The following is a 144,179-nucleotide window of genomic DNA, read 5'->3' as shown; positions in this document are numbered from 1 at the left end:
GCAGATTCAAATAACGCATAAATATAGTAAAAGTTATGAGTGAAAGAACAGAATAAAACCCTTGCACACATATGCGGATGATTTTCTTCCCAGCCATGCTGCAAGGCACGCTGCTTGCAGAATCTTAGTTCCCCTACCAGGGACTGAACCCACGTCCCCTGCAGTGGAAGCACGGAGTCCTAACCTCTGGACCACCAGAGAAATTCCCCAAAATAATTTTCAACAAGGGTGCCAAGGCCATTCAATGGGGGAAGAATCAGCCTTTTCAACAAATGGTACCAGGAAAACTGGAAATCCACATACAAAAAAATAGTTATGTAACACCATATACCAAAAGTCATATACAGAAATGGTATGAACCTAACAGAAGCAGAAGATATTAAGAAGAGGTGGCAAGAATACCCAGAAGAACTGTACAAAAAAGAGCTTCACGACCCAGATAATCACGATGGTGTGGTCATTCACCTAGAGCCAGACATCCTGAAATGTGAAGTCAAGTGGGCCTTAGAAAGCATCACTATGAACAAAGTTAGTGAAGGTGATGGAATTCCAGTGGAGCTATTTCAAATCCTGAAAGATGATGCTGTAAAAGTGTTGCACTCAATATGCCAGAAAATTTGGAAAACTCAGCAGTGGCCACAGGACTGGAAAAGGTCAGTTTTCATTCCAATCCCAAAGAAAGGCAATGCCAAAGAATGCTCAAACTATCTCACAATTGCACTCATCTCACACGCTAGTAAAGTAATGCTCAAAATTTAGAAAAGGCAGAGGAACCAGAGATCAAACTGCCAACATTTGCTAGATCATTGAAAAAGCAAGAGAGTTCCAGAAAAACATCCATTTATGCTTTATTGACTATGCCAAGGCCTTTGACTGTGTGGATCACAATTAACTGTGGAAAATTCTGAAAGACATAGGAATACCAGACCACCTGACCTGCCGCTTGAGAAACCTATATACAGGTCAGGAAGCAACTGGACATGGAACAACAGACTGGTTCCAAATAGGAAAAGGAGTATGTCAAGGCTATATATTGTCATCCTGCTTATTTAACTTATATGCAGAGTACATCATGAGAAACGCTGGACTGGATGAAGCACAAGCTGGAATCAAGATTGCTGGGAGAAATATCAATGACCTCAGATATGCAGATGACACCACCCTTATGGCAGAAAGTAAAGAGCAACTAAAAAGCCCTTGATGAAAGTGAAAGAGGAGAGTGAAAAAGTTGGCTTAAAGCTCAACATTCAGAAAACGAAGATCATGGCATCTGGTCCCATCACTTCATGGCAAATAGATGGGGAAACAGTGGAAACGGTGTCAGACTTCATTTTGGGGGCTCCAAAATCACTGCAGATGGTGATTGCAGCCATGAAATTAAAAGACACTAACTCCTTGGAAGGAAAGTTATGACCAACCTAGATAGCATATTGAAAAGCAGAGACATTACTTTGCCAGCAAAGGTCCGTCTAGTCAAGGCTATGGTTTTTCCAGTGGTCATGTATGGATATGAGAGTTGGACTGTGAAGAAAGCTGAACGCCAAAGAATTGATACTTTTGAACTGTGGTGTTGGAGAAGACTCTTGAGAGTCCCTTGGACTGCAAGGAGATCCAACCAGTCCATCCTAAAGGAGATCAGCCCTGGGATTTCTTTGGAAGGACTGATGCTGAAGCTGAAACTCCAATACTTTGGCCACCTCATGTGAAGAGTTGACTCATTGGAAAAGACCCTGATGCTGGGAGAGATTGGGGGCAGAAGGAGAAGGGGACGACAGAGGATGAGACGGCTGGATGGCATCACTGACTCAATGGACGTGAGTCTGAGTGAACTCCAGGAGTTGGTGATGGACAGGGAGGCCTGGCGTGCTACGATTCATGGGGTCGCAAAGAATCGGACATGACTGAGCAACTGAACTGAACTGAACTGATACAAAAATTCACTCAAAATGGTTCAAAGACCTAAACCTAAGAACTAAAACTATAAAACTCTTAGAAGAAAACTAGGGGAAAAACTTCATTACACTGAATTTTGCAATGATTTCTTGGATACGACACCAAAGTACAGAAAGAACAGAAAGAAGAAGCATACTGTTCCCCATAGTAGCTGCACCAATTTACATTCCCACCAGTAGTATACGAGGGTCCCCTTTTCTCTGCATCCTTGCCAATGTGTGTTGTTTCTTGTCTTTTTAGATAGTTGTCACTCTGACAGGTGTGATGTGCTATCTCATTGTGGGTCAAAGCTAAAAGTTACAAGTACTGTATGATCCAGCAATTCCACTTCTGGGCATTTTCTTCAAAGAAAAGAAAAAAAAAACTAATTTAAAAAGACATATGCACCCCAGTGTTCATCGCAGCATTATTTACAATCACCAACACACAGAGCAACGTAAGTGTCCATCTATAGGTGAATGGACAAAAAGATGTGGTCTATATATACAGTGGAATATTACTCAGCCATAAACATGAAATCTTGGCTTAAGTGAACACATGGATGGGTCTGGATAATATTATGCTAAGTGGAATAAGTCAGAGAAAAAGCAAATACTGTATGATTTCTCTTACATGTGAAATCTAAAAAACAAAACAAAACAGAAATAGACTCATAATACAGGGAATTAACTGGTGGTTGTCAGAGAGGAGGGGACTGGGGGAATGGACAAAATAGGTGAAGTTGATTAAGAGGTACAAACTCCCAGCTAAAAAATAAATGAGGATATAATGGGGATATAATGGACACCTAGGGAATACAGTCAATAATATTGCAACAGCTTTGTATGGTAATTGATGGTGAATGGTCTACTGCAGTGATCATTTCATAATATATAAAAATGTATTCAAAATGTATAAAAATATCAAAACACTATGTTATATACCTGAAACTAATATATATGATATTGTATATTAATTATAAGTCAATAAAATGCAAACAATTTGGATTTCATCAAAATCAAAAACGTCTGTGCATCAAAGATCACTATCAACAGAGCAAAAAGGCAAAATGCAGAATGGGAGAAAATATTTGCAAAGCACATATCTGATAAGGAATTAACATCTAAAATATGTAGTGAATACTAAAACTCAACAAAGAAACAGATTCAAAAGTGGCAAAGGGCTTGAATAGACATTTCTCCAAAGAAAATGTACAAATGATCAATCAGCACATGAAGGAGGAGCGGAATCACTAATCACTGTCGCTGGTTGTTTAGTTGCTAAGTCATGGCTGACTCTTTTGCGACCCCGTGGACTGTAGCCTACCAGGCTCCTCTGTCCTTGGGATTTCTCAGGCAAGTATCCTGGAGTGGGTTGCCATTTCCTTCTGCACCCTAATTATTAGAGAAATGCAAATCAAAACCACCATGAGATAGCAATTTCTACACCCCTGTTTGTAGCAGCATTATTCACAATAACCAAAAAGTTAAAGCAACCCAAATGCCCATTAAACTTACGGTTACCAAAGTAGAAAGGGGAGGGGAAGGGATAAATTAAGAGTTTGAGATTAATACATACCTATCACTATATATAAAATAAACAACAAAGACCTACTGTATAACACCAGGAATTATATTCACTATCTTGTAATAATTATAATGGAAAAGAGTCTGAAAAGAATCTAAAATGGAATCACTTTGCTATACACTAGGAACTAACACAGCATTGTAGACCAATTATCCTTCAATTAAAAAAAACAAGTCCCAGGCGTCACAGGCGGCTCAGTGGTAAAGCATCTGCCTGCCAAGGCAGAAGGCAAATGAGAGGCAGGTTCGAGCCCTGGATCAGGAAGATCCCTTGAAGTAGGAAATGGTAACCCACTCCGGTATTCTTGCCTGGAGAATCCCATGGACAGAGAATCCTGGTGGGCTACAGTCCATGGGGTCGCAAAGAGTCGGACACAATCAGCAACTAAACAACAAAAAAATGTTCCAGTAGTGGTGATGATGGTTGAGCAGTGATAAGAATTTTACTTAATGCCACAAAACTGTACACTAAAAATGGATTAAAACGTTAAATACTATGTTATGTAGATATGGCAAAATGGTAAATCTTGTGTGTGTGTGTGTATATATATATATATAAAACCACAATTAAAAAATTAAATTAAAAGGGGGTGGAAATCCTCCCATACACCCCCAAAGGTACTGATGACGTGCATGCTTAGTTACATTCAGTCGTGTCTCACTCTTTGCAACCCCATGGACTGTAGCCCGCCAGGGTCCTCTGTCCGTGGGATTCTCCAGGCAAGACTACTGGCGTGGGTTGCCATGCCCTCCTCCAGGGGATCTTCCCAACCCAGGGATCGAACCCAGGTCTCCTCCATTGCAGGAGGAATCTTAACAGCTGAGCTACCAGGGGTGATCAACTGATGACAGTAATGGCCAAGTAAGTTGTTATATTCTTTTTTTTTTTTTTTTCAGAGCTCTTTAGTCCACGGACAGAGGGTTGTTAGTCTTTGAAAGAGTAATTGGGGCAAATCATTTCTAACCCCTCTCAGCTCCTCTACAAAGCATAGCTGGTCTGCAGTGACCGCTCAGCATATTGCTCCCACCATGTCTTGAAGGGGGAGGTGAAGGAGAGCATGTGATTCAGAAAGGGGCCCCTGAAATTCGATCCTCATCTTACTGCTGCTGTAAATCTGTCCCTCCATGCCCAGCACCTGGCGAGGCACTCGGAATGTGATACATTGCTGGACTGACTTCCAGGCTTCTCTGTAGTTTCTATAAAGGCAGGGTAGCCTCCAATTAAAATTAAAAAAAAATAATAAATTTAAATAAATAAATAAATAAAGGCAGGGTGGCAGTGGGGACTTGAAAGATAATACAAGTTTCAAACGAAAGAGATGTTCCAGATCTCTTATTAAAAAAAAAAAAAATGTCAGGAGAAAGGTCAGGGAAGAAAGGTTACATGGTAATGAAGGGGGAGGGCACAAATCCCAAGGTGGCCTTGACTTTTTAATTTAAATCCAGGGCCCATCACTAGCTGTGGCTCCTCATGAATGATAAGCAGAGACTGTCCAGATGTGGCTGCCACCCGGGGCGATCAAACCACACGAAGTTGCTTTAGAATAATACATTACTCTGGATGAAACGTTTCAACAGGTGCTGATTTCCTAGGCGGAATGGTCTCTTTCCCCGAGGCAAGAAAATACTTCTTTTGCATACCCTGCCCTTAGAAACAGTAAAAGCCCCTTGGCCTCTGTGTGATGCTGATTTCCCTGGTAGGTGTCACCTCCTTTGTTTTGGGGTCCCTTGAATTATAATTTTTGAACTAGTCTGGCCTTTGGCCAGAAACAAGCTCTCTTTGAGCACTTTCTCTCTCTGGAGGGGAATTTTACTTTTAAATACCAATAGGTATATACATGAAGGCTTCCATGCTAGCTTGGGCATTGTTTGAAAGAGAAACATTATTTCATGACATTTTGGAAAATATTTCAAGTGAATGGATTCCTTTGATGTTCAAACAAATTAAAGGTTAAATCACTTCATGGAGTTGTGAGGGACAGGAAACAAGATTATTTGCTGTGTGCATGGCTTTTTTGTTTGCCTTAAATACTTATTTTGTACCCGTCCCTTCAGAGTTCCTTGAAAAATTAGTGTTTAAACATACGCTATGTGGGTTCTTCCAAGCAAGACCTCTGGGTCATCCATTGGTCTCATCAAATGTGTTTAAAAACCTGGCATATTTGTCCATGGGTCTTGCTGGGGGCTTTTTGTTTTCCTGCGCTGGCTATTTAAATTAATTTAAATTCATTCTTTTCATGTGTCATTGAGAAACACATGATCATTCCTGCTGACTGCCCAATGTATTCTCTGGAGCTCAACCCTGCCCATGCTTCTATAAAGTGTGTGTGTTCAGGATGGGAAAGAGGTGGCGAAAGTCCCTGGGAAGTTGTGTCAGTAGATTAAAAAAAAAATCTGGGCAAAGCAGGGGTAATGAAATTAAATACTAACATGTAAAGTACACAGCTGGCTCTAAGATTTTCAGATTTGGTTTTCAGCACGGGTGCTTTTCCACAACACAGAGATGCTGACGCTTTCTCTGGGAAACAGAGAAGCATTGTGGGGAGTGATCGGGCAAGGGGTGGTGATGCTTCTAGCTTCTGAGGAGGTTTTACAGCCCTGGTGCGTTTGTTCTGTCTCACAATAGACTTACGAATAAGATTTCATGGTTAGAAGTAGCCTCAGACACCCAGGGAAGGAAGGCAGGGCCTTGGGAGAACATCCTTACATCAACCAAAACCGAGGGCAGAGGTTGTCTAAACAAGCTTTGAGAAATAACAATTCTGCACAAAGCAGAGCCCAGTTCTGTGCTGTAGTGAAAGTTCAAAGCTATCCAGATTCAGCAGAGGCGATGGCTGTGTGCAAAGGGAAATGTGCCCAGCATCAAAAGCCACTGCGGTGACCTAGAGGGGTGGGGTAGGGGCAGTGGGAAGGAGATTCAAGAGGGAGGGGATATATATATATGCTATGCTATGCTAAGTCACTTCAGTCGTGTCTGACTCTGTGCGACCCCATAGACGGCAGCCCACCAGGCTCCCCCGTCCCTGGGATTCTCCAGGCAAGAACACTGGAGTGGGTTGCCATTTCCTTCTCCAATGCATGAAAGTGAAAAGAGAAAGTGAAGTCGTTCAGTCGTGTCCGACTCTTAGCGACCCCATGGACTGCAGCCTACCAGGCTCCTCCATCCATGGGATTTTCCAGGCGAGAGTACAGTAGAAGCTAACACAACATACAAAAGCAATTAATACTTCAATTTTTTTTTTTTTTTTTAAAGTGGAAAACTAAGGTGCTGTAGGTGTTGCAGGAAGGCAGACCCCTTCCAGGGCCCAAAACTGGGCTCTTGTCTAACACTCGAAATGAATTGTCCAAGGAGACACATGTGCTGACAAAGCAAGAGATTTTATTGGGAAAGGGCACCAGGGTGGAGAGCAGTAGGGTAAGGGAATGCAGGAGAACTGCTCTGCCGCGTGGCTCGCAGTCTCTGGTTTTATGGTGATGGGATTAGTTTCTGGGTGGTCTTTGGCCAATCATTCTAATTCAGAGTCTTTCCTGGTGATGCACGCATCGCTCAGCCAAGATGGATGCTAGCGAGAGGGATTCTGGGAAGTGGACGGACACAAGGCGTCTCCTTTAGATCTTTCCCGAACTCTTCCAGTTGGTGGTGGCTTATTAGTTCTGTATTCCTTATCAGGAGTTCCTGTCATGAAACAACTCATGCAAATGGTTACTATGGTGCCTGGCCAGGGTGGGCGGTTTCAATCAGTGTGCTTCCCCTAACAACTTCCCCCTGAGAGACTTCATACTCAAGATACTTCTTGGGAATTGGGGCGGAGGTCTCTTTCTTCTGTAACTTCTTCCTGCTGTGCATGGGCGTAGGCCTGCGTAGCAGAGCAGAAGTCTCTCTCTACCTGATCTAAGTTGGGGTGTTTCACATCTGAAACCAGCTTCCACCCTTGTAGTAGCAGCAATTTAGCTTGAAACTGTTGGCCCCTCTCAGAGATGAAATAGACAAGGGCCAAACAGGAGACCTAACAGGATGGTCATCTCTGGTCCCCGGAAACAGAAGGCAACATTTGGGGTGAGGGCTGCAGGGTTTGTGACCCTTTTTGATTGGTTGGTGGTGAGGCAACAGAGCTGTGCTCCAGGAATCTTGTGTTCAGTCTGAAGTTACCAACCTCCACCTGGGTGGGGGCGCAAAGACATTGTTATGCATATTTCTTTGAGTAGGAACCAGGACTCTGTCTGGAGGCTGTACCAACCTTTGATTGTTGCTCCTGTTCTGTATCCCCTCCCTTCCCTGATTAGCAAGGGTTTGAATCCACCCTTTGGAACTCAGGGAAGGTCAAGGAGGCTGAATGAAGCATATATCCTACAGACAAGAAATGAAGAACACAGAACAGATCTCTACTCCAGAGCCCCACAGAGTTATACTCAGTTTTAGTTTAGGGAACTAGGCAACTATGACTGTGATAACTTCCTGTCAAAATGGAGCATTGGGCTGCCTCAGCTTGGAGTATAGACACTGAATTGGAAGTATTTCTGAGTTCCAAGTTCTAGATCTGAGTCTTGTATGATTACAAAATCTCAATCCCTTGGTCTGCCATTTTGGTGTAACAGACCCCAATTAGAAGTAGTTGGAGGAGTGATAACTGGAATTTAGTAGACAAAATAAATCTCATTTCTTTTTAGAAGAATAGACCTGAAACCCAGTCCAGAGCTGGCACTTCAGGGAGACTTGTAGCCGGGTAGCCAGTTGCCTAGTTTTATAAAAAATAAGGTTACTAGTTTCCAGCAGATATTATTTTGAGAATGGTGGCATCCATGCCTGACACAATTCAGAAAACTCAAGTGTTTAGCAATACAAGGTCTAATCTGAAAGTACACCCATAGCATCACCTAATTATTTCCCAGGATATCTGAACCATAGCTACTCTATTTTGACTTTTAATTGTAAACTTTTCCTTAATGACATCAGTGTTTCTCTAGGTATGAGAAGATGCAAGAATTGGGACCATAAAATCTTCTCCTGAAAAGATTTAACTATCTGAAGGCCTGTTCTGCCAGTTTTTCCCAGAGCACAGAGTGCCTCATTCCTGATTTTCACCCTGAACTCCTTTCAGGGGCGTTGAAAGTCAGCAGTTGCAGCGGCCATGATTTAATCTTTGTAGATGTAGCCGGCAAGTGTCAGTCTTCAGTTGGCAGAGCCCCTTTTTGCTCATAAACTTGACCATGATTTTCAGGGGGGCATTTCATGACCATTTTATCCCATGGTGCTGGGAATGTCCATTCTCAGGTTTGGCAAAGATTTTGTTGACAGGCCACTCAATGTGCTGTTACTGGACTAGGCCATAAAAAAGTATCCAAAATTCTCTGGACCACCTGTCTTACTAGCCTCTTGGTCCAGGAAAATATTCCGTCTTGTTGCTTCTTCCCACATCTAGAGTTACACTGTTACCATCATCGATCTCATATGGGACTATATATTATTCTATTAGAGGCCTCACACACACATTTGATGGTGTAAGAAACAGTAATTTTGTAAAACAGGTGAAATACAAATAACATAGCCAGCAGTATTAGTAAAGTCACAAGTAAGACTTAAGAGCTTCCATTAGATGTAGCCCAGTATATCTCAGGTCATCTGATTTAGTCTGCTCTGTAGAATCTTTATCTTCCAGGGAAATTATATATTGGCACTGTCTATAAGGCACATAGCCCCATTTTCTAGTGGTACTAGACTGATTGTCCTTAGTATGATTTAATTGTTTCCAACACAGAGGAGACTTTAAACCTAAATTATCATAGCCTGGTGTTATCTATATAAATCCATCCCATAATTGTGGGAGATTTTTTCCTTCTGTGCTGAAACTTTTCTCGTTGCTCTGATTGAGCTTGAGTAATAGAAAAAAGCTCAAATTTATGGCCAGAGTCAGAGCAGGCATTATTAATTGGCCCGGTGAGGGGATCCCATCTAGTACTATCACTGTAACCTGAGTATGACTATAATTTTTTTTTTAAGTAAATTTTCTCAGGGCCAACCAGTTAGAGTCTTGTAGTAGAGAAATTTACCAAGGTAACCCAGAACTAGACACAGGTAATTGGCCACAAACCCAACAATTGAATTGATTTCTGAAACTAGCATAGAATCAGGCCTATGATAGAAAAGCATTTGATTTATATGCAAAGGTCTAAGAAGTCAAGAAAACATAAATGATCATACGAATCAGGTCCAGCATCTTGGGGAAGCTGTCTACGTCTGATGTCATCGTCTTCTCATCCTGGTGTAGTGTAGTTTCTCCTGATAAAAAGTCCTTCCATCCAGGTTGGAGACAGTGCCTTAAATTATGTCTTTTTCTAGTCCTGGTTGCAGGTCATGAGGCATCTGATCTTCATCCAAAGATAGATTACTGAGATAAGCTTCAGAAACAAACTTAAGGTGTTCTTTAAGCATTCAATTAAATTTTACATTAATATCACATAACAGCAAAGAACTATCTAAGAGATAAGTCTTACTAGACGCAGACCTCCATTAACAAACTGGGATTTAACATTTTTTGAAATATCTTTTTCTCCCTAAAGTTACCCTCATTTTTATCAAATATAACCAAATTAAGCCTAGTTTGTTTGCAAAATAGGTCTGTTCTCACTAATTTTGGTCTGATGATTTATATAACCATAATTGATTATAGACTTTTAATATGCTGAAACATTTATAGAGTCTCAGACTGAACTTTTAAAATAAAACAAGGCTGGGAAACTCACACCAAAGGCTTATCACAGATTTTGCCTAACAAATCTAGGTGAATTCTTCCTTTTTTAAGGTCTCAAAAATTTCTTGAGATTTTTGTACCCCTGAGATAACCTTCCTAACTCATTTGATAAACTTACTGGAAACCTAAGAATTTCCAATTTTTGGAGGAGTCAGAGAGAAAATATAATTGTTTTGTTTATAACGTTTAATTTTACCAAAGTATTGTCATAATTTGTTTGAGAGGAAGGTTTTCCCTACTCCCTGAAAACCCATAATTTTTCAGATACAAACCATAAAAGTTATAAGCATATTCACTGGTCCATTCAGTCCTTCTGTTAACTTTTGTGAAGTCATCAGGTTTTCCATTAGAGTACCAGGACATATCAGAATGGTAAGAACTCCATATAATTTCTAGGATATCTGTATTCGTAATTTTACCATACATTATAACATGAACGGATTTATTACTCATTTGATAATCTTTTTCATGTAATTTAACCAACCAAATAAACACAGTTTAATATCTCTCTTTGGGATGTTTCAGGGGCCCTCTGAAGCACCCCAAAATTAGCTAGAGGTCAAAAGAACTTCAGAAGAATTCTATTTAGGAAGTTTTATCAAAAAGATCAATTAAAAGGGTTTAGAACATTTGGTCAGATTTAGTCAATGTTGATGGGTGTATCATTTAGCTTGTTGATATGTTACAATAGGCCTAAAAACCAAGGCTCAAGGTCTAGTGAAGGTCAGCTCCGCCATCTTGGACCTACTTGACTAACCAGTTTTCTTATGGCTGTGTCATTTCTAACAAAATCCATTTATCTAACTAATTGTAATCCAATTTTAGAAAATCCTGATCATGCATAACTCTTTAGTATTTTTCACACCTTTTTCTTTCTTTTTTTTTTAATACTGAAAACACACTTCCTACTTTCATTTAGCAAACCAAGAACTAACTTTTATATTAGCATTTTATAGATTGGTGAGCATAAATACCAGTGATAATTTCTAAAACTCTTGCTTTCTTAGAACATTTTAGAATGGCACCAAACATTATTCATTTATAGTCCCAAATCTCTTTAGTTTCTCTGTAAAAGGAAATTAGTGTTTAGTAGTAAATGTTTCAAAATCTTACTTTATTTGGAAATGACCTAACTATTCAATAGACTTCCAACCCTTAGCACACTTAGCACAACCCTTAGAAATTTAAGTTACGCCAATCTGGAGAGACTATTTTAGACAGATATGTCTAAAGAATAATTATTCTTAATAGAGTTTATATAAAAGCTCATATCTCATTTACATTTTTTAGAAGTTTCTACACTTGAGGTAATTTCCTTGTTGACAAACTTGTAACAGATATAATATTTAACTTGTATTAAACCTAGGTACAATGAAAATATTCTACTTAATGTTAATTACTCTAAGACATGTCTATATTAGATAGGTCAACAAACAAACATTAATATCAGGTATTTAATACTGAATATTTCCCAGTTCACATGAACCTGGAATTTATCATTTAATTTAGAATTATTTGACTTGTAAGCACTTACCTTTTTTAAGCCAGTTAAATAGAGCTCATTTACAAATTAACCTCAAAAATATTACCCAGAGACAAAGACATACCAAGACATATTTAGACAGACACAGTGCAAGATCTAGCTTCATTTTCTAAGTTTAGTCATGAATTAGATACTACAATATAAAATTTACTAGTTTATTAAAAAAACAGTTGAAATAAATAAAAATTTTAAAGTCTTTTTCCCCTTTTCCCTCAGTCTCAGGAGTTAGAGATGGTCTAGATAAGTGTTCCTGAGAGCCCTGGTCTCAAGGAACAGGGAAAGAAAATCGAGTTCTAACAAAATGGTGGCAGGTCTAAACCAAATGTTGGCCAGACAAAGCAAAATGGCCATCAAAAATCACAACACAGAACACAGAGTTGAAACACACACATATAAACCTGGCAGTCCTCATCAGACACTCCCTTAAATACAATACAGTCTCTCAGAAAACCTCCTATAGAGACACAGAACTTCAGATCCAAGTACTAACATCAAAGATTTCAAAGGGAGGAAAGGAAGCCAGGTTGAAAGAAGAAGGGGGAGGAGCTGGGAGAGGGGGTGAAAGGGGTGGCCTTACAGACATCTCCTGCCACCCACAGATACCCAGGCTTTATGGGACTTTTCCCTGAGCCTCCAGAGAAGGGAGGACTGGAGCTTGGCCCTACCAGAAATCAGACCAGACCAGAACCAGAATTCGAGTTCTCTGCCAAGAGGAAGTGATCAATCTCCAATCCTCAGCTCAGGCTGAGGGCCCTTCGACCAGATTCCTTCGTCCAGGACCAGGGGACTAGAAAAACAGTGAAGGATAGGAAGGGTTAAGGAGAGGGAAGGGGAAAGAGGTCAGTAAAGTCTCTTGTTCTTTACTGGTCGGGGCACTCTGGCCAGTTGTCCACGTCAGGAGGAGACCAGGGACAAAAGGGTCCCAGTTGAGGCCGCTGGGTCTGGTCCATTGGCAGGCAAGCTGGCCCCTGAGTTCCCCGAGTGGTCAGGATGTCAGTCTTAGCAAAGAAGAGTCCCCTCCAGAGTCGCCATTTTTTGCAGGAAGGCGGACCCCTTCCAGAGCCCGAAACTGGGCTCTTGTCTAACACTTGGAAATGAATTGTCCGAGGAGACACATGTGCTGACAAAGCAAGAGATTTTATTGGGAAAGGACTCCCGGGTGGAGAGCAGTAGGGTAAGGGAATGCAGGAGAACTGCTCTGCCGCGTGGCTCGCAGTCTCTGGTTTTATGGTGATGGGATTAGTTTCCGGGTGGTCTTTGGCCAATCATTCAGTCTTTCCTGGTGGTGCACACATCACTCAGCCAAGATGGATGCTAGCGAGAGGGATTCTGGGAAGTGGACCGACACACGGCATCTCCTTTAGATCTTTCCTGAACTCTTCTGGTTGGTGGTGGCTTATTAGTTCTATATTCCTTATCAGGCGCTCCTGTCATGAAACAACTCATGTAAATGGTTACTATAGTGCCTGGCCAGGGTGGGTGGTTTTAATCAGTGTGCTTCCCCTAATACAGGGAGAGCCTACAAGGTTGCATCCCTGTGAGCTAAAGCTGATGGAAGCCTCACCTGCCAAGGCCAGTTCTGGGACTTCTCCTACCTGCAAACCAGAGAAAAGGGAAGGCTGCATTCTGTGACAGGACCCAGTTAATTTCAGGATGTGTTATAAACCTTCTGCTGCAGAACTTTGGCAGAAAGCAAATCCGTCATCTCGAGAGGAGTTCGATGTTCTAAATAAGTACAATTAGGATGATAAGCACACATCTCCCTCCTCGAAACCCCTTCATTATTAAGAGAGAGAAGGATACAGACAGAGTGGGACAGGAAGAGTCTGGTAAGAAAGTAAATGACTCCAAAACAGACCAGAGGGTGGAGGGCGACTGGCAGCTTCCGATGAATGAAACCAATTTTTCTCCCAAAGCTTCTGGAGTATAAATGGCTTGGATCAGCTTCTGCATTGGCAACTGAAGATGGCAAACTGTTGCTGAAATGCAAAGTGGCTCAGATGGTAAAGAATCCACCTGCAATGCGGGAGACCTGGGTTTGATCCTTGGGTTGCAAAGATCCGCTGGAGGAGGGCATGGCAACCCACTCCAGTATTTTTGCCTAGAGACTCCCCATGGACAGAGGAGCCTGGCGGGCTACAGTCCATGGGGTCACAAAGACTTGGACACACCTCTGTGACTGAGGGCAACAGCACAGTGTCCACCGCATTGTGAGGCCAAACAAGACCAAAACATCCAAGACTGGAACAGAGAAAGCTTTACTGCAGGGTCCTGCAAGGAGACGGTGGCTCATTCCTTACAAATACCAAACTCTGACTTCCCTGGTGGCTCAGTGGTAGAGAATTTGCCTGCCAACAGAGGAGACATGGGTTTGATCCCTGGTCCAGGAAGATCCCACATGCACTGGGGCAGCTAAGCCTGTGCCCCATAACTACTGAACCTGTGCCCTAGAGCCCTTGCTCCGTGATGAGAGAAGCCACCGCAGTGAGAAGCCCACTTGCCACAACTAGAGAAAACCTGCACAGCAATGAAGACCCAGCAGAACCAAAATAAATAAATTAATTTAATTAATTACCAGCCTTTTAATTAATTTATTAAATAAAATAACCAGCCTTCTGGTCCTGGAAGGCTTTCAGCAAAACCCTTTTCTAGGAAAGGTGAAGGAGGCACAAGGTTGCAAACATCTTGGCATCACAGCCTTTGTTCTTGAGGTCAGGTCATGGTCAGGTAATTAGGTTCTGGGAAATCTATACCAAATGAATGTTATTCTCTGTTCTGACAAGAAGGTCCAGGTCCCCAGATCCTGTCCAGCTGCCATCGCTGAGGGAGCCAGGCGCCTGGGACTCAACTGGCCTTCAGGCTCCTCAGGCTGCCCGTAAGGAGGGGGCCAGTAGGCTGCACCCTATGCAGACAGCCGCTGCCATGAGATGGCTGAGGCAGGGATTGGGGAGAGGGTCACCACAACCACCTCAAGGCCTGGGCCCAGCAGTGGGCAGCCTTGGCAAGGGCTCTGGAACCTGCAGGACACAGCCTGCAGCCTGTTCCCCAGGCTCCTGGCTCACCCACTGGGCCGAGGCCAGGAGAACTGGAGGGCCCCAGGGAGAAGGCTGGGCTCCACCTCTTATCCTACTCTCAGTCTGAGGACCACCATTCCACAGACCATTGGCTGAATGCCCAGACTAAGGGTCACTCACTGACAGCTGGTTGCTTGTGGGAGGGGCCACTGCAGCGCTGACCAATAGCTGAACGGGGACCACTAACTGCTCTGCAGTAATCATCACCTGGAAACAGGGTGGTGGGAGAGGAGGGGTAATGGCCCATAGCAACGGTCTGGTGCTAGGGCTGTACTGGGCCACGCTCTATTACAAAACCTCTTCTAAACCAAAAGGGACACAAGAAATAAGATCTTGACACAAGAAATAAGATCAATTCACCTTATCTCATTTTATTTTATTTTTTGGTGTTCTCATCCAATACTTTTTTTAATAAGAGATGCTCAATAAATTCTTCAAAATGAAGTACTGAAAGTGTGTTTATATCTGTGGTTCTCACCTGGGAGTGGTGTGTCTGGCTCCCAGGGGACACTGGGTAGTGTCTGAAGACACTTCTGATTGTCACCATGCAGTGGTGGCCTCCCCCACCCCAACCTGATGTGTAATCAGCCCTTCCTTCCGTGACATTGGCCTGAGTGCACTGGCCCAAGTGCTCCATTGAGGCAAGGACCTTTCGGTCCACAGCCCCTCCTAGCCCATCAGGCCAGCCTACTCCTGCCACCCACCCACTGCACTGCTCTAGCAAGCAGACAGGAGCTCCACCCTGGGGGCACCAGCTCTGGGCCTATCTCTGGGGTCAGGAGCTGACTGTTGGGGTCAGGAGCTGACTGTTGGGGCCAGGGTGGGCTGAACCCACAGTACCTGACAACCCTCCACATGGCCACCGTGCTCTCTGTCATCAGCACCTCATTCCACCGAGGGCTAAAGGACAATGTTGCAGGATCAGCTGGGTCCTTCAGACCTGGGGTGCAGTGGCAATGAGGCAGGTACCAGTTACAGTGGCCCAACTCAGCCATTGATTGGCACCACAGTTGACCCCCCACCTTTATATGTGAAAGGAGTTTGAATTCAGACCAAAGGAAGATGGTTTTTTGAGATGCTAGATGCTAGTCTGCCATCTTCTTAGTCTGCTAGCCTTCCCATTAAAATCATTAGTCCTTGTTTCAACTACCCAGGGCGGGGCGTGGGGTGTGGGCAGGCACATCACCCCTAGGTGAGAGTCACTGATGTAAACTCCCCTGCAATATTTCATTTTGAAGAATTTATTGAACATCACCTATAAAAAGTACCACATGGACTGGATGAGAACACCAAAAAATAAAATAAAATGAGATAAGGTGAATTGAAATGATCTTATTTCTTGTGTCAAGATCTTATTTCTCACAGGCAATGGTGATGAAATTCTGCTCAATATTATGTGGCATCTTGGATGGGAGGGGAGTTTGGGGGAGAATGGATACATGTATTAATATATGTGTGGCTGAGTCCCTTGGCTGTTCATATAAAACTATCACAACATTGTTACTTGGCTATGAGAATGAAAGTGTTAGCTGCTCAGTCTTGTCCAACTCTTTGTGGCCCCATAGACTTAGCCCTCCATGCTCCTCTGATGGGACTCTTCAGGCAAGAATACTGAAGTGGGTTGTTATTTCCTCCTTCAGGAGATCTTCCCAACCCAGGGATTGAACCCAGGTCTCCTGCATTGCAGGCAGATTCTTTACCATCTGAGCTACCAGGGAAGCCCAAAATAAATAAAAAATTTAGAGAACTCATCTCCCAATTTATTGGCCTGTCGTGTGGCAAGCAGAATGAGCTTGGGCTCGGTGACAGCCGCTTGGGGGAGGGAGGTTAGTTATTGGCATCTACTGGATGGAGGCCAGGGGTGCTGATAAACTCCTCCAGTGCACAAAGCAGCGCTACAAGGAAGCCTCTGGCCCCAAACGTCAATGTGCCAAGGCTGGGAATCCTGGACAGGACCGTGTCCTCTAAAGCTGTCAGTCATTCAGACAGGGATGCCTACAGAGAAGCCCTTTGCAAGCCAGGCTTTGTGTTTAGAAACCAGGGAGGTTTAGATGACAAGACACAAAATCCAATGCAAATCAGTTGAGGCACTACAGGGACCCCAGTGACTCTAGCAACTAAAATCGACATCCGTAACTTTTGAAAGTTGGACCATAAAGAAGGCTGAGCACTGAAGAATTGATGCTTTTAAACTTTGGTGTTGGAGAAGACTCTTGAGAGTCCCTTGGACTGCAAGGAGATGAAACCAGTCAATCCTAAAGGAAATCAACCCTGAATATTCATTGGAAGGACTGATGCTGAAGTTGAAGCTCCAATACTTTGGCCACCTGATGCAAATAATAGACTCATTGGAAAAGACCCTGATGCTGGAAAAGATTGAAGGCAGGAGGAGAAGGGGGTGACAGAGGATGAGATGGTTGGATGGCATCACTGACTCAATGGACATGAGTTTGTGCAAGCTCCAGGAGATGGTGAAGGACAGGGAAGCCTGGTGTGCTGCAGTCCTTGGGGTCGCAAAGAGTCAGACACGAATGAGTGACTGAACAATAAAAACTTTTGATGAGTACCCCTGGTATGCTTACTCTAACTCTGCTCACTTGGGCCAACATGTCTGCAAACAAAAATTCAGGTATGGGGAAAAAAAAAAAACAAACCTCAGGTATGCATTCATTTTATGGGCTTTGTCCTACTGAGATCCTCTGCCTGATCTGGGCAGAACTTCTGTTCTTCGTCAGTGGAGGCTGGGAGAAAAGAAAAAAAGCAATGCTGGAGCCCTTTGATTTTCTATTGTCTGCTAGCTCTAGGATTGATTACTTCACCTCTGAGGTTTGAACTTCTCCCTGGAAAATCATAGTGAAAATAAATGTAATTTATACAAACTCTTGAGCTTAAACATATACATTGTGCAAATTACTTTGGAAATGTTCCTTACAGCCTTGCCCATCAGAACTGTGCTGAAAGGGTGTCTGGTGAGCTTTGGAGCATTTATGAGTCCTAAGTCCATTTATAAGTCCACAAGTGCTAAGCTAACATCTTCCCCTTGCCCTCAGAAATAAAAAATAATTGGTTTCTCCTAGTATCCATTTTCACTCATGATCCTACATATGTCATGAGCTCTTTACTGATTAGGAAGTCATGATTAACATGTTCCCATAATTGCAAAGAGCAGAAGGAACATTCTACACATACCCATTGCTGTTGCTTCTTCTGCCAAAAATATAAACACTCATTTGAGTTTAGTTGGACATTCATTGCCACTAAAGAATCCCCCCATATCAGTGCTGGGAACTTGTTAGATGCTCCTCTGAAAACCATTGTTTGCTGAATTGAAACAAGTTCCCGAAGCATATCTTCCAAGGTTTTTAAAAAAGGATGAGACTACAGGTTTGGGTGTCAGGGAATCACACTAACCATTTTGTGTTTGATTAAAAGCTTATCATCTAAAAATTGCATATTTCTTGTAAGAAATGGAAATTTCCCTTCAGTCTGGCCACTCAGAGGCAGCAAAAACTCCAAAGCGTTTCTTTGGAAGGAATGATGCTAAAGCTGAAACTCCAGTACTTTGGCCACCTCATGTGAAGAGTTGACTCATTAGAAAAGACTCTGATGGTGGGAGGGATTGGGGGCAGGAGGAGAAGGGGACGACAGAGGATGAGATGGCTGGATGGCATCACTGACTCGATGGACGTGAGTCTCAGTGAACTCCGGGAGTTGGTGATGGACAGGGAGGCCTGGCGTGTTGCGATTCATGGGGTCGCAAAGAGTCGGACACGACTGAGCGACTGATCTGATCTGATCTGATCTGATATATAGAATGGTGTAACCAGGCTGGTGAGAAAAAGGGAGTGGAAAGACAGGTGAGACCACCTCAGCCTTTTATTTAGAAACCTTACATTTGTTTTGCACTGTTTTCCTTCAAAGCACTTTTTACATGTTTTGTACCTTTTGAGTCTCACCATATTCTAAAGTTGAGCTTTTTGAGGCAGGAAGACTGGGGCTTTTTGGTCTCTGTGTCTCCCTGTACCCAAAGTCTCATCAACCTAAGTTGGAGAGAACCTGGGGAGAAAGAACGCTCCCCTAGGACTGTCCCTGTTTTCGCATTCAAGGAAACAACAATGGCCATTTTGGAAGGCTGCTTCCAAGGTTAAGGTGGAAATCAATGCAAAACACCCTACGGGTATTCCTCTCAGCTTCTGGGTTCCACTGAGAGCTCTTTCAGAAGGATCCCCTCCCTTCTTGTACTCACTGTCTCCACTGCATGCTGAGCGGCGGCTCTGTAAGTTGCCATCCCTTTGTCTGTGGGGCTGTTCATCCCCAACCAGAAGTTGTTGTGTAGGTTCATGTTCTGGTTTCGCACACACTCCAGTTGCCAGCAGTTACAGCCCTAACTCAGAAATAGCTGAAGAAAGGCATCATAAACAAAGCATTATGGATTGGAGTTGGAGGTGGCTGTCTACATTCGTGACTGGAGTGTCCTGGAGGGTAGGAATGGGGGCTGATTTGTCTTTGAAACAGACACACAAACTGACAAGATGAAAATCCTCAATAACCACTTGGTCCATTGTTAGTTCATTTGTCAAATCATCACAGATTTTCTAGGGGCCAAGAACTCTTCCAAGCAACTTACAAGCATGATAACATTGAATCCTTACAGTGATGTTCCATGATCAAGCTAGAAGATGGCATTAACTCCTAATATGATGTGATGAGAAGGGCCCTTCACCTATGTGATTCCCTCCACGAAGCCCACCACTGCAGCTTAATCCCTAGGAAAACACCAGGGAAGCCCCCAAAAAGTATTAGTCATGTCTGACTCTTTGTGTGACCCCATGGACTGTAGCCCACCTTTCCATGGAATTCTCCAGGCAAGAATACTGGAGTAGGTAGCCAGCCGTTCCCTTCTCCAGGGATCTTCCTGATCCAGGGATCGAACTCCGGTCTCCTGCATTGCAGGCAGATTTTTTTTTAACCATCTGAGCCACCAGGGACGTCAATCATGAGGAAAACCTCAGACAAACCCAAATGGAGGGACAAGCCACAAAACAACTGGCCGATCCTCCTCCAAACTGTCAAGGTTATCACAGCCCAGAGGAGCCTAAGGAGACATGATGATGGCCAAATGCAAAGGGGTGATCAGGATGGGGTCTTGGACCTGCAAAGGGACCTTAGGTGAAAACTAATGACATCTGAATAAACTGTGGCGTTTCATTCATAGTCCCTTGTCGGAACTGTCATTGTCACCAATGTACTACAGAAACGAAAGATGTGAAAAATACCCCTATTTTTCATTGGGTAAAGGTTTATGGACACTGTCTGTACTATCTTCTCAACTTTTCTGTAAATCTGAAACTATATTAAAATAAAAAACACGTTTAAATTAGAAAGCTTGCTTAAAAAAAAAAAATAGAACCCTTTAAAGTAGGGATTTTTAACTGCCCCAATTTGATGGTGAGACTACTACCCAGGGGAGTCAAAACTTATTGTCTCCTAACCTGCTTATCATTCTAGCAGTTTGTCCCACCCTGCTCTGAGGCTCCTGTTAACACCACGGAAACCCTCCCAAGCCTCCTGAGAATTAAATGCGAGAGCAGATCTTGAAGGGGTCATTTCTCTGCTTGAAAAGTTGAGTCACCCAGGTTGCTCTGAAGGGCAGAGAGCAAGCTGACAAGGTCTGGGAGCTCAGGAAAACATCGCCAGATTGATTTAAAGGGATGTTCAGAGACCTCCTCAGAACTCCTGGGAAGTCTTGGATGTCTGAGGAGGTTGAAAAATTGTTCCAATTCTGTGAGGCCTGGGCAGCAGGAAATCATCCAGAGTAACCTCTCACACCATCGAGACACCAACTTTTCTGCCTCTCTGCGAAGTCCAAGACCCACAGCTGCTTCCAATCAGGATAAGCAAACCCTCCTTCCGGAGCATCTCACTCCACGGTCCCCATGGCTGGCTCTTCAAAGCACACTCCGTCGCCCCATGCAAGGAAGAAAACACACACCCTTTCACCGCCTGGGGCCCGTGGTCCCTTCCCTCTTTTCCCTCTTCACCATGTTATTTCTTTTCTGAGTCCTCAGCAGCTCCAGCCTTATCCACTGGGATTTCTTGGAAGGTCCCCTTGCTTCTGGTGTTTGCGTCATTCCAGTGAATTTCTCCCAATGACATTCAGATCTATAAACTTCCAGTGCTGCAAAAACTCGCCATGGACCGTGCTGGGCACTATGGGTTCTGTTTCCTCAGGATCCAGTCTCCCTTTTCTCCCATGACAGCTTGGGAGGTACTTCATCCCCACAGCTGGCTCCTTACCTGCAAGGTTCTTTGGGAGAGGCCTTCCCTCCCTTGTTCAGGCCTGGCTTAATCACAGTCCCAGTGAATATGGGTTTGTGGGAGGGGGATGTGAACCAAGAAGATTTGCCAGGGATTTTGTCACCAGCAAATGAGGGTCCTGAGTGCTCTTCAACGCCAAGGAAAGTCCCCTGTGATACCCCAGGGGCCTTCTGTTGGCTGCTGAAAGATATGACCATGCTCCTTATGACATCACCCTCCCCCAAAAAAAGTCAGCCTTTCAACTTACCAACTGTTGTGTGATACATTGTCCTGTGTATTCCACTGTTTTCCTCTAGGCTCTGTTCCAACACATTATTCCTTCTTGTTTGTTCTTATAAAAATGGGGACATCCGATAAACACTCTTATGCTAGACTCGGTGGCCCTTCCCTACCATATTTATCAATCGACTCATTCTTTTGGACCCTGAAACATATGTCTTGAATGGATGTACTCCGGTTTATTGAACTTTTTACTTGCTGGTGGGCATTTATGCTGCATTCTACTACAACTGCCTTGGTGCACCTGTCAATGTACTTTTTTAAGACAAAGTCTAGAAGTTGACATGTTAGTTGAAAGGGAAAATGTCAGTGACCACGCCACGGATGGACCTCAAGAGCTCTGCTGTCGCACACCTTGACCCTGCCTCTCTGTGGCCACCACCTGATGGTGCCCTGAGTCTTGTTCTGTGAAATTTGAGGAGAGGGCTCCTGGTGAGTGAGAACCTTCTGTGTGTCAGGCTCTGAGCATTTAGAATTTTATGTGCATTTAACCCTGTGAAGCAAAAACAATTACTATCCCCATTTACTTTGCAACTCTATGGACTGTAGCCTACCAGGCTCCTCTGTCCATGGGATTCTCCAGGCAAGAATACTGGAGTGGGTTGCCATGCCCTCCTCCAGGGAATCAACCCAGGGATGAACCCACATCTCTTGCATCTCCTGCCCTGGTCGATGGGTTCTTAACCATTAGCGCTGCCTGGGAAGCCCACATTTACAGATGAGAAAACTGAAGCTCAGGGAAAGTCAGTAAGTTGCCCCAAATCGTAGATCTGATATATGGGGGGAAAAAAGGAATTTGGCTCCAGTGTTGCCTGACTTTGTAGCCTGTGCTCAGCACCCCCACCTCCCCTTCCCAGAGGCTGTTGGTGGGTGCATGGATGATGGATGGGTGGGTGACGGATGGATTACCTCCGCAATAATTGATTAGAAATCAGAGCAATTGGTGTGGGGTAGATGTGAAGTTCTCTTCATCTGGTTTGAATTATTATGAAATCAGGATTATGTTGTTATTTTTCAGGCTACATTCTGAAAGACAGTGATTACTTTCTTTTATTCATTTATTTTCTTTTTCTATCAGCTTTAGCTACTAAATCCTCCTCAGTACAACCTTCTGGATCTTCCCAGAACTGCACAGGAAGAGGAGGCTTACTGTGTTCTGAGCCGTCGACTTCTAGGGTGGGTCAGACGTCCTCACAGGCAAACAGGCCCTTCTGAGGTCATTGCCTTTGGGGCTGTTTTGTCCACAAACTTCTGGCTTCTCAGGGAAAACACATTTCTATATGTGGAGAAAAAGGAACCCTCGTGTACTGTTGATGGGAATGTAAATTGGTGCGTCCACTGTAGAGAACGTTATGGAGGTTTCTCAAAAAATTAAAACTAGAACTATCATGTGACCCAGCAATCCCACTCCTGGGTAGATGTCTGAAAAAAAGAAAAACACTAATTTGAAAAGATCCATGCACCCCAATGTTCATAGCAGCATTATTTACAATAACCAAGACATAGAAGCAATCTAAGTGTTCATCAGCATATGAGTGGATAAAGATATATAAATACATTACTGTTAGTCTCTCAGTCGAGTCCAGCTTTTTGTGACCCCATGGACTGTAGACCACCAGGCTCCTCTGTCATCGGGATTCCCCAGGCAAGGATACTGAAGTGGCTTGCCATTTCCTCCTCCAGGGCCACCTAGGGATGGAACCTGGGTCTTCAGCATTGCACGAGAGGGCCATAATGGGCACAACGTGTGTGATATCAGAGATTTGGCAAATGCAGGATGACCAACCTTCCTATTTTGCCCAGAACCGAGGAGGACCCTGGAATGTTACACTTCCAGTCCTAAAATGGGGGAAGTCCCAGGCAAACCAAGACAAGCTGGTCACCATGCCAAACATCTCTATCCTGTTAGGGATAAAAGAATGGATGGAGCTCATGAAGGCTCAGACTGGACCACTCCCCAAAGCTGGGGCCATGTACCTTGAGTCTCAAAGGCACATTCTAGAAAAGTTTGGTGGAGTTTGGGAATGCAAAAAAAAAAAACCCTAAATATTAATGACTTTCCTCCCTGCCTAGGTGCTTCTGATTAAATCTAGGGTGTTTATGTCTGATAGGGGGCTTGACGGTAATGAAGTCAAATCACCCTGCTATCCTGCATGGGGCAAAACTCCATTCCAGGCAACCACCAGAGCTAAACCCACCAGCCACCAGAGTATATGGCAGGGCCTCAGAAATTGCAAAGCATTATGTAAATATAAGTAAGATATTATTTTCATCCTAGTCTATGAAGGTCCCTTGTGGTATTGGCAATTCTTATATGACAAAGATCTATGTTCCTTTTATGCTGAATTAATAATTCACTTATGCTAATAAAAGAAATCCAGTTGCCAGGGTCTCAGAACAACCCCATGTCCTCCCATGAATTCTAATATGCTGGTTTTTTTCCTTTTTTTTTTTCCTTTTGAACCAGCAAACGGGAACAGGTGAGTTGCAAACTCTTGGCATATTTTGAGCCAAAAGTGGTCCACAAATTTTTTTTTTTTTTAATGTGAGACACATGCCTCTGCTTTTGCTTGGCCTCAGAGCATACCACCAGCTGCAAGTCATTTGAATCGACTACCCATGTTTTTGGTTGAAGCGTGAGAGACCTGTGCTGATGTGACCTTTCACCCCTCTCCCTTACATGTGTAAGTTTTGTTTGTTCTCCACAAATGTGCATGCCGGGTGGGCCCCATCACAACATCAGCATTCCAACTCAGGTGGGTATAATTGAGCCTTCCCGTTAGCAGAAATAGGTCTAACTTGGTCTTGGAATCTGGGATGTCTAGAAATGGGCTGGACCCACAGTAGTTACTTGTAAGCAAATCAGACATGCCTGATGATTTTGAGGGGTCTCTTCTCCATAAAAGCCCAAAGACTTTCTTGTTCAAAGAATCAACCCTATCACAAAATCCTTGTCTTTTGAAAACCGGAAGAAAGCCCTGGAAGCGTAACAGAAAACTACCTATCAAACTTGGATGCTAAAGAATTCATATTAATTCAGAAAAACCTTCCCTCGCTGACCTTCATCTTATCTCGACATTTAGTGAACCCCTGAAAGGTCATTTAAATACAGACACAATCTGCCTTTTGTCTCTCTGACTTGCAGGGTAGAAAATGGCTGAATGCCCCCAGAGGTATTTCATATTCGAGGCAGATCTGCAGTCTATTCAGGCCAGGGCTACGGCAAAGGCTTTGCAAGAAGGACAACAGCACATGGCTCCAAGAGACAGCTGACCAGGTGGGCTTCTTACAGATGGGGGCTTTTCACCACCTCCCTAAGTCCACCCCTAATGCTTTATAATTGCACTATTTTATCTGGTGATGTGGTTCTGCCCAAGCGCATCCAGAGATGGGCTGTAACTGTCTATCCACACAAATTCTTCCCTCTGGTACACCAGGTGTCATCTGAAATTCATACGTATGTAATTGAAAATGACATTTCCTCCCACTAGGCAGGAAACCACCAAGCAGTGACCACAGGAGTGATTAATAACATAGCTCCTCCCACCTCACTCCCCAGCGCCTAGGTTTAGGGTAGAAATCAATTAGACTTCCACCTTGAAGCTCCCTGCTGCTCCAAAGCATATTATTTTATTCCATCTGTCAGTAATTTCCAACAATCTGGTTATAAAATCAAAGTACAACCCAGAGGGTTTTTTTCCCCTCCATTCATACTCTTAGAAGCTCTTTCTCCCTCAGATGAAATTGTGTTGAAATCTGTGTAGTGAGGCTCCGATCCTTGGTCCTATAGCGCCCTTTGCACATTCCCAGGTCTGCGGGAATGTCCAGGCAGAGAACCGTTATTTCTCCAGTTCTGTTAATGTTTTGTGGCAGACATGTCCCGCAGGAGGGGGACTACAGCTTTGCTTCCCGCACCGCTGGTGAAAATTGAGTTGTCACAGCACAGGGAGTCCACGATCATTTCTAATCACCCCAACCCCTGGTGGGAAGCATTTAGCTTTGGGTCAGTTGCACAGACCAAGGCAGGTATGAGGACAACCAGGGCAACAAGCCCATCTTCGCCACCCAGGTGCTTCATGTGGCCATGAAGTCACCGGAAGATAAAATGTTAAATGTTCTTCCTTCTCAACAGTTCTCTTAATTAAAGACCAATACGCGCCTTCTGTTCCCAGGCTCCCAGCCCTGAAGGGGTCTCTTCTGACACTTTGAAGGCAGCACATTTTGAAGTGCTTTTTCCCGATGCCTTCCTCATCGGATGCGGACCATTTTTATACGCATCAAACAAAAGATGACTCATCTACACTGATCCAGGAATTGGCTTTTTTTAATTGGCTGATCTCTATGGGGGAGTGGGGAGGACTCAGCTACTAATGGAAAAGGTTAAGCTTTTCAAACTTTATGTGAAATCAGAATGAAGATGGCCGAACAAAATAAAGCAGCCTCGGTGGGCGGGGTGTTTTGAGTGAGTCCTGGGTGAGACCACACGTGGGATAGAACCGCTCCTTCTCAAGCCAAAAACAGGCTTGTTTTTCAAATGCTTCCCCATCTCAATGAAGAGAGAATGAGAGAGAAAGAGGAAGACTCCAAATACAAACCTAAGCCTCTTGAATTTTATCAGATCCCAGGGTGTCTCACTTCTGTCCCTACGTAAGTCAGAAGAGACCGTCTCGCTCCATGCGTCTCACAAGATTCAACACCGGATGGCAGGCATTCGGATTTTTCTGTTATTACGGTGACTTTTTCCCTTTCATCCAGATGACTGTAAAAACTGCAAGGCGATTAAAGCCATCTACTCCTTTATCAGAGGGTTTATGGACAGCAGTTCTCAAGCCTTGGGGTCAACGGACCCTTTAAGTATTTTGTTTTAAGCCTTAGATTACTCACGTGTTAACAGTTGGGGCAAGCTGTTGAGAAAATTAAAGAAGGCAGGGGGGAAAGTCAGGTTAAACCAGATGCTGACAGAAAACCCTAAATGTGTCCATATAGAGTTTTGCGCAGCTCTACACAACTCCGCCTTGAGCTGGTTGGAAATGCTACTTTCATCTTAGGTACTTCCCATTCTCAGGAACAGTATACACCTTGTAGACACGAGTGTGCATTTACATTTTAGGTCAATTTTCAGCTTTTCAGTTCCAGAAGAACCTCCTTCCTAGATCCCCGAGCATGGTGTGGATTTCTTGGTCATAGCTTTAGGATAAAATATACTCTAACTCTGCCCATAAAATCCCCCAGGTCCAGCCCTGCCCCCTGCAGTCTCACTTCCTGCTCCCCAGTCCACACCTGTGCCCCTCTGTGCCTGGGGACCATCCCATTGTCTTTTCGGTTCCTTCCCCTCAAAGCGCCCTCCACCTGGAACATCCATTTTCCTCTCATTCTAATTCATCCTTCAGCGTTCATTCTCAAGGTACCATGATTCTGTGGGTTCCCCCCATTCTTTTCTCACTTGGTATGGCCCCTTTTAGCATTTGAAAAATTGTAAGTAAATAATGTGTAATATTTTGTTTCGCGACATCGTCTCTACCAGGTTGTGCCTGGCAGATGGCAGGAGTTCAATGAATAGTTTGTTGGATGCATGGAAGGGAGGAAGAAGGGGAGGAAGATGGAAAGAAGGGAGGAAGGGAGGCCGGGAGAGGGAGGGGAGGAGAGAGCGTACATGCACCTGCAGCGGAGCCTCACTGTGGTGGATACTGTGAGGCACCCCCAGATCTCCTCTAGTGAAGGGCTGCTGCCCCGGCCCCTGGAAGTGCTGTCGGCACTGTTGGTCACTATGGCGACTGCCTCAGCTGCAGACAGCTGCCTCCCCAAGGTCACACCCCTTCTCCAGAGCATTCCACAGGTTGGCCAAGGCTGTCATAGTCTGTGTTAGAGTTCAGCTTCTCCCTCTGCCCAACGTGTTTCCTCATTCTCCTTTGCACAGGGCTGGACCTTGAGAGCATTTCCAGGTAGACCTCAGGCACTAAACTCTGTTTCAGAGTCTGCTTATGGGAAAAGCTAACCTGAGACTCATAAGCCTCTCCTAGAAAACGGATGCCCCCTAAGCCTAGGATGGACCAAGCCCTAAAAGTCAGGCTTCTGGTGGCGGTGGATAGGGGGACACTCAGCGAGATTCCCAGCTGCATCTCTAAAGCTGACAGTTTAGGCAAAAACCTGAGAAGAAGGGCCTTTCTAGAACTGTTGGAATCAGCAATGAGGCACTTGAAGTTCTCTACTGAAAGTAATTTTAAAAGTAGAAAAAGTCACAGAAAGTCCTGGTGCCTGGCAACATACTAAGTACTCAGCAAATGTTTGTTGAAACAATGAAAGCTTCTCTTTTTTTCTCCTGTTCTCTCTTTCTCCCCTAAGAATTTAAAACCAGAGAAAGATAATAAGACTAAAACATTCAGCTCCATCAGTTGTTTTCTCTAAGTCACTTGTTTTTAGCATGAAAGTGATAACTATTTGTAATGTATTTTTCCATTATCTTCTTTGTGCAGGAGGTTTTTAAATTAATTTATTCTCTCCCTGCATCAGGTTGTCTTATAATTGAAGACGTGACGTGTTTGTCTTCCAAATGCTTTTGGTGATGTCTTTTTTGCTGTTAACATCTTCTTTGTCTACACTTGTGATCCCTGCCAAATTGCCCATAGAACAGCAACTCAAATACATAAATTATGGGACTACATAGGCACCAATCACATCTGTTTGAGTCCAAATGTCTTGAGAGAGTTTTCTTTTTGCAAAACCAACACAGTCACATCTAGATTAACTGGAACATTTGGAGGATGGGTTAGTCTGGATAATATATTTATTCTGGCTGATTTCCAGTTAACCAGAACTCCACTGATATTTCCCAACCCTGATGCAGAAAATCTTTATAAAATGTATTGATCCTCTTGATGCTCTTATCAAGGAGAGTGGAGATAATGGACAATTTCAGAGGCAGAATCTAGTCATGTCATGGCAAGCATGTTGGACTTTGAGGCTTTGATATCAGTCATATCCTTGCTTCTGACTCAAGCCAGGACCACATCCTCAGGTTCTCAATTTCCTCTACAAAGAAGAAGATGCAAAACAACCTTTCAGATTTGGTGCATCCCCATCAATCCTAAAGGAAATCAACCCTGAATATTCATTGAAAGGATTGATGCTGAAGCTCCAATACTTTGTCCACCTGACTCGAAGAGCTAACTCATTGGAAAAGACCTTGATGCTGCAAAAGATTGAAGGCAGGAGGAGAAGGGGCAGCAGAGGATGAGATGGTTGGATGGCATTACCAACTCATGGTGATGAATCTGAGAAAACTCCAGGAGATAGTGGAGGTCAGAAGAGCCTAGTGTGCTGTAGTCCATGAGATTGCAAAGAGTTGGACACGACTTAGTGACTAAATAAGAACAAAACCAGATCTGAAAACTCCTTGGTTCCCAGAAGCAGTATTCATACTCTTTCATTCCATTTGGTTATAGAGGTCAGTGAAGACTGTTTGGGGCTCTGGGTTGCATCTACCCTCACAGTAAAAACTGATCTTTAGATCTGTATTTGCTAGATGTCTAGTCAATATTCAAACATCTGTTCACATGGATTTAAATTCCCATGTCCTAGTTCTTTCTCCTCAAAGTGGAATGAAGAGTGAAAAAAATGAAGTTAATTGGACCATAACCCATAGATGGTCTACACTGCATGGATTCAAAATGCATGTCCTAATGCCTCTTGATGAAAGTGAAAGAAGAGAGTGAAAAAACTGGCTTAAAATTCAACATTCAAAAAACGAAGATCATGGCATCCGATCCCATCACTTCACGGCAAATAGATGGGGAAATAGTGACGGATTTTATTTTCTTGGGCTCCAAAATCACTGCAGATCGTGATTGCAGCCATGAAATTAAAAGACACTTGCTTTGAATTTAAAAGATGCTATGATCAACCCAGACAGCATATTAAAAAGCAGAGACATTACTTTGCCAATAAAGGTCCGTCTAGTCAAAGCTATGGTTTTTGCAGTAGTCACGTATGGATGTGAGAGCTGGAGCATAAAGAAAACTGAGCACCAAAGAATTGATGCTTTTGAACTATGGTATTAGAGAAGACTCTTGAGAGTCCCTTAGACTGCAAGGAGATCCAACCAGTCAATCCTAAAGGAAATCAGTCCTGAATGTTCATTGGAAGGACTGATGCTGAAGCTGAAGCTCCAATACTTTGGTCACCTGATGCAAAGAGCTGACTCATTGGGAAAGACCCTGATGCTGGGAAAGATTGAAGGCAGGAGGTGAAGGGGATGATAGAGGATGAGTTGGTTGGATGGCATCACTGACTCGATGGACATGCATTTGAGCAAGCTCCAGGAGTTGGTGATGGACAGGGAAACCTGGCATGCTGGAGTCCATGGGGTCACAAAGAGTCAGACAGGACTGAGTGACTGAACTGAACTGAACTGAACACAACTGGGGAAGTTCCAGAGGTGATGTAACAGAAAGCATCAGGACTGGGATATGGAGCCTAGACTCTGCTTCTTGTCCTGCCAAGGCAAGTTTTTCTCCCCATTCTAGTCTTGTCATCCAGTCCAAGTATAAGGCTGCTCTGGGGTCTCTAATAGACTGTGACCTCAGCTTCTTAGATCAGAATTTCTGAACCTCAGCAGTATTGGCATTGAGACTGGATACTTTTTGGTGGGGACCATTCTGTGCCTCATAGGATGTTGAGCAGCATCTCTAGATGACTTTGTTCGTCTCTGATAATGAGGCAATAATCAGAAAAGGGGTGGAGCCAAGTCACGCATCTTAGACTCTTTCTTTTTTCCCCTTGATGCCTAGTGAGCCATTTCTGTTCCTTCATTTAGTAGATGTACATTAATACTTGCTATGAACTAGGCATTGTCCCAGTTGCTAAGAACCTCAAGACACCATGCCCTGCCTCCAAGGGAGTCTCTTTGGGGCTGTTTATGTGGCTGTCTCATTATGTACTTCATGGACCTCCACCACCCAGCTCTTTATTTTAACAAGAAGGGGACTTTCTGAGTAGAGTACGGCTTACGTGTGCACACACAGGCATAGGGTGGGACTCCTTAGAGCAAACATGTCTTATGGGAACTCTAACATATAGAAAAAAAAAAAGCCTAGATACCTGACCTTTTATTTATGATGAAGTCTAGGGACTCTGTCTGAATTTCTGCTGACTTCTAATGAACTCTTCCCAGTTTCATGCAACATACACATAGAAGACAACTTGGCTGCCACTGAGGTCAGAGACAGGACTGAGTCCCATCCACAGATGCTGCATGTACAAAGCTGCCAATTTCCTATAGGAAACCATTCAAAACTGCATTTATCCAGAGAATAGTTCCTCTACTTATGGGTAGAAATCACATGGACTAATGCTTGATCCTCAGAGGTAAAGAGTGTTGAATTTGCCTCTGGCAGAAGCTGAGGGAGACCAAGAACAGACGTCATTCACAGCTGGGGACAAATGTCTTAGACGCCACCAAGCAGTTCCTTCTGCGTTTGCAGCCTGGAGATTAACAGGCTGTCCCCAAATACGCGACTGGAGACTTGTTCTCGGTGGCTGTTAGCACAGCCAAATCCATTTGCTTCAAATTCAAGAGGAAGGAAGCTGGTCTTTCACCAGAACTGAAGGGACTGCTGGTGGTTCAGCACGAATCCCTAATACACTTTCTTGTGTATGATTCTGCACTCATTAACCAACCAACCAATAAAACAACAAAACACTGAAAAAATATATTGACGCAACCAGCTATTATATGATTGTTCCTTCGAGACTAATGGATGTGAGCGTCCTTTGACTTGGAATGTTAATTGCTCTGCTGTAAAGTTTGACTGAAGACACTTATCTGATAAACCTACAGTGCAACTTGCCCTCACCAGTTCTGTTGGCTTGAGAGAGAGCTGAGCTTAATAAAAGCTGGAATAACTGAAGAAACTAACACAAGTATCTGTTAGATTAGTTCCATGTTTCCCCGCAGAGTGTGTGTGTGGGAGGGGTTATCCTGGGTAGTACAGAGATGATATTTAACTGGTATGCGATGATCAATCTTAATACTTTTAATTCACATTGGAAAATACACACAACTACCAAATTAAGGCTGAGATTTCACAGATACTATAATTTACAAAAAGAGTAGCTTCTTTAAACAGAGATGATTTAAATAAAAGTATTAAATAAAGAATGTACCCACGTGTGGACAAATACGGCAAAAAGCAGTAAGATGGTTCTCAAATGATGGAAGTTTGGAAAGAATAGATCAATTTATGACTATAAGCGTTTGATGAGTTAGCAAAAAAAAGACTATGAAAATCCATCAGTCAGTATATCTGCTCTTCCCGTGTTTCCATTCACACTTTTTCTCCCAATGCATTATGTCTCCGTTGACTTCAAATGGCTCCAGGAGGTATAGACAAAGAATACTGTGTTGGTATGTAAAAATAAGTCTACTATTCTTGCCAAGAGTACATGATTTATACTCATAAGGAGGCATTGTTTTTGAAGTAAGGATGTTTTCTCAGTTAATGAATAGTATTAAATATCCAAGTAACATCAATTCCACAGGGAAAAGTTTGGGATTATTGCACTGTGGATAGTGCCCTCATGTGGCCTTAAAGTCTAGCTACATTTAAAACCACATTTCTAAGTTACGAGCCTTGAAATATGGCAGACAATGACAGAAGGGACACATGGGGTAAAAGAGCAACACAAGAAAATGTGATAATTTGCCATTACCCAATTCTTTCATTGAGTGGAATGGGATACCAATATGGCGGATGAAATGTCTGGTCAACTTTTCAGGAATATTCAGATATCCAACTTATCTAGGATATATTTTTGGTGGTAGTTTGAGTTAAAATGTTAACAAATCAAACAAGACATTTTTATTTTCAGTTTTATTTTTATCAAAACAAAATAATTTAACCATATAAAGAAGGAAATACATTAAACAACCAACCAAGAAGCCAACAGCTTCTTGATTCTGAACAACGGATAGTGTAGTAAGTTCTAAAGAGTTGGCTGCATATATAAGTACTGAGTCATCCTCTAGGGCTCCAAATGACAGAAGCTGATTATTTTCCCTGGCTCTTTTTTCTTTCAGTGGTAAAGTAATACACTCAACATCCTATACTTCAGATTGAATTATGTGTATCCCCACAAACATACAAAGCATGGATGAAAAGGATTGTACAGGGTACAGATCTAGCGCATAGGATTTCTTGGGTCCTGACATCTAGGTTTAATGAGTATCTGGGAAAGAAGAGCAAAAGGCTGTGCTTACAGATTGAGAAATGTAGTGTTTCAAATGCCAAAGAGTCTCCCTCGCAAGCGTTCTGGAGTCACAATTGAAGTGAGAAGAAATAAGCAAGCCCTGTTTGCCATGGCTGTAGAAATATGACCTCCATAGAGCCAGGCAGCTCATTTTTTTTTCCTCACCAGATTAAATTATGTCTGGAGATTTGAGCAGCGGTACATTCCGATAATGATGACAGCTTCCATAACTACAAAATCTGCTGCACCAGGCAGATTTTTGTGCAAAATGCAAATTTCTATGCTGGGAGAAAAAATGAATAATGTGGTCATTCTAAGTAATGAATGTAAATGCAAGGAAATACAGTTTGGCATGAGACAGAAATCATTCATCTGTCATGGCAAGATCTGTGGTCACAATGCGATTGTACAAAGCCACACTCCTCATCTGAGCTCTAGAGGAGGGATTTCAGGAGAGGGAAGTTTAACTTGCCCTTAGTTACCCATCATGCTGTTGACAGGGTTTTGATTCGAACACAGAAGCACCAATCCCCTGTCTTTTTTTTTTTTTTTTTTTAAGCCTCTTGGAAGAGGAACCATAAGTTCTCCTGGGTTGTGAAATGAGGGGTATTAGCTTGGTCCCGAATCTCAAAGGCCATGAGTTGTCTCTATCATGAGGCATGAGTGGTCTCTATCAAGTCTTACAACAAGGAGGCATGAGTTGTCTCCATCATGCCTTACATCAAGGAAGATTCAGGTTGTCCATCAAAAAGCACATGGCATCAAGAGCCACTTAACAGTATAGTTTGCCAAGAGCGGGGGAGTGTGAAACCTCTTTTCTCTATGCATTGTCAACAAGTGAGATCTGGCTGGGTGTAGGTACAGCTGGAGGGGCACACTTGGTGGTGTCTTGAGTATCACAGTTCATGGCATTTGTATACCTCACTCCAAGAGAATAGGAAAGAATTCCAAGTGCACTTTATCTTTGTCTATGACAGCATCCTGGGAGTTATTCTCTGTGGGAGAAGCTGAGACACCCATTGGTTAAGACCCTTACCTCAAGCTACAATGAAATTAACAGCACTGGGAAGAAAGGGGAATCCCTGATTTTTAGACTCCATTTTGCCCTGTTCTAAAATAAATTTGCTTTCCCTTAACCATTCCACAGCACACACTTGTACAGTCATAGCAGCAATGACCAATCAATAATCCTGAAATTTTATTTTTGATAACCCTAACTGGGTTATAGTTCACCAATAATATCCTTAAAATGTACCCCTATAGTTGCAGTTCACTTTAAGAAAATCCTTAAGAACTTGAGAAAATTAAGACTTATAAAATCAGAGATTGTCTGTTGCTTTATAAAAGAATTTTTCATTAAAAAAATATTTACCTTGGGATGATTTTCAAGAGCCAAGTCCTCTAGGGTCATTCAAACTACATTTTTTAATTTTTTTTAATCCATTCAAATACAGCTTTTCACAAATTCATGTTGATATGAAGTAAGGTACACTTGTAAACATTGCCACCAACTAGCTTAAAGGACCATCGGAGAGAAGAAAATCGGTGACCTGCTCACCTTTGTATGAGAGGCACAGAGAGTTAGCGATGGAATCAGCATTCTGCCATGTTTGATGGAGCTTGGGATGTGGCAGCCAGCAATGATGGGTTGCAGAAGGATCGAGCTCCCACCTGATTCTCCTGAGGTCGTGCTACTGGGAGCTGTGATGTACTGACCTCAGTACAGTGATGCAGCCAGCAGCTCAGCAACCACCCGGGAAAGAAGGGTCTAGACCATAGTCTTCCCCCCTGACCAGTGCCTCCCAAGACAAAGTAACTAGCTCATCCTACAGATATGCTGGCTTCCTCCTACACAGTAGTGTTCTGTCTTTGCTTCTAATTTTTACATCATAAGCCACCATTTAGAAATGGGTTGACTGCACCCCCCTAAACCTGGAACTCTGGGGAAAAAATTAGAAGAGCTTCCCTGAGTCCACATTCTTGAAAAAAATAATAATTGGGTTTAGTTCCCCACATCCCCCTCCCAAACTTCTTGGGTGCAAGACTACTCCTCATGAGGCCCTCCTCCAAGCCACGCTCATGAGAATCGGGGCCCAGAGCAGCATTCAGTGCATCTAGTCATACTCTCTCCTTCCCAGAAGGAGAAAAAGGTGCCGAAAGGGCGTAAGTCTTCACCAAGATTCCCTAGCCAGCTCTGCACAAGGTCAGGCCTTCTCTCCCTCTTCCTTCAGGACTCAGAACACTTTGCTAGACTTCTCACTATAGTGGCAAGGATAAATCAAAGGGTAGATAATTATATCACTTTTGTTTGGTTTAGAAAGTACAGGAAGCAAACGCCTAGCCTCCTTCTTATGTTTTCCTTGACTGGACTTGAAATCACTAGGTTATGTCGAAGCACATCTGAAATGACCACAGACATAAGCTAAGTCACTGGGAGAAGCTGACCCTACCACAGAGTTTCTGTATAAACAACCCTTAAATTGGAAACTTCACTTGAAGACTCTTGAAATCTGACCGTCCTTCATCACAGACAAGGACGTATTAAAGCATCTTCATACCGTGCGAGATGTTTTGCGTTGCGTTTGAACTATGTCGTAGGAACATCCTTACATCAAAGTGAAGCCAAAAGAGCTGGGCTATAAATTCCAAATGGTACAAAATCATACCAAAAGCAAGTATAAAATTTTATTGAAATGCAGCAGTGTGGATCTCCTGAAGTTTCTCCTCTCCCATTTAAAGAGGAGAAGAGTGTGGTAACTTGGAGGCTTTGCTCACCACTGACGTATATCAGCTATTTTCTTCTGCACAGCGGTGCATGGGCTTGGAATCCTGGGGAATTTTCTCTGTGCTGTTCTGACTTGCACAATACAGAGGCTGATTTAATTTGACAGCAAAGTAACACCAAGCCCCCAAAATAAAATTACCAAGATGTAAAACAGCGTCAAAACTCCAATTAGTTTTGTAACCTTGAAGCTTCTGGAGGAAATCTGAAAGGCTCCCATCACGATGAGCAGGCATCAGTTTAAGCTGCAGAGATTACTAAAATGTAACCCTCTAATTGAAATTGCTCAGAGCACAATATGACAGAGAGAATTGGAGGAAAACAAGTGAATTTTCCCCCTCAAAAATGACTCATTACAGAGACTGTTCTATCAACTTTTAACACAATGTTCCTTTTGCAAGAGCTGGAAAAACCAAGGGTTCCAGAGGTCTCCACAGAAAAGGCACCAGGAATACAAGCGAAACATGCTGTGTCATTGAATCACACGTAAGCATTGACCATGTGTGCAACATTGAGAGACACTCAGTATTTCATCAGATCATAGGCATTTTGAAGTGTATTTACAGCTTCCACTAAGGAGGCAAATTACTAAGCCCAAACTTCAGTTTTGGGAGGAATCCAGAATGAACAGAAGTATCTCACTGCCCAGCTCCTTTGCAGGCTCCCCCAACTTTCCCAAGTACCATTACCCTCTCTGAAGCCAACCCCAAGCTCACTGATGGAGGAGACCTGTCACCTTGACCCTGGTTCAGAAGCAAGTCAATTGTGGCTGTCTGGGTCAATGCGTTTCCTGGGTAAGGCAGTGAGGAACCAAAGCAGAGGACGCAGCTAGGAGTCAAGCCACAGTCCTCATGCAGGTCAACCCTGCTTACACTTTGTTTCACTGCCACCTTTGCCCTGCTGGCACCTTGTGAGCAGGGCATCTGGGGAGGAGTGAGGCTGAGCTTGGGTTTCAGAGTGGGTTGGGGACATCTTAGAAAGAACCCCAGATGGCTTTCCTCTCTGCAGGGGCTTCATGAATAGAGTTCATTTCTGCCGCCCACTTGATGGCATCGACTGCAAAGTATCAACCATCTTTGACGACAGACACCATCTTTCTCTGGAAGCGTCAGATTTCTATCACTAACCGATCTTCATCATCGCTGCTGGTGTCGCTGGACTCCACACGAGTTTGCTTTCTCATTCCTTCCAAACTTCTCTTCCTGAGGGTTTTCAAAGAGGCTGCAGGGACCTCCGTGGGCAGCCCTGGGTTAGAAGGGACGGCATCATCCTTTAGAGCCATGAATCCAGTTCCTTGACATTTCACACTGTCAGGTCCTACCAGAGGGCAGGGGACCAGTCCTTCCCTACACCCACATTGCCCCCCAGAAGGAAAACATGACTTGTGTTTCCCTTCCTCTTGGTGTGAACTAGCTGAAGCTGGTCCTAAAGCTGGTATTTCAAGATGAATTTTTCCAGTGGACCCTGGTGTAACTGAACCTGAAATTCTCTGCCCAGATGAAGGCTTCCCTGGCAAAAGGTTTGGGGACACACCCTCTTCTATCGTTTTTCTGTCTGGAGAGCTTTGTGCGAGAGTCTCCTCTTCACCCTGGCTGTGGTCTTGCGGTTCCACACTGTGAATTCCCAGGGTTGTGTGGCCTGCTCTTGCCCCCAGGGAAGGACAGAAGGCAGCTGCAGAGGTAGCAAGGTCATGGCCGAGAGAGGTTCCTTTGGACACAAAGGAAGAAGGCTCTTGAGCATCTGAGAAAACGCATGGTGTAGGGTCTGTTGAGATGTGCTGCTGGGACGGCAGCAGGTGAGTCTCCAATGATCCCACGTCGAGACCTTTGCTGTGGGCTGGAAGGCTGTCATTAGCCCCCAAGGAGTCAGATGGCAGAGATAAACCTGACCCCACAGCCGTGATTAGAGGACAACCAGCCCCATGCTCGCCAGCAGATGAAATCTCCTGCAACAAAGTGCAAAGGAAAATAAATGGAGGGAAAAAAAGTTAATTGGTATCAAAAAACTTGTGGTCAGAGATGTGGTCCTCATTGAGAACAAGGTCTGGAGGTCCTGATTCTTTACCAAGTGTGAACCTCGATACAATGTTCTCCTCAGTTTCCATTAATAACTAATAGATGCATTAACTCTAGGAGAGTTCCCTGTTGACACACAATAAGCTACTGAGACTGCTCTGTATTTTTATCTGGATTTAAGAAAACTCAATCACTCAGTTATCCAACCAGCTCTGAGCATCCAGTTTTAGATCATTACTTAATGTGTGCTACTCGGTGTGTGTGTATGCTCAGTCCTGTCCGACTCTTTGCGACCCCCTGACTGTAGCCCACCGGACTCCTCTGTTTTGGGGGATTCTCCAGACAAGAAAACGAGTGGTTTGCCATTTCCTCCTCCAGGGGATCTTCCTGATCCAGGGATCAAACCTGCATCTCCTGCATTGGCAGGTGGGTTCTTTACCACCGCCACCAACTGGGAAGCATCTTTATTCAAGTATGAATTATAAAGGGACTTGGGATTTTTTTTTTAACCAACTCTGAGATCATCCCAATGGTTCACCGTCCACTCATTCAGCACCATGTTTGAGGCATCTGCCTCGAGGGGCTTTTTATGCCAGGAAACTTCTCTAGGTGTCCTGAGTGAGTTCCGCCACACTGGACACTAACAAGGAAAAGAGAGGCATAAATCCGGACCACAGATGGGTACAGACAACTCGAAATCACAATTCCCACCTTTGCGATCGGTCTGTCTGTGTCCCCGATGGTTCTTAAGCTTGTGTTAGGACAGAAACTCCTGGAGACGTGTCCGCTCTCCTCTTCCTCCTGCTCTCTGTTCTCAATGCAAACATATGATTCTGAGGTGACACAAGAGGGCTCCCCTGACGGATTCACACCTGAAGGGGGGCACACAGATACACACCTGAAATTATAAAATCAGCCAATAGCCACTTCCCAGGGGTTGACCTATGTCTTCGATACCAGCTCCGAGCTCATCAACTGCGTCCTACATGGGATGTCCACCAACTCGATTTACCTTGAATCAGTTCACATTGTAAATAAAATGTCTCCACTTCTGCTAAGGAGAGAGATGGAAAAACCAATTCCTAAGGTAGAAAAATCCTTTGATTACAGATTTTAATAAATATTTCATATGGATCTTTTTTTTTTTTCATTAGAGTCATCTTCCTTGCCACATTGGTTAATTTTGGATTGGCTTGAATTCTGTGGTCATTCAACTGAGGCCAGAGTAGAAATATTGAGAAAGGAAATTTCCCTGTTATGTTGGATGTCTTGATCTCCATCAGAGCACTGACAGCAGGAGGGCGATGGGTTTTTGTGTTGCTGTTGTTTTGTGGTGGTTTTTGTGATGAGTGTGGGAAGAGGGGCGACAAAGACATGGTCTTGACGGTCCCCACCAAATATCATCTCCCTTTCAAGGGAACCTTACTCTCTCTTCCATCTTATCATTTTGGCCTGGGATATAGGTCAGAAGGATCATGGAACTTCAGAGCATGTAGATCCCATCATGAGAGCAGAGCGGAAAAGCATTCTATAAGGACTGTGTTGCCAGAGAAAAAGGTTTAAACCACTTTTCAGTTTATGAACTTTAAAAAAACTTTGTGTGCTGCAGTCCATGGGGTCGCAAAGAGTCGGATGTGACTAGGTGACTGAACAACAACAGCATAGCTGGTTTACAATTTTGTGCCAATCTCTGCTGTACAGCAAAGTGACCCAGTTATACATGTATGCGTGCTAAGTCACTTCAGTCATGTTCGGCTCTCTGCAACCCTATGGCCCATAGCCGGCCAGGCTCCTCTGCCCATGGGATTCTCCAGGCAAGAATACTGGAGTGGGTTGCCATGCCCTCCTCCAGGGGATCTTCCTGACCCAAGCATCAAACTTGCGTCTCTTATGTCTCCTGCATTGGCAGGCGGGTTCTTTACCACAGAGCCACCTGGGAAGCCCTAGCCATATATAGACGTTCTTTTTTATATTCTTTTCCATTATAGTTTATCATAGGATATTGAGTGTAGTAGAGCTCCATGTGCTCTACAGTACGACCTTGTAGTTTATACCTGCTAATCCCAAACTTCTAGTCCTTCCTTCCCCCACCCACTCCCCCCTTGTCAATCTACTTTTAAATCTGCTTTTATTTTGATTAACATTACACATGCACAGGGTTTTGTTTTGTTTTTTTTTAAGTTGTCTTTCTACTTAAGAAAAACAGCCCACCCACTCATTTTTTCCCACTTGGGATTCCTTTCATGTTTATCTCCTTTTCTCCTAAGGACAAGCATGTAGCATTACTTTAGATTCCCCTTTTCCACTTTGGAGAACAGCTGATGATATCATGAGGGGAGAGGCGGGTTTAGAACCCTCATCCACAAGCCTCATTACCCCCACCCGTGGGCACACATCCCTCCCCTCTCTCCTCTCTTCAGTTATATGTTATATGACTATGCTGTCAAGATTTTGTTGGGGATATGCAATGTTTACATCATTATGTTCAGGAACATGCTTTTCACCACCAAGTCAGATGGTGTACTATGATTACATTGCCTTTCTTGCCAACACTGTTTTTCCTGAAATTAATCATTATTTTGTCTTCTTCTTCTGCCTAGTTTTTTGCACGAATTTATTACCAAAACCACCTCCCATTTCCTTCCCAATTGTCTTTTATTTCATTTTATTCATTCATTTCATTGCCTTGGAAACATCTCACTCAGAACGTTCTGACCTTTTCCCAGTGGACCACTGCTCACTGGGCCCAAAGTGGGGCTGAGCCAATGCATCTCCCTACACCTCCATCCTAACAGTTTTTTTCACCTCTGGTTCCTGGACACACACACCCCCCCACACACACAGACACACACATACTTCTTTTTCCTGGGTTTTCTCTCTTTGTGTTCTTTCCTAATGCAAAACTTCCGGCAATTTCATGAGAAAGGGTGAAATAAAATTCTTTAGACTTTTACTAGCGGCTTGTCTGATAGCTATCTGAATTAAAATTCATCTTCCTTCAGAACTGAAGATGTGGCTCCACAGAGCTCTAGCTGTTGAGAAGTCTGGAGCCAACATGATTTACTGTTCCCAATCCTTTGGAGGAAACGGTTTTGTTTTTCTCTCTGGAAACTCCTAAGCTCCTTTTTACGAGAGTATCACTATGGTCCTGCATCTATTTCCATTCGTTGTCTGTACACTTTCAATGGGTCCTTTCAATCTGAACCATGTCTTTATGTTTTACAAAAATATATTATTTCTTTGATATATTTTTTCCTTATGTTTTTTCTTTCTTAGCTAGAACTGCTCTTACTAGGTTATTAGACCTCTTGAGTTAACCCTCTATTTTTCTTTTCTTTCCTATTTTCTTTTTCTTTTTCTTTTCTTTTGGGGGAATTCCTTCAACTTTCTATTCCAACTTACAAGTGTCTATGTCTGTTGTTGTTGCTCAGCTGCTGAGTCGTGTCTGACTATTTGTAATCCCACAGACTGCAGCATGCCAGGCCTCCCTGTCCTTCACTATCTCCCAGAGTTTGCTCAAACTCATGTCCATCGAGTCAGTGACGCCATCCAACCATCTCATCCTCTGTCGCCACCCTCTCCTCTTGCCCTCAATCTTTCCTAGCACCAGAGTCTTTTCCAATGAGTTGGCTCTTCACATCAAGTGGCCAAAGTAGTGGAGCTTCAGCTTCAGCATCAGTCTTCCTTAAAGGTAGGATTGATATGTCTGTATCATGTTTTTAATTTCCAAGAGCCCACTCTTGGAATAATTATTTCAAGATTATTAATTATTCCAATGATTAATAATAATAGTTAATATTAATTATTATTATTGTCCCTTCTTTATAGCATCCTGTTACTACTTCATGGCTCCAGCATCTTCTCACCTGTCTCAGGCAAGATGTTGCCATTGCTGTCATTACTGAAACTTGCCTGTCCCTACACTGTCTATCTTCTAGGTTCCTTTGTTTCTGTTTGCTTTTATCTCTTTCATATTTAAAGGCTTCCCTGAGATATCCAGCAATCTATCTGCCCATGTTTTAGAAAGAGGTACTGAAGAGCTGGTTAGAAACTCTACAAATGTAAAGTGTCCATCGTGGACCTCCCTGCAGGGTTATCTTGTCGCCTTGTTGACGTGGAAAACCCTGAAGTCATCCACTTTGGGTCTCCACACAGGCTAGTCGACTTTTGCAGAAGGAGTTCTCTGATGTCCTGCCTGGAAATTGTAAGGCAGGTGTCAGCATTCTGTAGTCCGAATTGGGATTGGGCAGGGAGGGGCTCAGCATCCAGTGCCAACCTTTGGTTAAACCCTCTGTTTTCAACCTAGTCCTCTTGCTCCCCAGCATTTTGTAGGGTCTCCAGAGACTAAGCCCCAAGCATTATTTGGGAGTGAAAATGAAGGATGTGACCAGGATCTGAGAATCAGTGGTGGGGTGGAGGTTTCCGCGGGGTGGGGAGTGGTCAACCAACACTCCTGTTTTCAGTCCCACCTGGTACCATGAATTTCTTAATATTCTTGACTTGACCACTGTTAAATCAGGATGAAGTTCGCTTGGGTCTGCTACTCAGTGACCATTCAGCCTCTGCATTCTAATTCCCACAACCATGGCACTATTTCTTCTCTGGTTACCTAGTGCCCATAGGCCTGGACATTCTAAACACATTCCTCACTAATTTCTGGGTTTTTAGGGGAAAGTGGAAGAAAGTGAACATGCTCTCTCCTCCATCTTGAACCCAAAGGAACAGATCCACTTTTTATACCTCCGGGACAGGTCACAAGATGACCTGAACGCACTAATCTTGAGCAAATCAGCTTAAACATCTATCCAAGTTGCAATGATTTGGCAAAGGAAATTGTAATTTTCCCTTTAATACAATCTTTACTTGAGCACCACAATACCACAGTCATCTAAAGAAATAGCACCAGGATTTTGGTATTTCATTCATCCACTCAACAAACATGTTTTGGGCTCCTCCAAGGAACCAGGCACCATGTTCAACCCTAAGGAATCAGAGAACAAGACCAAGATGCCCTGGTTCTTATGAGACTTTGCTCCAACAAGGAAGAGAAACAGAGGCATGTAAGATAATTGAGGTTGTGATGGGGGTCAAGAAGGAAAGAAATGAGGGGTGACTACTCCAGGGAGGACCAATACAGAGGAGGCTATGACAGAGATGCAGTAAACAGGGAAGGGAGAACGATACTGAGAGTGATAATAAACAGAGTATTATAGAGAGTAGCAGTATCCAAGGGGCAGATTACAGAGAGTAACTGGGGTGGGACAGTTAACTGGCTTGCCTAGTAGAAGAAGGTATCTCTGATAAGGTGCCACCTGAAATGAGATCTTCAGGATCAGGAAGAACCAGCAGCCCTCAAAGGCCATTCCAGACGAAAGAGAAACAGAGGCAGGGGACCTGCAGTGGGATGGAGCTCAGAGGATGGACCCAGTGGAAGGAGGCTTTGCTGGAAGCACAGTGGAGAGCAGGGGGCTCAGGTCTTGTAGGATGCAAGAAGCCCTGGGAAAGGATTAGATTTTATTCACCATTCATTGTGAAGAAACCAGTGTTTCCATCAAGAAGTCTACATCCTCTAAAGATGCACATGGTTACTATACAGAGACTGAATTAGAGGAGAGGGCATTGCGGTGGGAAAACCAGTTACAAGGTTCCCAGGGTCATCTAGGGGACTGGGGGGATGGCATGTCTAGGGCAGTGGGGAGAGAAATGGAGAACATAGACTTGAGATCATTTTCATTCTCATCTATGAAAAACCACCCAAAGACAATAATGATGAAAGACGTTTCTAGAGTCCCAGGCCCACGCGCCTCACTCTAAGTGGATTAAGCCGTGCCCTTACAGTGACAAAACCATCAGGCAATTCATTCAATTCAATGAAGAGTGAAAACCAATTAGTATAGAGAAAATAATCAGATTGGTCAAGCATCTTCTCAGCAGGTTGTTTGGGTTTTTAAGCTTAACGAAAAGGCCATGTGTGCCTTTGACCAATAACTTCTGACTCATCAGAGAAAGCGAGAGGAGAAAATCCATTGATTTAATTTGCTTGTGACCTACAGTCTTACAGAGAAAAGAGAGTTATCTTTAATCATTGTGAAAAATGCCCAAATAATGTCACTAAAGTGTGTTAAATGAATTGAGATTCTTGGGAAAGGACAGCATCCTTGCTTTTAGATGGATGGCCCATTTCAAAAACTTTTCAGGTCCAATGTTAAAGCACAGAACAGGGTCCTGTTTATGTTCTGGCATCATTCTATGAATCACTTCATACACCTTCAGAAATTGTGGATTTCTATGTCCTATGGCAATCTTTGCAGATTCAACCGCTCTTATGCAATCATCAGCATCTTATTATTAGAGAACTCATGTCTCATCACTTCTGTTCCCCTCCCCATTAACGGCTGCATGTTTAATAATTTCCCTCAGAAATAACATGCTTCCCTGGTGGCTCAGACGGTAAAGCATCTGCCCGCAATGCGGAAGACCCAGGTTCGATTCCTGGGTCAGGAAGATCCCCTGGAGAAGGAAATGGCAATCTACTCCAGCACTCTTGCCTGGAAAATCCCATGGACGGAGGAGCCTAATAGGCTACAGTCCATGGGGTCGCAAAGAGTCGGACAAGACTGAGCGACTTCACTTTCACTTTCAGAAATAACTGCCGAACCACATGGAGAGAGGAAGAGACTGCTTAGTGTGACAACAAATTTAAATTTAGCCATCTCGAAACAGCAATAGGAAACTGTAAATAATTAGAAGGAAAATGGAATGAAGAAATGACACCATGAAACTTACAGCTTAACTGGTGAGACCCTTAATGCCAAGCCTCCTGCCAGCTATGTCATGGCGAGGCCATATTAAAATGCTAATAGACATATTACTCAAATATCATTATCTTGAAATGTAAGAAATTCAATGCTTTTTCATCAGTTGCCCCAAACCACCCCAAACCTCCATGAATTTAGAGTCCAAAGATGATGAATTATAAGAAAGGAGTAAAAAGGAGTCTTCCACGTGGGCCTCGTTAAGTAAACTGTAAGTGTCAACAAGATCCCAGGAGTAATCACCAGACTACTAATTTATATGATACGAAATTGTTTACAAGCATCCCTGCCACTGAAAGATGCACAATGGGCTAGCATTTAAAATTTGCGATTACTTCAGGAAAGCTGGGCAGAGCTCTAAATGGAGTCACTATGTGGGCAATTATTTGCTCATCCAAATACTAGTTGAGCACATTTTTTTGAGTCCATATTTTTGTTTTGTGTTGTTGTTGCTTTTTAAACTTGAAAAAATATTTATTTTTGGCTACACCGGGTCCTCACTGCTACACTTGGGCTTTCTCTAGTTGCAGTGAGCAAGGGCTACTCTTTGTTGAAGTGACTTCTCCTTTTGGGGTGGCTTCTCTTGTTGGGGGGGCTTCTCTTGTTGCAGAGCACAAACTGTAAGCACCAAGGCTCAGTACTTGTGGTTCACAGGCTTAGTTGCTCTGTGGAATGTGGAATCTTTCCAGACCAGGGATCAAACCCATGTCCCCTGCACTGGCAGGAGGATTCTTATCCACTGTACCACCAGGAAAGTCCTTGAGTCCCTATTTCTTGAGCTATTTATGAGTCCATATAATTGTGCCTAAATATTTATTACTGACCACAGTCAACACTCTGCCAGGAACTGTGCTGAACACAGGCAGTTTATTCAGTGACCAAGGCAGACACCTTTATGGAAATGACAGTCTAATGGCAGAGAAATTCAGCCAGCAAATCATTACACCAAAAAATGATCTACAAATAACAAATGCTAGAAAAGATGTGGAGAAAAGGGAACCCGTCTGCACTTGTCAGTTGAAATATGAATTGGTGCAGCCACTCAGAAGAACATTGTGGAGGTTCCTTAAAAAACTAAAAGTAGAGCTACCATATGATCCAGCAATCCCACTCCTGAGCATATATATCCAGAGAAAACCATAGTTCAAAAGGATACATACACCCCAAGCAGAGTTCATTGCAGAGCTGTTTATAATAGCTAAGACATGGAAGCAACCTAAATGTTCATCAAAAGATGAACGGATAAAGATGATGTGGTATATATGTACAATGGAATACTACTCAGCCATAAAAAAGAACAAAATAATGCCATATGCAGCAACATGGATGGACCTAGAGATTATCATACTAAATGAAGTCAGTCAGAAAGAGAAAGAAAAACACCATATGATATCACATATATGCAGAATCTAAAATATGACACAAATGAATTTGTCTACAAAACATAAACAGAGTCACAGACAGAGATCAGACTTGTGGTTGCCAAGCGGGGGCGGGGGGACTCGGAGGATGGATGGATTGGGAGTTTGCAATTAGCAGCTGCAAACTATTATATACAGGATAGATAAACAACAAGGGCCTACTGTGCAGCACAGAGAACTATATCCAATATCCTGTAACAAATCATAATGGAAAAGAATGTGAAGAAATATTTCAAAATATAAAATTTCAATTAAAAAAATCACCAAGTAGGTGTAGCAAATGCTAGAAGGAAAAAGCAGAGGGTGCGATAAGATGGTACAAGGGGGTCCTGACCCCACCTGTATCCATGAACAGGAGTAAAACCATGCATGCTGTAAAACTGTTAACCCACACTACCTGTTTAGGGCTGGTTTTCTCTCCACCTAGTCTGAATCATTCATTTAAGTAGTTATTCAACCAATAGTTTTAAGGCTCTCAGATTGAACTAAAATTTTTTGCAAGCAAATCCATTCGTTTCTGCCATTCTATTACAATTTCTGTTTGTAAGGAACTCCAGAGAAGAAAAAAGTACAGCTGAAAATGATGGAAGGAAGAAGATTTATTTGCAGGCAGAGGCTGGGGACATTCATTCCAATCAGAAAATGATCAGAAGTGGGTGGGCCGTGGGTGATAGGGAGCAAGTAGTGCTCGATTCTAGTTCCATAGATGGACAGGGACTGGAGAGAGAGAACCAGGAAAAGGTATTTATCCAGAGCAACCTTGGGCACTTTTGTGCTATCCCAATGCAATCTTTGGAAAGTTGGCCTCTAACTAATCACAAATGAATCTTTTATTCAGAAACACTTTCCTCGTGGCTCTCATCTCTTTTCTATTCCTCTGATGAAAGGCAATCAGGACAAGAAATCTTCCTGCACAGAAATTCTTTACCTAAACTATGTTTAGTGGAAATTGCTGTTTAAAATCGTGCTTGAAGTTAACAGTTGGATCCTGTCCAGACAACAAGAGAGTGACTTTATAATGGAGATTGAAAATAGAATGATGAAACCATGTCAGGAAAAGAGATGATCAAAGAAATGGCCACCTGAGACTTTAAATGCTGAGACTAAATGCAATCCATCCACTCTCCGTATCGTTATTTTAAAAGTTTCCTGTTGCTAAATGCAATTGTCTACAAAGGTCCCTTCCCCAGGACCTAACTGATACACTCACGATGGCTTCTCATCTTTCCTTGAGATTTACACCTTGGAAGGAAGGAGAAATTACTCTGTTTCAGCAATTCCAGAGCTTGGCGACTTAACTATTAATAATAGCTTTAGGGAAAGAATGAATACTTCTCTATTAATTCTAATGAGAAAAGATGTAGGAAAGTCATTAGCTCCTGTCAGAGGAGGACAGCGAAGGCTAAGTGGGAGAACAGCCCAGGAGAGACCCCTTCTCTGCCTTCCAAATTCTTTCGGATGCTCTGGAACATGCTGAGGACTCTTTTGAGAACAAAAGGGGAGAAGGTTGCTGGCCCGAGGCCCTGAATCACAAAAAGAAACTGCTACAGAAAACCAGGAAAAAAGGCACAGTCACCCTTTATTCTGGGGACGTATTCAAGCCTCTTCATCCAGTGTTTGGAAATTGGCCCTTTTATGTGAGTGTAATTAGGAAGAGTTTTTACTTGAGAAACCACCTGTAATCATGGCCATGTCTACACCTCTGTTCCTGAGATGAAAGCAAAGCATTTTGATCACATTCTCCATTCAGATATTTTCTTCCAACTCTGCGAACAGGGTTGGTTTGAAATCTTGCCGTAACATTAAAGCTTGGTCGTGTATAGAGTTCAACAATGTTCCTTCAGGAAGCAAGACAGATGCCTTCGGGATAAAGACAAGTAATGAAAGCAACTCAGGAACACTCTTGGAAAAGCTTTTCTGAACAGCTCCTGAAGAAAATGTGTCTAGTGGGTCAAAGACAGTGGTTTTCAGCCAGAGGTGATGTCTAGGGACTTTCTCCAATGCGTGGTACACAGGATAGACCCCCATCCCATTCTGGATGGCCCCAACCCCAAAGGTCAACAGGGTCACGACTGGGAAACCCTGGTTGAAACCAAAAACCATAAACTCAAAAGCTACAGGGCCAGATCAGTAACAGAAACGAGGGCTGTGGATGAAGAAGAAGGACTGGCCCAGCCTCAAGGGCCAGGCTGCCCCTCAACGCCCCACTCACAGAGACCAGCAAGGACCAAGAGGCAAATTTGCTGGAGCTATCAGTTTTTCATGAGAAACCAGAAATCTGAGCTCCATGGTTCCCTTTTAAACACTGATAAATTAATTTTCAAACCACATCACTGTGCTAACCAACCTATCTGTGGCCTGAATGCTGCCAAGAGAGGCCAACGAGTGACCCTTTGTTGGGGAAGAGGTTCGGGGGCACCAAGGATGAAGGCAAGGCTTTAGTCTCCACTCAGCCTCTGCTCTTTTGCAGAAGCAAAGTTTCTTTTAAAAAATACTGTCAAAAAGATATTTATGGGAGAGTAATCCTGTTTTTGAAAAGTAATTTAGTAGTGTCTTATAAAATGAAATTTATAATTATAAAACGTGCCTTGATCCAGCAACTGCTCTCTGGGAAATTGAGCAAGAATATTTACTGCAGCAATAGCTGTGGTAGGAAAAGCAATAGCAATCAACAGGAACATCCATCAATGAAGGAAGAGTTGAATAAATAAATTATGGTACAGCTATACTGTGGGATTTTTGTGCCATTATTAAAATGATCTATCCATCAATCTGTAATATATGCCTAGAGTTACATACAAGATGTATTAAGAAGAAAAGAGTTGTAGATGACTGAATATGGTGTGATCTCTTATTTTGTGTAAACAACAAAATAAAGTGTCTGTCCATATTTTTATGTATGTAGAGAAATGCGTGATGGTGCATCAACCCAACTCTGGCAGCCTCTAGGGTTCATGAGGCTGGGGATTGTCAAATTTTCCTTGCATATGTCAGTGTTGCTTTCTTTGTTGCAATAAGTATGGTATGGTTTTATTAGTCTGAAAGAAAAATTAGAGGCCAATAATGACGTTGGCTTTAAAACTCAGACTGAAAGTCATGAGGAAAAACTCTAGATTGTGCAGGGCAAATCATTTTTATCAGAACAAGGAAGACCATCATACTCTCATAACAATAGGTCATTTCTTAGGCAGAGGAAAGGTTGAGAGACACACAAAAGGAAAAGAAAAATATATTTTTCCATCTTTTAATCAAATCTGAAGTACTTCTGTTCTATCATTTTTTTGTATGAAATTTTGCTACTTCCAAGTAATCATTTTCCAATCTCTTTTTTTTTTCCCAGAAACCACTTTTCTCTATGGTTTAAATTTCTCTTCTCCTTCTCTGATGAAAAGCAATCAGTTTGAGAACACTTCACTTACCACTTTCTCCAAAAAAACATATTTAGTGGGAAAGTATGCTTAAAATCTTTTGGTAAGTTGAAACTTCAAATCATCCTCAGACAAAAAGAGAATGCCTTAAAATAAAGAGAGGACAAATTGTGGGGAAGAAGGAAAATGAAATGAAGAACAAAAAAACCCAGCTAATATTATTTGAATTATTTAGTGCCAAAATTGAATCAAGAGAACCTACTTTAGAGATCATTACTTTCAAACTTTCTTAACTCTAAATGAAAATTGTAGAAGAAAAAAAAGAAGTTCAGGCTTTTGGAATATAATTGATGTGTTTAGGCAATTGCCTCATCATTTCTTAAGATTTACACCCTTAGAAGGAGGTGTTATCCTTGTTTCAGTGATTCCGTAAGCAATATTACTTAACTAATGGCTTTAGGAAAAGAATATCTCCCCATTAAATCTGACAGGAAAAATAATGGTACGGAGCCATTAGCTCTAGTCAGAGGCGGAGAGGGAGTTGGTGGGTGAGGGAACCCTGGAGTTCAGGCTGCCATTTTGTTTCTCTCAGGGAAACATTTGGAGGTGATTTGTGACAAAGGGAGCAGGTCAGGAGAGACATGAAGTAAACCAACACCCACCTTCCATCTCCACCAGTCCCAGTTCACTCATGACTAACAGAAGTTGAAAGGGTGAAAAGATAAAAACAATTCAAGTATACTTAATTTCAGAGAACTACATCACCATCCTCATATAATATTGAGCTATTCCACCTTTTCAATAGGATTCAGTAAACCTTTTATTTCAGGAAGTACCTGTCAGAGAAGTTCTCTTTACCTTTCTTTTTTTTTTTTTTTTCAATGAAAGATAGCTGTTTTGATAATGTTTGCCTCAGAAGAATTTTTCCTAAACTATGTTAATGGGAAAAAAAATCAGTTAAAATATTTCAGTCACTTAAAAGCTTAGGTATGGACAGAAAATTCAAAAGAAAAGATTCCAGTGAGAAAGAAAGCATAGAAGTGCCTCCTTCACCCTGGAATTAAATAAGGGTTTATTGTCAATGATTTAAGCAGCTCAATTCCGCCTCACTGATGTAGTGTACACGTAGCTGAAGAGAGGAAAATTAAGACATAATTACATAAAGATTGGTATTGTGGTAAATGCCACAGAGGAGATGGGTTATGAATCATGGCATGAGGACACCTAATTAGGCTTGAGAGGAAGTGACCAGCCTGAGGAATCAAGATGTCACCTTGCAGAACCATCCAAGGGTTGAACTGCATCTGTGGATCGCCTTGGGTGGTGTAGTCATTTCGACAATATTGATTCTTCCGACCCAAGAACACAGTGTCTGCTTCCGTTTCTCTCATCGGTGTCTTATAGTTTTCAGAGTGCAGGTCTTCTGCCTCCTTTGGTAGGTTTATTCCCAAGTGTTTTATTCTTTCTGATGAGATGGTAAATGGGACTGTTTCCTTAATTTCTCTTTCTGATCTTTCATTCTTAGTTTATGGAATTGCAACAGGTTTCTGTGCATTGATTTTGTATCTTGAAACTTGACCAAACCCTGCTCGCATCCTCAGGATTCTCTATGTATGGTGTCATGTCATCTGCAGACACGGACAGTTTTACTTCTTTTCCAATCTGGATTCCTTTCTTCCTCCTCTGATTACTGTGGCTAGGACTTCCAAAACTGTGTTGAATGAAAGTGATGAGAACGGACATCCTTGTTTCGTTTCCGATCTTAGAGCTTTCAGCTTTTCACCACTGAGTGTGATGTTAGCTGTGGGCTTGTCATGTGTGGCCTTTATTTTGTTGAGGTAGGTTCCCTCTGTTCTGGAAAGGAATAGTATGAAACCTCAGCTGGGTTCTTCAGAGAGAATATAGTTGAAGGACCCACCAGAGGGACAGAAAAATACATTTACTAAATCCCACTCCATGCCAGAGTATTTCTCTCTCCTAATGCAATTTTCTAAGCAATCATATGTTTTCCTTCAGAAACTACTCTTAGCGGTACTTACTTCTCTTCTTTGATGAAAGGCAATCAATTTAAGATTTCCCTCTCAGAGATATTTTTTTTCCCTGAAAGATGTTGAGTGGAAAGCTGTGTTTAAAATCAACCCTGAAGTTGCAAGTTTGTTCCCAGACCATAAGTATGTACCTAAAATTTAGAGAGCCACTGTGGGCATGAGGTGAAGGAGAAAAAAAAAATACAATTACTGAAAATACTATTTGGAATCTGTAACACCGAGATGGAAATCAAAAGTATATCCTCTTTGAATTATGATTCTCAATGTTTCTTTATGAGCCTATAAAATGAGGCTGCAAAAGACTGTCCATTTATTGAAATACAATTGAGATATTTGAGAAGCTCAATTCGTCCTCAGGATTTGCATTCTTAAAAAGAAGAAATTGATCCATTTCAATGATAATAGCTGAGAAGAAAGAGCATTTGTTTTCTCCTTCATTAATCCTGATAAGGGGGGAAATGGACTAATTTCTAACTAGAAACAAAAGCAAGAAAGAAAATATTGGCATTGGCCTCAATCCATTTTGGTTTTCCAATCACTTTAGGAAAGAAACATTGTAAGTTTAGCCTCTGTGAAAAGATAATATCCAGGGAGAATCTCTGTCTTCCCTCAAACCTAAAATGCAGTAAAATCAATAAGACAAGAAACCCAGGAAACAAAACAAGAGAACATTTTTCTGTTTTTGTAACGTGTTTAGATACTACATCGCATGTGCTACTCGGGCATTTTGTCTTTCTCCAGAACACCTGCCTTTACCTTTTTTTGAGGAAAGGCAAGTATTTAGAAAGCTGAAAACTTCCTCTCACTCAGATATTTCTTCTAAACAACATTAGTGAAGGAGTCAGTGTAAAATATTTCACTAATGTGAAATCCCGTACCCAGAATTCAACAGCATTTCTTAAACTCTATTATAGAGGAGCAAGGGGACTGGGAGAAAAGGAAAGGAATAAAAGCAACTCAAAAGACTCTTTGAAAACTTTTCAGACCAAAATTTACTCAAGAATGTATGCTTTCAACCCAATTTCCTAAGTGTGGTTTTCTCAATAATGAAAGAAACTCAACCGGGCGGACTTTGCCCATAATGGAAGGACTTTTCAACTTGGCTTCAGCTTTTCTCAAGATTTCCACCTCAAAAGAAAAGAGCCCTCCTGCGACTGCAATTCCGTAGCAAAGAGACTCAAGGAGTGTGTTTTGAGCAAAAGCCTCGATGTGGTTTCTATGGATGCTGGAGGAAAATAAAGGGGGACAGTCATGAGTTCTTTCAGCTGAAGCAGGAAATAAAATATCAAGGGTTGACTCTGCCCTGTGATGAAGAGGCTCCAACCTCAAGGTTACGTGGAACTTGGAAGCGCGTGTAACAAAGGGGAAAGAGTACTAACAGGAAGAGATGGACCCAATTCTTTTAGAATCCTAGGAAGTCAGTCTTTTGTCCTCCCAGCAGCTTTAGAAATTCTGCCTTTTATAACGGGAAACTTAAATTACAGGATTTTTTTTTTTTTGAACTTCAGAAACTCTCCCAGTCTTGGAGTCACAGACTTTGTCTTCCTCTACATATAATCAGTCTGGTTAAAAATGACCTGGAAATGTAAAACCTCAGTTACACAACTGAAAGCATTCTTGGAAGTACAGATAGGACTCCTAAAGCAACATGAAGGAGAAAGAGAAAATAAAAAGGCAAGAATATCCCTCCATAGAAATAAATGTATAAATGCTCATGCTGCGAAATTCATTAAGAAATTTGATTTCTAGATTTTTAAGAACAGCAATTGACGTATTAGAACCATGGAGAAAGTCAAGGCTTTCAAGCATATAAGAAATCTTTACATCATTCCTTGAAGATTTCTCCTCCATCACCCACAAAGGGAATCTGTTTTGCAAGTCAAGAGCACTATAGGAAGGGAGATCCAGATCTAACAGAAAGTGGGAGATACTTCTAACTGTTGCCTGGAAAGGAGTAGAAATAATGTCGGGAATCCAGAAAATTCCACGTGGGGAAGAGGTAAGGAATGGAGTGGGAGACGAGACTTGGAGCAGATACAAAATTCTGCACTATACACAAAGGCGAAGGGGCTGGGGGAAAAAACAGAATTTAAAATAGGCAAAACTGGCTACAGGGAGAGAAGACAATCTTTACAAACTCCTGTCTTCCAGCAGTCCCTGGAATCCCCCCTGGGGGTGGTCCCCGGCAGGGTTGGGATTGGGGCACCTGTGCACCTGACCACACATCTGGCCCCTGGTTATTTTCTTCCTTTCTTTTCTAAGTCTACTGAATTAGTTACAATATTACTTATGTTTTATGCTTTGTTTTTTTGGCTCAGAGGCATATGGGATCTTCGCTTCCAGGTCCGGGATTGAACCGCACCCCCTGCATTGGAAGCCGAAGTCTTAAACACTGGTCCCCCAGGGAAGTCCCCTTGGTTATTTTCTTGAATCAAAGACAGCTGGGTCGATAAGACGACCACTCCCCTCCAAAATTTTCTCCTCCTAAAAGTCCCAGAGTCTGTTTAAAACGCCCGGAGAAAGAAAGGACAACTCATCACATATGTAGAGCAAGGTCCAATAAAAGGATATTAAAGAAGGAGGTGGGGTGGAATCCAGAAACGTCAGCAGTCATCATCGAAAATTTATTCAGGAAATCTTGACTTCTGTTTAAAATATGTTATTACTAAATTCAAATCAGAAAAAAGAATACATGGCTTAAATTATCATGGAGTAAACTAACTTAAGGGTTTTGAAATAAAGTAGTTTACACGTTTTCTGTGAATGCTGACAGAAAAATGAGAAAATTGCATGAATATCCATCAAAGAATGAGGGCTAGAAGCACAAAGAGTGGTTCTCTTGGCTTTCTCAGTCAGACCCCTCGTGAAAATCTAAAAAGAGGGGAAAAAAAAGTCAGCGTGGGGAGAGCAGAAGAAAGATGTGAAGTGGACTGAGCCCCAGAGGATGCTGGTACCCAGAGAGACAGGATGATGGCAGACTGCCACGGAGGGAAATCATAAGGGTGAACATCTCAGAAACTTTCTGCCCCTTCAAGGAGTTTTCAACTTCTTTAGGCAAAAGCAACCTTCAAAACTTCTATCTTGAGAAATGATTAGTCTACCTGATCTCAAATATTTCTCTCCCACAGAGGAAAACAAGCCTGACCATTTTCCTTGCAGAATAGCCTCCAACCCTGTATATTCACTGTGAGTGTCTGCCAAGTATACTTCATTATTATGAAAGTTCTCTCAGGGAAAGAAATCCATACCCAGTGTCTAATAAATACAAGAGGTGGGGAGGGCAGGAGGAAATGAAATAGCATGCGGGAGACGATAAAATTTAGGTTTTAGTATAGAGATATACCGTGTCTAGAAGGTCGAGACTCGCCCCTGATTACAGCTTCTGAGTGTATTTTCTTAGCCAGAACTGACAGATTTGATGCCGCCTCCCGCATGGATTTTTCGAAAAGAAAACTAAGCCCTTTCCTTCCAGGGTTTGGCTTGGAAAAGAGAGAAAGTGAAGATGGCCTGTCCTCACTAGTGGAGTAACACAGCCTGGAGGATGCCTGCCCCTGCCACTGACCTCATTTGGGGTCCAGGTGACTTGCTGAGTGGCCTCAGGCCACAGGAAGAAAAGCCTTATCCAGGGGAAGGAGCCAGAAGGCAGAGATGGACAGAGACACAAAGGGAAGGAGAGAAAGAGAGAGACAGCAAAAAGAACCAGTTGCAGGGCAAATGGGGAGATGCATGTGCCCAGGTGACCCAGAACAGGTGATCCGACCAGCTGACCCTGAACCAGCCTCTTCAGAGGTAACAGGTTAGGAGTCTGAACAACAGACAGCCCAGAAGCCAACCCATCTGCAAAAAAAGGTGGTGCCCTGTGCCCCCCCAGCCTGGGCATGGAGGACAGGGCACCGCCACACTGATCAAGTTGCAGAAGTGGAATTAGATTTGAAAGAACCGTCAGGTGCGTTTTCAAGTACATGGAGCCCCCCTCCTGCAGGATGGTAGAGGCTGGAAACGGTGGTCTGAGGGCCTCAGGGAAGGGTAGTAGATGAAACGGGATGCCGAGTTAAACCTGAACGTCAGGTCAACAATGGATCATTTGTAACATAAGTGTATCCTATTGCCAAGCTTGGGGGCATACTTATGCTAATATATATAACACACACATACGGATGTGTATATATATGTATGTGTGTTTGTGTGTGTGTGTGTTTAGGGGCTTCCCTGATGATACAGTGGTAAAGAATCCGTCTCCCAATGCAGGAGACGTGGGTTTGATCCTTGGGTCAGGAAGATCCCCTGGAAGAGAAAATGGTAACCCACTCTAGTATTCCTGCCTGGGAAATCCAATGAACAGAGGACCCTGACGGGCTACAGTCCATGGGGTTGCAAAAGAGTTGGACATGACTTAGCAACTAAAAAACAACAACAATATATATATCAGTTCACTTCAGTTCAGTCGCTCAGTCGTATCCGACTCTTTCTGACCCCATGAATCGCAGCACGCCAGGCCTCCCTGTCCGTCACCAACTCCTGGAGTTCACTCAAACTCATGTCCATCGAGTTGGTGATGCCATCCAGCCATCTCATCCTCTGTCGTCCCCTTCTCCTCCTGCTCCCAATCCCTCCCAGCATCAGTCTTTTCCAATGAGTCAACACTTCACATGAGGTGGCCAAAGTACTGGAGTTTCAGCTTTAGCATCAGTCCTTCCAATGAACACTCAGGACTGATCTCCTTTAGGATGGACTGGTTGGATCTCCTTGCAGTTCAAGGGACTCTAAAGAGTCTTCTCCAACACCACAGATCAAAAGCATCAATTCTTCGACACTCAGCTTTCTTCACAGTCCAACTCTCACATCCACACATGACCACTGGAAAAACTATTGCCTTAACTAGACGGACCTTTGTTGGCAAAGTAATGTCTTTGCTTTTGAATATGCTCTCTAGGTTGGTCATAACTTTCCTTCCAAGGAGTAAGCGTCTTTTAATTTCATGGCTGCAATCACCATCTGCAGTGATTTTGGAGCCCCCCAAAATAAAGTCTGACACTGTTTCCACTGTTTCCCCATCTATTTGCCATGAAGTGATGGGACCAGATGCCATGATCTTCATTTTCTGAATGTTGAGCTTTAAGCCAACTTTTCACTCTCCTCTTTTACTTTCATCAAGAGGCTTTTTAGTTCCTCTTCACCTTCTGCCATAAGGGTGGTGTCATCTGCATATCTGAGGTTATTGATATTTCTCCCAGCAATCTTGATTCCAGCTTGTGCTTCTTCCAGCCCAGCGTTTCTCATGATGTACTCTGCATAGAAGTTAAATAAGCAGAGTGACAATATACAGCCTTGACGTACTCCTTTTCCTATTTGGAACCAGTCTGTTGTTCCATGTCCAGTTCTAACTGTTGCCTCCTGACCTGCATACAAATTTCTCAAGAGGCAGGTCAGGTGGTCTGGTATTCCCATCTCTTTCAGAATTTTCCACAGTTTATTGTGATCCACACAGTCAAAGGCTTTGGCATAGTCAATAAAGCAGAAATACATGTTTTTCTGGAACTCTCTTGCTTTTTCCATGATCCAGCCGATGTTGGCAATTTGATCTCTGGTTCCTCTGCCTTTTCTAAAATCAGCTTGAACATCTGGAAGCTCACAGTTCACGTATTGCTGAAGCCTGGCTTGGAGAATTTTGAGCATTACTTTACTAGCGTGTGAGATGAGTGCAATTGTGTGGTAGTTTGAGCATTCTTAGGCATTGCCTTTCTTTGGGATTGGAATGAAAACTGACCTTTTCCAGTCCTGTGGCCACTGCTAAATTTTCCAAATTTGCTGGCATAGTGAGTGCAGCACATTCACAGCATCATCTTTCAGGATTTGAAACAGCTCAACTGGAATTCCATCACCTCCACTAGCTTTGTTCGTAGTGATGCTTTCTAAGGCCCATTTGACTTCACATTCCAGGATGTCTGGCTCTAGGCAGTGATCACACCATCGTGATTATCTGGGTCGTGAAGATCTTTTTTGTACAGTTCTTCTGTGTATTCTTGCCACCTCTTCTTAATATCTTCTGCTTCTGTTAGGTCCATACCATTTCTATCCTTTATCAAGCCCATCTTTGCATGAAATATTCCCTTGGTATCTCTAATTTTCTTGAAGAGATCTCTAGTCTTTCCCATTCTGTTGTTTTCCTCTATTTCTTTGCATTGATCGCTGAGGAAGGCTTTCTTATCTCTTCTTGCTATTCTTTGGAACTCTGCATTCAGATGCTTATATCTAGTTCATCTGAAATTCAGCTTTAACTGGGTGCCTTATATTTGCATCTGCTAACTATGTCCCCACCCCTACAGGGTGTGGGGAAGGGGATCTAACTGGGGACTGGCTGTGCAGAAATATTTCTCCCCCTAGATGAGGCCCCAAGGCAACCCATTTTCTACTGAAATCACCCTCCCCCACTGCCTTGCCCTTGATGACAGAGAATCGAGTGTGTGTTTCATCATGACAAGGGGAAGGAGGCTGTGCCCACCTGTGCTCATAAATTCAAGGAGAGGAGATGAGAATGGATGCAAGAGTACAGGGTAAAGGATAAAATTCGAAAGAGGTTTCAGTGTGGAAATGTACCCAATGGTTCTTCCCTATTTTTTATAGATAACATCATTCCTCTGATGATAGGTTCTGGGTCTATTTTCTCAGTGAGCATTCTCATGCACTTCCTATCAAATATTTTCAATGCAAATAAAAGTAATTTACTTTTCCAATAATGTTTTGGTTTGGGTAGAGATGATACTACTTGGTCTTTGGTCACGGCTCCGGGTTATCTTTGTTCTAGAAATAATAATTACGTCATGCATCACAGGGACAGGATGGGGTGAGTGGGGATCTTCAGGGCAGAGCTTGCAATCAGCGGTGGAACAGGGATGCAGAGGAGATCCTGGATATAACCGGGAGAGAGAAGCAGAATTCCTGTGGGTAAAAAGTCCAATGGTGGGAGCAGGTGTGGGATAACTTGACAAGGGAGAACCCGAGAGACCTCAGCCAGGTGATCAAGGTCAACATCAGTAACGGTGAGTCATGTGATGGCACACCCTTGATAGGATGTGACAAGAAGGTCAATTCACCTCTGGAGTCTCACTCGCCAAAGCCACCCCCCCACCCCAGTCTAACCATGATAAAACCATGAGACAAACCCCAGTAGAGGGACACCCTCCACAACACGGAGCAAGAGTCCTCCCAACTGTCGAGGACATAGAATACAAGGAAAGTTAGAGATGCCGTCAGACACAAGAGGCACCTAAGAACCTTCTGGAAGTCCACACTTCTCTCCTTATTCTTCAGATCTTGGATCCGCGATGCAGCTTTTCCTCTGAGATATGTCAGGAAAGCATTTTTCCTTCCTTGATGGGTCTTGAAGTAAAAAAAAATATATGTATTTTTTCAGTTCTCCCATTTCAAACCAGTTTCTCTAACAGTAGCCAGGGTATTGTGCTGTCTGCCCAAACTATGTAATTTGCAGAGCTCACTGAGCATGAAAATGTGGGCCGTTATTTAAAATGGTTAAGAATTCCAAGATATGGAAGCACCAATAGATGAATGGATAAAATGCCCATCATAGACGGAGGAATGGATATTAAGATGTGGTATATACATGCAATGGAATATTACCCAGCCATAAAAAGAGTGAAATCTTCCCATCTGCAACAACATGGATGAACCTAGAGGGTATTGTGCTTAGTGAAGTAAGTCACACAAAAATACTACATGATATCACTTACATGTGGAATCTAAAGAAAACCGTGAACAAAGATCACCAAACAGAAACAGAGTCATAGATACAGAGGACAGGGATGGGGGGCACAGAGAAATAGGTGAGGGGGATTACAGGGTGCCAACTTCCAGCTACAAACTAAATGAGTTGTGGTATGAGATGTACAGTGTGGGGGACACAGTTAATAATTATGTGATATCTTTGTATGAGGACAGATGGTAACTAGACTTATCCTGACCATTTCGAAATGTATAGAAATATCAAATCACTATGTTGTATAATGGGAACTAACATAGTGTTGGAGGTCAATTATACTTCAAAAATAAACTCATAGGAAAAGGGATAAGTTTTGTGGTAACCAGAGGCAGGGGATGGAAGGAGGGGGAATTAGATGACGATGGCCAGAAGGTACAACCTTCCAGTTATAAAATACTAGGGGTGTAATGTACAATGTGATAAACATAATGAACGCTGCTCTATGTTATGGACAAAGAGTTCTCTTCACAAGGAAAACATTTTTTTTAATTTCTTAAATTTTATATCTCTATGAGAGGATGGATGTTTGCTAAACTTATTGTGATCTTTTCATAACGTGTGTAAGTCAACTCCTACTGCTGCCTGCCTTAAACTGATACAGTGCTGTGTGTCAGCTGTTTCTCAGTAAAACTGGAAGGAAGAAAGAATTTCAAGGCAGCCCAGCAGAGCAAGCACGGGGCCTTCCGAGTTTGGCCCTGTGTGCTGCGCAGCTCCCAGGCACGCTAGGGTTTCCCTCAGCAGGTATTGACTGCTAAGATGGAAGAAGCCCATCTTCACATCAACAAGGAAAAGAACCAACACAACAATTCTTCAAGGACAGAAAGAGCTGAGGAATGGAGCTTTTGTAAAATGGCATTATGTGGACTGAGGCGAGACTGTGTTTCAAATTGAGGAACACACCTCTCTGTGTTGTTAGTCCCCAAAGGACCCCGAGACCCCCTGACCCCTGGCTGACCTTTCTTCTCAGGGAGGGACCCAAAGTCCACAATGGGGAGAGAGGGATTCTGTGGGAAGGAGAGGCTCAGTTGGGTTGTTTTCTCTTTTATTCATTTTCAGAAGGTCTGGAGGAGTGGTGGTTGTCACACACACACACATACACACACACATACACACACACACACACACACACACTACACACACAAGGATTAACTTTTCAACAGCAGACACATGATGAAGGCAGTTGTCAGTTTTGGCCCTTGGGAAAATTGGAAAGGCCTTGAGAGAATTCTTCAAAGTCTGTCCCCAGTTTCTGCCATGTGTTTGGGATAAAGCACAGGTAGGCTTTAGGTTTGATAAATAAAACTGTCATCCAACCACAGTCCCTGTGTTTATGGAGTTGTGTATGTGTGTGTTCAGTAATGATCCACTCTTTGCGGCCCCCCCTGGACTGTAGCCCACCAGGCTCCTCAGTCCATGGAATTCTCCAGGCAAGAATGCTGGAGTCGGTTGCCATTTCCTTCTCCAGGGGATCTTCCCGACCCAGAGATGGAACTCGCATCTCTGGCACTGGCAAGCAGATTCTTTCCCATCTGAGCCACCAGGGAAGCCTGTTTATGGAGTTGTAGGTTCTTTCACAGATGCAGCAGAGTTCCCCTGCATTCTGGCAAGGCCACCTTGCCACTCAACCTCCCCCCAGCCTTGTACCCAGAGCAGCAAAAAGGCAGATGTGGGGAGGAGACCACTGGCCACAATGGCGAACCTGTGCGGCATAAAGCCAACCGTTTGGCGGTTACTGAGTCAACCAGGAGCTGGAAGGATTTACTCACCTTCACGCACAGATGCCTTCCCTCTGTGCTGCTGTATCCTAGTCTGTGCAGTGTGAGGAACCCGGCACTGCCTATTGGGGTGCTTGAGTTAGATGAGTGGGTACCACACACACCATGCTCAGGACCTGGGATAAAACTCAGGTCTATATTGTTATCTTAGTCATTAATTTGTGGTCTATAGCCCATCTCCCTCGACCTAGAACATCAGCTCCAGGAGGGAGGGGACCTGACCTGCCTCAGTGGTCCCCGTTTTTCCAGCACCTAAAGGGCTTGAGGGAACAGCACATATTAGCTGCTTGATAAATACCCTTGGAATGAGAGTGCAACCTCGTCAGCCTGACTCTGAAACTTAGGCCAGATGCTGCTTTTCACCTTCATTCCTCCCAATGGCAGCTCTCACTCCTGCACAGACGTTTCTTGCCCTTTGTGACTGTAGATGCATCTCCAGAGAGAGGTTCTGCAAGGGTTAATATGTGTGCAGCATCGCAGCGCCTCAGGCAGGGGTCCCAGGGTGCATCCGCAGTTGGTCAGGCTTTAGAGAAAAGCTCATTTTCTGATGAATTCACAGCAGTCCTTCCATGCCACCCCCATGAATGAGATCAGTAATGATTTGACTCTGCTCCACTATTCCCACTGATGATAATCATATTTAAAAACCCTGATCATTTTTTTAAACTGCATTTAATGTCAATCTGCATTCATCAAGAATTTTTTTTTTCTTTAAAGGGGTTGTTCTCTTTAAAATCTCCATATGAATTTTGAAGGTAACGGGTTCTGAGCCTGAAGGTAATCTGAAGAAGAAGATTAAAGGTGACCACAACCCTGTTTTCCTCAGGAAGAGAAACAGAGCCTTGAAACTTACAAGCCAGCTCACGTTTCCGCATTCCATACAGCTTCCACCCTCTCTATTCCATCAAAATTAATTTTCTTGTCAGGGATACATAGGTATAACCACAAGCTCTCCCTGGTTGATGAGTGGGGGAGGGGGGCTACCAGGAGGAAACAGTAGGATACGTGTAGATAATGGGACACCCTCACGCAGTTATGACAGTTTGATGTCTCGTTCTGGGTAAATAACAGCAAGGTGTTTTTCCTACTCTTATTACTGTAGCTCACCATATAATTTGAGATTCCATCAGTGGGCGATGTTGAAAAAGCTGCAAAGACCTAACAGAAGAGAAAGGATGAAGCCACGCACTGTGAGATGTAGGCTCTGGAATTGTGGGGACCTAGGAGGCAAGCTGGCTCCTTGTTTGGCCATCACAGGCATGGGGGGAGCATGCCAAAGGGATTCAAAGCAGAAGCGCATGAGACTGAGAGAACCTGGGGAGGAGACACACCCCCGAGCTTGTCAGCATGAACACGGGTGTTTAGTAACAAGATTCTTCAAGTGGTATCACTTGCTCTCTGGAGATAAACAAACAAAAACATGTTTTTTCTCAAACTAGAATTTTAAAGTTCTGTCATTTTTTTGTTTTAACTTGTGATGGAGAGTAGGGTAAGGAATAAGATGTCACTGCTGCCCAGAGAGACGAGCTCAGGCACAGAGAGAAAATCTTAGCACATACACAGCACCTGGAGAATGGCATTCCTGGCATGAATATTCATTGAATTTAAAGTTTGGACTTTTACCCCGTCTATATCTCTAGCCCTTGTGGCAGAGCCTGAGAGTTGCCTCCCTGTTTCTGATCCTTTTTCTTAGCAACGAAAACCCACTTTCTGGATAGGGTGTGCTGCTCTGCTAAAAACGACATTTTCCAGTTTTTCTTGCAGCCATGACTAGGTAACTAAGTGTTGGGCAAAAAGATGCGAGAGGATATGATCTATGCACTTTCCAAGGCAGGCCCTTGAAGGAAGGGCTGGTCCCCTTTCAGTCCTCCTTTGCCTTTCCAGTATCTGGACTGCAGACGTGATGGCAGGAGCTGAAGAAGCCATCCTAGACCACAAAACAAGAAAAGCAAGGAGACAAGGAGAGCAGAGCAACAAGACAGGAGGAACCTGGGTCCCTACCATGAAACCACCATCCTAGATTGTTCTGCTGCTGCTAAGTCACTTCAGTTGTGTCCAACTCTGTGCGACCCCAGAGACAGCAGCTCACCCGGCTCCGCCATCCCCGGGACTCTCCAGGCGTGGGTTGCCATTTCCTTCTCCAATGCATGAAAGCGAAAAGTGAAAGGGAAGTCGCTCAGTCGTGTCCAACTCCTAGCAACCCCATGGACTGCAGCCCACCAGGCTCCTCTGTCCATGGGATTTTCCAGGCAAGAGTACTGGAGTGGGGTGCCCATTGCCTTCTCCTAGACTGTTCTAGTTACACACAATAGTTATTTGTGAGAGGAATAAAACTTTTCATATCCTTTTAAATTCAGTTATTTTCACTTTTCAAGAGAGAAGCCAAAGCTTTATCATACTTAGTACCACAGTGATGAGAAATATTTTACTGTAGGAGTCTAATAAACTTTAGACTATTATCTAAACTTTGGTTAGCATGTGTGTGCGTGCTCAGTTATGTCCAACTCTTTGCAACCCCATTGACTGTAGCCCTCCAGGCTCCTCTGTCTGTGGGATTCTCTAGGCAAGAATACTGGAGTGGGTTGCCGTTTCCTTCTCCAAGGGATCTTCCCGACCCAGGGATCGAACCCATGTCTTCTGTGTCTCCTGCATTGGTAGGCAGATTCCTTACCACTGAGCCACCTGGCAAGCCCTAAACTTTGGTTATCCCCATACAGTCTTGACAAATTTGGTTTGCCTGTTGACCAACAAATATTAAGCCTTCACCCGTTTTTTCTTATCTACAAATTATCTGGGCCAGGGATCAGCAACCTACAGCCTGCAGACCAATCCTGACCCTCTGTCTACTTTTATAAAGTTTTATTGAAACACAGCCATTCCCATTCATTTACATATTGTTTGTGGCCATCTTCTCCCTAACATGTCAATGTTGAGTTGTTGCAACAGAGACTTTATGGTCAGCAATGTTAAAGAAACATGTATTATCTGACCTTTACAGAGAAAGACCACCAGCCCCACTCTCCCTGCTTATAGCCAACCAACTTCCAGGATGTGAGTGATGCCATCCTAGATTGGCCAGTGTCAGCCATTCCCACAAGGACCCCACAGATGCATGACCAAACCCAGCAAGACTTGAGTGCCAATTCAGCCAAACCTGATAGCCCACTAACCCAAAGATTCATGAGCAAGAATAAATACTCATAAACTACTGAGTTTAGGGGTGTTTTGTTACACCACAGTAGCTAACATATCACAGGTAAACCTATGTTTGACACAGATACCGCTATATAGTAAATATATGTGTCATTACATTTGATACAAGAGATGTGTATTTATGATGATTAATATGCATATTTTGGGATGACACAAATTCCTTCAGAATATTTGTTTATAAATATTGGATGTAAATATATTACATTTGGGGACGTCCAATGATAACTAATGAGATTGGGAACGAGAAGCATAAGATTTCATAACCTTGGTCTAGTGGCAGATTGCCCACATATTTTAGCACTTGCTTGCTGTATAATCTTATTTCTGCATCTTTAAAATGAGTGTAGGAGAGTATAATTATGGTTGATTTGCATTGTTGTGTGGCAGAAACCAACACATTGTAAAAATTAAAAAACAACAAAAAAATTTTAATGAGTATAATTTTAGCACTTTTGTATTTCCATCAAGAATTTTACAAGGGGTAATAAAAGGGCTCAGAATAGTGACTAGTGATGGGGACCACCCATCAATATTAGCTAGGATTATTCCTATTGTGGTTCTTATTAGATAATACACTGCAGACAAATTATAATTTGTCTGAGCAATGAATGGAATTGAAGTTTGAGAATAAAAGTGTTTACAATAAAAGACTTTGAAATGAATGACTTTTAAAAATAATGCATGTTAGTCACTCAGTTGTGTCCGACTCTTTGAGACCCCATGGATGTAACCCACCAGGCTCCTCTGTCCCTGGGATTCTCCAGGCAAGAATACTGGAGTGGATTGCCATTCCCTTCTCCAGAGGTTCTTTCCGACCCAGGTCTCCTGGATTGGAAGCAGATTCTTTACCATTTGAGCTACAGGGAAGTCCTTTTAAAATAAGGCATGGACTTTGAAAACAAACTTATGTTTACCAAAGAGGAGACTTGATGGTGGGGAGGGATAAATCAAGAGTTTGGGATTAACATATACCCACCACTATATATAAAATAATCAACAAGAACCACTGTAATTAGCACAGGGAACTTTACTCAATATTCTGTAATAGCCTATATGGGAAAAGAATCTGAAACAGAATGGATATGCATATATGTAAACTGAATCACTTGGTTTCAAAAAGGTGATGGGAGGGAGGACCTTGAATACACATTTAGTCATTTTTCCTGGGAGGTGAGGACACAGTTATAAGCGTTGGGTGTTGTTGCAAACAAGTCCCTTGAAGATTGCTTTAAAAAACAAAATAGGATGTGTTTATTTCGTGGAAATTTCAAACAGGCATCTACCTGAGAAATGAAAGTGACTGTCCTAATGTTATGTAAATGGGTGCTCACGTGGTGGATAAATTTCTACGATGGCATTGTGCTCAGATTCTAAAAGTACTAAATCTCAAAGAGCTGAGTTGAAAGTGAAGATGCTGTGCTCGGAAATCTCTATTAGGTGACTCAAACCAGGGGCTCTGGCGATGACAAAAGCCATCTTAAAGATTCATGCTACAAGTTCAGCCAGAATGGCTTTGTGAAATGTGAGTAAAAGACATAATGTCCCTACACCGATCTTTTATGTAATGTGTGGTTTAAAGGACTGTGTGCAACTAGCTGAATACATAAAACAGTATAAGGAGAAGTTTGCCTACTTCATCTCCATATTGAGGTTGTATTTCAGGTGGTCCAGAAACTCCTTTGGATCTTTGTGTTGAGAAAATAGGAGATAGCCTTGTTGTTCAGTTGCTAAGTTGTGTCCGACTCTTTACAACCTGCTGGACAGCAGCACGCCAGGCTCCTTTGTCCTTCACTATCTCCCCGAGTTAGCTCAAATTCATGTCCATTGAGTCAATGATGCTATCTAACCATATCATCCTCTACTACCCCCTTCTCCTTTTGCCTTATATTGAGGTAAAACTAGTAAACATTAATAGCTGTGATTCACGATTTGTAGATAGTCGGTGTCTTGCTCTCTTGTGTAACTGACTTATCAAGAAGTCAGTTACAGAAGAAACTTGGGAAGAGTGAGAGAAGCCAGAAGAAGTTTAGACAACAAGGATTTTGGGAGATGGCCACAGGGAGCTCTGGAGAACAAACCATAATCACAAAACTCATTCTTCCTGAAGGCAAAAAGCCTGAGTGGTCCTGTCCCTCCATCAATCAATCAATCAAGGACTGTGGACCACCCTTCAGCAACTGTGTGTATGTTCAGTTCAGTTCATTCGCTCAGTCGTGTCCAATCTTTGTGACCCCATGGACTGCAGCACACCAGGCCTCCCTGTCCATCACTAACTCCTGGAGTTTACTCAAACTCATGTCCGTTGAGTTGGTGATGCCATCCAACCATCTCATCCTCTGTCATCCCCTTTTCCTCCCACCTTCAATATTTCCCAGCATCAGGGTCTTTTCCAGTGAGTCAGTTCTTCCCATCAGGTGGCCAAAGCATTGGGGTTTCAGCTTCAGCACCAGTCCTTCCAATGAATATTCCAGACTGATTTCCTTTAGGATGGATTGGTTGGATCTCCTAGCAGTCCAAGGGACTCTCAAGAGTCTTCTCCAACACCACAGTTCAAAAACATCAATTCTTCAGCACTCAGCTTTCTTTATAGTCCAACTCTCACATCCATACATGACTACATGTATGTTGGGGGAAAGTAATTCCCATCAGTCAAGGGCCAATCCCTTGGAGAAGGTACACATAAAGAGATGTGCACCCAGTCTGAAAAGGGATCTGGGCAGGACACCAGTGGCTTTCACCAGAACTGTCACCCTATAGTACAGAGTGAAATGGTCTTGCTCTTTGCTCTCCTCTACCAGGAAACAACACTGGGCTGTGATAGATATAGAGAACAAATGTATGAATACCAAGGTGAAAGGTGGAAGGGGAGATGGGGTAAATTGAAAGATTGAGACTGACATGTATACACTACTATGTTAGGTAGCATCCCCAACTCATTGGATATGAATCTGAGCAAACTCTGGGAGATAATGAAAGACAGGGGAGCCTGGAGTGCTGCAGTCCCTGGGGTCATAAAGAGTCAGACACGACTTAGAGACTGAACAGTAACAGTGATGTGCAAGGGAGATAACTGATGAGAACCTATTGCAGAGCACAGGGAACTCCAACCAAAGCTCTGTGGTGACCTAAATAGGAAGAAAATCCAAAAAAGAGGGGATGTATGTAGACATCTGACAGAATTTGGTCCACTGGAGAAAGGAATGGCAAACCACTTCAGTATTCTTGCCTTGAGAACCCCATGAACACTATGAAAAGGCAAAATGATAGGATACTGAAAGAGGAACTCCCCAGGTCAGTAGGTGCCCAATATGGTACTGGAGATCAGTGGAGAAATAACTCCAGAAAGAATGAAGCTATGGAGCCAAAGCAAAAACAATACCCAGTTGTGGATGTGACTGGTGATAGAAGCAAGGTCTGATGCTGTAAAGAGCAATATTGCATAGGAACCTGGGATGTTAGGTCCATGAATCAAGGCAAATTGGAAGTGGTCAAACAGGAGAAGGCAAGAGTGAACATCAACATTCTAGGAATCAGTGAACTAAAATGGACTGGAATGGGTGAATTTAACTCAGATGACCATTATATCTACTACTGCAGGCAGGAATCTCTTAGAAGAAATGGAGTAGCCATCATGGTCAACAAGAGTCCGAAATGTAGTACTTGGATGCAATCTCAAAAGTGACAGAATGATCTCTGTTCATTTCCAAGGCAAATCATTCAATATCACAGTAATCCAAGTCTATGCCCCAACCAGTAACACTGAAGAAGCTGAAGTTGAATGGTTCTATGAAGACCTACAAGACCTTTTAGAACTAACACCCAAAAAAGACGTCCTTTTCATTAGAGGGGACTGGAATGCAAAAGTAGGAAGTCAAGAAATACCTGGAGTAACAGGCAAATTTGGCCTTGGAATACGGAATGAAGCAGGGAAAAGGCTAATAGAGTTTTACCAAGAGAACGCACTGATCATACCAAACACCCTCTTCCAACAACACAAGAGAAGACTCTACACATGGACATCACCAGATGGTCAACGCCGAAATCAGATTGATTATATTCTTTGCAGCCAAAGATGGAGAAGCTCTATACAGTCAGCAAAAACAAGACCAGGAGCTGATTGTGGCTCAGATCATGAACTCCTTATTGCCAAATTCAGACTTAAATTGAAGAAAGTAGGGAAAACCACTAGACCATTCAGTTCAGTTCAGTTCAGTCGCTCAGTCGTGCCCGACTCTTTGCAACCATTCAAGTATGACCTAAATCAAATCCCTTATGATTATACAGTGGAAGTGAGAAATAGATTTAAGGGACTAGATCTGATAGATAGAGTGCCTGATGAACTATGGACAGAGGTTCATGACATTGTATAGGAGACAGGATCCCCATGGAAAAGAAATGCAAAAAAGCAAAATGGCTGTCTTGGGAGGCCTTACAAATAGCTGTGGAAAGAAGAGAAGTGAAAAGCAAAGGAGAAAAGGAAAGATATAAGCATCTGAATGCAGAGTTCCAAAGAATAGCAAGGAGAGATAAGAAAGCCTTCCTCAGCGATCAATGCAAAGAAATAGAGGAAAACAACAAAATGGGAAAGACTAGAGATCTCTTCAAGAAAATTAGAGATACCAAGGGAACATTTCATGCAAAGATGGGCTCGATAAAGGATAGAAATGGTATGGACCTAACAGAAGCAGAAGATATTAAGAAGAGGTGGCAAGAATACACAGAAGAACTGTACAAAAAAGATCTTCACAACCAAGATGATCACAATGGTGTGATCACTCACCTAGAGCCAGACATCCTGGAATGTGAAGTCAAGTGGGCCTTAGAAAGCATCACTACGAACAAAGCTAGTGGAGGTGATGGAATTCCAGTTGAGCTATTTCAAATCCTGAAAGATGATGCTGTGAAAGTGCTGCACTCAATATGCCAGAAAATTTGGAAAACTCAGCAGTGGCCACAGGACTGGAAAAGGTCAGTTTTCATTCCAATCCCAAAGAAAGGCAATGCCTAAGAATGCTCAAACTACTGCACAATTGCACTCATTTCACATGCTAGTAAAGTAATGCTCAAAATTCTCCAAGCCAGGCTTCAGCAATACATGAACTGTGAACTTCTAGATGTTCAAGCTGGTTTTAGAAAAGGCAGAGAAACCAGAGATCAAATTGCCAACATCCACTAGATCATTGAAAAAGCAAAAGAGTTCCAGAAAAACATGTATTTCTGCTTTATTGACTATGCCAAAGCCTTTGACTGTGTGGATCACAATAAACTGTGGAAAATTCTGAAAGAGATGGGAGTACCAGACCACCTGACCTGCCTCTTGAGAAACCTATATGCAGGTCAGGAAAGCAACAGTTAGAACTGGACATAAACAACAGACTGGTTCCAAATAGGAAAAGGAGTTCATCAAGGCTGTATATTGTCACCCTGCTTATTTAACTTCTATGCAGAGTACATCATGAGAAACGCTGGGCTGGAAGAAGCATTAAGCTGGAATCAAGATTGCCGGGAGAAATATCAATAACCTCAGATATGCAGATGACACCACCCTTATGGCAGAAAGTGAAGAGGAACTAAAAAGCCTCTTGATGAAAGTAAAAGAGGGGAGTGAAAAGTTGGCTTAAAGCTCAACATTCAGAAAACAAAGATCATGGCATCTGGTCCCATCACTTCATGGCAAATAGATGGGGAAACAGTGGAAACAGTGTCAGACTTTATTTTGGGGGGCTCCAAAATCACTGCAGATGGTGATTGCAGCCATGAAATTAAAAGACACTTACCCCTTGGAAGGAAAGTTATGACCAACCTAGATAGCATATTCAAAAGCAGAGACATTACTTTGCCAACAAAGGTCCGTCTAGTCAAGGCTATGGTTTTTCCAGTGGTCATGTATGGATGTGAAAGTTGGACTGTGAAGAAAGCTGAGTGCTGAAGAATTGATGCTTTTGAACTGTGGTGTTGGAGAAGACTCTTGAGAGTCCCTTGGACTGCAAGGAGATCCAACCGGTCCATTCTAAAGGAGATCAGTCCTGGGATTTCTTTGGAAGGAATGATGCTAAAGCTGAAACTCCAGTACTTTGGCCACCCCATGCGAAGAGTTGACTCATTGGAAAAGACTGTGATGCTGGGAGGTATTGAGGGCAGGAGGAGAAGGGGACGACAGAGAATGAGATGGCTGGATGCCATCACTGACTTGACGGACGTGAGTTTGAGTGAACTCCGGGAGTTGTTGACGGACAGGGAGGCCTGGCGTGCTGCGATTCATGGGGTCACAAAGAGTCAGACACGACTGAGCGACTGGACTGAACTGAACTGATGTGGACATTTAGCTGTTTGGCTATACAGAACAAACTGATATAGCAGTGTAAAGGAACTACACTCCAATTTAGAAACAAATAAAAACAAGAACTAAAAAGAATGGGTTGTGATAAATGTCTTTCGTTCCTTGATTTCAGCAGTCATTCCTCCACCTTCTTGGAATATCTCTTCTCAATATAAGTGGGCTGGTTTTTAACCAATCACCACTTCCCATCTCCAGGAGCAAGCAAATCCACTCATTTGGACAAACAGAAGGCTCAGGGCTAGATACATGACCCAAATCTCACTAAGTCAGAGTTGGTGCTGGATTTCAATTCAATTCAAATAGGACACTTCCTACTGCAATTGTTAAGAGGGTAGGATGCATGCCGGGGGCCACTTCATGCCAGGGAACAAAGTACCCCCCCGCCCAACCAAGAAGGTCAGCTCAGATAGGAAGAGGGATAAACAGAGCCTTGGTGATATTGTTTGAGTCTCTGGGCTTCTTGTTTCACAAGCAATTATGTGCTTAAATCTTTTTGAGTTGGATTTTGGTCCCATGCTACCAACAATTATATCAATAAGCCATGACAAACTGTTTTCCTCTTACAGACATTGCTTACTTTCCTTCTGTCCCAGCAAAGGAGGTGGGTGGGTGCCATGGGTATTCCTCCCCTCTCCCACCCTACCACTTTCCTAACCATATTCAAAGTGGGATTAAGAATTTACCAAACCTCGCCTAGTGACAGACTTAAAATTCAAAGCTTGATTGTCTGCTCCTAGTCCCCAGAAAACCATCCAACGTGGGGACACATCATGACTCCACTGAAAGGAGCCAGTCTCTTCTATAAAGAGGCACTTCCAATGGACAGTGATTAATCTAGTTTCCCATTCTTCGAAGCAAAATAATAGAGCAATCATCATTTTCTTCCTTATCTAACTACGCAGATGACGGCTTCATGACTCCTCACATTTATTGAGTAGCAAAACTGGAGAGAAATATGTCCTCTGTCCTCAGAAGCATTGAAAGCCTCAAGCTGTCAGAACCAACGCAAGTCTTACTAAACAAGCTGCAGAAAATCCAGGAAGAGATGGGAAAGGTAAACAAACACAAAACCCAAAAGAACTTCTTCCTCTTCAAGGAAACTTCCAGACTAAACAAGGCTACGTGGTTTTTCTTAGTTTTGATACAGGATGACTTGCTGCTGCTGCTGCTGCTAAGTCACTTCAGTCATGTCCGACTCTGTGCAACTCCATAGATGGCAGCCCACCAGGCCTCGCCGTCCCTGGGATTCTCCAGGCAAGAACACTGGAGTGGGTTGCCATTTCCTTCTCCAATGCATGAAAGTGAAAGTGAAAGTGAAGTCGCTCAGTCATGTCCTATTCTAAGCGACCTCATGGACTGCAGCCCACCAGGCTCCTCTGTCCATGGGATTTTCCAGGCAAGAGTACTGGAGTGGGGTGCCGTTGCCTTCTCCGGACAGGATGACTTAAGTCACTAAATAATGTTCCTCATTTCTTAATTTACAGAAAAATATGAGTGCATTGAATCTATAATGAAATGTTACTTAAATGAATCCAAATTAATTGAAATTAAGCATTATAGAATGTAGCATTTAAAATGTATAGCAGATAGAGATTAATAAGGGAAAAATGAAGAGCTTCCCCCCTCCCTCCACTTAGCAACATGCAGTATTCTGCTCTGCAGAATGAAAAGGGAAAGAAAAGAACAAACCATAACAGACCCAGGAAGCAGTTTTAAAAGGAAAATAATTGCTTTCATATTAAAACATACAAAACGAATTTCTTTTGAACCATTAATGTGTGGATTTTAAAAAATCAATAGCATACTCTATTTAATCCATTCGAACAAAGATAAATGGGAATTCGTGTCTCTGGTTCTCGGTAGTGTTTTCTCTCATGCTTTTTGGAATCACTGTGCCATGTAATTTCTGTTGTTGTTTTGTCTATGACACTTGGAGAAGCTCGGGTCTCAACATTTTTGGAGACAAAGGGAGCTCAGTGAAATGGGCTTGGTTTACCCGTCAGACAATGTAACAGCACAGAAGATGCTCCATCAGGGCCCCTGAGAGCGTGGAGGGCCGAGTGAAGGAAGTGGGGCCATGTGCAAAGAGCAACCAGCTCATCCAAGCAGCAAGAGCAGATGGACGCTGTGTGCAGGCATCAGGGCAGAAGGGCACGCCAGTCAGGAGGGGACACAGGAAACCCAGGAGGGGCTGGGCAGAGGGGAGGCCTCCCCTGGTACAGGAACACATGATAAGCCAGCCTGGCAGGTGATGCCACCAAAACCAGGACAGAAGCCAAGACACACCTTGAAGCACCAAGGCTGAAAAGCACACACTTATTGGGAGGGGCCAGCGAGGGCTTCAGGGACAAGGAGGAGAAGTCTCCCCTTCCCGCGTCTCCGTGGTTGCCCACATGCGTGCCCACATGCCACATTCCACTGTGGCTTCCTGGTGTGCATGGATTCAAAAGTGCCCCTCCCACATTCTCGGGGAAGGGGGAGGAAAAGGGGTCATTTCCCTCAAATCCATTCATGCTAAAAGAACTGTAAGCACACCGGCTTCAGCATGTAGGGGTGGGGGCTGACATAGGGAGTGGGGGCAGCCTTCCCAAGCCCCCTGGCAGCTGGCAAAGGTCTCAAAGCTCCTGACAATACTGGGGCTCAGACCAGTGTGTATGCATGCGCTTGTTTTTTTTAAATGTGAATTCACTCTTGTCATGTAAAAATCGGGAGATATAACTTAATGGAAAATTCTGGGTTTCTGGCTCCTTGGTAGAGATTAAAAGTCATGATCTGGGATGCTCACTGTCAAATAAGATATTAAGCCCTGTTTTAAACGATAGATATAAGCGATATCTCAACAGCCCTATCAAATGGATACTGGCATTTTTCGTCTTGGAGTTATAGATGGAGAAACTGAGGTAAGGGTGCCGCTGAGACCAGCCGAGGACACAGGACCGCAGCCTCCCTCCAAACCGATTCGGGAGATGCTGTCCCACTGGTGCCCCTGCTGGGCTGGCTGCTGCAGGCTTGCTCCTTCCCTGCATCTCTGGGTTAGAACGTTTGCTTCCTTTTTTTTTTTTTTTTTTAATATTTCTAACGTGTGCTTCTTAAAAACATGGTCAGCTTTGAAGGACAACTGGTTTGTTTCCAAGCTGGGGAGGATAGAAACACCTCACATACATGACACAGAAAGACTGAAAAGCCCTGTTTGTTGTGCAAGGAGCCAGGAGTCTGCGTTTGCAGCAGAATCCCGTATCCTGCTCACATACCAGGATGGGGAGCCGGCCAAGGTCCTGCAGCCCACCCAAACCCCTGCCCGGCCCCGTTTAGTCCTTTATTTCACCCTCATCCTATCACTCTTCTCTTTTCTTCCCCTCTCCTTCCCTCCATCCTCGGCTGGGGCTTCTGCCTCCTCTCTTAGCTTTGGTTTTTATTCTTGCACATCTGGGTGGCATTTCTCATTTATAAGAAAAATGGGAGGACAGGAAAGAGCCGGGGTCCCCTGCATGCTGAAACAGTGGCAAGGGCCATTTCTTGAGCAGAAGTGGTCCTGCCTATCTCAAAAATGGGGTGGGGAGGGAGTCTTAAGATGAAAACCCTCCTCTCCCATCCCTGGGCTATAGTCATCTAAATTCCAAAGAACAGAAAATAAATTCGTGCCAAGGGGTCCTCTGGTAGTCAGAGCAGTCCCCTCCCCACGTGAGTCAGGGTCCGATCCACACGGGACCCACAACTGGGCGAGATCAGAGTCCCCCACAGAGGGACCCCGAATTTGGGCTTTCAGCAGGGCTCCCGGACGGAAGGAGCCAGCCTCGCTGCCTGCTCCTAGACGCTAGGGGGCGCCCTTGAAGCTTGGAAGACAATTTCCATCAAATAAAAAGTGTTTTTTTTTTTTTCCCCGCTTCGGTAATAAATTCACAGGGCTTGTTTTTTAACCCCCATCAGAGGTTAGAATAGTTTCATAAAAAAAGTTTTGGTAAATTCATGGGCAACTTTTGAGGTTATATGAGGTTGTTGTTTTAAAAAAAAATAGAAAAAGAGAAAGAGAAAAACAGCCTTTCTCTGTACTCATGTAAGACTCAGCATCACCAGGCGTGAGGGCGGACGGGAGTCGGGGCTTCGGGCTTCTGTATTTTTCCACTAGGGTCCGCACACAGGGGGATTCTCGGGGCGGGGGCGGGGGGGTGGTCCCTGCTGCCCACCAGCTAGGGGGCAGGTCCCCCGGGGAGCAGAGTCCCAGCTCTCTTGATGCACCTGTTCGGGTGCCACAGAGCCGCCCACAGCCCCAATGCCCATCAGAGGTGCCCACCCGCAGTCCCGGCGAGTGCTGGTCACCGCTCTTGCACTCCTTTCTTCCTGGCAGGGAGTCGAGAACAAAGCAAAAAAAGTTCCAGTCCCCACCCCCACCAACCCCAACTCTGGAATAGGGGTTAAAAAGAATAAGAACTTTATCTCAGATTGATAAGAAAGAAGACAAGAGGAGGCAGAAGAAAAACAACGCGGTTATGAGAGGGGGCGTCGTACATTAACTATGATTCAGAGGCTGAGATGCACTGAGTTCATTTTTCAATCTGCCTTTTGCGAAGGGGGAAAAAAATCAGGAAATTATAGAAAATTGAGAAACAAACATCTCCGAGAGTGCTTTGCACCCGGGGGTGCTTAATGAACACTTAATAATTTCAAACGCGAGTACTTAGAGAAATAGCTTTTGTCCATTCCCGGCATGCCAGGTGCCTCGTAGCAAAAAGGGAGAGCTGAAGTGACTGAAAATGATCGCTAATGTCTGTGCGGAGCGGGTGGGGGCACAAAAATTACTTCTTCGTGTCTCTGAAAGTTAGGGAAATAAACAAGCAAAAATATAGAGTTTTAGCAAAAGAGAAAAAGCGTTAGAATGCAACTTGAGTTTCTTTTCCTCCATGTTTGAACTTGGGCAGGACTCCTAATTAGAATGGAGAATGGCCCTGACATCCCCCTGCTGACCCCAAGGGGCCATATTGAAAATTAGAAGAAATTCCAGTGCTCAAGCAGGAAGCAAAGCTTGTTGGACCCGATTCCCCTGTGCTCCCTGCCAGCATCCAACCTTGGGGCAAAGGCCACAGTGAATGCATTTATTTAGAGAAAGGCAGTGTCCCTAAGCAGAACTCACAGTGCCAGGAAGGCGCCAGAACCCAAAGGATTATTCAAATCCCTTTGTCCCCTCTACCTTTGGGGCCAGTCTCACTCACAGGCCATCTGTACCCAAGTGCATAAATTCATGTGCTCCCGAGCACCCACTGACTCCATACCACCTAGCTCCCCATCTGAATTTCACTGTTCCTTGATTCATCCCCTTGACCTGTAGAAGTCTTTCCCAGACTTGGGTGGAAGGATAACCCACAGCCCCCACTGTCAGCCAGGATAACCACTGTGACACCCACAAAGTCCTTTCAATGCATGACACAGCCTCTTTCTAACTCACCATCTCATGTAGATTGGGTATCTTGCCAGTCCCCTGGACAGATGAGTGGGCTATCTAGACTGGCCTCATGGGCTCTTCAAGTGCCAGGTCAGTGAGTCTCTGATACCTATGGACTCAGACACGGCCCCATTTTACAGATCAGGATCTGAGGGAAAGGGAAAGGATGACCTTGGCCAAGGAAGTAGTAAGAAGAAAAGTCAGGACTTGAATTCTTCAGACTCCAGAAACAAAGTTTCTTGCCCTGCACTACTACTGGCCGAATGAGGGGCTGAAAGAGAGGGAGGAAGAAGGAGCATTTGGCATTTTTTAAATTATTTGGCTTTCCAAGGTCTATTGTAGGAAGCAACTGGGTAGGATGAAGTATCTGTCCTAAGAGGGTACCTGTAAATCTACAGACAGAAAAAAAAACAGAACCTAGTTCTCAAATTCTAGTTAGAGGTTGAAACCCAACCTCTCTCAAGACTTAGTCAGGCAGGTGTTAAAGATGTATTAGCATCAAAGGGTGACTTCCTTTGTGATGTAATCAAGAGGCTTACAAAGGAACTGAGGCTTACAAATGACCTTCTCATTGTGACTCAATGCAGTTGGTCTACTTATCACTTAAGAGTTGTTGACGCCATTCAGGTCTCACTTTGCTACTAATCCCTTAGTTAAAATTCACCTTTAAAATTAACCCTAAAGGCTCGCCTGTTCCCCAAAGCAAAACAGCCTGGCCCCTCCGGAAGATCAGGTCCCAGGTGGAGGTCAGAGAGGAAAGACCCAACAAAGTGACCGGAACCCTCCATTGTTTTGTCCCCCATTGGTAGGTCTGTTGAAATCATCACTTCTCCTCTTGCTTCATCCTCTGATGCCATTTGTCTACCAGTCCTTCAACATAGAATATTCTAGAATAAGACTCTTTTTGAGGGTTCTGCTGAGAAGAGGCTCCCCCAACTCCAAGGTAAGGACAGTCTCCAGAAAGCCCTCCCAAAGCAGAACAGTCTCCAGTTCAGATTCGTGATCAAAGGCATGTGCCTCTTTTGTTTTAAACGAAAATTTTGAGCATAATACAGTTTATCTTTCCAAATCTCAACCTCTTTAAATGACTCTGTGGTCCTGACCTCTGGCCTCCCCAGTGGAGCCAGGCACGAGTGCACTTCATACTCTTGTGCTCCCAACTTCTGTTGGTGCAGAAATTGGAATTCAGGATGTGTCGCTCCGTTTCTACAGGAATCTATTAGCGACTGCCAAGGGAAACACTTAGCATCTTAGATAAATAAGTAAATAGTAGTTAAGTGCTGCGCGCCTCCACTTCCAGCAGTTTTCTGTGGATAGCAAAGATTCTTTATGATCCAAGGAGGAGAAAAAGGGATGATGCAGTGACAGGCTGCAGGTCTCTGTAGGGGGCCGCGCTCCCCCTGCAGTGGGGGCCCGGATGGAGGGGCCACGGGGAGATGTGGCGGAAGCGCGGCCCCCTCCTGTTTTGTTCCTGTTTACGCTAGCCCACTCTCCCTTCCCCGCTCCAGCCGGCCCTGTCAGGATCCCTCATTTGGAAGCTTAATCATATCAGCGAGCTTACCGCATTGCATGTGTAATGACTTGTTTACCAGTCTGTGCCGGCTGCCTCTGCCAGACTGGGCTCTCCCTAAGGACAGGGGCCGTGGCGTGTTCTTGTTTGCCTCTCTTCCTGCTCCCACACACTGCCTGGCACAGAGCGGGCCCGACTAATTGCATATGAACTCTCATCTATTTCACAAAGGTGTCTCAATCCACCAACCGGTCCCCAAGCTCCTTAGGAGAGTACTCATGGCATCTTCTGCTTCTCCTCACTCTAAGGGCATAACTCTGACACACAGAAGCTGAATCCCATTCAACCATGAGTAAGAGGTGGTCTGGACATCTGGGCCCCTCTCTCTTTTGGGAAACTGTCTCTCCTCTACTCTTAAAGGTCCCAACCCATCCCTCCATACAAGGGCAGGTGTGTGACTTAGACCTGGTCACTCAAGTCACTCAACTCAACCAGTGATTGGTTCTGGAGAGACACCTGCTCCCAACTAGGCCACCTAGACTCAGAGATCTGGGGTTACAGAAAGGAGTCAAGCATATTCAGGCAAGGCAAGTCCTAGAGGAACCAGTGATGATGCCCCAGGAGAAGATCCAAGCGATGGACAGAAACTGAATCTGGGTGACATCATTCGTACCCCTAGATCCAGCCAAGCCTGAAGCCCCTTTCTCTGTTCCCTGAGATACTGTTTCTGTCTAGGCCAATTTAAACTGAGTCTCTTTCCTCAGAACCCAAAGATACAGGTATCCACTGCTGGTAGCAGCATTTCAGAATAAGATAAGCAAGGTGTCTGTCTGGGGATAGTCAAAGCTTGCAAAAAGAAACATTGCTATCATATTCTCTGCAAGCCTTCTCATTTTATTCCGGGAGTCTGGACTGTGGCCCCAGATCCCACACTAAACCAGAGAAGACTGAGACATTCATCTCTTCAGCTTCTGTCCATAATGAGGGATGAAGATGCCACTCAGGTTTTGACTAAAGCCTCACATATTGCTGTTTGCTCGGTCGAGTTCCCAGGCGGCCTGAGCATTCTGGGAGGTAGCTGAGTAATGCTCAGAGCTCAGCAGCCTGCAAATCAATTAATCTCTTCTGCAAATTGCTCACCAGGTCTAATGAATTGGCTCGGCACAGAGGAAGTCTTATGTGGCCTTGTGTCCTCTGCAGTGACGGACTTCTCTCGGAGCAGACTGAGACATCGTGCCTCAGCCGAGGAACAAATCTATTAATATTTGGAGAGAACATCAAATTGTACCCAGAGGACTTAAAGTTTGGTCAAGAGAAACTCTCTTCTCTGTGATTTCAAAACAAGATAGTCTATTCACCCCTCCATGTTTTTTTCCACTGGATTCTGCCAGCCTTCCTCACGGTCTGTCTGGCAGTGGACCCCCTCTCCCTGCAGTGAGATGCAAGCTTGGGGTGGAAAGGCCCTCCTGGTGACAGGCTTTCCAGTTAGCATCTGTCACACATCTTCGGATTTTTTTTTAAGCTTGATAAGATCGAAGAAGGAAAAGGTACTCTAATATGGTACTGATGGGAATGTGAAATAGAAAGCAACTTGGAAATATCTACTAAAAATGTGCAACATGACTAAACTACAGTGAGGTATCACCTCACACAGGTCAGCCTGGCCACCATCGGAAAGTCTACAAACAATAAATGCTGGAGGGGGTGTGAGGAAAAGGAAACCCTCCTCCATGTAAACTAGGGCAGCCACTCTAGAGAACATGGGCCTTCCCCATGGCTCAGATGGTAAAGAATCTTCCTGAAGTGCAGGAGACCCAAATTCGATCTCTAGGTCAGGAAGGTCCCCTGGAGGAGGAAATGGCAACCACTCCACCATTCTTGCCTAGAGAATTCCATGGACAGAGGAGCTTGGCAGGCTACAATCCGTGGGGTTGCGAAGAGTCGGACATGACTGAGCAGCTAACACTTTCACTATAGAGAACAGTGTGGAAGTTCCTCAAAACACTAAAAATAGAGCTACCGTACGATCCTGCAATCCCACGCCTGGGCATATACCTGGAGAAAATAATTCAAAGAAATACATGCACCCCAGTGTCCACTGCAGCACTTACAACAGCCAAGACATGGAAGGAACCTCAATGTCCGTCAACAGATGAATGGATAAAGAAGATGAGGTGTATATATACACACTGGAATATTACTCAGCCATAAAAAAGAATGAAATAATGCCATTTGCAGCAACATGGATGGACCTAAAGATTATCCTACAAAGTGAAATAAGTCAGACAAAGACAAACATCATACAATATCATGTATATGTGAAATCTAAAAAAATTATACAAATGAACTTATTTACAAAAGAGAAACAGACTCACAGATGTAGAAAACAAACTTACAGTTACCAAAGGGGAGAGAGAGGGGAGGGGTAAATAAGGAGATTATATATACACTAATATATATAGCCTACTATATGTAAGTAGATAGTCAATGTATATATACTACTGTACATAAAGTAGATAATCAACAAGGACCTACTGTATAACACAGGGAACTGTACTTAATACTCTGTAATAACTTATGGAAAAAGAATCTGAAAAAGAATAGGTACATATATCCCTTATATATATGTATAACAGAATTACTTTGCTGTATACCAGAAATTAACACATTATAAATCAACGATATTCCAATACAAAATAAAGTATTTTAAACATGCAACATAACAAAGACTCAGCAATTCTTCTTGGGTCTTCCCTAGAGAAACCCCCCTACCTGGGCCTGGGAGTCATGGACAGTAGTTCCATGTGAAGTACTGGCAATAAGATGAACTATTCACTGTTAAGAGAATGACTGCCTAGGGTCACAGCAGCCCCACCCAGAGAGGCTCCGTCCCTATTTACAAGGCTGGGATAGCTCCGTATGTATTAACAGTATGGGAAGATCACAAAATGGTGTTGAGTAAAACAAGGCAAGTTGCACAGTGAGATGGGTAGTGTTGTACAATTCCTATTAGACACAGACACACACACACACACACGCATGCACAGAAACAACACTCTGGCAGGTGCCTTCCTATCCCAAACTGTAGTTTCATCTGGAGGGGGCAGGGGGCATGGGGAATGGGGGTGGTGGTCAAAGTGAACATGAGCCTCATTACCATAATTGAATGTGTTAAAAGATGTATGATTCATCATTACTCACATAATTAAGAACTAAACTTTTCTGTTCCTCTAGGTGGAGCATCCCTGTTTTCCAAGTTCACTTTCAACACAAACCTGCCCAACTTGTTTCAAGAACTTCCTCATCTGCCTCCTAGCATCCACTCTATCTGCCCCAATCATTTCTCCACACTCACCTACAATGGATGGTCTGCCCTCTGCCCTCCTCATCCTTCAATGGCCCCTCACTGTCCTCAGGAGAAGGATGAGCCCCCACCCAAGTCTCAGATGCTCCTGGTCCCTCCATCTCCTCTCTGCACCCTGGGCATTTCCCATCATCCCTCCTTTGGTCACAGAAGGCTCTGGGTCAGCATCTCAGACTTATAAATGCAGAGTTTGAGGATACCTCAAACTGCCTAGGATACCTAGGCATACCTCTCACACCACTGCCTAGGATACCTCTCACACCACTAAGCTCCCACCCCCATGAGGCAGAAAAGATTCAGTCTTCAAGAAGGGTCTTTGCAGAATGTTGGTTCACAGCTTCTACAGCCCAACTCTGATGAACATAGAGTTTAAATTGATACAGGTGAAAGCCTTACAAGAGTTGAGGAAATCCTAGCTAAGACAGCAGAAGCCAATGGAATGTTATTGACAGAGGAAAGCAGATGTGACAGCACAAGAAAGTCCCAGGGAGGGACTCAGACCCCCAGTGGGGGAAGAGTCACAAGCTTAGCGTTAAATAAAATGCAATCACCCAATGAAAAGGTTGTTCTCCCTACTACCCTCTGATTGGGGAAAGAAAGTCCCAATTGGATGCTAATGTATATCTAAAGTCTTCCAGGTCTCTTTTTAAGCAAAGAGAGTGTATCTAGGGCTCTCGCCCACAACCATCTAGACAGAATTTATTTGCCAGGAAAACATTCTCTTAATGGCATATGATACTGGCTTTCCATTTCCAGCATTGATAAACAGTTTCTATTGAAAATAAAAGAATTTATGGGTTTTGCCAATGAGCTTAAGTGGATCACATAAGCAAATAATCACACAGATGACATGCAGATGGGACATTTCTGAAGATGGTCCATGAATTATTGAATTTAGGAAACACCATGGACCCCTGATTCATCATCTGGGTGGCCCTGAGCAGGTCACTGGATGACTTGGAGACTCTGAGTCTCAGTTTCTCCCTCTGAAAATGAAAATGAATCATCTTAAGTCTGTTGGGGGGATTAGATGTGGGTGCAGCTCCTGAACTGAAAGTGCCTTCTGAGTTTAGTTATTGGGAGATTTCTCTAAAACCTCACTTTGAAATGTTACCCTGAATCTCACGGTGTTTACTGCCAGAAGCCACGCCAGCTGCAGGAAATTGCAAAACCAGAAACTCGATGGAGTTCTTATCGTTCAATAAAGCATCTCTCTCAATCAATATGACTTTAGATGTGTCATCTGGGCACAGGGCCACGCTGGGCTCCTCTTCAGTGTTCCAATTTTAGTCTGTGTACCGGCAGAAGCAGCACGACTTCCAATGTGCCCACAAAAGTCCGAATAATTAACCTCAACCACATCAGCGTTCTCCATTCAGTTCCGCGAAATGCGTTTCTAAGGAAATATATAAGAACACTCTTTATACCAAGGAGTGTTTTCGTGTATCCGCACATCAGAGTACATAGAACAGGATTCAGTTAATGGAGCAGGTCCTTCTGACACAAAGGATTTCAATAATAAAAAAATAAATAAAAGCTGATATGTCATCTACTAGAGAGAAAGAAATGCGCACATAAACACAAAAACAGGACAAATCTCATTATGAGATTCTTTTTTGCAGCCCAGGGTCAATAACTGTGATATTAGGAAAAGGGTAATAGGCTGATTGCTGATGAGTTTTAAGCTCCTGGAGACTAGAATGTCCCACTTGAAATGCAAATAGAATTGAATGATGTTGAGTTCATCCCCGCTGCTCCCCATGTTCTGAAAAGTATTCTTTTCGGAACGGTGACTTCATCAGGAATTGTATAACCACAACAGAAGCGAATCGTTTGGTAGAGGCTTTTGCTCAGGTAGTTTTACCCATTTTGTATGGACGTGTGAGTTTTCAGTGACTTTTTCTAATGAAAAAATAACACTCCAATGTGAGCAGGCAAATGTGCAAGCGGGCACACAACACATACCTGCAAAGCTTCCTTTCCTAAGTCCCTAAGACCCTAACCTGGGAAATAATCATTTTCATGACAAGGCTTAGTAGTGAACTTCCCCTTCAGGTACAAAAGATGGTCTTTTACTGACGTCAATTACACGGAATAATCGCAAAATGGAAAACAACTCCCCCGGTTCTTCAAATGGCATCAGGCAGATTAGGTGCTCAGGTGAGAAGAGAAACCACTCCAGCAAGGACCTATCGCACATTTAACCTAAACCCTGATTTCTGAAACACTACCTCCCACACCACGCAGAAGACACACTCCAATATCTTAGTTAATCCCCCAACAAGCCAATCCATTAAGACGTCGTCACAACTTCAGGCACTTAACGCAGAAACTAAACGGCATACACCTCATGGGCAAGCAGGGACATTTGAAAATTCCTTGCTGGAAACTGCTGTTTGTTGTCAGGGCAGCCTGGATGGATGGATGGCCTCTTTGCTTACCCTCCTTGCCCTCAGTGGTTGTCAAACATGTTATGTATAAGAATCTCTGTTCAGAGTTGTACACACCATTCCTATTCTTATGCTTGATAAGTGTCTGGTAAGTCAAGGCTACTTGAAATCTACAAAGAAACTTCCAGCTCCCCTAACTCCTTTGCTGGAAACTTGGATGGTGGATCACTGAATTTAGGTTTTTAAACACTTTCACGCAACATCACTAATTATTAGAATAATGCAAACTGACACTACAATGAGAAATCACCTCATACCAATCAGAATGACCATCATCAAAAAGTCTACAAATAATAAATGCTAGAGAGAGTGTGGAGAAAAGGAAACCCTCCTACACTGTTGGTGGGTATGTAAATTGGTGTAGCCACTATGGAGAACAGTATGGAGGTTCCTTGAAAAACTAAAAATAGAGCTGCCATATGACCCAGCAATCCCACTCCTGGGCATATACCCAGAGAAAAACCATAGTTTGAAAGATACATATACCCCAGTGTTCACTGCATCAACTGTTTACAGTAACTAAGACATGGAAGGAACTAAATGTCCATCAGTAGATGAATGGATAAAGAAGATGTGGTATATGTGTGTGTGTGTGTGTGTGTGTGTGTGTGTGTGTGTGTATACAATGAAATACTATGGGACCATGAGAAACAATGAAATGTTACTATTTGCAGCAACATGGATACAACTGGAGATTATCATACTAAGTGAAGTATGTAAAAAAAAGACAAATACCCTATCATATCACCTACATTTGGAATCTAAAATATGACGTAAATGAACCTATCTATGAAACAGAAACAGAATCAGGGACTTAGAGGATAAACTGGTGGTTGCCACGTGGGAGGAGAGAGAGTTGGATTGGAAGCCTGGGATCAGCAGCTGCAAGCTATCACATATAGAATGGATGAACAACAAGGGCAACATCCTGCGATAAATCATCATAGAAAGGACTATGAAAACATTTTAAATAAATAAAAGGCATGTGACCTTCATACCAGGAGAATGAAATAATGCCATGTGCAGCAACACGGATCGACCTGGAGATGATCACACTAGGCGAAGTCAGTCAGAGAGAGACAAATATCATATGATACCAGATACCCCATATGTGGAATCTAAAAAATTAAAAGATACAATATTACTAATATTTATAAAAGAAAAACAGATCCACAGACATAGAAAACAAACATGGCTACCAAAGGGGAAAGATGAGGGGGAGGGATAAACTGGGGATTTGAGATTGACGTAGACACACTACTATATTTAAAACAAATAACCAACGAGGACCTTCTGTATGGCACAGGAGACTCTGCTCGATATACTATAATAACTAAATGGGAAAAGAATGGGAAAAGAATAGATACATGTATACGTATAACAGAATCACTTGGCTATCTATAGCCTGAAATTAACACAACATTGTAAATCGACTACATGCATGCTAGGTCACTTCGGTCGTGTCTGACTCTTTACAACCATATGCATTGTATAGTCCAATATAAAATAAAATTTTTTTAAAAAAAACATTAAATTCAGTGGTGTTGGAAAGTCAAAAAAATAAAAATAAAAAGTTCAGTTCTCAGAAGAGTCTCAAAGATGCCAATCATCATAAAATCTTATAAATTAGGTCTCCATCCTTCATAACTCCTCTGGCCTTCTGCTTGCAGAAGACTTCACTGCCAAGCCATCTGTTAATTCGAATGATTAGTCCCAAGTTATTGGAATAGTTGAAAGAGGGAAATTAAGCATCCTTTTAAAAAATATTTTTCAAAAACATCCTCTCTCTCATCTTCATAAATTATTGACAGGAAGATTCTCCAAAAATAAAAGGGAGAAAGAATCCATAACAACATCTTATTTCAGCTCCTGGACACAAATATTCCTGGCCACTTCTTTGAAAATGTTTTGCTGATTTAGCTGACCTTCAAGGATGTGAGCCAAAGGTTTTCCCAGATTTGAATTGGGAAATTCCATCCCGCACCCCCATCAAAAGATTACTCTCCATTTCATTTCTGGGTTTCAAATTCCGCCACGTTATAGCCCCTCAGGTCACCCCAAACAAATCACCCTATCATTGTCATGCTGAGGAAACCAGGTCCTCCCGCCTCAAAAATACACACATTCGCACGCACTCACAAAGTTGTGTGTACGCACACTTGCACGTACACGCACACACACACACACACAAACACAGTGGGGTCAGCTCTCTCACCAAGAAGCCAGCTCTGATCTCTCTAACCAGGACCTGCCAGGTCAAAGAAGACAAGAAAGTTGTTTGTAAATCGTGGGTGACCAAGGCCTATCTCTAGCTTCCTTTGAAGTTATTAATGGCACTCCGTCTTCAGACACCCAACACTTTCAGAGTGTCTGTCACTCTGCTGTGAAATATTGGCTTTGGGTGGTGGTGGCAGTAAGCTCTCTGAGCTCCTTTGATTCCCAGGGGGTGTTTAGTTTAACGCATTCTACCCCACCTCCAACGCAATGGTGTCCATAATGGCCCATTCACCCCATGCTTGCTGGTTTATCCGACCCAACATCCCTACTCCATCTTTGACACTTCAATCAGGAATGAGGGGTGATTAATATTCCCTGGGGCCACACCCCACAGACTCCCACTGCCCTTGATGGACACATTCCATGTGCTTCGTAATCATGGGAGAGGAAGCCCTTTGTAAATGGGCACCTGTGACCCAGACCTCTGGCTCAACTAACTGTTCCAACAACAAACACGAAAGCACAGTCATCTGTTATTACCACTTGCTCTGCTGCTGCAACATTATTACCTACATGGGGGTGGGGGTGGAAGGGGACTATGTTCCCAGTGGGCTTTGCACTGCGTATGGCCTCCCAATCTTAGCTCCACATTTAGATTTTGTTTCTGATTTTTCTTTTCTGTTTGGGGCTGGTTTTATCCCCCATTCCCTGGATTTTGGTAGAACAGGCTGGTGTTGAGATCAGAAAGCTACTGAGTGTGATGTTCTCAATACGGAGTAGCAGGGCTGGTCCCTGAGGTCGAGAGAAGCTTTTGAAGGGAAGACAGGATGAGGAGGACCATGAAAGATCAGAGACTTTCCAGCTGGTCTCTCCACTAGTACTGAGGCCCCTGGGTCACCATGAGCACAGGGGGTACACGCGCATCTTAGGAAGAAGCGACCGCCTCCATTGGAGGACGTATGGAAGATGCCCCCACCCTCTTGGGAGGAGAGAAGAGCTCCCTGCTTTGGGCTGACAGTTCCCCAGGCAGAGCAAAGGGCTGGACCGACAGGTGGTGACTGCATTTCAACCACATGTGGAGCCTTGCCTGCCCTCATCCAGACTGCCAGCAGGTCTTTCTCCCAAAGAGAAGCTAAGGGGGCCCCCTGACCCAGCACACCGGTCTCAGGATTGAAGCTCACTTGGACCACATGCCTGCACGTGTGAATATGTCCTACTGGGAGGTGGGCTGCATGATCCTGTTTTAACGAATACATATTGATTTAGGTTTATAGAGAACTTTCTGCCAGAGCCATTTGCACACGAGGAGAGCACAGACGATGAGTGTCCATGCATGCCACTGTCTTTTCCACTTAGAAACACATTTTGAGGTCCCTTCTATTGGTTCTCAGACCGGGGGAAAATTGTTGAGGTGGTTCGTGATTGAATTGTGCCTATCCCTCCAAAACATACATATCCAAGTCCTAAACCCACAGAACCTGTGACTGTGACCTTACTTGGGAAAACATCTTTGCACGTGAAATTAAATTATGAGTCTCAAGGTAAGATCATCCCGGATTTAGGGTGAGCCCTTAGTCCAATGGCAAGCGTCCTTATAAGAGAAAGACAGGAGAACATTTGACCCACAGAAACACAGGAGAGAAGCTGTGTGCAGATGAAAGCAGAGACTGGAGAGGTGCAATCACAAGCCAAGGATACCTGGAGCCCCCAGAAACTGGGAGGCTGGGTAGGATCCCCTCCTGGAGGCTCTAGAGAGATTGGTAGCTTCTGGCATCCAGAACTGAGAGATAATACATTGTTGTTATTTTAAACCACCGCGTTTGTGGCAATTTCTTCCACAGCCCAAAGCAATTTACCAATCCAGAGAGCATCTGTTCTATTCCCCCTACGTCTGAACATCCAGAAGAAGCCATATCTCTGCTGAGAAATCTCCCCCTTGGGCTCCTCCCTGAAACACTGACCTCATCCTTCACTAAACAACAGGGACACTAAGTGCCACGCACCCCACATGCTCTCGGCACTCAGCATATGCCGGACCTTACACATGTGTGCGTGCTCAGTCCTTCAGTCGTGTCCAACTCTCTGCGACCCCATGGACTATAGCCCGCCAGGCTCCTCTGCCCATGGGATTTCCAGGCAGGAATACCGGAATGGGTAGCCATTTCCTCCTCCAGGGGATCTTCCCTCACCCAGGGACTGTACCCGTGTCTCCTGCATTGGCAGGTGGATTCTTTACCACCAAGCCACCTGGGAAGCCGCAGACCTTACACACGTACGCTTATTATGCTCCAGAGCTAAGAATCAACATTTCTCATCTACTTTAGAGTCTGAAAGTTCCTTGCTGTACACGACCTTGCTCGACCCTCACCCTGAGCCACTGTGGGGGTAAGACCTCTATCAGCGTCCTCTCTACAGATAGAAGGTTCCCAGGAGGGAGCTCGCTGACTTCCAGGGTCACTCCCCACATGATTGAAGCAAAGGATGGACAGAGAGCCTGTCTGTCTGTCTGTCTTTACCCTGTACCTCATTTATCAAGGGCAGGCACTGTCTTCTTCTCCTTTTCAGTTCTGCATGGAGCTTAGGAATAGAAACATGGTAGCTGATGTGAGTTTCCAGGATCAGCTTGATTCAGCTCTCTATGGTGCTGGGAAAAGAGCTGGTGGGAAAGCACTGCCATTTGGGGCAACTGGTAGAATTCTGGTGGGTTCTTTTGGACTTTCTTGGGAGTGGTATCACCCAAGCACACCCTAATGGGCAGGTTCCTGGATTGTATCTCCTTGAGAAGGAGGCAAGTAATGGAGTTCAACATGAGGAGTCACAGAAAATGAAGAAAGGGCAAAGCCCGGTCCCCTGATTGCATTTTTGTCTGGCCTGCTGCCCACCAAAGTCTTAACCCTTGATGTTCCATCAGAAGACAGTGCTTTTCCTTCTACAACTGGTCATCCATTGGAGCAAATACCTACTTTGACTTAAACTCTCATTAAGGGAAAAAAACGAGTCCTCATCCTTGCCTAAGAGAGGGCACGGGGATTGCAAGGAGAGGGGGTGGCGAGGGCTCAAGGGGCAGCATGGAAGCACTATCTTCCTGAGGGGGTGGTGGGGCTTCGCAGAGACTGAGAGGAGGGGACCCTAACCAACTGTCCCCACCAGCAGGCAGAACCCAGGGTCAGCCCTTGAGCCAAATGGACAACAATCAGCCACAAAAGACAGTTAATTCAGTCACCACTGGCCATATGGGACCCCACCACCTTCTCACACAAGGTCTTGGTCTGACTCCATCAAAACACTGTCCACAAGGCTAAGGCTGGGCTCACGAATGCCCAGTGGAGGGAGGAAGGAGGGGAAACTGCAGTCCAGAGAAGTTAATTGATTTGCCCAGTGATTGCAACTTAAAATAGCCCATTTCCAGGAAGCAGTCTCCATTAGTTCATCCTTTGTTTACTTCCGAGCATCACGAAGAGCCCCTTTTGTAAGCCCCATGGAAGCAATGTTCCCAGCCGCTGTCTCATTACAACTCCTCCTGCTACTTTTATTTCACGTTCACTCGAAAGCCCATCCATTGACCTATTTAGCCTCACAGTGGCCCTGCAGGAAGAGGCCAGTGAGCTTCTTCAGAGAAGATGATGGGGGGAAGGTGGAGGCACCCAGAGTTCTGACTCAGGCCCTCCATACTCAAGGATGTTTGTTGCATCTCAATATTCGATTCCCAATATCCCCACCCAGTTTAGGGTCTTGACCGCCCCACAGAGGTAACACTTCTGTCATCACCCCATAAGCCATCAATACCCTTGCTGGATGTCAGGCTTCAGACAGCAAGGACAGTTGCCTTTGCTCATTTCACATTCCCAGCAGCATTTCACGTTCCCAGCAGCATGTTCCCAGGTGCCCAGTTTGGATCCATCTCCAAGGAGAACAAGTCTTACCTGCCATCTCTGAAGAAGCCTGCCCTTGGGTCCTGCATGGGTCCGGCCCCTTGGCTCGGGGTGGGTGGCCATCTTTTCTCAGAACCCAGTGTGGTTTCCATAGTCTAGTGACTCTCAGCTGGACACGGCTCTGCAAGAAATTCCCTCTGTACCTGGGGAACAAGAAGCACATGCGGCATGAACACCGTGGAAAGCCTGTGCCCTGGAGTTCGTGGGCATGGAAATTCCAAACGGGATGCCCAGAGAGAAAAGTCCAGGTCCCCATGTGGAGTCTGGGAGAACACAAAGGGCATGAGGTCCAGGCAGCTCGTCAGCTCTCGGGAACCCCTCTTCCTTCCAGTCCTCATTCTCCTGCCAGGATGTGAGAATGACCACAGGGCACAACTCAGGGGGCTCTTGTGAGCATGAAACGAGACAGCACCTGGAAAATGCTTCCCACACCACCTAGCACACAGCAGGGCTTACTCAAGGTCAGTTGCTGTAATTAAACACTGAATTATAAGACCATGACTACTTATGTGACAGGCTGTCCAGTGGAACTTTATACAGTAATGAAAGCCTTCTATACTCTGCATTGACCAACATGGTAGCCACTAACCATAGGCATCTCTGTAGTGACTGAAATGTAGTTCATATGTCTGAGGAACTGAGCTTTCTGGTCAATTTCATTTTAATGGGTTTAAAAAGCCACAAGTGACTGCTGCTGCTGCTGCTGCTGCTGCTAAGTCACTTCAGTCGTGTCCGACTCTGTGTGACCCCATAGACTGCAGCCCACCAGGCTCCGCCATCCCTGGGATTCTCCAGGCAAGAACACTGGAGTGGGTTGTCATTTCCTTCTCCAATGCATGTAAGTGAAAAGTGAAAGTGAAGTCGCTCAGTCATATCCAACTCTTAGCAACCCCATGGACTGCAGCCCACGAGGCTCCTCCGTCCATGGGATTTCCCAGGCAAGAGTACTGGAGTGGGGTGCCACTGCCTTCTCTGACAAGTGACTAGTAGCTACCATTATTGGACTGGTTGGGTCCAAAGGGTCTCCACTGAAAAAACTGGGCAGCACAGACATTCCACATAGAGAAGCCCTTCCAGGTCATCAGGTCTAACCTCCAAAACAGAGCCTTCATATCCCAGGGGAGGGGGAGGTGTGTAACAAGGGCAGAGAAAGAAAATACTGAGCTTCTCAACATTGCTAACTATTAGAGAAAAGCAAATCAAAACTGCAATGAAGTACCACCTCACACCAGTCAGAACAGCCCTGATTAAAAAGTCTACAAATAACAAATGCTGGAGAGGATGTGGAGAAAAGGGAACCCTCCTGCACCGTTGGTGGAAATGTCTATTGGTGCAGCCACTATAGAAAACAGTGTGGAGATTCCATAAAAAAAACTAAAAATAGAGCTACTATAAGATCCAGCAATCCCATTCCTAGGCATATATCCAGATGAAACCATAATTTGAAGAGATACGTGCACCTCTGTGTTCTTAGCAGCATTATTCACAATACTCGAGACATGGAAACAACCTCAATATCTATCAACAGATTAAGGGGATAAAAAAAGATGTGGTGTGGGTTTATATATATAATGGAATACTGCTGCTGCTAAGTCGCTTCAGTCGTGTCCGATTCTGTGCGACCCCATGGACTGCTTCTCCATCCATGGGATTCTCCAGGCAAGAACACTGGAGTGGGTTGCCATTTCCTTCTCCAAATGGAATACTACTCAGCTGTAAAAAAAGAATAAAAGAATGCCATTGCAGGGACATAGATGAACCTAGGAAATATCATACTAAGTAAAGTAAGCCATAAAGAGAAAGACAAATACCATGTGATATCACTTACATGTAGAATCTAAAATATGACACAAATGGAAACTTACCTATGAAACAGATTCACAGACAGAGAGAAGAGATTTGCGGTTGCCAAGAGTTAGGGTGGGTGTGGGAGTCTGGAATTGGCAGATGCAAACGATTATAGGTAGGATGGATAAACAACAAGGTGGGACTGAAGAGCACGAGGAGCTATATTCAGTATCCTGTGATAAACCATACTGGAGAAGAATATAACAAACAATGTATACAGTTGTTGTTTAGTTGCTAAGTCGTGCCCAACTCCTTTTGCCACCCCATGGACTTAGCCTGCCAGGCTCCTCTGTTCATGGGATTTCCCAGACAAGAATACTAGTGTGGGTTTTGCCATCTCTTTCTCCAGAGGATCTTCCCCATGCACATATTGAACCCACATCTCCTGCATCGCAGGCAAATTTTTATTGCTGAGCTGCAAAGGCCTATGAATATAAACTGATTCAATTTGCTGTGCAGCAGCAATTAACACACCACTATAAATCAACACTACTTCAACAATTTTTTTTAAATACTGAGCTTCTGTTTACAGTTATTTTCACCTGGAGTTTCTTATATCTATTGTTGCATGCCCTTTATAATGTACATAATACTTTAGGGGAGTAGAACATATGTATGAAAGTGAAAGTGAAGTTGCTCAGTTGTGTCTGACTCTTTGCGACCCCATGGACTGTAGCCTATCAGGCTCCTCCGTCTATGGGATTTTCCAGGCAAGAGTGCTGGACGGATTGCCATTTCCTTCTCTGGTAAATAAACAGTTATGCATTCTTGCTGCTACTACTGTTAAGTCACTTCAGTAGTGTCCAACTCTGTGCGACCCCATAGACAGCAGCCCACCAGGCTCCTCTGTCCCTGGATTCTCCAGGCAAGAATACTGGAGTGGTTGCCATTTCCTTCTCCATGCATTTCTTGGGTGCAGGCTAAAAATGTTTTACCAGTAAGGAATGTGCAGCCAAAAGCAGACCAGCAAGCTAGTCTAGCACCCCCTAATGGCAGGTGAAGGAACTGAAAGACAGACCAAACACCTGTCATGTACCCTGACTCTCAACCCTGTAGCCAGTTGCTACCGGACTCTTGACTCAGGTTCCTGCACCATTTTGACCATTATTGGTGGTCAGCCCATTGAAAAGAAATCTGCACCACTTCTAGCTGCCTGGTCAAGCTACAAGGTCTCCCTTCCCAAGGCTCAGTTTACAAGAATTCTGTTCCCACCATGATGCTAAGAACCACCTGGTTGCAGAGGAAGGTAAGGCAACCTGCTTGGCGATTTTTCTTTCTCACTTGTCTGAGCTGTTGCCAACATCCAGCCGCAGTCCCCTCATCACCAGGGCCATTGGCAGAATTTTAAATAAGATCTGCAGAGTGCCGTATCCTCCTAGGCGCTGATTTTCACGGCAGCAACAAGGACAAAGTGACTTTTTCTTCATCTTATTCGTGTTTGGAAGAGGCTCCACTTGCAAGCACTCCTGCCTCCCTGGCCCTGGGCAGGAGCTGTCACTCCCCATGGGTGCCTGCCTGGTTCTTTGAAGCAGCCCGTCCCTGTTTGTCAAGACCTCAGGATCCTGAAAGTATGATCTGGCCCAGGTGAAGAGCCACAGGGCTGCTGTTCTGCTAATCATAAACCAGTCAGACCAGCCAGTGCTGCTGCAGGCCTGGGGGAGAGTGACTTCTAAGTACAGAGACAAAGGCAGGAAGGATGGTGCGGGGATGCGGGAACCTTCCTCACCTGTGTGCCGTGGGTCACCTTTGTCTCCAGTCAGCGGGTAATTGACACGAGCTCACAGATGTTAAGAATGACACAGTTTGAACTGCAGGGAGGCCTGCTTTTGGAAAACGGACAAAAGCGAAGAACTGCATTTGATGGAAATAACTAGGAGACTGCCAGGAGAGCTGCAGCCTCTGGACTCGGGTCTCACTGCAGTGGAATCTAGACCCTTTTGGCCCTGGCGGGGAGCCCAAGTGGACTTTGGCATTATCTTCAAAGCAAATTTTGTTTAATCGTGGGAAAGCTCAATTTCTTTCTCTCCTGGGTTCTCCAGAACATTGTTCGAGTGCCCCTCCTAGAGCAGCATCCCCCTGGGATGCACAGCCAGGATGGGGCAGGACTGCAAGCTCACCATCACTGTCCTGCGAGGCCCCTCATGCTCCAGCAGGTACCACGAGTGCCTCAGCTACTGCCTCCACCTTGGCTACTCGCCCATGTCAGCTGTTGGGGTGCCAGCTGCCAGGAATGCACTCTTACCACTTTCTCAAGAGGGTGGCCCTTGGCCAGTGGGAACCGACTTGCCTGGAAGGCCTGGAAGAGTGTGCACACCCCCAGGAAGGGCCCTGAGCCATTGTCACCGGGTGTGAGACCCCAGTCTTTTTGCTTCAGAGCAGGACAATCTCTGTGACACATGTCACACTCTAGAGCTCCTGTGGGGTCAAGCACGACTGGACATCCAACCCCACATCTCTTCTGAGTTCTTCCCTCGCCTGGCCTGCTTCCCTCACCCTTCACGAGCCTCCTGAGAACCCTCCCTAGGTGAACCACTTGTACCAACATCCCCATCTCAGGCCCTGCCTCTGGGGAGCCCAACCTCAGATGCAAGATTCCAGGGTCATCCCTGCTCCTCCTCCTCTGAATCCTGCCCACCTATTTCCCCCAGCGGCACTCAGGTGCATTTACCAAACCTCCTCAAATATGCATGTGCATGCTAAGTTGCTTTAGCCGTGTCCGGACTCTGTGACCCCATGGACTGCAGCACTCCAGGCTTCCCTGTCCTTTTGCTCAAACTCATGTCATTGAGTCGGCTATTTAAGGGCCAGATTTTAAATCCAACTCATACCTGACACACCCTCTGCTCTCTTGGTCTCTCTCTGTAGGTCTTCCTTTAAGAGCCAACATAACTTATGTAAGATTAGCACAGTATCTTCATTGATAGACCTCGTGAAAGACCAATCAGAAAGAAGCCTTCTTGCTCTGGGTCAGCATCAGCTGGGGCCCTGATGACCAGGGGACCAAGGCCACGAGTGCAATGGACATCAGCTTTTCTGGAGTCCACTGGGAGGCTCACAAAAGCAGGCCAGGTAGGGCTGTCATGTATCTCGATGCTGGTGGAAAGCCACTGAATACCCTGCCTGCTCCAACCCCACCCTGACCCCCACTCCCACCGCCCTTTCTATCAGGCAAGTCTTGGAAGGCAGATCCCAAGTGGCAGACTTGCAGGTTTGATATGTGCTGATCCCAGAAAAGGAATACGTGTCTGCCGCGTGACCCTCCCTTAATCCTACAAGGAGTAATAAAGCAAACAGAAACGGTGGGAAGGCATAGCAGATCCTCAGCGCCCTTACCACACAGGACCTGGAATCAGGGCTCTGGTGCCGTGGAGAGCATGACAGAGCCTCAGCACTAGTTCTCTGCCTACAGCTTACCTCAGAGTTATCTCATTGAATGAGGAGAGTATGTCATGACTAAGTGAGCAGACACACGGACTTCCGCTTTACAAGGAAAAACACCATCAATTAGGAGAATTCTGCCCTCAATGTTTTCTCCTGTGTTCTCCGCTTCCGTGATTAACGGGCATTTTAGGGTTTACAAAGCGCCCTTTGCCCACATAACCTCCAATCTCCTCCTTGTTCATCCCAATTCACTCAGGGCTTCACAATTCATTGTTCATTTGTCAGGAGCTTCCTAGAACCAGTCTCTGAGCGTTTCATGCTTCAGATAGCACTGTACACAGTTACAAATTAATCAATAAAATCCAATTCCATGGTCCAGTGCCTGCTCTGGGCACGGCTGAGACATTTTCTGTGGACGCTCAGAATCTCTATACCTCTACTAGTTAACATCAGGGCAATTAGGTGTCCAAGTATGAACTTTTTACATTTTCCGATTTCCACTCTGAAGACAGATCCTGTCTTTTCTAATCCCTCTCCCTTAACTCCTGTACTTTCATTAATGAAAACACCCATTTTCATTACATATTTTGAGATGGTAGCAGAGAGATGAGTGAAACAGAATAGAGGGCCCTGAAATAAATTCCAAGTATACACAGGAAGTTAAAATACAGCAAAAAAGTGAAAAAAGTGGATTAGACCAGGGGTCTATAAGCCTTTTATGTAAAGGTCCAGATAATAAATATTTTAGACTTTACAAGCCATATAAAGTCTCTACCACATATTTTTATGTGTGTATATATACTACACACACATATATTTATGGGCTTCCCAGGTGGCATTAGTGGTAAAGAATCTCCTTGCCAATGCAGGTTCAATCCCTGGGTCAGGAAGACCCACTGGAGGAGGGCATGGCAAACCATTCCAGTATTTTTGCCTTGAAAATTCCATGGACAAAGGAACTTCCTGGGCCCCCCATGGGGTCACAAAGAGTTGACACGATTGAAGCAACTTAACACATACATAAATACATATTTATATATATGTATATGAAAGTGAAAGTGAAGTTGCTCAGTCGTGTCTGACTCTTTGCAACCCCATGGACTTTAGCCTGCCAGGCTCCACCATCCACGGGATTTTCCAAGCAAGAGTACTGGAGTGCGTTGCCACTTCCTTCTCCAGGGGATCTTCCCGACCCAGGGGTTGAACCTGGGTCTCCCACATTGCAGGCAGACTCTTTACCGTCTGAGCCACAAAGGAAGCTCATATATGTATACATTTATATATTTTTATGCAAATATATGTGTATATATACATATATGCCTATATGCATTTTTCTAAATGTAGAAACCATACCTTCCTCACAAGGGTATAAAGAAACAAGTCAAGAGCTAAATTTGACCCAAGGTCCGTTGTTTTCTACGTAAATATAAAAATAAACCCTTCTTTTATGTTAATACAGATAGAGAAAGAACATGAGACTATCATTTTGTATCTGTGACCCTGGGAGACTGACAGTAAGGAAAAATTTCTTAGACAAGATCAGAAAATCATAACCATGAAGGAAAAGGGAGCTCCATCTGACTACATCAAAATATGCAACTTCTTGATGATCAGAGAAGTCTAAGTGTTAAGTGTTAGTCACTCAGTCGTTTCTAACTCTGCGACCCCACAGACTGTAGCCTGTCAGGCTCCTCTGTCCATGGAATTCTCCAGGCAAGAGTACTGGAGTGGGTTGCCACGCCCTCCTCCAGGAGATCTTCCCGACCCAGGGATCAAACCGGTGTTGCCTGTGTCTCCTGCGCTGCAAGCAGATTCTTCACTGCCTGAGCTACCACGGAAGCCAGAGAAGCATAAACAAGGTTAAAAAATAAGAAGCCCATTTCCACAGAACAGTGGGCTAAGCTACTCTGGTTGCCTACCTTCCTATTTACCCTGATACCGAAACCAACTAAAAATGCAGATTAAAATATGAAAATGTTTACAACTTATATTTAAATGTACTGGTGTTCTGATTAGAAGGTAAGATATATTTAAAAGTCAAAACCCAAGTGAAAATAGAAACCTAAATAAGTGAGAATGTTTTCATTTTGAGGGCATTTGCCAAACCACAGGAGCCTGTTGTTCCGTGTTCATGGTCTGGTGGGGCAGTGTGGGGCGCAGAATTCAAACCCAGAATCTACCCTGTGTGAGAGGTGGCCAGAAGACCCAACCTCTTGTCCTGCGTAAAGCTGAGACCTCAGAGGTTATATCCTCAATATCTCGGTGAATTCAGAATAATACACCCTACCCCCAACACCAGCCCAGAGAACTTTTTTTTTAATTCCAATCTTATCACTGAGTAAAGAGGGCAAAAGTGTCTCCTGTTAATTTTATAACACTGAGTCTATCTTCTCATGGGTTTGCAATCTGAATTCACATTACCCTGGGACATGGAAAAAACTACAAGTAAGAATTTTCTTTAAAGTAGTTGTCAATGGGTGCTCCCAGGTACCTAGCAGAAGCAAAACAAATTACTGGAGAAACCCACCACGAAGTTCCCAAAACCTCAGCTTACTGGCTTCCCTGGTGACTCAGCTGGTAAATAATCTGCCTGCCAATGCAGGAGACACAAGAGATGCGGGTTCAGTCTCTGGGTCAGGAAGATCCCCTGGAGGAGGACATAGCAACCTACTCCAGTATTCTTGCCTGGGAAACCCCCCCGGACAGAAGAGTTGGACATGACTGAGCCTGCATACACGCGATGTCAAACAAGGAAACAAATACCAGAAGCCCAGGGGATTCCTAATGGGATAATTTACAGTGACGTGCATCTGGAGACATCAAAGTAAAAGTATGAAACACCAAAGATTAAAGAAGATCTTTAAAAGTAGCCAGAGAAAAAAGACCTTCAAAAGACAGATGAGCAGATGAATCGCTGACTTCTCTCCATAAAACGGAAACTAAATGATGATGCAGTAGGAGCTTTGATGGATTAGGAGGAAATAAAAGTGAAATTAAGACTGGAGACACAGCAAAAATATTTTTCAACAACAAGGATGAAATAAATGCATTTTAAGACTCATAAAAAGTGAAATTTTTCTTCTCTAAAGGAAGTTCCCAGGAATATGCTTCAGACAGAAGAAAATAATCCCAGAATAAAGACTTGACATGCCAAAGGCAATGAAGAGGCAGGATGTTTACAATTTCGTGGGTAAATAGAAATGCATGGGCTTAAACATCAGATAACAGACTTGGGAAGTACCTGTAGTTATGTATGACAGGCAAAGGATATATGCAATTCTAGGATATATACACAATCCCACACATTCTGGGTCGGCAAAACATGAAAAGTCTGCTCCTGACAAACATTAGTAAGAATATGGGAGCGTGCAAACTCTCACATTGTCAAGTTGAAAGTGTGATTATCTTATAACCCAGTAATTCCACTTTAAGGTATATTTCTTAGAAAGCCTCTCACATTGTGTTTAAGGAGGCACACATAAGCATGTTCATGGCAAAGTTAACACATACACAAAAAACTGAAAACAATTTAAATGTCCATAAATAGGGGAATGGAAAATGCAATGTGTAATTCTCACGGGATAGAATACTCTATAGCAATTAAGATGAAGGAGTTTTATCTGAATGTATCAACATGGCTATATCTTCAAAAACACAATATGGAGTTTAAACATCAAACTGCAAGATGATAAATTCAATGTGATATATATATTAATATACACATATATTTTAAAGATACTAAACAATTTATATATTAGTGGATACATTGATTATAAGGTATGAACACATGGATGGAAATAGCACCAAACATATAAAGCTACATAATTATCTTTTTGTTCTATTTCCTTTATTTTATGTAATATTTAAATACTACATAAAGTAATATTTTATTTGTTTTATTTTTTTAAGGCTCTGAAGCAAATATGATAAAATGTTAACATCTGTTAATTCTGGATCAGCACTCATGAATCTGTTATAGATTTTCTAAACTTTTCTGTATTTTTCTTTATTTTTATTTTTCCAAAAAAAAGAGAAAAAGATGGGAATTCCTTGGCAGTCCAGTGGTGAGGACTCCACACTCACTGCCAAGGGCCCAGGTTCAATCTCTGGTCGGGGAGATGCTGTTGCTGCTGCTAAGTCGCTTCAGTCGTATACAACTCTGTGCGACCCCACAGATGGCAGCCCACCAGGCTCCCCCGTCCCTGGGATTCTCCAGGCAAGAATACTGGAGTGGGTTGCCATTTCCTTCTCCAGTGCATCCCGCAAACCATGCAGCACAGCAAAGAGAGAGAGAGAGAGAATATGCTGATACATGAGTTTCCAATACTCTGTGAGCTGAGACCCATAGGGGAATCTCTGCCACAGTATTTCATTTCCTGTAGAATATTAAAGACAAATGGAGTGAAAATGGGGGCATGAATTTTAAAATGGGCTTCTTTCTTAAGGAGAGAACACACAGGTTGATAGATAGATAGACAGCATAGATAGGTGGATGGATGGATAGATAGATAAATAGATAGACAAGGTAGACAGATGAATGGATGGACAGACAGATATCAATAGATAGATAGACAAGGTAGGTAGGTATATGGATGGATAGATATTGATAGATAGGTAGATATAGATATGCAAACATACATACATATGTGAGTGGGTAGATGGATATATAAATGGATACACACATCCTATAATATAGTCATTCACATCTAGGGGATAGATGGAGACAGAGCGTGTGGTAGGCAGATTAATACCCACTCACCCCTGCAGAGATGGCCCTATCCTAATCCCCAGAACCTGTGCATATGTTACCTTCCATGGCTAGAGAGACTTTGCGGACGTGATCGTGATGAACGTGTGTTCAACCAGTCTAGTTCAAGTGCTGGGAACAGAAAGCTATAAACGAGGCACCCCCAGCCTTGTGGCCCTCCTCACATCTCCTGGGACCCTGACTGAGGTCTGGAGATTTATGTGATTATTGTCACTTAGATGTAGTGTAGTGTGTAGCTTGATATGTGGGAGCAAAGCCACACACCAGTGCTCCTGGGCTGTGGTCAAGGTGATGTAGCATTGCTCTCCAAGCCCACTCTCTGGACCAGCATCCTCAGCATCACTGAGGAGCATGTTAGAAGTACAGACTCTCCAAAGATCTCTCTCAATAAATGTCATATTGCACTTGAAAATACGTGAAAGTGAAGTGAAATCACTCAGTCGTGTCCGACTCTTTGCGACCCCATGGACTATACAGTCTATAGATTTCTCCAGGCCAGAATACTGGAGTGGGTAGCCTATCCCAAAATATGTTTTGATATTGACCACTAACATAATTTAACAGTGATGAGAACAGACTCTATATGATTTCAATACTTTTAGATCATGAAATTTTTGTATCTGGTCTTATGTCCCTGGATATGTTCCAGTGTCCCCTACTTTACAGTCTATAGGAACTTGAATAGAATTTGTATGCTACTGTTATATGAAAATTGTATAGATCTCAATTATGTTGAATTGGTTCATAATGCTTTTCAGGTCTACTCTATCTTTCTACTTCTCTGTATATTTACTCTATTAATTTTTGAGAGTTTGGTATTGAAAATCGAACTAAAAATTTTATCTACTTAAAAAAATAATATATCATGAAACTATATGTAACTTTGTTCTGCATTTTCCAAGTCTCCTGTAAATGTGTTACATTTTCATAATTTAAAAAAAAATTTTAATAGAATTAGCATTGTAATTATCCTTCAATTAAAAACAAAGAAAAAATCAATTAAAAAAATTTAAAATAGAATTAGCAAAAATAAATAAATAAAAATTAAAAAAAAATACAGACTCTTGGATAGCACTCGGACCCACTGAATTTGACACAGCATCACAAAAAATCTACAGAAAACCCTATGCGACTTTCCTGTCTGTTATGGGCTGGGAACACCAGGGCAAGCTGCCGTTCCACACACAAGCACTGGAAGAAGGCTTGCTGGTTCAGATCTGGGTCCCTGCGGAGGCTGCCCAATCCCTCTGGGGGTCACAGTGTCCTCGTGAGAAAAATGGGGAGCCTGGCACACAGTAAACCCTCAGTGATGCCAGCTCTGGAAACGTGGTCCTGGCAGACATGTAAAACAAGGGCAGGGGACTCAAAATAGGGTTTGTCATCTCCAGCCACGGAGACTCTGAGTAGTTGTAGGCAAGCATTAGGGATTTGCGTGGCCTCCTGATGAGCACCTAGGTCTGGATCAAACACCTACAAGAGGAGGAGAAGGCCAAGCATTCCTGGAAGGAGACATCGTTGCGGGGGCGAGGTGTGGTGTGGAGGTGCAAGAGAGCCTCAGGGATCTGGGTTCAGAGTGTCAAATGGAGAATGGATGAGGACTGGGACCACAAGTCACACTGAGGGGGAAGGGAACAACCGTGGGAAAACGGGACAGAAAAACCTTGCCGCGGGTGCAGGGCAGCGTTGCTGTTTAGCAGCTGAGTCGTGGTGCTGATTAAAGAATTTGGTTTGTAACTTGCACACAGTGGGCAATGTGAAGGGTTTTGAGCAAAGAGGCAAGACAATCAGAATGACATGCTAAAAGAGGAGTGTTAAAATCCACCTGCCCCTACCCCCCGCCTCATTTGCAGTTGGGAGTTTACATATGCACTCAGATCACAGAGAAAAGTCTAGAAGGGCACACACCTCAATGTGATTGTCTCTGAATGGTGAGATCACTAAGATATTTTATTATCTTCTCCTTGTTCATGTGCATTTTCTAATTTTTCTGCAAAGGACATGCATCACTTGCATAATTAAAAAAGCAATAAAACCTGTAAATAATTAACACGCTCTCTCTTCAGGACTTACACTGGATGGATGTGTTTTCCACTCAGTTGTTTCAAATATTTGCTGGATGCCTGGCCTTAAAAAGGGCACCATTGAAAAACACAGAGCTAGTAGACTGATGGGGAAACATTTGAGTCTTACAACCATGAAACTCTAGACCCCAGTTCCTAAACAGGACTCTCTCTCTCTGTTTCTCTTTCTCGCTCTCTCTCCCTTTCTCTCTGGGCACAGAGATGCCTTTTGAATCCCTGGTGAAGTTTTCTTTGCAGGTTTATTGAAATTGCAGTTTGCAGTTACAGCGTCAGATGGGGAAGTGACAGAGGAGGCCACACGCCCTACCTTTTAGAGTGGGTGCTCAGATGTTTCCACCTGCTGCTCCCACGAGGCATCTTCGCTCTTCTACGAGACCGTCGTTTCTTCCACTCTGGCTCAGACACCCGGTCCCGGGACAGCATCCCTCGGGCTGTTGGGTCAGAGAGCTGAAAATACCAGTGATACTGGCGTCATATTGCTCACAGCCCTTGTGGTGGGAACAACACAGAGGGGTCTCCCACTGCAGACAGGACGCCTGCCCGGAGAAATCAGGCATCAAAATACTGCCTTGCTAACTGGTCTGTGCATTCCTGGGCAGAATCTTCTGGAACCTGCCTGGGCTGGATCCACAGAGGAAAGCCCTGACCTTTGGTGATACCATGGCTGTCTCCTTGCCCTCCTTCAGCAAAATCCACTCCCAGTAACTGATTGCCTTTTGGAGGAAGGAGGCTAACTTGGGTTTTAGATTCCGCCTTTCTCAGGCCCAACACAATCTTTCCTAATCCACCACTCTTGGGATGAAGACAGTACTACCAGGGAGAGCAGCCTGTAAGCTCTGCTTACAGGGACCCAGGCCCTGTTGTTCCACACGATTAAATTAGAACAGAGGCTACAGGACCCTCTTCAGTCACGCTGGCCCAAGACATCCCAGGGTGGGACAGGATCCTTGATGATACAATCCAGGTGCATGGGGTCCCTCTAATGGTGGGACTCTAAGCCTTTTTAATCACCAAGGATTAATCAACCCTCTAGAGCACTCAGCTCCTTAACCTTTCTGCCACTGCTCCCAGGAAACTCAGGAATCAGTCGAATCTGATTATAGCAACTATTTTTCTGGAATCCCTGGAATGATAATGCTCTCTTTTGAAGAGTTTTTTCCTGGTGTCTGTCTCTCAGTAAGGGTTTCTGATTTATAATTGTTGACTACCCAGGGAGCTCCCCTGAGCAGCATTTCATTTTTACTTTTTGCCTCTGCTACCAGGAAGCTCCTAGTCAAAGTTTATGTCCTGTTATGAAAAAGATCTCACCCAGAGTGGTAGGTACAGTTATACTTTCCTTTGAAACTTCTTTTTTTCATGATTTTCTTTCATTTTATTTTACTCTTGGGGCCTCTATTCACTCCCTTGGAAGTGGGCTGAGAAGACATTCTACAGGACAGCAGAGGCTATACCAGACGGCCTCACACTTTCTCTCCATTATCACAAGTCCTGCCTGCCAAACTTCCTCCCTCGGCTCCCAGGGCCCTGGGGCAAAGCTGGTATTACCTTCGACATCTGCATCTGCCCTCCATCTCCAGGGCGTATCCTGGTCCATGCTCCAGACACTGTTTTGCTCACCAGCCAGGCGTCCGGACCCTCACCCTGGAGGCCACCTCCAGGCAAATGTAAGCCCAGGTACACAGAAGCATCCTTCTCCTTCTGCTCCATTGGCAGGGGGAGGCTGCGGCTCAGGCAACACCACGTGAGCCGGGGCTCGGCCCTCAGCGATGGAAAAGAGCCCTGGACCCCGCAGCTCCTGGCAGGTTCTGCATTGGTGCGCAAGGCCAACTCAGGCCAGTGGGGGGCCATGCTGGCCGAGAGAGAGGAGCCAGCCTGGTGGGAGCAGCAGGCTAGAGACCCTGAAGAAGGGGCTTGAGTAGCACTCTCAGAAGGTGCCCCCAGCTCTCCAGTGGGTTCCCAGGAATTGAGGACACCCCCAGAGGGCCCGGCCCTCGCCACAGTGTTGCTCCTGGAGATTTCTTGGGTGTCATGGGTCCCACTCCTCCAGGATTCACACATTGAGGCAGGCAAGAAGGAGGCTGACCCCTTGAGGGCCCTGGCTATTGGTATACCAGCATTCAAGCCGCCCCTCTCCTCTCTCTGTAGCCCCTTTCTCTGGTCACATGACCTGGACCAGCTGGGGTATTTCCAGCAGCTGTCTTCTCCAGCTGGGGCCTGGCCTGAGATAGGACAGGGAGGCAGGAGGGCCCCCTGCCCTGACTCGGCAAAGGATGTCTGTACCTCAGGCCCCCTTCTCTTGCAGATAGAGTCCTGGCCTTGGTCCAGCTTCTGGGGGAGAGGTGACAGGGGGCGGGTGTCTCTCTGGGGAAACCTGAGGAGGTACTGGGGAGGAAAGACCATGTCCACCGAGTCAGTGAGGGTGTGAGGAGCCGGAGGGTGGGAGGCCAGTTGGGAGGGACACCCAGGGGGACGTGGTGGAGGCTCCGTGTCTTGAGGACCCTCCCACCTCAGGGCCCCAGATATGACACTCTCTGTGGAGTTGCCACTTCCAGGCAGCCCCCCTGGCTTTTCCCCAGGGTCAGTGTCCTGGTTCTGAGGTGGTGGTGAGGCAGTCTGCATGGGGCCACCAGGAATCTCTCCTCCTGCTCCCAGGAGCTCCTGGCAGCTTAGCTCCTCCACCTTCAGCTTCTTCCTCTCTGAGGGGAGCTTTTCCTCCAGGGCCTTGGGCTCTCCTGAGCTCCCACCAGGCCCTCTCGGGACCACATGGGCCTGCTGACAGGTTTCCTTGGTGCCCTCACCACCGCAGGTGCCACCTTCCAGCTTGGAGTCTGGCCTGGGAGCCTCTAGGTCACCCTCTTTGGGGGGACCAGATGCTGGGAACTGCTGACACTCCAGCTCCGGGCCCTCATGTGGAGGAAGCAGAGGGCTCTTGCTGTCCAAACAGAGGGCTTCTCCACTGCTGAGGGTTGGGGGTGAGACGGCCCTGTTAGAGCCCAGCTGGTCAGGGCCTCCTGTTCCAGCCACTGTCTCCCTCTGCTTATGTGGCTCAGTCACCAAGAGGCCTGCCAGGACTGGTGGACTTGCCCACGGCCCTGGCTTGGCCCCCACAACAGTGTCCCCACCACCTGAGGCCTCTTGCTGGAGAGGACGCTCCAGCGCTGCCCCACCGCCCACTGTCACCTCGGTAGCCTTCCTGCCTCCACGGTGACTGGCTTTCGCTCTCTGGTAGATGCTCTTGAACGTGTCCTTCCCATACACTTGCCACTTCTCCTGTGAGAACATCTTCAGTTTCCTCTGGCCGCGTTTCTTAGCAGCTGCCTGGCCCTTGCTGGCAGACCCCTCCTCAGCAGCTGGTCTCTTTCCCTCTGGGTCCTCCGCGGGGGCCAGGGCATCTGCGGTCAGGGGACACGGCAGGTCCTCCACCGCCGCCTGTCTGACTAGAGCCCGAGGGTGCCCGCCGGGGGCATCAGCTAGGCGGGCGGGGGTGGGCCTGGGGCTCAGAGGTTTCTGCTTCTGGGGCCAGGAGTCCTGGGGTTCCGGCGGCTCCGGCCACGTCCCGGTGCCCTCGACGAAGGGCAGTGAGTTGCTCCTGGTGACTGGCACGCAATCGGTGCCAGTGGAGAGCTGCGTGGGGACCGAGTGGAAGAAGAGGGGGCGTGCCCTGTCCGGGGGCGTGCAGGTGGAGCGCGCGGCACGCAGGGCGGCCGGCAGCCTCCCGGGTCCCGGCGGCCGCAGATCGAAGTGGAAGGAGTCCTTGTAGGTATAAGGCATGGGCAGGTCAATGCTACCCTGCTTGGACAGGACCGTCTTGCGGGGCCGCACGTGTGCCAGCTGGGGGTCGTCCACCACAGCCTGGTTGTGCGAGATGAGCCTGGCGATGCGTTCCTCCAGCCGCCTCTTCTCCAGCTCCAGACCAGCCACCCGCTCCGCGCGCCCGGGCCCGGGGCCGCCCTCGCCCTCGGACTCGGCGCTGTGCTCCGACAGGCTGTGCAGGGGGCTGCCGGCGGCCGGCGGCTGCTCCGCGCTGTCCGAACGGGACAGGTAGCCCGAGTCGGTGCTCTCGCACTTCCGCAGCCGGCCCTCCGAGGGCTTGGAGTCTCCAGGCTTCTCCACCTGCTGTTGCTGCAGCGCTGAGCTCGGCCTACTGGCCGTCGGGGACCGAGGCTCTGGCAGCTTCCACCTCGACTGCGGGCTGGCCAGCGGGAGCCCGGGAGCAGAGTCTACAGGGGCCTCCTTGATATCAAACGTGGACCCCCGACAGGGAACAGCGTCCAACTTCCGATCCAGGTTCTTGGCAACCAGGGACACATGCACGGTGGGCACTGGGCAGTGCCCAGCGGCGTGGGTGCCGGGAGAAAGGGGTCTTTGTGATAGCGCCCGGTCGGCCCCCGTGGGCTCAGCAGCCTTTTCACCTTCCTCTAGGAGGCTGCTCCCTCCACCGTCAGACTCCGAAGAGAGTCTGGAGTTGTTGAGGTGTGTCTGGGTCCGTCTGTGCTTATATAAGTTGCTCTGGGTCTTAAAGGCAATGCCGCAGGTGGCGCAGGGGAAGGGCCGCTCCCCTGTGTGGGACCGAATGTGCTTCTCCAGAACGCTGGGCTTCAGGCAGTCCCGGCCGCAGTGTGGGCACAGGTACCTGCCAGCGTTGCGCACCTTGCCTGGGCTGCCCAGAGCGGGCCCCAGGCCCGGTGACAGGATGGGCAGAGCACCCACGATGTTCACTGTGAGCCCCGGGGCCACCGGCTTCCCTGCTCGGGTGGGACCAAGCCCTTCAGGCTGCAGCAGGGGGCCGAGAACGAAGGGCAGGCTGCCCCCGTCCAGACTGCCTGTCACGAGGGGAGCACGTGGCTGGAGCCCTCCCGGAGGCACTGTGTGGTACAGCGGGATGGGCAGGGCCTTCAGGAACACGGTGGGGGCCAGGCCCTGCTCCCGAGACAGGATGACGGGGCCCAGGGTCAAGTGAGGCGATGCCTGCCCACCCGGGGCCCCTGGGGGGCCAGAAGCAGGTGCCGGCTGGTCCCTGGCAGGCGAGGTAGGACAGGCGAGTTCTGGCACATCCATCCCACATCATCTGGGTGGCCTGGGGTGCTGGGAAACCTGTGAGCAACAACCGGACTTTACTGTGGGTACCTCTCTTCTCTCGCTGTACAGTACACACTTGCCTGCCCCCACTGAGCATTTCATCACCTCTACTGAAGCCACAACAATTCCCCCCCACCCCGCAAAAAAATGCCCTTATGCTCTTGTAAAAAACAGGGGGGAAACTGAAGCTCGGCAAGTGGAAGTGACTTGTCGTGAAGCTGAAACATGATAGAGCAGGGTTCAGACCCAGGTCTGTCTGAATCCTGTCTTTTATTTAATTTTCCAAAGAGAACTCTTGATTCTTGCCCTGCACACAGGTACATGGTGGGCTTGTCAGTGACATCCCCCTACCCAGCACAGTGCCCTGTGCAGAGGGGACACTCAGAACATGTGCTGACTTCGTGACAAAAGAAAGTCGTGCAGCTCATTAAGGGCCTCAAAGTCCACAGTGACCCCATGCCTTGGGGCAAGTCCCTTTCTTCATTTGGGCCTCGGTTTTTAGATCTGTAGAGTGGGCAGAGAATCAGCATCTTCCACTCTGGAGTGCTGAGTTTCTGCTGTTGGATAAGGACAACAGGGAAGAAAACTGATCTGAAGGGATGCTTACTAGACTGAACAAATGAAAATACAAAACTCCCAGTTAAATTTGAATTTCAGAAAACAATTCATAATTCTTTAGCATGTATCTATGTCTCAATTCTTGCATTGGTCTTGCTTACACTAGAAAATTATGCATTATTTGTGTGTGTGTGCATGCTCAGTCATGTCTGACTCTTTGCTATCCCATGGATTATAGCGCACCAGGCTCCTCTGTCCATAGAATTCTTCAGGTGAGAATATTGGAGTGGGTAGCCATTTCCTTCTCCAGGGGATCTTCCCGACCCAGGGATCAAACCTAAGTCTCCTGCTTGCAGGCAGATTCTTTACCATCTGAGCCACCAGGGAAGTCCAAATGTGCCCACAATTAAAAGTTAAATTATATAAATCTGCAATTCAATAAAGCATGTTAAAAGCAAAGTTACTACAACTGGATATTCACATGCAAGAGAATGAAATTGAATCCCTACCTCAGGCTACATACAAAAATTGACTTGAAATTGATCTAAAGCCTAAATGTAAAAACTAAAACTATGAAACTGTTAGAAGAAAACATCAGAATAAATCTTCATGACCTTGGATTTGACAATGGGCTGTTAGTTATGACACAAAAAGTACAAGCAATTAAAATAAAAGGATAAATTGAATTCTTTCAAAATTAAAAGCTTTTGTACATCAAAGGACACTATCAAGAAAGTGAAAAGAAAACTCACAGAATGGGAGAAAATATTTGCAAATCATATGCAGGATAAATCCAGAATATATAAAGAACTCTTATAATTCAATAACAAAAAGACAGACAACTCAGATAAAGAATGAGCAAAGGGTTTGAACAGACATTTCTCCAAAGAAGATATCAGTTCAGTTCAGTTGCTCAGTCGTGTCTGACTCTTTGCAACCCCATGAATTGCAGCACACCAGGCCACCCTGTCCATCACCAACTCCTGGAGTTTACCCAAACTCATGTCCATCGGGTCGGTGATGCCATCCAGCCATCTCATCCTCTGTCGTCCCCTTCTCCTCCTGCCCCCAATCCCTCCCAGCATCAGAGTCTTTTCCAATGAGTCAACTCTTCGCATGAGGTAGCCAAAGTGTTGGAGTTTCAGCTTCAGCATCAGTCCTTCCAATGAACACCCAGGACTGATCTCCTTTAGAATGGACTGGTTGGATCTCCTTGCAGTCCAAGGGACTCTCAAGAGTCTTCTCCAACACCACAGTTCAAAAGCATCAATTCTTCGGTGCTCAGCTTTCTTCACAGTCCAACTCTCACATCCATACGTGACCACTGGAAAAACCATAGCCTTGACTAGATGGACCTTTGTTGACAAAGTAATGTCTCTGCTTTTGAATATGCTATCTAGGTTGGTCATAACTTTCCTTCCAAGGAGTAAGCGTCTTTTAATTTCATGGCTGCAGTCACCATCTGCAGTGATTTTGGAGCCCCCAAAAATAAAGTCTGACACTGTTTCCACTGTCTTCCCATCTATTTCCCAGAAGTTACACAAATGGCCAAAAACACATGTTAAGATGTTCAATATCACTAGTCATTAGAAAATGTAAATCAAAATCACAATGAGATATGACTTCATGTCAACTAGCACATTGTTATAATAATAATGAAAGTAACATGTTGCTGAGGATGTGGAAAAATTTTAGCCCTAGTGAGAATGTAAAATGATGCAACCACTGTGGAAAACAGCTTGGCAACTCTTCAAAAAGTTAAACACAGAACTACTACCTGACCCAGAAGTTCCACGTCTTCGTATATACCCAAAAGAATTAAAAATAGGTATTCAAATAAATAAATCATAAATGTTGATAGCCACAATTCAAAAGAGCCAAAAGGTGGCAACAACACAGGGGAAAGATACTCTGGAGAAGGAAGTAGCAAGCCACTCCAGTATTCTTGCCTGGGAAATCCTATGGAGAGAGGAGCCTGGAGGGCTACAGTTCATGGGATCACAAGAATTGGACACAACTTAATAGCTACATGTCACAGTCATAGCTTGGGATTGGCTTCAGTGGAAGTATTTATACCACAGAAATTGGCAAATGCTACAATTAATCATTTTTCTCTTTTTCGTCCCAAGACTGTCGTTCCCATTCTCTGTTCCTCATAAACCTGTCTGCATTGTAGATCTCACAGACTTGAGACCTTGTAATTTTTTAAGGAAAGACTTAAAGACAGAAATCCCCAGGGATTGGTAGGAGCTACTAGAATTCCTAAGCACTGCCGTGAAGAGAAGATGAGGCTTCCTTGAAGGTGCCGTGTCCTTCCTACTAGCTGAGAAATTTCCAGGTGCTTCCCAGGAGAACCATCAGGCCCGCCTTCCTGTCTCTGCTCACCTGGCTCCCAGGTCACTCGGGCACAGCTACTGGGAGGATCAGATGAATGACGTGTATGAAAACATCGAGGGTGGCATCAGGCAGGGAGGAAGTGCTTGGTTCATCTGAGTTTCCAGTGATACGCCATAATATTTTGAACTATTAATGAGCGAATCCTCCCCTCCCCACCTTCCCTCCTACCCCTTGTCTCTTCCCCATCAGTCAGCGCAGCCAACTCCCTTCAGAGCCTCCGGGAAGGGAGGCTGTCTCAGGTGCAGTTCCCAAGAAAGAAGGCCATGCATGATAAGGATTCGGTTTAGGAGGTGATTTCAAGTAATACTGACAGGGAAGTGGGAAAGCAGGGTGAAGGAAGCTTTAAGGAGTGTGTCATCCATAGATTAAGTTAACCTTAAAATACATTCCAATATACATTAGATGCAGACACTGTTTGATTCCACTTATACGGGGTACTTAGAATAGTCAAATTCACAGAGTTAGACTGTACACTGATAGATGCCTCAGGCTGGGGAGGGTGGAGAGGAGGCAAGCGGGGAGGGGTAGTTAGTCTTTAATGGGGACAGAGTTTCAGTTTGGGAAGGTGAAAAATTCAGGAGTTGGATGATGGTGAGAGTTGCATGACAATGTGAATGCACTTAGTGCCACTGAACTATACAGTGAAATATGTTAAAATAGTAAAATAGTATGTTTTATATTATGTGACTTTTACCACAATAAAAAATATTTAAAAAAAAAAAAAAAAGAGAGAGAGTGTATCGTCAAGCAAGTCCTCACTGAGGGCACCTAGAGCTCACCTAACCAGGTTGGGGAACAAGAGATCATATAAACATGTTACCCCCTGGGGGCTGAAGGCGCAATGGCTGGCATGGCCACCTGGCCAAGGAGACACACCCAGTGGGCTCTGTAGCCCCAGAAAATCTCATGCCCAGCAAGACTGCCTGCAATTTGTTCCTAAGTGGTAAATGCAGAGAAGGATGAATGGCCAGGGCTTCCAATGGAGTTATTATGGCAGAAACAGAGGACAGACTTATAAATTCCAAAGCCTAAACCCTAAGGGGACTCTGATGAGGACCATCCTTGGGTTGGGAGGAAGTGGGAAGGAGGAAAGCCAGAGGGAGGTGATAAGACCCACAATAGCAATAGCTGCAGAGACGAGTCCAGTGGGAGGGATGGAAGAAGCCCCCAAGGTTCCATGCCCAGAACCCTACAGCCCAGAGGGCTACAGCCCAGGACGACTCCCATAGTACCCAAGAGGGGGTTGGGAGTGACCCGGAAAGTGGGTCAGACCCAGGGCAATGCAGGAGAAGGGGTGACTCAGCGAGGGGGGGCTGGCTTGTGAGCGGAGCTGGGGGCTGAGCACCACCTGTCTCCTGAAATAAGCCCATCATCAGGGGAGAGAGAAAAGAAGTCCAGAACTGACTGCCTTGAGGTGGGAGGAGTGGGGCTTCAAAATAGAAATTCCAGAAAAAGAGCGCTACATCTCTGACACACCTGCCACGATGATTATTTTGTTCTCTGCAGCCTGTTGCGTGATCACAGCAAAATTGACACCTTTTAGTAGCAGCTGATCGCTGCCAGGAAGGTAGCAAGCCCACCAGCACCTTCCGGAGGTTGGGGAGGGGGGACATGGCACTTTTCCCAGGAAAACCACAAAGGGCTGCGCTGATGATTCTCACTCTGAACCAAGGGGGTGGGAAGCCATCCTATCGCCATCAAGCAGGTGCCCCAGGAAGGCTCTAGGAGGACCACCTGCTCAGCTAGACCCACTGCCAAGCGCTGCCCCCTCCCCGTCGCCCTCCTGAGGGTCCACCCTGCAGAGAGCTTCTTGGACTCCTCGCTTCCTCCATCTGTCACGTGTGGGCTTCCCACTCACCGAAGCTATGTTCCTCTAAGCTTGTGTGTGGCCCCACGGGGAGATGAACAGAAAGGTGGGAGGAACCTGAGGAAAGTGACTATTTCCAAAGGCCCCTTTCTTCAGAGCAACCCACAAGGGGGCCTGGGCAAAAAGACAAAGTGGGCATGCTGCAAATAGGTTTTAAAAACTCACCTTCTGGGCCTGAGAGACAAGACTATGAAGATGGAACTTTCAGCAGATAGAACTTCCAGAAAGAACGTGGGTACCAAGACTGTCATTCTAGTTGCAAGTTTCCCAAACGTCAGTCCATCCTGCGTGCCTGTCACCTGCTGTGCTGTGTGAGGCAACCACTTGCTTCCCCCAATCCCTGGGCACCTGGGCTAGCATTACTTTAACAGGGAACTATGTGCATAAGAATGTGAATGTACTCAGCAGCACAGAACTGCACTTTAAAATGGTTGAGATAATCAGTTTTTTGTTATGCATATTTTACAACTTCTAAAAAGTAAAAAGAAAGGTGATGCTATATCACTGGGCTTCCCTGGTGGCTATGATAGTAAAGAATCTGCCTGCAATGTGGGAGACCCAGGTTGGATCCCTGGGTTGAAAGGATCCCCTGAAAAAGGGAATGGCTACACAGTCCAGTGTGCTTGTCTGGGAAATCCCATGGACAGAGGAGTCTGTCGGACTACAATCCACGGGTAACAGAGTTGAATGCAACCGAGTGACTGACACTTTCACTTTCTTCACTATATCATTACCCAATTAGCCAAAAGCTTATTTTCATTCAAAAGCCTGCAAACATGTTTAAAGCAACAATTGATTCTATTCATAATTTTCTAAATATTCTAAATAAGCCATAATATTCTAAATCTTAGAAGCAACCAGGATGCCCTTCAGTAGGTGGGTGAATAAGTCAATCATGGTGCATCCAGACAGTGGAATGTTATTCAACATTAAAAAGAAATTATTTTAATTAAAATTTAATTTTAATGACAAAAGACTGGAGCTATCAAATCATGAAAAAACATGAAGACACATAAATGAATATTTTTAATCAAAAGAAGCCGATCTGAAAAGGCTATATAGTTGGACTGTATGATCCCAACTATATAAAATTCTGGAAAAGGCAAAGTTATGAAAACAGTAAGAAGATCTGTGGTTTCCAGGGGATGGGGGGGAGGAAGGGATGAATACATGGGGCACAGAAGATTTTGAGGGTAATAAAACTGTCCGGCATAATACTGTAGCACTGGGTACATGTCATTATGGGTGCATGTGTGCTCATGTTCGACTCTCTGTGATCCCATGGACTGTAGCCCACCAGGCTCCCCTGTCCATGGAATTTTCCAGGCAAGAACCCACTGGATGGGTTGCCATTTCCTTCCCAACCCAGGGATTGAACCTGTGTCTCTTACAGCTCCTGCATATCAGGTGGATTCTTTACCATTGAGCCACCAAGGAAGCCCATTTATAAATCTAAACCACTCTTTTAAAATTATCTATTAATTTTTAAAATTAAAAACCAAAGCAATTAAGTTTTTAAAGACATGTGAAAAGACATTTATTGTCACTGGCCAAGATGTATGAGGCATAGGTCATCATGCCACGTCTGCTATCAGTTAAAACAAAAACAACCAACAAATAAATGCTTATAATAACTGGAGGGGAAAACAAAGGAGGACTATACCATTACCCAAAAGAGAACCAGCATGTTCACCACCACTCAGTAGCAATAAGGCCATTCATACCCATGGGGTCAGTGGAAGCCATGTGAGGAGCCAAAACATGGCATCCAATTTTCCAGGGAGACACCCATGATAACTGAGTGGGGAGCCAGAATGACCACCCCATGAAGCAGTAATGAGGAGCTCATCCTTGGGGTCAACAGAAACCAAGTGGGCAATCTGTACTTCTCTCCATTTTCTCCCCCTGCTGAGCATCATCAAACTGCTGCTGCTGCTAAGTCGCTTCAGTTGTGTCTGACTCTGTGCAACCCCAAAGACGGCAGCCCACCAGGCTCCTCCGTTCCTGGGATTCTCTAGGCAAGAACACTGGAGTGGGTTGCCATTTCCTTCTCCAGAGCAGCATCAAAGGAAGCCAGTAAAAACAGAAGGTTTAATCCATCCAGACTCTCATAATGTAGTACCCAAGTGACTAAATTTCAATCAAAATCACTTTTCATATCAGGGAGATGTCAAACTGAGTAATGAAAGATAATTCATAAATGCCAATACCAAGATGCAAGAGGTGTTGGAATTATCTGACAAAGATTTTAGAGGGCCCATCATGAAAAAATGTCTCCATGAATACTTACAAATAGCATTGAAACAAATAAAAACAGTCTCAGGAAGGAAATCAAAAGTAAAAGGACAACCAAATGGACATTTTAGAACTGAAAAATACTATAACCCCAAATTTTAAAATTCAGTGGGTGCACTCAACAGCAGAACAGAAGGGAGGGAAAAAAAGAAGCCGTGAACTTGAAGATAGAACGATAGAGGTTTCCCAGTCTGAACAACAGAGAGAAAATAGGCTGAAAAATAAAAAATGAACAGAGCCTCAGGGACCTATCAGATTAACAAAAGCTATAACGTTCATATCATCTGAGTTCTGGAAGGAGACGAGAAAGAGGACTGGGAGAAAAACAATACTCATCGAAATATGGCTGAAAACTTCAGTTTGACAAAAGATGTATAAACCCATGGAATCAGGACACTAGTGAATCTCAAACAGGATAAACCAAAGAAATCCTCACCAAAACACATCACAGCCAAACTGCTGAAATCTTAAGATAAAGAAAAATTTCCTCAAAGCTGTAAAAGAGAAATGACAACTTTCCTATGGGGAAAAACAAATCCTAATGCCAGCCCGTCTGGCATTTCAGCCCGTCTGAAACTTGAGGTCAGAAGGAAGTAGCACAACATTTTTCAAGGGCCTAAAGAAAAGAACTGTCAACCACAAATTCTATATCCAGCAAAAAGACCCTTCTAGAAGGAAGGGGAAATGAAGGCATTCTCAAATAAAACACAGAGAATTTATCATCAGCACGAATGGCTAAAGGAAGTTCTCTACATAGAAAGGAAATAATAAAGGGAGGGGGAGTTCCCTGGTGATACAGTGGTAAGGACTCCACACTCTCACTGCCAAGTTCAATACCTGGTCAGGGAACAAAGATCCCACAAGGCATGTGGTGTGGCAAACAAATTTTCAAATAAAATAGCATAAAATAAGAAGTCATCATAAATTAATGGTGTGATCCATTCTTGTAAAAATAATATTACTACTACTAAAACAAGGACACTTGGAACTTCAAGAAGGAGAAATAACACTGGAAAGAGAAAAAATATAGATAAATTCAATATTTCCATTTGAATTTTCCAAATGATGTCTGAAACAGAAAACACTAATGTATTTAGAAGAAATATTTAAGACAATTATAGGTGGGAGAAGGTAGAGGAGGTAGTTTCTACATTTCACTTCAGCTGGTAAAGCAGTGACATTAATAGACTATGATGAGTTATGAATCTATAACGCAATACTAACAGTGACCACATAATCAATACGAGGATATCCGACAGAGCCTGCCTGAACCACAGGCCACAGATGCCATCTCTCTGCAACCATAGAAGCTCGGGCTGGAGAGGATGTGGCTGCAGCCTTCCTGACAGTGAAACTGGGTACCCATGCAGGCAAAGCACAGCTGTCTGTGGCCAGGGGTCCACACACACTGGCCAGTCCCTCTGCAAGCCTGACTTCCCTCCACACAGCCCATGAGCTCTGACTGCCTCTGTCCCCACTAGCGTCCATATTCCCAATGCACACCCTCATCTCTTTTGTCATTGCCTGCTTCCTACCCACACTCCAGAGGGTTACCTATTATGTGCTCAGCAATTCCAGACCAGCTCCAGTCGGGCTAAACTAGCCAACATCTCTGCTGTTGGGTGACTAAGTCACAACTTCTTCAATGAAGTCTGAACTCCATCCAAAATCTGCCCTTTAGTGGACAATCTCTTGCAATCCTAGGGACTATAAACAATGTTCTTAAGTCTTGTGCATACGTGCGTGCTAAGTCACTTCAGCTGTGTCTGACTCTTTGCAACCCTGTGGACTGTAGCCCTCCAGGCTCTTCTGTCCATGGGTATCACCAGGCAAGAATACTGGAGTGGGTTGCCATGCCCTCCTCCAGGGCATCTTCCTGACCCAGGGATCAAACCCACCTCTCTTATGTCTCCTGCACTGACAAGGCAGGTTCTTAACCACTAGCACCACCTGGGAAGCCCTCTTATGTCTTATAGTTACTCTTTTATTTTAGTTAATCATCCTTATCCTAAACTTCCCCAGTGTAACCAACTATGTGATGTCTATCTTCTGATTAGATACACATACTACAGAATCAGTACTGGAAGGGGCCCCAAGGGACAGATCCCTAAAGATGGGATCATGCCCTTGAACTTAAGTGTGATGTTAGATCCTTGCCTATGAGAAACGGGATGCTTGCAACCCATGACAAGCAGTGTCATCACAGTTAATCAAGCTATTACCCTTGGTTGCTCATGATAAAGTGCCAATGGGGGCACGTGCCTTGGGAATACCAGCCACACATCAGTGATGATGACAATCAGGAACATGGTATGAGATGGACTTTTCTGACTGCCATTGAGCACTTAGAAAACTATAAACCCAGGTCTATTAACTCCCACCTCAAGTCCTGATCTGAGACTCAGACAGCTTCCACAACAGCCCTGAAAGAATTTATTTCAGGGCTGACATGACAGAAGATCAAACACAAAATTTAATGGTGCAAGTTGTGCATTTAAATGGCAGTTGGATTCACAGTCTCACCAAGTGTCTAGGGTGAAAATTAGGTCAGTAATCAGGTAAGAATGAGATCCTGAAACTTGGAATAAGGCCATCTGATTGGACTTGAGAAACTGACAATATTGACTCCAAGTCACTCTGAACCTCTCTGACCAGTAGCAGTAGCTTTTCCTCCAAGGTCCAAGAAGACCAGTCTTCCTCAGCTTGAAAACCCCATGGTATGCTCCCTTGAGGCATTAATAGACGCCTCGAATGGGGATGTTCTCTCTTCTCAGAGCCCACCACAGCCCCCCACCCTTTTGTCAGTAACTAGAGCTGCATGTCAGCATGACTCAGGGAGCAGGTACAGGCTAAGTTATTGTTGCTTATTGTTATCTTATTGTTTTTTATTGTATATTATTGTTGTAAGACTTGTCCAACTCTCTGTGACCCCCTGGACTGCAGCACACTGGATTCCCTGTCCTTCACTATCTCCCAGAGTTTGCTCAGACTCATGTCCATTGAGCCCATGATGCCCCTGAGCTTTATCCAGGAGGAAATAGCTTATATACCAAAATAGCTGTAGATCCTTGATAACACATATCAGCAGAAACCTGAGAATCCATGTGTGGGAGTGGATCCTAAGAGTGTTATAACAGAAGGGGTACAAAGAACATCAGTGATTGGGCCACGTTCATTGATGGGGTGCTTATTAGAAGTTCTCATCTTAATGTATTCATTGAATGGCTGGCTGTGGTTTTGCAGCTTCCTTGGTTGGTTAACAGAAACCTGGACCCACCACTAGAAATCTAGTGGTGACCTAGATTTCATGAGACTGAGATGCCAGAACTCCTGTGGTCTGATGTGGAGGCAAGAATTCAGCAGCTCAGGTAACTAAGAAGGCCGGCCTGGGTATACCGTGTGCCACGTTCAGACCTACCTACCCACTCCCCAACCACAATTTTCTAGAAGACCCAAAGGCCCTCTCCTCTCTAGGGCATTGCACTCACATCCCTGAAAACCTCTGTGGTTGCTCTCTTTTGAGGTCAGGTATGTCTAGGGGGTGTCAGCCTTGAGATGGGCTCCCCGATTTCACTGGGAATCCCAGGAGAGCAGAGGCCAAGCGGGAGCACTTAACTGTCCATGAGAAAGTGGGCATATTCAGCCAGGGCCGTGGGGAGGGGCCAGGAGTCAGAGTTCCTTGGGTCCTAGAGATCTTCCGTGGTAGCTGACTGACCAGGGCGCCACTAGGGATAAAATAGGAGGTCAGCCCCTAGGATATGGCTTGGTCTGGATAACAAGAAACTCTATGTGTGGTTGTGTGGTCACTAGTAACCTGACTTGAGTCACCAGAGAGAATCATGCCCCTTCGTCCGCTCTTCAGACCTTAGTCAGTTCACAGAGCCAGAGGCCTCTGATTGAAGGGAAGCCTAAGTGCCCTTCAGAAAGAACCCTGTACTATTACTCTATAATCAAAGCTATGGTTTTTCCAGTAGTCATGTACAGATGTGAGAGGCAGACCATAAAGAAGGCTGAGCACCGAAAAATGGATGCCTTCGAATTGTGGTGCTGGAGAAGACTCTTGAGAGTCCCTTGGACTGCAAGGAGATCAAACCAGTCAATTCTAAAGGAAATCAACCCTGAATATTCATTGGAAGAACTGATGCTGAAGCTGAAGCTCCCATACTTTGCCCACCTAATGCGAAGAGCCAACTCATTGGAAAAGACCCTGATGTTGGGAAAGGTTCAAAGTAAAAGTAGAAGAGGGTGCCAGGGGATGAGATAGTTAGATAGTATGACCAACTCAGTGGACATGAATTTGAGCAAACTCTGATAGTGAAGGACCCGGAAGCCTAATGTGCTGCAGCGCCTGGGACTGCAAGGAGTTGGACACACTCAGCAATTGAACAACAACAGGAAAATCTCCAAACACTTGGAAACTAAAGCACAAACTACTAAATAACCCACAAGTCAAAAAGGAGGTGTCAAGGGAAGCCCAAAACACAGCAAATGAATGAAGCTGGAAATATAACATCTCAGAATTTATGGGACACAGCTAAGGCTGTGCTGAGAGGCCATTTATAGTGTTAAATGCTTATTCAAGAAAAGACAGAATCTCAAATCAATAACCAAGCTCCTACACCCATAACCTAGTAAAGGAAACCCAAAATAAGCAGAAGGAAGGAAATAATGAAGAAAAGGAAACAAAATGACTAAACTACAACAGAAAACTAATCAAGTCAATGAAAAATAAAGCTTGTTCTTTAATAATATCAATAAATTGATCTTTATGAAAATTATTACATATAGAATGGATAAAAACCAGATCCTACTATATAGCACAAAGTACTATATTCAATATCCTGTAATAAACCATAATGGACAATAACTTGAAAATAAATGTATATATGTATAACTGAATCACTTTGCTATACAGCAGAAATTAACACAGCATTGTAAATCAACTATACTTCAATAAAATAAATTTTTAAAAAATTAAATAAATAAATCCTACTTAGAATCTCTACAAAGATTTAGAAAGGAAAAAGGACAGAAGACACAAATTCCTAACATCAGGAATGAAACAGAATATCATGACAGACTTGCAGTATCCAAAGGACAGCACAAGGGTTACCATGAATAACTCCATCCACATGCATGTGATAACGTGAATGAGATGGATCAATTCCTCGAAAGGCACAAGTTAGCAAAAATTCACCAAATATAAAACAGATAATTTGATTAGCATTGTATTTATTAAGCAGACCAAATTTGTAATTTTATTATATTTTAAAATCTTCATTGAATTTATTACACTATTTCTTCTGTTCTTTGTTTTGGATTTTTGGATGCAAGGCATGTGGGATGTTAGCTCCCCAACCAGGGATCAAACCCACACCCCCTGCATTAGAAGGCAAAGTCTTAACCACTGGACCGCCAGAGAAGTCCCCCAAATTTGTAATTTTAAAACAGCCCAAGGAGAAGTCTTAAGATCCTGATAGTATTGCTGAAGAATTCTACCTAGAATTTACATAAAAATTAATACAAATTCTATACAACTTCTTTCAGGAAACAAAAGAGGAGGGGGCATTTCCCCATTAATTTCATGAAGCTAGGTATTACCCTGACACCAAAATCAGACAAAGATAGTCCAAAAGCAAAGCAAAACAAAACCTACAGAGCACTATCCCTTCATGAATGTAGATGTAAAATCCTTCATAAAATATCAGCAACTAGATTCTGCAATGTAGAAAGAATTACACACCCCACGACCCAGGGCCCCAGGCCTGCATCTGTGTAATCTATCATATTTACAGAGGAAAGAAGGGGGGAAATCACATGTATATCAATTGCTGGAGAAAAAGCTTTTGACAAGAGTCAGCACCTATTCATGATAAACTTTCTCAGAAAATATAAATAGAGGGAAAGGGTCTCAGCTTGATGAAGTGCATCTAAAGATGTTATCCTTAATGATGGAAAACTGAATACTTCCTCCTAAACATCAGAAATAGGATTATACACAGATCACTCAGCACTTTTATGTAACAGAGATGTAGAAATTCTGGCCAGTGCCACACAGCAAGAAAGACAATAAAAGATACAGAGACAAGAAAGGAGGAAATGAAACTTTCTATATTTGCAGATGACACGATCATCTATGTAGAAAATCCCAAGAAATCAGAAAAAAAGAGAGAGAAAAGGAAAAAAGCTTTCTAGAACTAACAAGTTCAGCAAAGTCATGGTCTACAAGATCAACACCCAAAAATCAATCCCACTTCTGTATACTAGCAATGAACAATCGGAAACCCAAATTTAAAATGCAATGCCATTTACAAGCACTCAAAAAACTGAAACACTTAGATGTAAAATGAACAAAGCATAACCAGGACCTATATGCTAAACACTACAAAACACTGATGAAAAACTCAAAGAAAATCTAAAGAAATAAAGAGATAGATTGTGTTCATGGTTTGGAAGACTAGCCGTAGCAGAGGTGTAAAGATGTCAGATTTCCCCAGAGTGATAGAGAGACTTACTTCAATTCCTATCAAAATCCCCATAAGCTTTTTTTTGTGGGCATAAACAAGATTATTTGAAAATTTATTGAGAAAGGTAGAGGAACTAGGGTAACTCAGTTTTGGAAGAAGGATAATAAAATGGGAGGAATCAGTTTAAATTTTCAATAAATTTTAAAACTTATTACAGCACTACAGTAAAGAAGACAGTGCCATACTGGTAGAGGCACAGACACATAGATCAAATTGAACAGAATTTAAAAACAAAAACAAAAACAGAAATAGACTTGCACAAGTAGGCCCAGCAGATTTTTAACATAAGTTCAAGCAATTTGGTGAGGGGAGGGTGATCTTTGCAATAAACAGTGCTGGAGTAACCGACATCCAGAGATAAAAAATAACCTCAACTACACCTCAGACCTTACTTATATTAACATTAACTCTAAATGTGAACCAAGCTTAAATGGAAACTATAAAACTATAAACTCTAGAATAAAAAAAACAAGAGAAAACTCTTTAGGATCCAGGGCATAGGAAAGAGTTTTCAGACTTGACACCAAGAGCATGAGCCATAGAGGGAAAATGTATAAATTGAATCCCATCAAAATTAAGAATATCTCCTCTCTGAGAACCCCTGCTTTGAAGAGGATATAAAACATCAGCTATAGTCCAGGAGACAGTATTTGTAAGCCATATATTAGACCAGGGAATTAAACCTAGAGAATGAAAACCTAACATAAAAAAAAAATTTAAGTTAAAAAAAATTCAAACTATATGCCAATATACAATAAAAATTAAATTAAAAAAATTCAGCAACCATCCAATCAAAAAGTGAGCAAAAGACATGAAGAAAGACACAGCGCCAAAGATATACAGATGGAAACAAGCACATGAAAAGATGTTCAGCACCACTGGCCATCAGAGAAATGCAAATGAAAACCACAGCGAAATATCACTGCACACCCATCAGGATGCGGAAATGAAAAACAGTGATAACACCTAGTGCAGGCGAGAATGTGGAAATACGACATGAATGGCTGATGTGAATACGAAGTGATAAGGCCATTCTGGACACAACTTCGGCAGCGTCTTGAAAAAAAAAATTAACCTGCCACTACCATTTAACCCAGGGATTACCTTCCTGGCCTTTTATTCCAAAGAAATGGAAACTTAGATCCACACAGGAGACTGTGCACAAATGGTCATGGCAGCTTTATGTGTAAATAGCTGATAATTGAACTCAGCCCTGATGTCCTTCAACAGACGAACATTTAAATTAGCTGTGGTCCAGCCATGTCCTTATTACTCAGCAATCAAAAGGAGTGAACTATTACATGGAACAATACTGATGAATCTCCAGAGCATTATGCTGTGTGAAAAAAGCCACACCCCAAGGCCAGACACTGTAATTTCATTTATACGACATTCTTCTTTTTTTTTCCTATTTTATTCTTATTTTTTCCATTTTAAAATGGATGTGTAGTTGCTGTATAATCTTATATAAATTACAGGTGTATAATACAGTGATTCACAATTTTTAAAGGTTACACTCCATTCCATTATTATAAAGTATTGGTTATAGTCTCCTTGTTGTACTGTATACCCTCATAGCTTATTTTACCGCTGAGAGTTAGCACATCTTAATCTCCTAGATGTGTGTTGCCGCGTCCCCCTTCCCTTTCCTCACTGGTAAACCACTAGTTTGTCCCTATATCTGTGAGTCTGCTTTTCTGTTGTTATATTCACTGGTTTGCTGTATTTTAGATTCCACATGTAAATGATATTATACAGTATTTGTCTTTCTTTGACTTCAGTTAATTTGTCTTTCTCTGACTTCACTTTATGGTTTATGATCATCTCTAAGTCCATCCATGTTACTGCAAATGGCATCATTTCCTTCTTTTATGACTAATATTCCATTGTGTGTATATACCACATTTTCTTTATTTATTCATCTCTTGGTGGACACTTAGGTTGCTTCCATACCTTGGCAATTGTAAAAAAAAATGCTGCTATGAAAGTTGGGGTACATCAATCTTCTAGAATTAATGTTTTTGTTTCTCTCAATATATACCCAGGAGTAGAATGGCTACCTCTTGTGGAAGTTCTTTTTTTTTTTTTTTCACTTGTGTAATAGTCTTGAAATGACAGATTATGGAGCTGGAAAACAGATGAAAGGTTACCAGGAGTTGAGAGGGGGAAGTGGGTGTGGCCACGAGATATCCCTGTGGTGATGAAACAGGCTGTATCTTGACTAAATCAACATGCAGGTTGTGATTTGAAAGATGTTACCATGTAGGGAAACTGGCTAAAAGGTACATGGGATCTCTTTGGATTATTTCTTACAACAGCATGAAATAAAGAAAGTGAAAGTGTTAGTTGCTCAGTTATGTCCAACTCTTTGGAACCCCATGGACTGTAGCCCGCCAGGCTCCCCTGTCCATGGAATTCTCCAGGCAAGAATACTGGAGTGGGTTGCCATTCCCTTCTCCAGGGGATCTTCATGACCCAGGGATCAAACCCAGATCTCTTGCAGTGCAGGCAGATTCTTTACTATCTGAGCTGCCAGGGAAGCCCTGCATGGGAACTGCATGGGAACCTACAATTATCTCAAAACAAAAAGCCTAATTTATAAAAATAATAAATAGTAAATAAACAGAAAGAAAGAGCACTGAAACAGGAAGTGACCTTCATAGCATGTGAGCCCATGTTATTTACTGCAGCATCTAGAGACCTAAAACCATATCCCTCGGCCTGGGTGCCATAAGGCTGCCCTTGGAGAAACACTGACTTGGTGCATATCATTTTCCTCTGCATCATTTTCTCTAGGTCAATTCACTTGTCCTCAGGTGCCCTTATATTCAGAGGACATTTTTACATCACTGCCATAAATGGCAAGGCTCCCCCATTATATGAGTGCAAATGATTATAATGATAATATGATATCAGTGAAGACCCTCAGAGACTTCTCACTTCATTGCAAGTCAGAGCAGAGGAAAGGCTACCCTGACAGACTCTGTAGAGATTCCTGACTGTGACCATTCAGAGAAACTTGGTCATCTTTGCTCAGCCACACCCAGAAGGACAGAACTCCCAGACCTCGAAGACCATACCTGTCTTTGACCCTTTACTCAGCTCCCTTCAAGCTCTATGATTTTGTAAACTATTTTTTAAAGCACTGTAGGGCATCACTGGCTTCCCCAGTGGCTGAGCAGTAAAGAATTCATGTGCCAGTGTGGGAGACTCAGGTTCAATCCCTGGGTCAGGAAAATCCCCTAGAGGAGGAAATGGCAACCCACTCCAGTATTCTTGCCTGGAGGATTCCATGGACAGAGGAGCCTGGCAGATACAGTCCATGGGGTCACAAAGGGTCAGACATGACGGAGCACACATGCATGCACATACAAGGCATCATTGGCCATGCCACACGGCCTGTGGGATCTTAGTTCCCCAACCAGGGATTGAACCCGGGCCACTGCCGTGAAAGTGATGAGTCCGAGCCACTGGTCCGCCAGGGAATTCCCAACCTCTTACGGCTTTGAAAAAGTTGCCTCGACTCTCCTTGCCATGTTTTCCTTCTCTGAAGGTCAGGGCTTATGCCCACTTGTTCAGAGGATCGGACAACTGGCAGATGTGTATGGTGGTGAGCACTCTGCACTGGGTGTTTTTCTCTGTGTTAATCTGACACAGACCTCCCCACCCCCTTCTACAGTCTTGGTTCTCTGCATACACGCTTGTGGTTTCTGCCACGAGAAGGGCCTCTGGCTGGTACCCACTTGGCTCTCCTGGTGGCCTCATTTCCCCTTGGCAACTAGGCAGTGATTATTTAAGTTTTGGGGGGTTCCCCCTCCCCTGTCTTTCTGGTCAAAGTAAAACCGAGGGAGCAAACCTTCATCTCTTGGCTTCTCTGAATCTTCCCACAGTCCCCAAGCCTGTGCAGAACCCAAACGCTTGCTCTGATGGGTATCAGTCTTGTGATCCTAAAAGCTTGCCCTTAGTTGGGTACCAGAATTAGTTAAAAGGCACATTATTTTAAATTGGCCCTGACGTCGATTCTGCTTTTCCCAGTCTCCCGACGTTATCGTTTTTCTAAGTTGCATCCTGTCTCCCCTTGCATTCCGGCAGATAACATCTTGGCTCTCGTTCTTACAGGAAGATTTGCGACGGGAGCAGAGAGGCATGCCACCTCTCAGGACATGGGCTCCAGGGCTTATCTGACAGACCCTCCAGCTCTTAGCTATTTTGGACGCTGGGAACCCAAATATATGTATAAATACATGGTCCCAGGTCCAGGGTCCCTTGTAAATCTCACTGAAAAATGCTCCCCTTGGGTGGTTGCTCAGTAGAGCTGCTATAAATAGTATGACTCTCAAATACCTTGATATTTAGATTATACTGTATGTTTTTTTTTCTGACTCTTGGGCTAATAGAACTAATGTTCCTAACCAATTCACACCTTCAGTTTAATTAGATCCATCACTAAAAAAAAAAAAAAAAGAACTGCTTACCAAGCAACAGCAACAAATTTCCTTATAGGTTTTTCTATGTTCAGGAGAACACGGATTGCAGACTCGGTTTCTGACAGCCATTATGATTTGCAGTAAATATTTTGACAAAAAGAACAGTGATGGTAAGCACACAGGACAATTACTGAACTGGGTCAAGCCCAGTTTTATGCAGCATTTTCTTTTTAACTGTATGCTTGAAGATAAATACATCATTAAGAGTACAGGGTGAGGAAAAAAAAGAGTTTGTTTTTTAAAAAACTAGCATTATCTATAGGCTTACCTCGTGAAGTATGTTACATACCTTGATGGAGAGAGAGGTACCTGCGGCCAGTGGTGCTCCAACTCAAACACGAATGACCTGGCCTGAAGCTGGGGAGACATCCGTGGCCCCAGAAAAGAACTCAGAGCAGAGAGGCGCTGGCCCAGCCTGCCTCCTACCCTCTTTGCTGAAATGGTGCCCACTCTACAGGCAGCATCTCCGAGGGCAGAGGCACCCTCTTTGTGTATTAGAAAATAAAGTAAAAGAGGATGACCTCCTGTGGCTTGGCCTTTGAGTCAACACTGGGCTTAACTGAGAAAAGCACCGTTTTGAACAACCTGGAGGAGACACATGCAGAGATGAAACTTGGTCTGGCTCAGAAATAGGAAGTCAATTCTTTTCTATACATCACTTAATGTCACAGTAACAACCTTTAAAAAACAGGAAGAGAGAGATGCAGAGAGGGAGAGAAAAAAAATACAGCCTCTGCTGAGACCTTCAGTAATTGTGACTATTGATCTAACAGCGCATCTACCGAGCCTGCTGCTGGGAAATGGAGGTGTGGCACCCAGCATATCAGAGACGTGTTTGTCCTGTGAAGGCTGGTAAGAAGTAGAGCCAGCGTCGTTGTCTTCCTGGAGGTGGGGTTGGAAGAAGCGTCCAAGAACCTCCCCACATAATACTGCAGGTTCTCAGGGCCCAGGTAGGGTATTTCCACTGCAAGTGAAGAAGGCCTGACAAGGATCTCTGTGATGCTGTCTTTATTTAAAGTACTGGTACTTTGCTCAATTTGGAATCACTTGCATTAATTTTTTAATTTTTTTAATTTACTTTTTAAATTGGAGGATAATTGCTTTACAATATTGTGTTGGTTTCTGCTGTACCATTAATTTTTATTTTCAATACATCGCATGAAAACATTATCTTGATGACTTCAGTTTGGGGCACCCCTAAATTCTGCATCCATGGTGGAGTTTTCTCTGACTCCCCACTCTAGTCCTTGCCCTGCTCTCTCTTACTTTGTAAGGAGAAAACACAGGAGTGATGGAGCATTGAAAAGTATAATAAATACAATCCATAAATATGTAAGAATACAGTATGTACAAGTTCAGTACATAAATAATAATTATTCTCAGTGGTGGAAGTTGAGAGGCAAAATGAATCTCTAAGTCACATAGAAAACAAACTTATGGTTACTAAAGGGGAATGGGTGGGGAGGGATAAATTAGAAGTTTGGAATTAACAGATACACACCACTATATATGGGTTTCCCACATGGCTCAGTAGTAAAGAATTCTCCTGCCAATGCAGGAGCCACAGGAGACAGGTTTGATCCCTGTGTGGAGAAGATCCCCTGGAGGAGGAAATGGCAATCCAATCCAGTAGTCTTGCCAGGAAAATCCCATGAACAGAGGAACCTGGCGGGTTACAGTCCATGGGGTCTAAAAGAGTCAGATGTGACTCAGAGACTGAGCACGCATGCACCGCTATATAGAAAATAAATAACAAGGACCTATAGCACAGGGAACTGAAGATATTAAAGATATTCAGTATCTTTAATAATCAAAAATGGAAAAGAACTTTAAAAAGAATACATATATACATGTACATATATGTAAAGTTAAATCACTTTGCTGTGTACCTGAAACACAACATTATAAATCAACTTCAATTTTTTTTAATTGCAGCTATTGGTATGGTTAAAAAAAACAAAAAAGAGTCTCAGGGCTTCCCTGGTGGTCCAGTGATTAAGACTCTCTGCATGTCAACCTCCAGCTGGTCATGTATCTAAGCCTCACACTGAGCTAGATTGGGCTTGGGGAGGAATTTTACTTGGGTGAGTGAGCTGGTCTTTGGAAGAACCACATCCTGAAGATTCATATGGATTCCACTCCCTATACCTCTAGCATCAACGCTCAGGCACCTCCCCAGCTATGTGAGCCACCAGGTGTGCAAGTGGTCACAGGTAGTATGCAGGTAAAACTGGGAAAGCCGGAAGCAATGTCTCAGTGGTGTAGCATGAGCACAGCTCCAATGTCCCTTCCCCTCCCCAGGACCCTCCAGCATCCCAGATCCCAGCACTGCCACTAGCATCCAATCCAATTTATTGGTATTAACAATTTTCCCATTGTTAAATATCATAGAACCACCCCCTGACCATGACACAGAAATAAAGCATCACGGAAGCCCAGGGAAAGACAGTTTGGGGAACTTCCTGGATAAAATAGATGAGCTGGGTGTTGCAGGATGCTAAAGAATTTTCTGGGCAGGTGTAGCAGCAAGAGGCAAGCTGGGGAGGCTTGGAAATGCACGAAGGTCAAAGGTTTGTGAGTGTCTGGCTGTCCCCGACAGGGAGAGGGAGGGCCATGGGACAGCTGTGGATGCAAGGAAGAGAGAGGAGAAGACTGGAAGAGCTGAAGAGCTGGGCCTGCCCCTGGAGTAAGGCAAAACTCCCAGAAGTAGAGAGCCATGGGGGAGGATGCAGAAAGGACTGAGAAGGCGGTAGGTAGACAGTCCCCCATAACCAAGGAAGCCCTCAGAAAGAATCTGTCTCTACATCCGGAAAGGGCTTTGATTTTCTCTTTCCTCCTAAGTTACAGTGTGAATACACTTCATGAAGATAGCTTAATGGGAAAGTTTCCCTGTACAAAAGTAACTTAAAAAATCATGACTTTGGAGTTAATTGAAAATAAACATATCAATGGATGATTAGATTAAAAATCTCACATATCTATGCCATGGAGACATGAGGCAACAGAAGAATGAAATCCTGACCCTGGAACAATGTCAGTGGACCCCCAACTACACTGAATGGAACCACAGCTATGCTGAGTGGACCCCAGAACTATGCTGAGTGGATCCAGAGCTATGCTGAGTGGACCCCTAACTATACTGAGTGGACCCCAGAGCTACTCTGACTGGACCCCAGAGCTACTCTGACTGGACCCCAGAACTATGCTGAGTGGACCCCAGAACTACGCTGAGTGGACCCCAGAACTACGCTGAGTGGACCCAGAGCTACGCTGAGTGGACCCCAGAACTACGCTGAGTGGACCCCAGAACTATGCTGAGTGGACCCAGAGCTATGCTGAGTGGACCCCTAAATATGCTGAGTGGACCCCAGAACTACGCTGAGTGGACCCCAGAACTATGCTGAGTGGACCCAGAGCTATGCTGAGTGGACCCCTAACTATGCTGAGTGGACCCAGAGCTACACTGAGTGGACCCCAGAGCTATGCTGAGCGGCAGAAACCAGACGCCAAAGACGACATGTCGTCTGGTTCCATGTATATGAAATGTCCAGAAAAGGCAAATCTGCAGAGACAGACAGTAGAGTTATAGCTCCTTAGGGCTGGGGCTAGGGAAGGGAGTGACGGCTGCTACGTGCAGAAGTTATTTGGGATAGGGGGGTGGAATGTTCTGGAATTCAATCATAGAGATAAGTGCACAATTTTGTGAATACACTAAAAACCACTAAATCATAGACTTTAGAACGGAAACATTATGGTATGTGAATTATATCTCAAGATAATAAACAATCCCTCCCCTTCCAATTTTTCTAAGTACTGTCACATAATTCATCTGTCCAGATTGGGAACCAGATAACTAACCCAGTAAGCATGTGACAACAGTCACCAAAGAAAAAGAAAAATCATTTCCGAATTATTGTGAACTTGCTTTCTTGGGCCTTTTTTTTTTTTTTTTTTCCTCCCTCAAGGAAACAAACAAAAAAGATATATCACTCCCTTGCCAAGAGTAAGGCTCGTTTGGCAAAATTGCAGTCTGTCATGACAGTTCTCTAAAGAACAGCTCTCAGGTGCAGCTAAAAGACAGCAAAACCAGGACAGGACGCAGATGTCCTGCAGGTCCAGGAAGACTGGATGGGAAGAGGAACTTACACGAGGAGCAATGCTGCATGGCCCCTGTGCCCCTTTGACACACGTTCCCTTCCAGAAGTGGGGACGGGGGGAGTCTAATGACCCCGTGCCTCTGGGGTTCAATGAATTTCTGTCCAGAAGTGGGGCCAGGGGGAGCCTAATCACCCCCTGCCTTTGGGATTCAGTGCCCAGAATCTTCCCTGGCCCCCAGAGATGCAGCCACATGGCACAAATCCCCAGGGTGGCTGCACCTGGCCCTCTTCTTGCAGCTCTGAGAGCAGCTCTCCCCCAAGACTCAGCAGAAGGATGAGTCTGTGCAGGAAATCTGGGGCCCGGGGACCTGGCTCAGCCTCACCAGCAAGCAGGGCGCTAAGAAGATCTCGAGGCTTCGGATGAGTCAAATCTGAAGTGACTGCAAGACGCCTCCAGATGTGGTCCTCTCTCCACATCCTGCTGCCAGCCCTTCTCTCCCCTACCTCCAGGGGCCTCTGCAAAGCCTTGAACTGGGTCCAGAGCAGATCATAGTCCCCAGGGCATGTGTTAAACGAAAGGAAATGAGTGGATGTGTCTGTTTGTCGTTTGCTTGTTTTCACTGTTGTGCAGCAGCAGGACAACTTGTGAAGAGACTATGCAAGACCAGTCAGGACAGACAGCCACCCTTCTCCTTCGACTCTTCTGAGATGGACCCTCACATTTCTTGTCCCTCTCAGGTTGTCTTCCCCGGGTGTCCTAAGTAATTGTTTGGGCTTCCCTCTTTGTCACCTGATGGCCTGCACAGGATCAGCCCGAGGACACTATCTACCCAGAGACAAACCCCATCAGATTTCTCCAGCCTTGAGCCAAACCCAGACCTTGCATGGGGGCCCGTAGAGACCTACCAGCCAGGTGGGACCTGCTGGGATGGAAAAACCTCCAAGTCTCCAAGCTTATCAACTGCAGAGTGTTCACAGCGGGCTTCAAGCGGGAGGCAGGGGCACACACACGCGCTCTTGGGAACATGCAATCGGGTTTTCATTTAAGCCTCTTTCCTCTCTGGATTCCATTTCCCTTAACATTCTCCTTGTCAAAAGAGGTTTGTAACCACAGTCCCCGTGTAGTGAGAAATGAGGTTCACCTGTAGAGCTCCTCTTAAGGGGAGCCCTCCACAGGGCTGGGACGCGTCCCCACGGCCGTTGTTCTCATTTCTGTGCAGATGGAAAAGTGCACTCCCCTGAAGAGCAGTTGCAGGAGTGGTCGTGTAATTAACTGCCTGAGTGTCCTCTGGGCCACTTCAACCATGTTTTTATTTAAAACATGCCGCATCCAGCCGGTTTTTGATTATCCATGATAATGGAGGTCAAGGGTCAGCAGAATAATTGAGATGGAAACTTTATTCCCACCAGAGGGTCTCCCGCTCCCCCACCTCCACCTCCACCTCCTGCCTTCCTCCTGCTGAGGAAGGAGGCGCTGTTGGATCGTGGAAGAGCTGCTGGCCTGGAGGCTCCCTTGGGCCAGTTCCACAGTCAGGATTCTACAACCAGATTTCTGGGGGACTGTACACCATGCCCTCCCTTTCAGTCGGGGGAAGGGCGGTGGTGATGAAAAGGAGCCAGACCACTGCATGCCGGATCCTCATCCCCAAGCTGAGCGTCATTTTCATTTATACTTCTAACATATTTCTTCAAACTGACATGTTTTTTTGTCATTTAATTGTTTACAAACTGTAATCACAGTTGATGTGGTCATGATATACTTCTGTAATATCCATTAAAATAATTCCCTAGGTAGTCACTTTTTAAAAAGATATGTCAGAAGACACCACTTGACCCTCGTCTGGATCCTAGAATAGAAAGCCAGCATCCAGGGAAGACTGAAAGTCTAGATAACATCTGGAATTCAGTTACAGTCGTGCGTCAACATACTACATCTCTGTCATTGTGCAGCCCTGTGTGCATGTCAGATGCTCACAGCGGGACAAAGGGCTAACTTTGCAACTTTCCTGTAAATGGAACATGACTCCAAGATATAAAGTTTATCTTCAAATGTTTAACAGAGATGCAGATGACTTGCAGACACACCTTCTCCTGAAGAGGCCGGGACGAACTGTGAGAGAAACATTGAGATGCATACACGACCACGTGTAAACCAGAGCCAGTGGGAAGCTGCTGTCAGCACAGGGGGCTCAGCGCAAGGCTCTGTGAGGACCTACAGGGGTGGGGTGCGAGGGGAGGGGCATAGGGGAGGGAAGCCCAAGAAGGAGGGGATACATCTGTACATGTATATAGTATAGACACAAATGTATATATGTATAGCTGATTCAGGGCTTCCAATGTGGCGCTTGTGGTAAGGAACCCTTCTGCCAATGCAGGAGACAGAGACGTAAGAAACACAGGTTCAATCCCTGGATGAGGAAGATCCCCTGGAGAAGGGAATGGCAACCCATTCCAATTTTCTTGCTTGGAGAATCCCATGGACAGAGGAGCCTGGCAGACTACAGTCCATGGGGTCACAAAGAGTCGGACACGACTGAAGTAACTTAGCATGCAAGCACATAGCTGATTCACATTGTTGTTCAGCAGAAACCAACATGACATTGGGAAGTAATTATCCTCCAATTAAAAAAATAATAATAGTGTTTAATGGTTCCACCTAAATTTACAGAAGTTAAGAAATTAAAAAAAAAATACAGTACCCCAGGTCTAGATACCAATCTTGGGAAATGTCACGTCAGACAATGTGCCAGCCCTTTAGACTCTTCTGATATCGGGAATGGGCTGGGTTTGGGTTGGTTTCTCTGGTCCAGACCCATTCAGGGGAGGGTTGAACGAGGAAGCAGGAAGACGCCCCTGGCTGTGGTTCGGTGGGCGGGGGGCACAGGTTCATCAGGACAATGTCCTTCTGACTCTCAAGACAGTTTCCCCAAAACTGTCCTCCTCCACCCCTGGTCAGCAAACAAATGCCCCCTCCCTTTTCCGGAACAGCTCCCATCACTCCAGCTTCCCGGCTCACATCAGGCTATGATCGTACTACATCCGGGGAAAGATTCAGAGCCTCCGGGGCCCATTACTGCCTTGTTGTTGATGCTCCTGCCGTAATTGCCTGAGCAGTTCATTTTCCTAGACGGTCACCCTGACTCTGCTTTCCCAGAGCTAGAGAGAACAGAAGTGCCTGAGTGACAGACCAAAAGCCAGGCGAAGGCAATTGCATTTCGTTCCCTACCCATAGTACCCCTATTTAGGAAGGCATGCTGGAGCTCTTGAGCACTTGGCTGATCTGATTTTTAATCATCAAGTGTAAAAATGAAATCATTCCCAGCATCTGAAGTGATTTTTGTCAGTGTCACCCACTGTTTCTGTAGATTAATTTTTTAGACCAGAAAGAAAAAGCCCCACGTTTCAGCAATAAAAAGAAAAACTGGTTCCCCTCTTCCACCCCCTGTCAAAAGTTTCTTATGTAATGAGTTTGTTTTCTTGTTCTTTTTTTTTTTAAGAGGAAGAGTTCACTGATCCAGATGGGGAACAAAATGGTGGGGCTAAGACCCCCACCCCACCCACCCCTTGGGAGATGGATTAATCAGTGTCTTTCAGATGTATTTACAAAAATGATATGTTTAAACATTTCAATAAACAGATTAAAACCAAGATTTGTATATCAGCCTCTGCCAGCTACTTCTCCAAGCCAAGTATCCCTTTGTCCTCATGAAACCGAATGATGACTGTTCCTCAAGTCCAAGTCCTGGCCTAGGAGACCCCAGGGATTTTGTTCTCTCGGTGGCCTCTGAGCTCGTGTTCTGGCTTTCTTTCCCACCATCCCATCCTCCGGGTGTGTCCCTTCCGTGTTGTTATTGTTCAGTCACTAAGTTGTGTCCAGCTCTTTGCGATACCATGGACTGCAGCACACCCAGTTTCCTTGTCCTTCACTCAAACTCATGTCCATTGAGTCAGTGGATTGGCTTGTTTTCCTGTCCAGGAGAAGCTGTGCTTTGTCCAGTCTGCCCTGTCACCTCCCACTGCCCAGAGAAGGTTTTGCCATCACTGAACTGTTCTTCACTGGAAGGACTGATGCTGAAACTGAAGCTCCAATACTTTGGCCACCTGATGCTAAGAACTGACTCATTGGAAAAGAACCTGATGCTGGGAAAGATTGAAGGCAAAAAGAGAGGAGGGCAGCAGAGCATGAGATGGTTAGACAGCATCACCGACTTAATGGACATGAACCTGAGCAAATTCTAGGAGATAGTGGAGGACAGGGAAGCCTGGCACGCTCCACTCTATGGGGTTACAGAGTCGAACATGACTGAGTGACTGAACTGGACAATAACAAACTGCTCTTCGTCTTTTCTGTGATACATGTTCAAGATGCTTGAGGAAAAATAAGGACAAAAACCAAACAGGCAGATACCAACCCAAAAAAGCCATGAAGAAGAAAATAGAACCACTCCTGGGAAATTGCATTCCACAGCTACTCACACATTCACCAACTATTTCTTGAACACCAAACAGGTTCCAAGTTTCTGTTCTAGGTCAAAGGATCAGGGGAGAATAAGATAAGGCCCCTGCACTTGTGGGCTCACCTTTTGGAGTAGGAGACAATCATATAGAAGAAAACACATAAGTGAGTGAAGTCATTTCAGATAGAGATAAGTGATGAATAAAAAAAAAAAGAATGGAGTGCTGTGACACATGATGAGGACAGCTGAAATGCAAGGATGATTCAGCCAAGGGGAAATCTGAGGGTGAGTTGTTCCAAATGGAGGGAGTTTGATGTGCAAAGGTCCTAGGGTGAGCACCCACTTGGCAACTTAAAACCAGCAGAAGGCTGATGGATATGCATAACAATAGCAAAGAGGAAGATGCTACAAGATGAGGCCAAAGTCCAATCAGAGGACAAGGGGTGTAGAGCTTTTGAGGCCACAGGTGGCTCAGATGGTAAAGAATCTGCCTGCAGCGCAGGAGACCCAGGCTTGATCCCTGGGTTGGGAAGATCCCCGGGAGAAGGGAATGGCAATACTGAAGCCCCACTACAGTATTTGCCTGGAGGATTCCACGAACAGAGAAGCCTGGCGGGTTACAGTCCACAGGGTCGCAAAGAGTGGGACATGACTGAGCGACTAACAGTAACATTAAGACATGGCAGGGAGGCTGGGAAATCTGTTGAGAGAAAGAGGGTCAGGACAGAGGAACGAGCTTTTCATTGGAGTTTGGAGAAGAGGGACATTGGAGGAGGGAACGTGGATGAAAAAGGAAGAAGAAATGTTTCAAGTTTTGCTGTGGATCATGAGACTCCTCCCCAGCACTGAAGAAACTCAAGCAAAGGACCTTGCTGTTTGCCTATCAGATAAATCACCTGCTGTCTCCTACAAGCCCCTATCTGGGGCTTGTAAAGCTGCTTTGAGACTGGACCACATGAGTTCCTGTTCCAAAGGTGTTACATACTCATTCTACAGGCTCGACCCATGTGTGTGACTATGTTCTGGACTCACGATTCCTCTCCCTGGAGCAGGAAAAAGTGATCCAGCCTGGCTAGATGTTGCATCCTCTGTGAGGTGTGACCCAATTGTCCAGGCACCCTGGGAACTTGTCCTCTCTCAGGGAGCTCCTGTAGCTTGCACATCCTTCCCCATGCACTTCAAACAGCATGTTGCAATGATTGGTTTACCCATCAGCTTCTGTCACCAGTTGCACTCCTTGAAGATGGTGACAAATTTTAACTTTCTTAGCCCAGCTCCACGGGGCTTCCCAGCTGGCACTAGTGATAAAGAATCCGCCTGCCAATGCAAGAGATGTAAGAGACATGGGTTCGACCCCTAGGTCAGAAAGATTCTCTGTAGGAGGGCATGGCAACCCACTCCACTATTCTTGCCTGGAGAATTCCATGGACAGAGGAGCCTGGCAGGCTATGGTCCATGTAGTTGCAAAGAGTGGAACACAACTGAAGTGACTTAGCACACACACATGTAGCCAGCTCCACACAGGTACTTGGTAAGCAACTGTCAGACCGACTTCCCAGCTGTGCTGGGAGAGCAAAGGTTGTTTGTAGCTTTTTCAAAGAAAGAGTTCCCCCTGGCACGAAACAGTGGGGCAGTAACTCCCTCTCCAAGGCTGGGCTGGCCAAAGCAACTTCCTACCAGGTCCTTTTCCCTCTAGGACCTTCCTGTTCTCCAGAGCTTATCATGGCAGGGATGCTCAACCTCTGACTTGTCCTTCCTCGGGTGTACTTGGTGGGGGCAGGGGTGGCTAGGACCATCAGGTGTGTTTGTCCAGTCTCCCGATCAAGTCTGGGCAGCTGGGAGACCCAGGCTTCTGGGGGCAGCATCCTGCACCATGAAGCACTTCACCCAGTGGGCCTGGGAGCAAGACCGCTCGGTGAGGCAATCGGTTCCTCCCACCATGACTTCTGCTCCATGGGAAGCCCAGCCCAGGGAAGTGGGAGCCAAACACAAATCAGGCCCTGACCTTCTCAAAAGTCAGGCAGCAGGGCTCAGGCATGCTTAATATTGCATTGACTTCTTCCTGTTCTCGTGGGGTCCAGTTGTGCCGAGTTTGGCCCCGAGGGGAAGAACTCAGGGCAGTGCGGGCTGGGAGCCAGTGCACGTGTTCTCTGTAGGCGGGAAGGAGAGGGAGCCAAGAGCGGTGAACTCAGGAACACGGTCTGCAGGGGCCGCTCAGCCTGCTGGGCTGTGGGTGGAGAAGGCAGTTGAGCAGGATGGGAATGGATTGTGTGCCCACCAGCAGCAAAGGTCCAGTGATCTCCCTTCACCCCCAGGCCCCCTGTAAACACCACACTCCTCCCATGACCAGAGGGCTGATTTTCAAACAAAATTCCGTCCAACATCCTCACTCTAGTCACAGCTCCCTGAAGTAGTCTCTGCCACCTGCATTGTCGCCAGGGTGCTGGCCTCTGCACACCTCTGCGGCTCCGTCCCAAACCCCACTTCCTGTTTGCATCCCAGCCCACCATGGCCTTTCAGCTCCTGCTGGCGTGGGGGCCCCATGACTTGTTCTGTGTCCGTCCTTCCGTCTACATCTCATTGCCTTGCTCCAGACCTTCAGACCTAACTCAGATCTGGGGTCTTCTGGGGAGCCTGAGAAGAAGCTCATGTCACCATGCTTAGCCATTAACCTGAGCTCCTTTCTTCAGCAGACAAGACAGAGGGGCTGGGGCAGCCCACCCCTCCATCATCAGTCTCTGGGCTCAGTTACTCTCTTGGGGAACATCTCTCAACATATGGGGGTGCAGTTGGCACCAACATTTGGGGCCAACCCTGTTAACTCTAAAAGCACAAATCCCAAACCATCTCACTTAAAACTTGCAAATCTCCATGAAGACTTTCCCATGAGAATTCACTCTCTCCAAAAAGTCTGTGCCCAAGATTCAGGTATCAATCCTCAGTGGACAGGGCTCTACCAAGCTCCCAAAATCTCAGAGCAGGGGTCTTAGGGCACCTAAGGTTGAACCTGGGCTCCATTCTCACTAGTTGTGGACAAGTTCCTTTGTCTTTCAAAGCCTTCACAGACTGCTCTGTCTGGCAGGGACGATAATAACCCCAGGCACTTGGATTAATTAAGTTCATGGTGCTCCCCAAAAGGCGGGTGGATCTCTAACCCCAGTCAGTGTTAATGGGAGCATTTTTGTGTGTGTGTGCTCAGTCATGTCCAACTCTTTGCGACCTCATGGATTGCAGCCCGTCAGGCTCCTCTGTCCATGGAATTTTTCAGGCAAGAGTACTGCAGTGGGTTACTATTCCCTTCTCCAGAGTATTGTCCCAACCTGGGGATTGAACCACGTCTGTTGCATATCCTGCATTGGCAGGCAGATTCTTTACCACTGAGCCACCTGGGAAGCCATGGTGGAAGCCAGTGGGAACATTACAGCTGCAATTATTCTCATCAACAGCACCCATTCTGGGCATCTTGGCAGGAGGATGACCAGAAAGAGGGACTGCCTCTTCCTCTCTGGAGAGAGATCCTGAGGAGGGCTTATCCTGAGAGACAGGAGCTGTGTTTCTGGCTGGGTGTGCACAGATCACAATGGCAAGTCACGCACACATCAGTGTGTTCCCCCTGCCTCATGCATCCACCTCCACACCAGCCCCCTCGCATCCTCAGCTACACCAGAGAACATGTGTGTGTGCTTGTTCACACACACACACACACACACACACCTCCTGCTCCAGGCCAAACATGCTCCAGGAACGTGGACCTCACCAGGTCCCAGTGGCACTCAGCCCAGTACACCTGCCATAGCCAGAGACCCAGAACAGTAGTGGGGTGCAGGTGGGATGAGCTCATGGCCTCCCACAGGTACACACTGCCAGGCGGCCAAGTGTATTTGCATATAATTTGCATGTGTTGATACAGCCTTCCCATCTCTGCATAGAGCGTTTCCAAGCTAACCTGTTATTACTGCTCCTCCAAAGCTTGGTTTTCCTAGGCGCTTGCTCTGCTTACCCACCCACTCTCAGAAAGTCCTAGGCAGGGAGGCAGAATCTGAGCACCTGGAAAGTCAGGCCAGCATCCCTGGGTCTTGGCTGCTCCCCGGGACAGCGAATTTCATCATGCCTCCCTGGGAAAGACCCAAGGAGACCACCCTGCATATAAAATGTTACTGTGTGCCCGGAGCCAGGTACCCACTACAGCACATAGGCAACTTTATTCTCCTCAGGGCCCAGGGAGCTAATCTGATGGAGAACTTGACCCCAGCTCCTCCCAGAGCAAGTTTTTCAAGTTTGCATGGGCATACCCCGTACTACAGATACTACTACTGAGTAAGTGAGTGAGTGAAAGTCACTCAGTTTTGCCCGACTCTTTGCGACCCCGTGGACAACACAGTCCATGGAATTCTCCAGGCCAGAATACTGGAGTGGGTAGCCTTTTCCTTCTCCAGGGGACCTTCCCGACCCAGGAATCAAACCGGGGTCTCCTGCATTGCAGGCAGATTCATTACCAACTGAGCTATCAGGGAAGCCCATACTACTACTACTACTTGTAGCAAATATATAAAAATGCGGAATGCACTGAAAAAACATATATGTATGTGGGCATATATATACCTTTAAATGAATCACTGTGCTGCACACTTGAAACTAATATGGTAAATAAACTATACATCAATTTTTAAAAATGCATGATGGGAAAATTAAAAAAAAAGAAAAAAAAACGCATGATGGGGGGCTTTCCTGGTGGGCTCAGTGGATGAGAATCCACCTGCCACGGCAGGAGACATGGGTTCAATCCCTAGTCCAAGACAATCCCGCATGCCAAGAAGCAACCGAGTCTGAGTGCCACAACTGCTGAGCCTGTGCTCCAGAGCCCGGGAGCCACAACTACAGAGCCCACATGCTGCAACTGTTGAAGCTGCTGCTGCCTAGAGCCTGTGCTCGGCAACAAGAGAAGCCACTGCACGAGGAACCTATGAAAACTGCAGTCAGAGAGTAGTCCGTACTCGCTGCAACTAGACAGAAGCTTGCACAGCAACAAAGACTCAGCACAGCCAAAAAAATAAAATAAATTTTAATAAATAAAATTATTTTTTTTAAAGGGAAAAGGAAAAAAAATGCAGAAGGGTGAGTTTCCTGGCGGTCCAGTGGCTAAGACTCCGTTTTCCCAATGCAGGGAACCTAGGTTCAATCCCTGGTTGGGAAACGGGATCCCATATGCCACAACTAAGAGTTTGCATGCCACAGCCAAGACTGAATATCCCACGTACTGCAACTGAGAACTGGTACAGCCAAATAAATACATAAAAATAAATGTTTTTAAAATAAAAAAATTTAAAAATACAGGATGCCTAGTTAAATTTGAGTCTAGAAGAAACAACAAAGAACAAGCTAGTATATCCTGTGCAATCCTTATACTATAAGAGAATTCACAGCGTCCCTGAAGTCCAGCTGGGCACCCTGTATTCTCTCGGACAGCCCTACCTAGGACCCCAGATCCACTGGTTTCTAGTATCACTAAAACCATGTTTTCTCCCAGCTTTTAGCTAAGACCAGAGGAACAGGGCTTTACTGCCTAACTGTCCAGCTTCCCACTGTAGGATAGAAAGCTAGAGCAGAGGCTCCACCTAAGGTCAACTGAGAACCGCCAGAAGGAGACACAGGGGCAGGGAGAACACATGTTTCCTAATTTAGTTAAACATTGAAAAGCTGTTCCTCTTCTGTGTCTGGGAGGAGCGCGGTGGTTATCACTGTGGACGTGAGCCCACGTTTCCTGTGGCGAGAGACACGTGTGTTTGCATCAACAGGCCCTGTTTCTAGGGACCCCCCCAGGATGTGAGGCCCACAGCGGTCACAGAGGAGGAGGGGGCCAGGGAGGACCTGTAGATGGGGCTGCTTGGGAGCTAGGGGCCCTGGAGAACCCTGCCCCTCACGTGGGACGCCCGCCTCCACGCTGCACCCCGTCGAGCTTCCGCATTGCACTGCAGACAACTGGCCCTTCCCAGGACCATAGGTGACAGTCGCCTAGCTGCAGACCTTTGCTGGGGGTGGGAACTCAGCAGGCAAGGAACGGGGCTGGGGACCTTTGCCCTTCACCTGCAGGGAGGCCACCCCTCCGGCCCCACAGGCCTCCCTCCAGTGGGCTGAGCTCTGGCTCTTCCAATGGGGCCCCTGTACTTCCAGAATGGGCAGGACTCTGCCTGCAGACACCACAGGTAAACAGGTGCCTCGCCCAGGAGTGAGGGAGAGGAAAATCCTTCATCAAGCCTTTTTTAGGGGAAAGAGTTATTTTATAGTAAGATCGGTGGATCTACTATGGAAGGCAATGCAAAAAATAACATACATAAGGCTCCGTTTCCTCCTCCATCAGAAGGTGATGGGATGGCTGCAGCCTCTCAGGCATTACAAGGACTAGAAAAAGAGATGCAGGCAAAGCATCTCCTTCCCGGGCATAACACTGGGCAGTCAGAGTCAGCAGCAGCAGTCACCTTCTCTGATCATAGTTTTGGATTTATCCCTTCAACTGGCCTGGCATATCAGACCTCTCTGCACTTAAACAAATTACAAAGCTGCTAAAGACTCCAGGTTTTCAGCACCGGGGGAAGCTTTCACTTCATTTTCTAAGGGCATCCTCTGGTCAGGTCTCAAGCAGGTGACAAGAGCCTGAAGGTCTGTCATCTGCCCTGTCTGATGTGCCCAGGTGGGCACCCATCTCGTACATCAGTGGCCACACACATGGCAAACCTGGAAGGAACCAGAGGTTCCCATTAGAACGGAATTCCCGCTACCCATCCACTGGATCCCCACTCATCACCACCTGCTAGCTAGGTGTTCCCGGCCCAGAAAAATCCAACTGTGGTTGCTGAAGAAGCTTTGGTAGAGGATGTGATGGGCCATGTTCAAGGAGCTTGGTGTGGTCAGGAAGGAATGACTCACCCAGACACACACAGCTCACATGCATGGACTAGGGATCCTTGAGTCCGCTGCCTGGGTTGAAGGACAGAACCCAATCTCGACAAAACACCCAAGTCAGTTCCCTGCCTACTCACACCCTCTCGGTGGTCCTGACCCTCCTTCTTAAGAACTGCTCAAATTCAGTGATGCTAATCTCTCTTGAGGACCCGAGCACTGAACCTGCCCAGTGGCCATCAGAGATCAGCCACACTCTTTGTATTTCTTCACTTGATAGAGAGGTCAACCACTGCTCTGGAATGTTCCTGGGTGGGGTTGTCCACTCCCCTGTCTCAGATGGACCAACCATGAAAGACTCAGGAGCTAAATGAAGACCATACATAGGCGGCTCTGAACACCTAGTCGTCAATGACTGAGTCTGACTGTAGGGTCGCGGGGGGATATTTGAATGAATTTAAGAGAGGACAAGAGATGTCCTCTCGAATCAGGGGCTGGGATGCATTCACACTTTCTTACTGACCTAATAATTGTTGCAAATGTACAAAGACAGTTGTCTCAATGGTTCCACTACTGCTCGGCGCTGTTTCTCACGCTTGCCTCTTCCTCATGCCAGCTGTTATCCTGTTTTCACCTCAGAGAGCGAGGCACCCTGCTCAGGACAGCTCCGGCATCTAAACTGCTCTTTCAATACAGCCTGGGCTCCAAAATATGAACAGGCGTTTTCAGGGTAAGTAGCCTCAGGTGAGATTTCAGCCAACATCTGACCACTTCCAAGTCCCATGATGAGTTCCTGCTAAAATATTACGCTTCGTCCTAACTACCTTGGGAGCGATTCTCTGTTTACAAAACACACTTCGTCAATATTCACCCCGTGTGGAGATTAGGGAGCCCCGTCCTTCTCTGTAGTGGTAGAGATGCCTCTAAAGCCATTTTTTTTTTCCAAGCCATGATCCAACATCTTTTCCCCCCAATTTCGACTCCGTACAGCCTTTCCTTTTTGAAAAACAAAGCATAACAATTGCAATTCTCCCTTGGCCAGTGGCCAGACCTCCACGGGTTGGAGCCAGGAGATGAACGGATACACCCGGAGAGGGCAAGGTCAGAGAGCGCAACATTCTGGACTCGTGTTTGTGCAGGAGACCAGACCCCGAGGCCCGAGAGCGCCCAGACATGAGGGTCGACACCTCCCGGTTTGAATGACACGCTCAGGACCTTCAGAATCTGAAACACGCCTATGACATTAATTAATGCCAGGCAAACTGTAACAGCAGATCTTAGAGACTAAAAATAAACCTATGCCAACTGATTCATCCCTCACTGCACAGAATTTGGAGCTTTTTTTCTCTGCTTCTCTTCTCCAAGTACGTTACATTGTGGCCTTTTTCCTTTCCCTCCATCTTTGTCGTTCTTCTCTAATCCCTCTCCTTCTGGTCCAGAGGTTGAAAGTGTCCAGAGGAGATGTCCCCACTCGGTTCCCCTTCGACCCACAAACATGCTTAATAAGCAAGGAAATCATTTCTTTTCCTGGCTCCCATGGCGGTGAGCTATGTAATTTGTCCTTAATATTTTCCATACGGATGTTGCTGTGTTGCCTCACACACACACAACTCTATAGCTTCATTTCCGATTACAGTCCGTTCTATTTTAAACTTTGTTGATTTCTACTGGGAAGGAAGCCTATTTCATAGAGATTAGCTGGACAGCTGGGTCTGATTGCTTCTGATTACCGGGCTTGGGGCCACTGGGCAGACAGGTTTCCCAAAGTCCCATAGATGGAGAACCACTCTGTAGGGACCCACTTTGGGGTCAGCGCTCACTCCAAGGAGGAAGGTCAGTGGCCTCAGTCGGAAATCAACAGGTCAAGCCAAAGGCAGGGTCAGCCCTTAGTCCACGTCTCGGCTCAGGAGGCTGTGCTGAGAGGTGGAGGAGGGGGCCTGAGAAGCCCCCTGACTCCAAGGCACTCACGGGGACCTGAGTGGGGGCTTGTGTCACAGAAAACTGCGTGTGCTTGGAAGAGAGCATCCATCATGCTTGCCTGATAGAATCACTCAGGAGGTGACAGACAAGGCTCAGTGATTAAGCTCCCTTCATCTGGCCTTGCCTCCCAGACCTCCAGGTGCACAAAGAAATCACAAAGACCTCTCTCACCTTGAAGTGGTCAGTCCACAGGCAGGTGGGGGCTGCCGCGCTCTCCGGAAAACTGGTGGCTCCGATGAGGCACGAGTTTCCTCCCTCCTCGTCCCATGTCTGCCTTTGCTTCTCTTTCTGCCTTCTCTAGAGGAAACCGAGTGCTGGAAAATTTTTTTTTAATTGTGTGTGTGGAGGATGGTGGGTGTCAGGGGTGCAGGGTGGTGGGGGGTGGTGGAGGGACCCGGGGGGTAGGGGTGCAGCCTGCCCTGGTGTGGGTTCGGGTGTAATGGCCGATGCTGGAGATACGGCTTGCCTGCCGATGCTCAGTGCTACTGCAGCTCTGTGTGTGGGCGGCGGCAGCTACACGGCTGGGTTTCAAACCATTACACTGAACATTTGCAAACAGATAAAAAAACAAAACCATCCGGTACAAATGGAATCTTCTGTTTTTCTTTCCCCCCACACACTCTCCCTTGCACCTCTCTTCTGGAGTTTCGGAGAAGGTGGGCAAGGGTGGGTTTCTTTCTCTCTAGGCTCCCCCCACCCCATCACCCCATGTCTTCTGGCCACACCATTTACCCTTAGGGCCACTGAGCTGGACGGGAAGGTCAGGTCATACAGACCAACCCCCAGGCAGTGGGCATGCCCAGACATTTGGGAAGGATTTTCTCTTCTCTGGGGTCTTGCCCTGATTCCAGCCACGGAGACCCATCACACCCAAGGAGGGTCTGTACATCCATATTTGGCCACCTGGATCCCTCCTGGTTGCAAAGCTACCTTGGAACTGGCTGACGAACGGGAGAGAGGTGCACTTTCATATCCAGTGAATGCCTTCTCAAGGAATACTCTGTGAATGGTGGCATAAGATACTCCATGAAAAGGGGAAAAAAAAAAAATCCTGTGGACAAATTACCTTGGAAACTATTGCATCCCATATCACTCTAAGATAGTCGCAGAGCATGTTGGCAAGTAAAGACTGAGAAGTCCTTCAATAAAGAATCCTGTGTAATTTTGTCTAATCCAATATTTCCAAAACATGTAGACCTTAGATGAAAGAATCCCCTCTCCCCAAATACCACCACCACCCATGACAACACACTCATATGTATGCACACTTTGTACACACATTCATGTACCCCACCCCCAGTGGAGGCCTGACCCCAAATCAACCCTTTCAGCCAAGAGAGGACAGGTAAAGTGAGATCCTGGGAACCAGGCAGGTCAGAGGTCACCATCTCAGAACACTCTAAGCTTGTTACTAACACGGGTGCTCTGGCTAGTTACCATGAACTGGAGACTGTGCTTCCAGCTGGACAAGGAACATGAGGAAAGTGGACAATTTCCTCAGGGCTGTGTGGAGCTGAGTCAGTGCAGCTTCTCTCCCTTCCAGTGGGTCTCCGCCTCACTTTTGCAGCCCAGGGATGGGGGTTGCCTGAGGTCAGAGCTGACCCAAACTGGCAGGGTTGCAGAGGTGGGGTTGGGGGACAGACTCCCTGGGGGAGCTTTCTGGTACCCTGTTCAGACCCTTGATGGACACTCTAAGGATCAGGTGGCACATCTGATCCTGGACAGTGTGAGACTTAGGGAACCAGAATAGAAGAAGCGTGAAACATAGAAACTCCAAGAGAGAGACCTGCTGCATAGAGAAGCTCAGGTCAGAAGGGACCATGATGGAGGGAGTTGAATAGAAGTAGGGGAGGACAAGACGGTGCGCCCTACTGGATTTGGGGGCTGCTGGGCCCATCAGTGCCGACAGACTCTAGCTCTACGGCTCACTGTCGATGGGGCGTTGGGCACTGGGCGTTGGCCTCTTCATGTGAAAACTCCTCAACCAAGCATGATCTTGCCCTCGTGGGCATTTGAGACTATCTGAGGACATTTCTGGTTGCCACAACTAGGGACAGGGCTACTGGCGTCCGGTGGGTAGAGGCTGGGGATACTGTCGTATGCCCATGAGGATGGACAGGGCGGCCCGAGACAGAGAATGATCCATCCTGAAGGTCAACAGCCCAGCAGAAGTGAAGGACCCAGTCCGGGTGAGTCCTTCAGCCCCCTTGGTGGGGCTCAAGCGAGACCATGCACACAAGGATTCTGAGTAAAGCAGAAGGCAGTTATGTT

At 44.9% G+C, this 144,179-nt stretch overlaps 1 protein-coding gene across 1 annotated transcript; it reads right to left on the bottom strand.

The window, feature by feature from the left end:
- Nucleotides 1-32,334: 32,334 nt before the first annotated feature.
- On the bottom strand, nucleotides 32,335-106,355 carry ZNF831 (zinc finger protein 831). Its single transcript, XM_027559044.1, has 5 exons — nucleotides 102,813-106,355; nucleotides 101,575-101,714; nucleotides 89,181-89,332; nucleotides 38,234-38,394; nucleotides 32,335-37,452 (listed from the first exon to the last, which is right to left on the bottom strand). Exons 1-5 carry the CDS (start codon nucleotides 106,323-106,325, stop codon nucleotides 36,616-36,618), a joined length of 4,803 nt encoding a protein of 1,600 aa, XP_027414845.1. The 5' UTR covers nucleotides 106,326-106,355; the 3' UTR covers nucleotides 32,335-36,615.
- Nucleotides 106,356-144,179: the final 37,824 nt, after the last annotated feature.

The sequence above is a fragment of the Bos indicus x Bos taurus genome, chromosome 13 (genome assembly GCF_003369695.1).
Source record: "Bos indicus x Bos taurus breed Angus x Brahman F1 hybrid chromosome 13, Bos_hybrid_MaternalHap_v2.0, whole genome shotgun sequence".
Classification (NCBI taxonomy): domain Eukaryota; kingdom Metazoa; phylum Chordata; class Mammalia; order Artiodactyla; family Bovidae; genus Bos; species Bos indicus x Bos taurus.
Note: the sequence above shows the minus strand (reverse complement) of the source record. Positions and strands in the feature narration are given on the sequence as shown.

Coding starts and splice junctions, on each gene's coding strand:
- ZNF831 (XM_027559044.1), bottom strand. CDS start 106,325: ATGGATGTGCCAGAACTCGCCTGTCCTACCTCGCCTGCCAGGGACCAG. Junction 101,715..102,812: donor GGCAGATGCAGATGTCGAAG/GTAATACCAGCT, acceptor TGGTATTTTCAG/CTCTCTGACCCAACAGCCCG. Junction 89,333..101,574: donor CTGAGCACCCACTCTAAAAG/GTAGGGCGTGTG, acceptor CTTGTTCCCCAG/GTACAGAGGGAATTTCTTGC.